Raw genomic sequence first — 103656 nt, 5'->3', positions numbered from 1 at the left:
TTAATAAAATAATTCACATAATTTAGAAAAACATTCAAAAATACTAAATTCTAAATTATTTTCTAATTTTAAAAGAAAAATAAAACAATATATTTTTTAATTAAAAATAATATAATGTTCGATTGGGTTGGGTTGGGTCGGGTCGGGTTGGAATCGACCCGGGTCAACGGATCCGACCCAAAATCGTTGACTCGTGTTGGATCTTTGGATTCGAATTGGGTCAAGAGTCAAGACCCATGAATCGGGTCGGGATCGGTTCTCGCATGCACAAGCACACGGGGATGTCGGCCGAGCGAGATACTGCATCTTGTCGGCCACCGCAGGCCAACTCTGGCCTGGTTTCCATCTTTGGGGATCACCACGAAGCCTCCATAGCCACCTAGCTTACCGTCCGACCACCTGCTTGTCGGCCGGCGACCAAAACCAAATTAGCCTCATTGAGGCATTTCAACAAACACTTGGTGTGCACAGACGGAATGAAACAACTTTGACTTGTTTCGAGGCTCCGGCGTCCTCCGGCAACCTGGGCTTATCTTTGGTGACGACGTATAAACTATGGGGAGCGACGGTATAGGTCGGGATTCGCACGAAATGGCCGGCGCGAGTCCCGGCCAAACCACGCACTAAAATAGGGGAGAATAGGGCAGAACAGAGATCGGGAAGACTCACCGATCGGCGCTGCTTTCGGGGGGGTCACCGATCGTCCAATTGGCAATGGCGGGGCTGCTGGGACCTGTAAACACTCCAAACCTTCTCTCTTGCCATTTATTTCTGTCAAATTCTCTTTGAATCTCTCTCTCTCTCTCTATACTCTATTTTTTTTTTATCAACGCCTCTCTCTCTCTCTTCCGTCGCCTATATAAGGGCTGCCGGCCACCTGCCCCGCCTTGGAAGTCGTCGTCTTAATGGCCCTGCGCTGGCCTAGCCTGTACCACGACTTTGGTGGCCATGGCTGCACGGTCGAGTGGATAATCCGCGTCGTCCCAGGTAGTCGGTCGGAGTAGGGGAGAACAAAGGAGAGAGGAGGAAAGGAAGCGGGCTGGGCCCTTGCATGGGGGAAAAAGGGGCTGGACTGGGCCAGGCCAACTCCCGTGCAGGAGAAAGAAAAAGCCGGGATGGGCTGGGTCAAGCCCAGTCCCGCGCGAAAAGGCGAAGAGAGGGCCAGGTTAGGCAGGTCCTGACCCGGCTCGATCCGATTTTAATTTTTCAATTTTTTTTAATTTTTTAATAATAAATAATGAAAAAAACTTTGGTTGGTGCATTTAATTCAAATTTACCTAATGTCTACATGTAATGCAATTTGATAAAAATATATATATATTTATTTTTAGGAATTAAAGAAAATTAACTCCTAAATTTTGCATAATTAATTTTGGGTAATTAAAAAATAGGTGTTAATAGCAGCCTCTTTTTGAAGGTGAGCTCGTAGAGGTTGCATTCAAAGATAAAATGACACCTAATTTTGGCCCGTGCATGCTTAATTAATGCTATTTTTAGCGGGACCATGGGTCCCATTTTTTCATAATGTGATATAAGATGATAAGGTTACTTACTTTGTCAGGAGGGTAGAGTAATTCCAGATAGTTGATGTTGTGTGTCGAGGACCCACAAAGGGGGATTTACTTACTTCGGTCACCTTGACGGGGATTTGCTTTGTCGAAGTATTTGAATCTTGTCAGAGGTATGTGAAAAGGCTTGATGTGAACAAAGGGGGATTGATCCCATGTTTGGCGACTGCTTGACATAAGCACCTGCATCTTGTTTAGGGTACCTCAAAAGACGTAATCGATAAATGTCTTGGTCAGTCCAAAGCATTTGACGACTTGATGAACAAAGGGAATTAACCCGAATGTTCGGTTTTGTCTGCTTAGTACCCTAATCTTTCTTCGGACGCACCATAAGGCAATGAAAGTGCCTGCTTAGTCCCCGAAGCTGTCTTCGAGCACACCACAAGGCGATAAATGCCTGCTTAGTCCCTGAAGCCTTCTTTGAGCTCACCACAAGGCAATGAGTGCCTGCTTAATCCCCGAAGCCTTCTTCGAGCGCATCACAGGGCGATGAGTGCCTGCTTAGTCCCTGAAGCCTTCTTCAGGCGCACCACAGGGTGATTAAAGTGCCTGCTTAGTCCCCGAAACTGTCTTCGAGTGCACCATACGGCAATGAGTGCCTGCTTAGTCCTTGAAACTTTTCTTTAGGCTCACCATAGGGCGATGAGTGCCTACTTAGTCCTTGAAGCTTTTCTTCGGGTGCACTACAGGGCGATAAGTACCTGCTTAGTCCCTGAAGCCTTATTCGAGTGCACCACAGGGCGATGAAAGTGCCTGCTTAGTCCCCAAAGCCTTATTCGAGCGCACCACAAGGCGATGAGTGCTTGCTTAGTCCCCGAAGCTTTTCTTCGGGCGCACCATAGGGCGATGAGTGCCTGCTTAGTCCCCAAAGCTTTTCTTTGGGCGCACCATAGGGCGATGAGTACCTGCTTAGTCCTCGAAGCCTTCTTCGAGTGCACCACAAGGTAATGAAAGTGCCTGCTTAGTCCTCGACGCTTTTCTTTGGGCGTACCACAGGGCGATGAGTGCCTGCTTAGTCCCCGAAGCCTTCTTCGAGTGTACCACAGGGCGATTAAAGTACCTGCTTAGTCCCCGAAACTGTCTTCGAGCGTACCACAGGGCAATGAGTGCCTGATTAGCCCCCGAAGCTTTTCTTTGGGCGCACTACAGGGTGATGAGTGCTTGCTTAGTCCCTGAAGCCTTCTTTGAGCGCACCACATGGCAATTAAAATGCTCAAAGGGAATACATCTTTTGAGACATCTGAGTTGCATTCCGTGTAATGAGAAATGCTTTTCTTTTTCAAAGGAATACCTAGTTTACCTTTCAGGTGGTTTGAAAAGAGTTATGATGTGATACCTGGGGTTTCTTACCCGAAGGTTTGATGGATCATCTGTTGAATAACCGACCTTTCTCGGGGAATATCGACCTTTCTCGGGACACGTCACTGGGGATGGTAAAGAGGGCTTTTCTAGTGACTAAATTTTCATGGCATACCATTGGGGAGCAAGAAAGACTCTGGGACACAAAAGCATGTTGTGTCAATTCCACTTGGGGAACAAGAGCGCCGGTTTGGTATCTGAACTTCTTTTGGGATACACCGCTAGAGAATCAGAAGGGACTTTGAGTCACAAAAGGATGTCAGGTCAATGTGGGGACATAGGCTACGGAAGCACACTGTGTCGATCTTGTTGAGGAGACCTTAAGCTGCGGAAGCAATGTCCATGAAAATGGGGACTCCGAGATGCTAGGGGTACACTGTGTTGTCCGTTTTGCTGGGGAGAACATTTGAGAGTTTTTGGGACATCTTTAGAGATACTCCAAAGGTCAAGTGCTTTTTGAGTCTTTGAGAATTTTTTACTTGCCAAAGATAATTTGTGTAAATATACATGCATTTATCAAGGATATAGACAAGATAAGCTATTCCAGAATGCACATTTGAAGGCTTATGTATGATGATTTCGCCATGTTTGCATCACCAAATATCCACTGAGGGCAATTATCAATTTAGACAAATTTCACTCGCAAGGTGGACTTCTCAAGATGTTGAACGAGGGACCTTCAGTCAGAAAGGACTTTCCACTTGCTCTCATTAAAGACGGTTGTTTTGTCCCAACCATTAATGTGGGAATATTGAAAACACTCAATCTGACCATCGTCGCATCAACAAGGATTTGAGTTTTCTCGCAAGCATTGCGATTTTGCCAATTTGAGAAGTCTTTATCAGGACCGTAGTGCAGGTTTGGTCAATGGTTTAATAAAGGAGACTGTTTGAATCAAAGCCATGAAAGAAAATATTCCGCAATCATCTCCGAGTTTACAAGTCAAGAACCTTGCAAAATAGGCAAAAGAACACTACAAGTGCCATAACTTGTGTACGGCGCTCACTTTAGTGCCATAACTTTTTTTTGGATCACTTTAGCGCTAAAATTTTTGAAAAACGATCACTTAAGTGCTAAAATTTTTGAAAAACGATCACTTAAGTGCCAACTCCGGTGCCGTATACAATTTTTCGTCGGAAATCTGACGTCGCATTTTTTTTATTAATTTCTGAAGCTGACGTGGCTTGCCGGAGTCTCGGCGGAGATTGGCACTTAAGTGATCGTTTTTCAAAAATTTTAACACTTAAATGATCGTTTTTCAAAAATTTTAGCACTTAAGTGATCGTTTTTCAAAAATTTTAGCACTGAAGTGATCCAAAAAAAAGTTATGACACTTAAATGATTGTTTTTCCTCCGACTTGGCACCAAAGTGATCCGAAAAAAAGTTATGGCACCAAAGTGAGCGCCGTACACAAGTTATGGCACTTATAGTGTCCTTTTGCCTTGCAAAATGAGATAGAAGTAGTCTTGATCGCACTTTCTCGAGCGATGTTTATAAACATTTGAAATTCCACATTAATTTAAGTGCCCTAGTCAGAAGAGACTTCATGAGGGACATAACGCAAACTTGGTTCACAGGTTGAGAAACGAAATGATTGTTGGGCTAAAAATGTGTGTATAAGGGATAAGAGTTGGTGATCATCTTGACATTGTCATCAGTTTTCTTCTTCACCATTAGGATATTCTTTGAAAACTCCCTGGGATAATTTGGCGCTTTGGCTTCTTGGACTTTTGTCCAACAATTGCGAATTTGCTTGGAGATACAAATTCCTTCGCTTTTTGTCTATAGGCATTGGTCTTGCTTTTACCAGGTACACTGTTTTTTTATGCCCCTAGTTTTCAGCATTTTTTTTTTCATTTATAAGCATTGGCCTTATTTTTACCAAGCACACTGATTTTTCATGTTCTTAACTTTTATTGATTCATTTTTTGCTGTTCTTTTGGCGTTGTCAAGAATTAACCTAGACAAGTTTGAACAAAATAATATTATTAGGCTCTTGGGGTCTTCATCTTCATTTGGCACTCTGGACCATGATGCTCGAACTATGGTGACCTTTGCCTTGCCTCGGTGTAGGGGATGATCACCAACTGGGTTCGTACGAAATGAAATCGTCGGCTTAATTAGGCTAGCAAGGGATATCAGTGTATGGGATAGAAGAAGAACTACTCTTCGTCATTCTAAGGCACTTAAATCATCGTAGGAGTTCACTTGCAATAAGAACACCCGAAAATTGATGCAAGTGAGAGCAAGAAAATTTCTACCTATTTTTCTCACCTCGTGCTGTTGACTTACCTCCAATTGCCCCAGTGTGGGGTGGTTCTTGATAGGGGTAATTTGAAAAGTAACCTCCGAGTGTATAGGCTCAAAATGGTTAAGCAAAGGATCACCGGTAGTGTATAGGGCAGAGAAATGAACTGCCTCTTGTCATTTTGCCTACTGTGCCTTATGCGAGAAATCCCTTTACCTTGCAGATATGGAATCTTTTCACTCGTCTCGCCGGGGATCAGTACATGGGGATGTGTATGGACTAAGGATTGCCTTTCGTAATTCCGACACATCTCGTTCGGCATACCCGAGTAGTTCAACACCATTTGTCGAATTGTCATCTTGACAAATTTTCACATGGAATTGGTGAATTAAATAGGTAAAATTACTATGCAAAATTCCTTTCCAAAGACATGTGATGCATTTGGGGGAGCATTATGCATCTATTCACTTTAAAATGTTTCATTTTTCCTTGATTCTTTCTACTCTTATGAAAAGAGTTTTAGGGAAAGAGATACTTACCTGTGCTGTGGCGGCGGCAGCGAGGCAACCCTGCAAGGTAATAAGAGAGGCCATGTTAATGAACGGCTCTTTGAGGGACAGAAATTGGAAACGATACAATATTACCCTTTATGTCTCCTTTTATTTGAGTTTAAATTGACAATTCCTTGAGCTTTCTCGAATGTTAACAATATCTATCAAAAATAACATCATGTTAGAAATAAGATGATCGAGGGTAAATTGAGAACAATACCAAATTACCCTTCGTGTCTCCCTTCATTTGAGTTTAAGGTAACGACTCCTTAAGCTTTTCTCAAGTATTGACAATTCCTGTTGAGAATAGTATGAGCCCACGTTAGCAATGAAATGATCAAGGGTAAATTGAGAACGATACTAAATTACCCTTCGTGTCTCCCTTCATTTGAGCTTAAGTCAATGACTCTTTGAGCTTTTCTCGAATGTTGACAATTCCTTCAAAGCTAGTAGAGTCTTTTTTTTTTGAATCTCCTTCCTAGTTGGTTTTGAAGCTCGAATGAAATCCTCTATAATTAATGATGTTCCCAACTAGGCGGTCCTATTCTTGGCGTATGCTATGTCAATGTGGTCTCGGCACGTTGAGGAGCTTCTCGAGAATCATCTGATTCTTGACTGCACAGGGCATATGCAATTGCTTGCATGGGGATCTTCGTAGCAAAGTTAATTTTGACTTTAAATGTCTTTGACTAATATAGGTGTCGTAATCCTTTTTCGATGACTACCGTCAAGACTTCCATGGCTATCAGGATTAGGAACGACGCTATTTTGTCATATGCAAAGTCCTTTCCAGCAGCTTGTACCGGACCTTTACTCAAATTTGTCCTATATAAAAGGAAATGATATGTCATTTTTACGCTAAAGTGGATGAACTTTAGGAACGAAATACACCACTTTTGATGGACTGGGGGATTCCATGCCCCTTAGTCTACTCTCTCAATTAAGTGCTCTCTACATTTTAAGGAAAAAACACATTAGTTGTTTGCACAAACTTGGGCTAGGACAAAGAACGAGATACATCCTTTTAGTATTTCATCGTGTTTTGTTCGAGAGGTCCCAACATTTGTGGATGGTTTAATCTTAGCCGTTGGATGAGATGGATGTGATGTGTGTTTGAATGTGGGCCTTTAGATTGGGTGAGATAGTGGAAGGGGTAAGATGGTTTTTCCTTGAAGAGTTGACCCACCTAGCCTTTTTAGGTTATAATGGCTCCTTTCTAGGTGGCAAAAGAACACTACAAGTGCCATAACTTGTGTACGGCGCTCACTTTGGTGCCATAAGTTTTTTTTGGATCACTTTAGTGCTAAAATTTTTGAAAAACGATCACTTAAGTGCCAACTCCGGTGCCGTACACAATTTTTCGCCGGAAATCTGACGTGGCATTTTTTTATTAATTTCTGAAGGCGACGTGGCTCGCCGAGATTGGCACTTAAGTGATCGTTTTTCAAAAATTTTAGCACTTAAATGATCGTTTTTAAAATTTTTTATCACTTAAGTGATCGTTTTTCAAAAATTTTAGCACTGAAGTGATCCAAAAAAAACTTATGACACTTAAGTGATCGTTTTTCCTCCGACTTGGCACCAAAGTGTTCTGAAAAAAAGTTATGGCACCAAAGTGATCTCCGTACACAAGTTATGGCACTTATAGTGTCCTTTTGCCATTTCTAGGTATTGATGAGCTTTTTAGGCTATGATGGGCCTTTTTAGCCATCATGACCTATCTAACCTACTCACCCTAGTCTATTCTTTTCTTTTCTTTTCTTTCTCCCTCACTTTCTCTCTCACGCCATTTCCCTTCTCCCTCCTTTGGCCGACCTTCTCTTCTCTTCCTCCTCTTCTTACGCGCTCGGCCATCATGCCACGCTGGCGCCGGAAATCGCCGCCCGTCCGGTTGTCCTCGCCGCCACGGCCTCGTCACCGCCACCACCCCATCTCTCTCTCTCTCTCTCTCTCTCTCTCTCTCTCTCTCTCTCTCTCTCTCTCTCGGCCAGCTCCTCCTCTTCTCCTTACCGTGCACGCACGCAGCCGTGATCGGCCAACCGGAGCCGCCGTCGCCGCCATCCGTTCGCCGTTCGCCCGAGGGCGCCGTGCGACCACTGGCTTGCTGCCTCTTTTTCTTGCTTGATCTTGCTTAAGACCTTGAGTAAGTGACATTCTAAACCTTGCTTAGGATGGCGGGTAATAACGAACTAGTTTAGGTGCGATTTTGTGGAGATTAGGGGTTGTTTGAGTGCTCACATATTAGGCGGATTATGGATGGATTTATGGACGACTTGGTGGTTATTTAGAGACCAAATAGGGGTTGATTATGGTGGATTTATATGCTGGAAAATGTGGTTGAATATGGCGAGTATATGGTTTGATTTGTGAACTACACGTGTTGGAATATTGTGCCGGTGTCGTGGTTGATTTATGCTACCTTCGTGGCTGACTTTATTGCTTTAAAAATGAGTGTAATATGTTGAGTTGTGGGCTGTGATCGTTGGCTTAGTTGTAGCTTAGTATGGTTGAGCGTGGGCTGATTTGAATTAGCTGGAGATTGAGCATGTTGTATGACGTTTGAAAATGTGATATACGTGAGGAATTGATGTGTATGCGATGTACGCGTGATCACTAAAAAGCCCCGAGGCGTTTTACGCGGGGTTAAGATAAAATATGATGTGCTAGTGTGCTCGCGTGATCACTTAATCCCTGAGGCGTTTGACGCGGGGAATTGAACTCATCCTGAGGCGTGTTATGCGGGACGATGCCCGGTTATACCGGAAGACCGCCAACCTGATGCGTTTTACGCGGGTTGTGCTGTAGGAGGAGATGTTGAGCCTAAGGCATTTTACGTGGGCAAGAGACATAAAGTTTGAGGCGTGTTACGCGTGCTGTAGAAATGTTGTTGAGCTTGAGGCGTCTTGACATAAGCCGTGGAATGAAAATTGGACCTGAGGCATGTTTACGCGGGTCGTGAATAATCTGGACACGTGTGCTTGAGTGCATTGATAAATGCGAGGTGTTGAGCTTGAGATTGAAAATGTTCGGATTATCATAAGTGCATGAGCATGTATTGACTGTGTCTTGGGATTGATTGTATGCTTGTGATGATTGGCATATTGTTATGATTAGACTAACGTGCAGGGTTTGTGCATGAGCCGAGGTAAGGTAAGTATGTCGTGGTTGTTATAGCTTGTTGATTAAATGATTTTAGTGCTTGAATTAGTCTGGAGGTACGTGTTAGCCTAGGTGAGGTTTAGGGTGTTCGCTTATTGAGAAGTATTCTCATGGTTGTTTAACCAAACCATTTCAGAGCCCTGACCTGGACCATGAACACTCCTCCGCAACGTTTTGGGATACCGATGCACTCTGAGCACTTGGTAGTCGAGCACCTGGTAGGTGAGAACTAGGCTTGGATTAAGCGTACTACGGTGGTTTGGGTAGATGTAGGTGAACCCCAGTTGCAATCCAATAAGTTCACAGCATAGTGTTTTCGAGATGGTTTTGATGAGTTTGGACCCGTTCAGAGTTTTGATGTTCCGCATGATGGAGTCGGTGATTGGGATTCGTCGGCCGTTCCTCTTCCTGATGGTGAGCTAACTAGTGCTGAGACGGACCCTGTGAAGTCAGGCCTTGCACCTGCACCTATACCTGCACCTATACCGTTGGACCCCAAGCCTATAGAGGTCGAGCCTGACTTGGAGCCCGAGGAGTCACACCAGGGGGTAGTCCCTATGGAGCTGGAGGTCGAGCATGAGCTGACTGAAGAGTTTGAAGACCCTGAAGGATAGTACGAGGAGCCTAAATAAGAGTTCGAAGAGGAGCCTGAAGAAGAAGAACCCAAGGAAGAACTGCAGATTGAAGTCCCATTAGAGTCAGGATCCGAGGATAACCCGATTGAGATTGAGGCTGACTCCGAGTCACTTGATGAATGGGTAGATATAAGGGAGCCTGACACCGATTCTAGGGGGACTGACCCCCGAGTGGACACCTTTTTAGGTCTCGTAGGGGTTAGTAAGGGCTAGTTGTTAAAACCATTTTTTTGAGAATGCTCTCTTTTTGGTATAGAAGATAACCTACCTAAATTAGTTGCCCCTTTTTTTATGATAGTGGTTGTTAACCTTATAAGCCTGGTTTGTTTTGTAAGAATGGATATTGTATGTATGTCTCATGTTATTGAAAGTTGTTCGTTTGGTTATGTGGTTGATCTCCCTGTTACCCCTCTTCTAATTCTTGTCCGGGTGTTATACTTGTTTTCGCTTGTGTTTGATCTCTGATGATTTGGGGTTGGGTCGGCGACGAGCTTGGGACGTCGCATTCAATTCAACCAAGTTAGGGGTGTCGCGCGCTCGCTAGGGTTCGGGTTGTGACATCCCCTGTTTATTTGCTTTTAGAGCAAGGTCGGCTCAATCCAAGTTGATCGAAGCCTGGAGTGATAAGGAGCGATGACCTTTGGAGTAGTTGACTAGGGAGACCTTAGCGAGTCATAGGTGTGGAACGCACTATGCGTGCTTCCATATTGTTTGTTGTGATTGTTGGATGAATTGAATGTCCTAACAATTGAGTTGCAGGTGCGTTTGGACCTGAGGTAATTGCACGAACCCGCTGATTGTGAGCTTGTGTTTTTTATGATTGAACTGCCTAAGACCATAGACTGGTATAGTTGGCCTAGGTCTCTAATTCCTGAGTGGAATTATAGTAGGTAGGTGAGTGATAGAAACCCGAGAGGATGAGCTCGAGAGGTGGGCGGTCAAGAGGTCAATCGAGTTCTCAGGGCCAAGCAACAATGGATCCAAGAGTTGATGGGGTCATAAGTGCGCTGGAAGAAGTTGGGAATCTCATGGGGAGGCAGGCTCAAGAACGTGCTGCCACTATAGCCCAGGCTGCTAAGGCTGCTGCAGTTGTTGCTACTAATGGTAATAATGAAAATCATGGTCAAGGGCAAGTGAATGCGAATAGGCAGATGCATCAGTTAATTGAGCAGTTCTTGAAGTTAAAGCCCCCTAAGTTTGATGGTAAAGGCGACCCTGAGGCTGCATCGCTGTAGGTAGAGGAATTGGAAAAGGTTTTTGAGGTACTAGGGTGCACCGACGAAGAGAAAGTAACCTTGGTGGTATACCAGCTCCAAGGAAATCCGAGTAATTAGTGGAAAGCCACCAGAGGAAGAGTGTTCCATGCTGGTATCGCTCAGACTTAGGTTGTGTTCGTTGAAGTCTTCAATGGCAAGTACTTTTCTGAGAGTGCACGGGAGCAGAAGTTGGCTGAGTTCATAAGGCTTCGTTAGGGACATATGATAATAGACCAATATGAGGCAGAATTTGCTATATTGTCTAAGTTTGCTCCGAGGATGGTGGACGACCCGTTGGATAGGGCTCAGAGGTTCCGAGATGAATTGAAGCTGGACCTCCACAGCCAGATGATATCGCTGAATCTGAGGGACTATAATGAGATTTATGAGCGGGCCCAAGCTATTGAGTGTGATCTAGCGAATAGGGCCGCTGCTTCTGGATAAAGGTATGCCTCGGCTAGGGACAACCGCCACTTCAAGAAGAACCTGATGGCGGGAAATCGGCGCTTTGTCCCTCCCATTAAGAAAAATATCGGGAAGCCGAACCGCTTTCATAATGGCCCATGTCGATTGTGTAGGGAAAGGCATGGAAGTGGACCCTGCCCGAATAGGGGCGGAGCATGTTTCAGATGTGGCGAAGTAGGCCATTAGGTAAGGAATTGCCCCAACAACAGACAGGTTAGGTCGCATGCGCTACCGCCACCGCCTCAGAATGGAAACCAAGTTGGAGCTGCCCCGCCGGTTAATAAGAATAGGCTGCCAGCCCAAGGAAGAGTCTATGCAATGGCGAGAAGGGAAGCTGAGGATGCACCAGGCGTGGTCACAGGTACGATCTCTCTTTGTGATCATGCTGCATATGCATTATTTGATCCGGGGGCGTCACATTCATTTGTGTCTGAACAATTTGTTAGACTAACTGGAATAGAACCGCGACTGCTTGATGTTGTACTGCATGTTGCTACCCCGCTGAATGATAAGGTGTTAGTCTCGTTAAGATGCCTGGATTGTCAAATTGTGATTGGTGATAGGGAAGAAAGGATAGATCTCGCAGTTTTAGCTATGTTTGACTTTGATGTGATTGTGGGCATGGATTGGTTAGTTAAACAGAGGGTTGTAATGGATTGTAGTAGCAGGATGATTCAATTTAATCCGGTTGGACATCTTAGATTTGAATTTGTGGGAAATAGAGGAGGAACCTCGGTACCTTGGATTTCGTCACTGGAAGTGACTACGTTATTGGACGAAAGGTGCCAAGGATTTCTAGCGGCTGTGGTTGATTCGATGGTTGGAGGACATAGCCGTGGTGTACAACTTTCCCGATGTCTTTCCTCAGGAATTGCTGGGACTGCCACCTGAAAGAGAAATGGAGTTTGTAATCGAGTTGGCCCCTAGGATCGAACCAATCTTGAAAGCACCCTATAGGATGTCATTTTCGAAATTGAAGGAACTGAAGGTTTAGATGCAGGAGTTACTAGATAAAGGTTTCATTCGTCCCAGTGCATCTCTATGGGGAGCGCCAGTCTTATTTGTGAGAAAGAAAGATGGGTCGTTGAGGCTGTATATTGATTATAGGCAGTTGAATCAAGTGACTATTAAGAATAAGTATCTACTGCCGAGGATTGATGACCTGTTTGATTAGTTACAAGGAGCGTCAGTGTTTTCTAAGATTGATTTAAGGACTGGTTACCATCAATAGAGGATTAAGAAGGAAGACATACCAAAGATGGCGTTTAGGACTAGATATGGACACTATGAGTTTACAGTAATGCCATTTAGATTGACTAACGCCTCTGCTGCCTTTATGGACTTGATGAACCGTGTGTTTAAGGAGTTCTTAGATCAATTTGTCATAGTCTTCATAAATGATATATTGATATACTTGAAGAGCCCGGAAGAGCATGAGTTGCATCTAAGCAAAGTTCTACAAACATTAAGAGAACATGCACTCTATGCCAAGTTTAGTAAGTGCGAGTTCTGGCTCAATCGAGTGGCGTTCCTTGGACATGTGATCTCTGGGGATGGAATCTCAGTAGATCCGGCAAAGATTGAAGCCGTGGCAAAGTGGCCGAGACCGATGACGGTAATAGAGGTTCGAAGTTTCTTGGGTCTGGCAGGATACTATAGATGTTTTGTGGAAGGATTTTCAGCTATAGCAACACCGTTGACACGCCTACTAAAGAAGGAAACGAAGTTCGAATGGACTGACAAGTGTGAAAGGAATTTTCAGGAATTGAAGCATAGGTTGACGACTGCGCCAGTATTGACTATTCCATCAGGACCTGGAGGGTATGAGATTTATAGTGACGCATCGTTGAAATGACTAGGATGTGTTCTTATGCAACGTGGACGAGTAGTGGCATATGCATCACGGCAGTTGAGACCGCATGAATTGAACTACCCGACGCACGATTTGGAATTGGCTGCGATAATCTTTGCTCTTAAGATTTGGAGGTATTATTTGTGTGGAGAGAAATTTCAAATATATACTGACCACCAAAGTCCTAAGTACTTGTTTTTCCAAAAGGAACTCAATATGAGACAGCGCCGTTGGATGGAATTGCTCAAGGACTATAATTGTGATATATTGTATCACCCAAAAAGGCTAACCGAGTAGCGGATGCGTTGAGTCAGAAGTCGAGCATCGCGCACTTGATGGTTAAGGAATGGACTTTGTTGGAAGGAGTGCGAGACTCGGAGTTTAAGTTCGAAGTAAGTCAAGTCTCGAGTTTGCTCGCTACATTAAGGATCGAACCAGAAATCCATACTAAGATCAAGGCTTTGCAATTTACGGACAAAGAGATTCAAAGAATTCTGGAAATGGATGCTACCAAGAAGAAATTGGACTTCCAAGTATCCGAAGACGGGATCTTGAAGTTTCGAGGAAAGTTATGGGTACCAGACGATGCTGAGCTTAATGAGGAAATCTTGTTGGAAGCGGATCGTAGCAACTCTAGTATTCATCCGGGTAGTACTAAAATGTATCAGAACTTGAGACAACATTATTGGTGGAATGGCATGAAGGTAGACGTAGCCAAGCACGTAGCCAAGTGCTTAACATGCCAACAAGTGAAAGCATAATATTGTAAGCCTGGAGGACTGTTGCAACCTTTGGAAATTTCCGAATGGAAGTGGGAGCATATCACTATGGATTTCGTAATAGGATTACCAAGGAGCCAAAGAGGCCACAATTCCATTTGGGTGATCATTGATAGATTGACAAAATCGACGCATTTTCTAGCAGTGTGAAAGGACTTTGCAATGGAAAGGTATGCTGAGTTGTATGTAAGAAAGATAGTTCGTCTGCACGGGGTGCCGGTGATGATCACTTCGGACCGTGATCCCAAGTTCACTGTCAATTTTTGGAAGAGTCTTTAGACGGCAATGGGAATGAAGGTACAATTTAGTACGGCTTATCATCCACAAATAGATGGCCAGTCTGAAAGGACGATTTAGACTTTAGAAGATATGTTTTGGGCATGTGTGTTGGACTTTCAAGGTAAGTGGGAAGAGCAGTTATACTTGGTGGAATTTGCATATAATAACAGTTTTCAGCAGAGTATTGGGATGGCGCCATTTGAGGCATTGTATGGTAGGGCATGTAGAACGCCCGTGTGTTAGGATGAAGCTGGAGAAAGAAGTATAACGGGCCCCGAGTTGGTTCGGCAATCAGTTGAGGCGGTTAAGATAATTCGTGAAAGGTTGAAAACCGCACAAAGTCGCCAAAAGAGTTACGCCGACCGAAGACGGAGACCGTTGGAATTTCAAGAAGGAGATCACGTTTTTCTTAATATATCACCCATGAGAGGATTGTCCCGATTTGGCAATAAAGGGAAGTTGAGTCTGAGGTATGTAGGGCCCTTTGAAATCTTGGAAAAGATTGGAGATTTGGCTTATCGTCTTGCATTACCGCTGAATTTGTCTCAAGTGCACAATCTGTTTCACGTGTCGATGTTGAGGAAGTATGAACGGGACTCGACCCATATGCTAAATCACAAGGAAATAGAAGTCGACGACAGGGTGTCGTATGTTGAGAAGCCGGTGAGGATCGAAGACGAAAAGGAACAAGTTTTAAGGAACAAGACGATTCCGATGGTCAAAGTGATTTGGGAGCATCACGGGACAGAAGGCGCCACTTGGGAAAGTGAAGAGCTAATGCGACGTCAATACCCCCACCTGTTTGAGTAGTTGGATTGGATTGTAAATTTCGAGGACGGAATTTTTTGTAAGGGGGGAAGAGTTGTGACATTCTGAAATTCGACCCACTTGTGATTTATGAAATGAATGATTTTATTAATGCGCTTGTAGTTAGATCTTGCCCGGAACTGATCACTCCTAGGATACTAACCATTAGGGAATGGCTAATTAGGGATTTAAGTTCGCGTGACCAAATAAACTCGATCGTAGGCTGACTTTCGATCATAAGGATTGTCGAGGTGATATTTTGGGCCAATGTAGGCTGATCCAAGGATGGTCATGGATCGATTCGCCAATGTCATATGAGTGGATCGCGGGTAATTCCGCTCGACCATGAGATGAATTTGCGAACGACCTTAAACCTATTCCGAACGATCGTGCCCTTCAGAACTAGTGATTGATCTTCGCAATTACATGATAACTGAGGTTGCCATGGTTCGAATGAACTTAAACGTGGCTCGACTTAGTGTCGACCGCAGGTCAAATTCACGTAATGCCTAAGAGGCGCCCGTTAGTCAGAGATACACTTAAGTCGCGTTGATTCGAATTAGCCATAGTCAAAATCCAAGTTTGGGTTTTGGATTCCTTGAACGTCATGACAATTAATTGGACGATGTCGTCATTAGCGTAATTAATCTTAGAATTTGTTGGATTTGTTGGGAAAGATTGAAATTGGACCGGGAGTGGAAAATTACCATTTTGCGCCTGGGATTGTGTGAAGGCTCTTAAGAAAAGTGGAAGCGCAGTTTGGTCTTTTGGCTACCCCTTTGATGGATGAATTTTATGGACAAAAATGCCCCTATCCTCCTTGTTCATTTCCTTCTTTGCCCCTAGATATTTTGCGAATGGTTTAATCTTAGCCGTTGGATGAGATGGATGTGATGTGTGTTTGAATGTGGACCTTTAGATTTGGTGAGATAGTGGAAGGGGTAAGATGGTCTTTCCTTAAAGAGTTGACCCACCTAGCCTTTTTAGGTTATAATGGCTCATTTCTAGGTAATGATGAGCTTTTTAGGCTATGATGGGCCTTTTTAGCCATCATGACCTATCTAACCTACTCCCCCTAGTCTATTCTTTTCTTTTCTTTTCTTTCTCCCTCACTCTCTCTCTCACGCCATTTCCCCTCCCCCCCTTTTGGCCGACCTTCTCTTCTCCTCCTCCTCTTCTTGCGCGCTCGGCCATCACGCCACGCTGGCACCAGAAACTGCCGCCCGTCGCCGCCCATCCGGTCGTCCTCGCCGCCGCGGCCTCATCACCACACCACCGCATCTCTCTCTCTCTCTCTCTCTCTCTCTCTCTCTCTCTCTATCTCTCTATCTCTTGGCCAGGTCCTCCCCTTCTCCTTGCCGTACACGCACGCAGCTGTGATCAGCCAATCGGAGCCGCCGCCGCTGCCGTCCGTCCGCCGTTCGCCCGAGGCCACCGTGCGACCACTGGCTTGCTGCCTCTTTTTCTTGCTTGATCTTGCTTAGGACCTTGAGTAAGTGACATTCTAAACCTTGCTTAGGATGGCGGGTATTAACGAACTAGTTTAGGTGCGATTTTGTGGAGATTATGGGTTTTTTGAGTGCTCACTTATTAGGTGGATTATGGATGGATTTATGGACGACTTGGTGGTTATTTAGAGACCAAATAGGGGTTGATTATGGTGGATTTATATGCTGGAAAAAGCGGTTGAATATGGCAAGTATATGGTTTGATTTGTGAACTACACATATTGGAATATTGTACCGGTGTCGTGGTTGATTTATGCTACCTTCGTGGTTGAGTTTATTGCTTGAAAAATGAGTGTAATATGTTGAGTTGTGGGCTGTGATCGTTCGCTTAGTTGTAGCTTAGTATGCTTGGTGAAAGGTGATATGAATGGTTGACATTTGGATCCCGTTAGCGTGAGCGTGGGTTGATTTGAATTAGCTAGAGATTGAGCTTGTTGTATGACGTTTGAACATGTGATATGCGTGAGGAATTGATGTGTACGCGATGTGCGCATGATCACTAAAAAGCCCTGAGACGTTTTATATGGGGTCAAGATAAAATATGGTGTGCTAATGTACTCGTGTGATCACTTAATCCCTGAGGTGTGTTACGCGAGCTGTAGAAGTGTTGTTGAGCTTGAGTCGTTTTGACGTGAGTCGTGGAATGAAAGTTGGACCCGAGGCGTGTTTACGCGGGTCATGAATAATCTGGACACGAGTGCTTGAGTGCATTGATAAATGCGAGATGTTGAGCTTGAGATTGAAAATGTCCAGATTATCATAAGTGCATGAGCATGTATTGATTGTGTCTCGGGATTGATTGTATGCTTGTGATGATTGGCATATTGTTATGATTGGACTAACGTGCAGGGTTTGTGCGTGAGCCGAGGCAAGGTAAGTATGCCGTGGTTGTTATAGCTTGTTGATTGAATGATTTTAGTGCTTGAATTAGTCTGGAGGTACGTGTTAGCCTAGGTGGGGTTTAGGGTGTTCGCTTATTGAGAAGTATTCTCATGGTTGTTTAACCAAACCATTTCAGACCCCCGACCTGGACCATGAACACTCCCCCGCAATGTTTTGGGATATCGGTGCACTCTAAGCACTCGGTAGTCGAGCACCTGGTTGGTGAGAACCAGGCTTGGATTAAGCGTACTACTGTGATTTGGGTAGATGTAGGTGAACCCCAGTTGCAATCCAATAAGTTCACAGCATGGTGTTTCTGAGATGATTTTGATGAATTTGGACCCGTTCGGAGTTTTGATGTCCCGCATGATGGAGTCGGTGATTGGGATTCGTCGGTCGTTCCTCCTCTTGATGGTGAGCTGACTAGTGCTGAGACGGGCCCTATGAAGTCAGGCCCTGCACCTGCACCTGCACATGTACCTGTACCCATGGACCCCGAGCCTATGGAGGTCGAGCCCGACCTAGAGCCCGAGGAGTTATACCAGGAGGCAGTCCCTATGGAGCCGGAGGTCGAACATGAGCTGACTGAAGAGTTTGAAGACCCCGAAGGAGAGTACAGGGAGCCTGAAGAAGAGTTTGAAAAGGAGCCTGAAGAAGAAGAACCCGAGGAAGAACCGCCGATTGAGATCCCATCAGAGTCGGGATCCGAGGATAACCCGATTGAGATTTAGGCTGACTCTTAGTCAGTTGATGAATGGGTGGATCCGGGGGAGCCTGATATCGATTCTAAGGGGACTAACCCTGATTGGACACCTTCTAGGTCTCGTAGGGGTTAGTAACGGCTAGTTGTTAGAACCAACTTTTTGAGAATGCTCCCTTTTTGGTATAGAAGTTAACCTACCTAAATCACTTGCCCCTTTTTGATGATAGTGGTTTCTAACCTTGTAAGCCTGGTTTGTTTTGTAAGAATGGATGTTATATGTATGTCTCGTATTATTGAAAGTTGTTCGTTTGGTTATGTGGTTGTTCTCCCTGTTACCCCTCTTCTAATTCTTGTTCGGGAGTTATACTTGTTTCCGCTTGTGTTTGATCTCTGACGATTTAGGGTTGGGTCGACGACGAGCCTGGGACGTCGCATTCAATTTGACCAACTTAGGGTTGTCGCGTGCTCGCTAGGGTTCGGGTCGTGACATCCTGATTGCAAGTGGGAATGGATCCTTTTCTAGCATGGGCATTTTGCCATTACTGGCTATGGGTTGATCATTGCCAGTAGACGGTTGCAGTAACATCACCTCGATTGATGCAGGCGTGGGAGTGAGTTTTCCATGGATGTACTCCACTTGCTTCGTGAGATTTTCGATTGCATTGAAAACTATCTTCATTTCGTTTTCCATATTAGTGAGACGATTTGGCATGTTTTCTTCGGCCATTTTTGCCTGGCGAACGAGTATAATTCGTAACCACCTATCAAGAAGTGGCAATGAATGAGTATAAGACTTCATAAGGGATCAGTCCATAACTTAGTCTTGTACTGTATTTTCATACTCCGTTTAGTCAAGTACTTTTCCTCTTCTTGCAAAACATAAGAGATGCAAAAAAGTTTTTTATTATATATATTTTTTACAACAATGGCAACCTAGTTGCCATCTTCGGGGTTCGAACCCCAATCGTTTCGGATCAATTCATTCTCGCATACCACTAGGCCGAAGCACTGGTAGTGTCAATGGGGCGCGTCCTTTTTTTATTTATACACAATTTTCTCCTTTTTTTGAAAATGACGGTAAATCCCTTGGGAAAACAATGATTTTAACATGTTTATAAAAATAAGGGCATGAATTGGAAGTAAATATTCAGAAAAAGTTTTAGCAACTATTTCTTCCAAAATGACCATAGTATTAAATAGGGGTGTCAATGGGTCGGATTGGGCTGGGCTTTCATTATACTCGACCCGAGACCTTGTTCATCATATACTCCAAGAATAGGGTCGGGTCGGGTCGGTCCGGGTTGGGTCGGTCCGGGTCGGGTCGGACTGGATCGGGTTTAGGGGTTTTTTTTAATAGGACCAATCTTTTCCATTTCCGAGCTCCATCCCGCCCTTAGCAACAGAAGCTGAAGCTCATACAAGCTTAAAGAATCAACATCATTGTTACCCAGAGCCATTGCTCTTCCTAAAATTTCTCACAATTCACACAACAAATTGGAAGATACAGCAACAAGAGCCAGTCGCCTGCATACCCATGACAAAACCACGAACGCAATGCTGAGAATTTAACGCGCGAGAGAGACGGGGGTGTTTACCTGTCGGACATGATGGCGATGGACTTGAACTTGAAGGCCTGGATAAGGTTACGATTGGGGTTGGCACCGTGGCCTTGCCACTTGTCGAGGGAGGAGCTGAGGAACTCGCCGGAGGAGCCGTTGGGCTTGGAGATGACGATGGAGAGGCCGCCGTCGATGTGGAGGGGGTTGTAAGGCCTACCGATGTGGATGTGGTCATTGTCGTTGGACTCGTTGGTGATGGTCCGACACTCGGAAGTCTCATCGATGGAGTGCCCCTCCAGCACCAGGTCGCACTCCGAGCAATTCGTGTCCGCCGCTACTCCAACGGAGAGGATCGATAGGGAGACGGAGCTTGCTAGGGACGTGGGGCTCAGCGGTAGGGCCTTGACTTGGGCGGCCACGGCGAGCGCCGTGAGGACGAGGACGAAGGCCACCACGATCATGTTCGCGAACTTCACGACCGCCATTGCCGCGAACTTGAGTTCGAGCTCTTGCGCAGAAAGAGAAGAGAGCAAAGGGGAGAGAGAAAGAGGGGGAGGGGCTATTCTGGATAAGTTGTATTTGGTGCCAGGGTAAAAAAAGCACAGCCCAGCCCGGCTTGGCCCGACCCTAACAAATACCTACACCTAAAACCCTTACCCAAAAAAGACCAAGACTTGACCCCAAAATACCCTAAAATTTCGAGTCGAGCTGGGTCGGTTCGGGTCGGGTCGGGTTGGCTCGGGCTTTTTTGACACACCTAGAGACATGCGCATGAAAAGTGAGGTTCGATTTCTATCTAGACGGCTTAGTAAAGTAAAGCTAAAAGGATGTCTGACCGTTGCAGTCTCGCGTTGGTGTCAAGTCCTTCTAACCTCAGCTTAGTCGAAAGGAATATCTTATAGTCATGCAAATAGCGACTAAAGATAAACACTTTACAACAGTTAGGAAATTTTTTTGGGGAAAAGAAAGACAACCTCTTCATTGCGGTCTCGCATTCGTGGTCGTATCTTTCTTAACACCATCCTAAAATGCCTTATCACGGCCCATGTCCGGCGATATGGTTATGTGTGCAACAGTGTACTGCTAAATCATTAAAGCATGCACACCAATTTATAAACAAACATCCATTCAAACATTTAGGAAATAATCATTCATTCCCAAACTACGGACCTGCAAAACAAGGGGTTAACAAAAACTATGCCCCTTATAACTCCCAAGTGCAAGAACATTTAACACCTTAATGTCAAGGTCATACCTAGAATCTTTGCTGCCAAAACATGCTTTTGAACAGGGTGAAATTTCTGACCTAAGTCCACTTAATAAAAAGCATGATAATTGGATGATCCCCAGCGGAGTCGCCGGTCTATTGCGACTCGCCGAATTTTTCCATGGGAAAGGGAAAATGTGGCGTAGCCTGGTATGTGCTAAGTCTAGGTCTAGGACTTATGTCACGCCTCAAACTCCATCGAGCACGCGACACACTTCTCTGGTCGAATAATGCGGCGTCCAAGGATATCGTCGACCCAATTCAACTTATCAGAGATTTATATCGATCAGCGAAAGCCATAATTACCCGGACAATAACAACTGGAAGAGGAGAATAAACAAATCCATTACTTAACCAACTTTATACAACATCCATCATATACAATCCATCTCCTATACATGCACACCTCACTATCATCTACACACCACTGATAACAAAAAGATCGATAGCCTGGGTACCCTATTATCCAAAAATGAAACACCTCAAAAGACCTACTCCTAACCCCTACACTAGCCCCTACGCCCTTTAGATGGCGTCCACACTGAGTCTGATTCTTCAACATTTGAATCTGAATCCCCCTGAACTGTCTGCTCCTTTGAGGACTCCAGCTCGGCCTCGATCTCAATCAGGTTATTTATATCACCCGACTTCGCTGGAACCTCATCTTGCTGCTCTTTAACTGGCTCCTCATCCGACTTGTCCTTTGGCATAAACTCGGGGTAGTACTCTGGCTCATACTCTGGCTCTCCCTCGGGTGCGTCCTCTGGCCTCATCTCTGGGTCTTTTTTGGGCTCTTCATATGGGGCCTCTTCTTCTGGCTCCTCCTCTGGTATCACCTCAAGATCCACATCCATGGGATCATATCCCGCCTGAGATTCTTCCGGATCCAGATCATGCTCGGCCCCTGAGGGCTCAGGTGCTGCATGCTTAGGTGCTGCAGGCGCAGGTTGAAGTCCGGACTGCGCTAGACTAGTCTCCAAACTAGTCATCTCCCTATTAGGAGGGGGTATAGCTGATGGATCCCAATCCCTAACTCCACCGAAGGGGACATCGAAGCCACGGACGGGACCAAACTCATCTATCCCTTCTCGAAAGAACCAGGCGGTATAGGTATGGGCCTGCCAGAGGGGTAACCCTACGTCTACCCAAACTACGGTAGTATGCTTTATCCAAGTCATATTGTCATCGATCGGATACTCTACAACTACATGGTCGGTGTGCACTGGTAAACCAAAATGCTCGGGCGGTGGCGGTGGCGATGGGAGATTCATGGCTCAGGTCGGGGTTTTGAAATTGTTGGTTGAAACAACCATGAGATCACATCTCAATAAGCACACACCTTAAACCCCACCTAGGCTATCACGTACCTCCAGACAATTACACACATCCACACTCAGCCATCACATAACAGGCACGCAATTTATACTTACTTGGACCTTTCCTGCGTGCAACCTGCACGTTAGCCACAATAGCACCATTTCCAATCACATGCACATTCTAATTACATTTCACGCATTCATTCCTGCCTCATCACATTCCTTTCACCCAACTCGCCAGTGACCCGCGTAATGGTACCGCCTCAGGCTCACTGCGACTATCTCATTTTTCCACTCGACTCGCCAGTGACCCGCGTAGTAGTACCGCCTCAGGTTCACTGCGACTAACTCATTTTTTCCACTCGACTCGCCAGTGACCCGCGTAGTAGTACCGCCTCAAGTTCACTGCGACTAACTCATAATAACAACACTTCAGGGCCCGCGTAATGGTACCGCCTCAGGCCGTGTATCTTGCCCGCATAATGGTACCGCCTCATGCTCAACACCCACCCCGTACGACACAACTCGCATAATGGCCTCAGGTTGGCCATCCTCCGGTAATACCGGGCATCGTCCCGCGTAGTCGTACCGCCTCAGGATGGATCAATTCCCCGCGTAATGATACCGCCTCAGGGATTTCCGTAACCACACATACCACACCACACACGATTTCTCACTAATTCACTTGCTCGACACCTACATGCCAATATACTGACCGATCACACTTGGCTTGTGCACGCACCAAATCACACACATTTCTCATGCTTAATAAGCACCCCAAACATGGCCAATTGACAATCAAATTCAATTCAGCTCACGCGTGCATGAAACGGCCCACATTTAAATCAATCCACTCACGATACAACAAACATACAAGGCCATTCACGGGCCCACAATCACAGCCATATTCTTAGGCACAAATTCAACATTTCCATGCTCATTTCAAGCCATATCAAGCCCTACCAACCAGCCACATCACAACATGCCAAACCGACACCATTTAGTCCTCAAATCAAGTCGTATGCTCGTCAATAGGAGTCTCAATTTCCAGCATTTAATCCGGCATCAATTCAGCCCCAAAACATCCCCAATTCAAGCTCAACTCAGCCAATTTAAGTCTCCCAATTCAGTCCATTAAATTAACCCCTAAACAGCACCAATTAACCCCTAAATCATCACTAAATAACCCGATTTAGCCCCTAATTGCGTCTATCAATACCCGACGTCCTAAATAGGGTTTAGGGGGCGACTTACACGAACTCTAGATTGTCTCGGCTAAAGTGGAAAGGGGACGGGTGGCCGGTGGCCTTACGGTGGCGAGCGGCGACAGTGAGCGGCTCAGCGGCGGCGTGCGACGAACGGCGGTGGCTGGCGGTCTGCTGGCTTCCTATGGCTGAATAGGACCGAAGGGGGCTGGTGGTGGTGTTCAGTGAGGTGGAGCATGGGAGAGAGAGAGACGGTGGGGCGGTGTTGGTGGCGATGGCGAGCGGCCATGGCGGCGGCGGCGGCTTTGGCTCGGCGGGACGGCGTATTGCGAACGGCTTCCTTGGCCGCGGTTCACGGCCACGAGAGAAGAGAGAGAGAGATTGTCGAGATGGAGAGGGAGAGAGAGAGGGACGGCGTGAAGGTGGTAAGGGATTGGCGACGTACGGACGGCGGTCGGCGAACGGTGGCGCGGCAAGAGGGAGAGGGCGGCGATCAGTGGGGGGAGAGAGGGAGAGTGAGCCGAAAGGGAGGGGAGAGAGAATGAGGAGAGAGAGAGAAATTGGATTTGAATAACTCAAGTCCAATAATTGGTGTCCCTATTTGGCCAAATGACCATCTTGCCGCTCTCTCACAATTCCAATCGATGGCCTAGATTCGATCTTATCTTGAGATCAACGGTCCGGATCGAATCTTTTCCAAAATATCCAAGGGCAATTTGGGAATTTCATGAAAAGTCCAAGGGCAAAATTGTCCAAAAATTTCTATTTCTAAGGCTAGGGCGAAATGACCAAAATGCCCTTCCCCAATTACATTGGCCTTAACAAACTTCCACGGGTAAAATGTTCATTTTCCATTTCTTGCCGAAATTCAATTTTTCTGAAGGATTCGGGCAAATCCGAGGCTACCCGAGCAAACGACAACATCGTCCAAATGATCTGTCGTGACTTTCTAAATTTCCAATGCCCAACTCGGTCTCTAATCAACGACTAAGTTCTAAATAACGTAACTTGCACATATCTCAAACTAACAGGTGGCTTTTGGGGAAATTCGCACATTTGACCCGTGGCCGATACTGAATCATGCCACGTACTAATTTAGTCGGGTTGTGACGACCTCGGTTGTCACTTAATCGCGAGGATCGATCGTTAGTTTCGACGGGCGCGATCCGTTGGTATGGGTTCGGGATCATTCGTTAATTCATTTCGCGGTCTAGCGGAACCACCCGCGATCCACTCGTATGACAGTGGCGAACTGATCCCTAGCTATCCTTGAATCGGCCTATATTGGCTCAAAATGTCACCTCGACAATTTTCTTGGTCGAAAGTCGGTTCACGATCGAGTTGTTTGGTCGCGCGAATTTAAATCCCTAATTAACCTTTCCCTAACGATTAGTATTCCCGAAGTGATCAATTCCGGGCGAGATCTAACTACAAGTACGTCCATAAACTATTCATTTCATAATTCCCAAGTGGGTTGGATTTCAGAATGTCACAACTCTTCCCCCTTATAAAAAATTTCGTCCTCGAAATTTACAAATCAAACTATCTATTCAAACAAGTGGGGGTATTGACGTTGCATTTTCTCTTCACTTTCCCAGGTTGCGCCTTCTATCCCGTGGTGTTCCCAAACAACCTTGACCATCGGGATTGTCTTGTTCCTTAAAACTCGTTCTTTCCGATGTTCAATCCTTACTGGTCTCTCGACATATGACACCCTGTCATCAACTTCTATCTCCTCATAATTCGACACGTGAGTTGGGTCTGGCTCATATTTCCTCAACATCGATACGCGGAACACATTATGCACTTGCGACAAATTTGGCAGAAGTGCAAGGCGATAAGCTAAGTCTTCAATTCTTTCTAAAACCTCAAAAGGTCCCACGTACCTCGGACTCAACTTCCTTTTCTTACCGAATCTGGATAGTCCTCTCACGGGCGATACCTTAAGGAATACGTGATCCCTTACTTGAAACTCTAAAGGTCTTCGCCTTCTGTCTGTATAACTTTTCTGACGGCTTTGAGTTGTTTTCAGCCTTTCACGAATTACCTTAATAGCCTTAACTGACTGTTGAACTAATTCTGGCCCGGTTATACTCCTTTCTCCTACTTCGTCCCAACACATGGGCGTCCTACATGATCTACCATATAGCGCTTCAAATGGCACCATTCTGATGCTCTGCTGAAAACTATTATTATAGGCAAACTCTGCTAAGGGCAATTGCTCTTCCCACTTACCCTGAAAGTCCAATACACATGCCCTAAGCATATCCTCTAAAGTCTGAATTGTTCTCTTAGATTGGCCATCTGTTTGCGGATGATAAGCTATACTAAACTGCAGCTTTGATCCTAATGCCGTCTGCAGACTTTTCCAAAAATTGGCGATAAACCTAGGATCACGATATGAGGTTATCGTCACTGGCACCCCATGCAATCAAACTATCTGTTGCACATACAGCTCAGTATATCGATCTAATGCGAAGTCCTTTCGTACCGCCAAAAAGTGTGCCGACTTTGTCAATCTGTCGACAATCACCCAAATAGTATCATGGCCTCTTTGGCTCCTTGATAATCCCGTCACAAAATCCATAGTTATATGCTCCCATTTCCATTCTGGGATTTCCAAAGGTCGCAATAATCCTCCGGGCTTACAATGTTGCGCCTTCACTTGCTGGCACGTAAGACACTTGGGCAAATGCCTGTCTATGTCCACCTTCATGCCATTCCATCAATAATACTGCCTCAAATTCTGATACATTTTGGTACTACCTGGGTGGATACTATAACTACTACGATGCGCTTCGAACAAAATTTCTTCCTTAAGTTTTGCATTGTCCGGCACGCACAATCTTCCTCGGAACTTCAATATCCCGTCTTCGGATATCTGGAAGTCCGGCTTTCTCTTGGTATCATTCATCTCTAGAATCCTTTGGATTTCTTGATCCGTAGATTACAAAGTCCTGATCTTAGCCTGAATCTCTGGTTCAATCCTCAGTGTGGCTAATAAACTCGAGACTTGACTTACTTCGAATGTAAACTCCGAGTCTCGTACTTTTTCCAACAATGTCCATTCCTTGACCATTAAGTGTGCGATGCTTGACTTCTGACTCAATGCATCAACTACCTGGTTAGCCTTCCCGGGGTGATATAATACATCACAATCGTAATCCTTTAGCAACTCCATCCACCGACGCTACCTCATATTTAACTCTTTTTGAGAAAACAGATATTTAAGGCTCTAGTGATCTATATATATCTGAAATTTCTCTCCGCATAGATAAAGTCGCCAAATCTTAAGGGCGAATACTATAGCGGCTAACTCCAAATTATGCGTCGGGTAGTTCAACTCATGCGGTCTTAACTGCCTTGATGCGTAGACCACTACTTGTCCATTTTGCATGAGTATACACCCCAGTCCTTTCAACGACGCATCACTATAAATTCGTATCCTCCGGGTTCTGATGGAATAGTTAACTCCGGTGCCGTGGTTAATCTATGCTTTAATTTGTGAAAACTCCTTTCACATTTGTCGGTCCATTCAAACCTTGTTTCCTTTTTCAACAAATGTGTCAACGGTGTTGCTATTACCGAAAATCCTTCTATGAAACGTCGGCAATATCCTGCCAAACCTAGAAAGCTTCAAACCTTTGTTACCGTCGTCGGTCTCGGTCACTTCATTACCGCCTCAATCTTCACTGGATCTACTGAGATTCCTTCCCCAGAGATCACGTGTCCAAGAAATGCTACTCGATTGAGCCAGAACTCGCACTTGCTAAACTTCGCATACAGTGCGTTCTCTCTTAAAGTCTACAAAACTTTACTCAAATGAAACTCATGCTCCTCTAGACTCTTCGAGTACACCAGTATATCGTCTATGAAGACTATCACGAATTGGTCTAAGAACTCCTTAAACACCCGATTCATTAAGTCCATAAAGGCAGCAGGAGCGTTTGTCAATCCGAACGGCATTACCGTAAATTCATAATGTCCATACCTCGTCCTAAATGCCGTCTTCGGTATATCCTCATTTCTAATCCTCAATTGATGATATCACGTTCTCAAATCAATTTTAGAAAACACCGAAGCCCCTTGTAATTAGTTAAACAAATCATCAATTCTCGGCAGGGGATATTATTTTTGATCGTCACCTGATTTAGCTGCCTGTAATCAATACATAACCTTAACGATCCATCTTTCTTCCTCACAAATAAAACTGGCGCTCCCTACGGAGACGCACTCGGACAAATAAATCCTTTGTCCAATAATTCTTGCATTTGCACCTTTAACTCCTTTAATTCCGACAACGACATCCTGTAAGGTGCTTTCGAGATTAGTTCAGTCCCAGGGGCCAACTCGATTACAAACTCTACTTCTCTTTCTGGTAGTAATCTCGGTAATTCCTGAGGAAAAATATCGGGTTACTCGCGCACCACTGCTATGTCCTCTAGCCTCGGTTCCTCAGTCGTCGAATCAACTACAGCCGCTAGAAATCCTTGACACCCTTTGTTCAACAACTTAGTCATTTCTAGCGACGAAATCCATGGAATCGAGGGTCCTTCTCGATTTCCCACAAATTTGAATTCCGGATGTCCAACAGGATTAAATTGGATCACCCTACTACTATAATCCATTATGGCCCTCTGCTTAGACAACCAATCCATACCCATTATCACATCAAAATCATACATGGCTAGAACCGCTAAATCAATTCTTTCCTCCCTATCACCAATCACAATCTTACAATTCGGGCACCCCAACGAGACTAGCATCTTATCATTCAAGGGAGTTGTAACACATAACACAACATCAAGCAACTGCGGTTCTATACCAGTCAACTCAACAAATTGCTCAGATATAAATGAATGTGACGCTCCAGGGTCAAACAAAGCATACGCGGCATGGTCGCACAAAGAAACCATACCTGTGACAACCCCTGGCGCGTTCTCAATCTCTCTTCTGGCCATGGCGTACACCTGTCCTTGGGCTTGTGGCCTAGTCTGATTAGCTGTCTGGGTAGCTCCAGTTTGGTTCCCGTTCCAGGGTGGCGGCAACGCAGGCGACCTATTCTGCCTGAGGTTGGGGCAAAACCTTATATGATAACCAAATCCGCCACATCCGAAACATGCTCCGCCCCTGGTTGGACAAGGTCCAATTCTATGTCTTTCCTCACACACCCGACATGGACCATTCTGATTACGGGCCGATTTTACTATATTTCTTTTAGCAGGAGGGACAAAACGTCGATTACCCGTCATTGGCCTCTTTCCTAACTGACAGTTGTCCCTACCTTGGGCAAACCTCGGCCCAGAAGCGGCGGCCCTATCCGCCAAATCCCGCTCAATCGCTTGAGCCCTGTCATAAATCTCGTTATACTCTCTCAGATTCAATAAAATCATTTGGCTACGAAGGTCCGGTTTCAAGCCGTCTCGGAACCTCCGAGCCCTATCCAACGGGTCCTCAACCATCTTCGGGACGAACTTAGATAACCGACCAAATTCAGCCTCGTATTGATCTACTGTCCTCTGCCCCTAACGAAGCCTCATAAATTCAGATAATTTCTGTTCTTAGGCACTCTCAGAAAAGTATTTACCATTCAAAATCTCCACAAACATCGCCTAAGTCTGGGTGGTACCAGCCGGGAATACCCTTCCTCTGGTGGCTTTCCACCAATCACTCGCATTTCCTTGTAATTAATATACCGCTAATGTCACTTTCTCCTCGTCTGTACACCCCAATACTTCAAAAGCTTTTTCTAATTCCTCCACGCACAGCGATGCACCCTTAAGATCACCTCTACCATCAAACTTAGGAGGCTTTAATTTCAGAAACTGCTCAACTAATTGGTGCATTTGCCTATTCGCATTCACCTGCTTCTGCCCTTGATTCCCATTATTATCATTGGCAGCAGCGGCCTCGGCAGCTCGTTCCTGAGTCTGCCGTCCTATCAGATTACCAATTTTTTCTAGGGTCCTCATGACCGCATCCATTCTAGGATCTTCTGCAGGTCGGGCTCGGCCTCGTTAGCTGGACGGACCCCCAGTTCCTCTACCTCGCGAACTCATCCTCACGATTTCTACCACTCGACTACCTGCTATAATTCCACTCAGGAATTAGAAATCTAGGCCAACTATACCAGTCTAGCCCTAGGCAGTGAATTAACACAATAATTCGCTCAGCAGGTAATTAGTCACCACAGCATAAAGCCACAATCAATAGGGTTTATGCACTTACCTCAAGTCCAGACGCACCTACATTTCAATTGTTATAACAATCAATTCACTCAACAATCACAACAAACAATCTGGAGGCACGCGTAGCTCATTCCACCTTATGACTCGCTAAGGTCTCCCTAGATTACTACCCCAGTGTCTTCGCTCTTTATCACTCTAGACTTCGACCAACTTAGATCGAGCTGTCCTCGCTTTGATACCAAATCAACAAGTGATGTCACGCCCCGAACTCTATCGAGAACGTGACACACTTCTCCGGTCGAATAATACGACGTCCCAGGATATCGCCGACCCAATTCAACTTATCAGAGATTTATATCGATCAGCCAAAGCCACAATTACCCGGACAATAACAACTGGGGTAAAAAAGGGGAGAATAAACATATCCATTACTTAACCAACTTTATACAACATCTATCATATACAATCCATCTCCTATACATGCACACCTCACTATCAGCTACACACCACCGATAACAAAAAGATCGATAGCCTGGGTACCTTATTATCCAAAAATGAAACACCTCAAAAGACCTACTCCTAACCCCTACACTAACCCCTACGCCCTTTAGATGGCGTCCACACTAAGTCTGATTCTTCTGAATCTGAATCCCTCTCAACTGTTTGCTTCTCTGAGGACTCCGGCTCGGCCTCGATCTCAATCGGGTTATTTATATCACCCGACTCTGCTGGAACGTTATCTCGCTGCTCTTCAACTGGCTCCTCATCCGACTCATCCTCTGGCACAAACTCGAGGTCGTACTCTGGGTCATATTCTGGCTCGCCCTTGGGTGCGTCCTTTGGTCCTATCCCTGGGTCTTCTTCGGGCCCTTCATATGGGGCCTCTTCTTCTGGCTCCTCCTCTGGTATCACCTCAAGATCCACATCCATGGGATCATATCCCACCTGAGATTCTTCGGGATCCGGATCATGCTCGGCCCCTGAGGGCTCAGGTGCTGTAGGCGCAGGCTAAAGTCCGGACTGCGCTAAACTAGTCTCCAAACTAGTCATCTCCCTATCAGGAGGGGGTATAGCTGATGGATCCCAATCCCTAACTCCATTGAAGAGGACATTGAAGCTACGGACGGGACCAAACTCATCTATCCCTTCTCGAAAGAACCAGGCGGTATAGGTCTGGGCCTGCCAGAGGGGTAACCCTATGTCTACCCAAACTACGGTAGTATGCTTTATCCAGGTCAAATTGTCATCGATCGGATACTCTACAACTGCATGGTCGGTGTGCACTGGTAAACCAAAACGCTCCGGCGGTGGCGGTGGCGGTGGGAGATTCATGGCTCAGGTCGGGGTTCTGAAATTGTTGGTTGAAACAACCATGAGATCACATCTCAATAAGCACACACCTTAAACCCCACCTAGGCTATCACGTACCTCCAGACAATTACACACATCCACACTCAGCCATCACATAACAGGCATGCAATTTATACTTACCTAGACTTTTCCTGCGTGCAACCTGCACATTAGCCACAATAGCACCATTTCCAATCACATGTACATTCTAATTACATTTCACGCATTCGTTCCTGCCTCATTACATTCCTTTCACCCAACTCGCCAGTGACCCGTGTAATGGTACTGCCTTAGGTTCACTGCGACTATCTCATTTTTCCACTCGACTCGCCAGTGACCCGCGTAGTAGTACCGCCTCAGGTTCACTGCGACTAACTCATTTTTCCACTCGACTCGCTAGTGACCCGCGTAGTAGTACCGCCTCAGGTTCACTGCGACTAACTCATTTTTCCACTCGACTCGCCAGTGACCCGCGTAGTAGTACCACTTCAGGTTCACTACGACTAACTCATAATAACAACACTTAAGGGCCCGCGTAATGGTACCGCCTCAGGCCATGTATCTCGCCCGTGTACTGGTACTGCCTCAGGCTCAACACCCACCCCCTACGACACAACCCGTGTAATGGTACCGCCTCAGGTTGGCTGTCCTCCGGTAATACCGGGCATCGTCCCGCGTAGTCGTACTGCCTCAGGACGGATCAATTCCCCGCGTAATGATACCGCCTCAGGGATTTCCGTAACCATACATACCACACCACACACGATTTCTCACTCATTCACTTGCTCGACACCTACATGCCAATATACTGGCCGATCACACTTGGCCTGTGCACGCACCAAATCACACACATTTCTCATACTTAATAAGCACCCTAAACATGGCCAATTGACAATCAAATTCAATTCAGCCCACGCGTGCATAAAACGGCCCACATTTAAATCAATCCACTCACGATACAACAAACATACAAGGCCACTCACGGGCCCACAATCACGGCCATATTCATAGGCACAAATTCAACATTTCCATGCTCATTTCAAGCCATATCAAGCCCTACCAACCAGCCACATCACAACATGCTAAACCGACACCATTTAGTCCTCAAATCAAGTCGTATGCTCGTCAATAGGAGTCTCAATTTCCAGCATTTAATCCGGCATCAATTCAACCCCAAAACATCCCCAATTCAACCTCAACTCAGCCAATTTAAGTTTCCCAATTCATTCCATTAAATTAACCCCTAAATAGCCCCAATTAACCCTTAAATCATCACTAAATAACCCGATTTAGCCCCTAATTGCGTCTATCAATACCCGATGTCCTAAATAGGGTTTAGGGAGCGACTTACACGAACTCTAGACTGACTCAGCTAGAGTGGAAAGGGGACGGGTGGCCGGTGGCCTTACAACGGCGGGCGGCGACGGCGAGCGGTTTAGTGGCGGCGTGCAGCGAACGGTGGTGGCTGGCGGTCTGCTGGCTTCCCACGGCTGAACATGACCGAAGGGGGCTGGTGGTGGTGCTCAATGAGGTGGAACATGGGAGAGAGAGAGACGGTGGGGCGGTGTTGGTGTCGATGGCGAGCGGCCATGGCGGCAGCGGCGGCTCCGGCTCGGCGAGACGGCGTACGGTGAGCGGCTTCCTTGGCCGCGGTTCACGGCCACGAGAGGAGAGAGAGAGATCGTCGAGAGGGAGAGGGAGAGATAGAGGAACGGTGTGAAGGTGGTGAGGGCTTGGCGATGGGCGGACGGCGGTCGGTGAGCGACGGCGCGACAAGGGAGAGAGGGCGGTGATCGGTGGAGGGAGAGAGGGAGAGTGAGCCGAAGGGGAGGGGAGAGAGAGAAATTGGATTTAAATAACTCAAGTCCAATAATTGGTGTCCCTATTTGGCCAAATGACCATCTTGCCCCTCTCTCACAATTCCAATCGACGGCCTAGATTCGATCTTATCTTGAGATCAACGGTTTGGATCGAATTTTTTCCAAAATATCTAAGGGCAATTTGGGAATTTCACAAAAAGTCCAAGGGTAAAATTGTCCAAAAATTTCTATTTCTAAGGCTAGGGCGAAATGACCAAAATGCCCTTCCCCAATTACATTGGCCTTAACAAACTTTCACGGGTAAAATGGTCATTTTCCATTTCTCGCCGAAATTCAATTTTTCTGAAGGATTCGGGCAAATTCGAGGCTACCCGAGAAAAATGACAACATCGTCCAAATGATCTATCGTGACTTTCTAAATTTCCAATGCCCAACTCGGTCTCTAATCAACGACTAAGTTTTAAATAACGTAACTTGCACATATCTCAAACTAACGGGTGGCTTTTGGGGAAATTCGCTTATTTGACCCATGGCCGATACTAAATCATGCCATGTACTAATTTACTCGGGTCGTGACGACCTCGGCTGTCACTTAATCGCGAGGATCGATCGCTAGTTCCGACGGGCGTGATCGTTTGGTATAGGTTCGGGATCATTCGTCAATTCATTTCGCGGTCTAGCGGAACCACCCACGATCCACTCGTATGACAGTGGCGAACTGATCCCTAGCTATCCTTGGATCGGCCTACATTGGCTCAAAATGTCACCTCGACAATTTTCGTGGTCGAAAGTCGGTTCACGATCGAGTTCTTTGGTCGCACGAATTTAAATCCCTAATTAGCCTTTCCCTAACGGTTAGTATTCCCGAAGTGATCAATTCCGGGCGAGATCTAACTACAAGTACGTCCATAAACTATTCATTTCATAATTCCCAAGTGAGTTGGATTTCAGAATGTCACAACTTAGCTTGGGCTCTCCCAAACCCATACCATATCGCGACTTGTGGTTTAGGTTCTTAACCAGCAAGTGATTTTTATCTAGGAGTCGCAACTAATCACTTTGGGATAGGTCGATTAGAAAATCAAGTAAGGTGTCATGACCATCCCGGAGGTGAACCACCAGGGGAAGGCTAACGGACTTACTAAATGAGAACGAAGATTTCTCTCATGAGGCAATCGTTCAAGTTTAGTGCGAACTTTCCCAAGCCCATCCGATCGTAACTTGGTACTTAATCCATCATGTAATTAATCTTACCTTTTGGAGTCGCCACTAATCGGTTATGGGTCGATTAGACACCCAAATAAAATATGGGAGCATATTTTACTTTCACGAACCAGAGATTCAAGGGATTCGGGGACTCGGTACCTTTTCTCTTTATTTCAAAAAAATGTTTTTATGGATCAAAGAATTACGTCCATAAAATATTAAGGGTTTGACCTTAGAGTCTAAAGGTCCAAACGCCTTAATATATCTTGGTTAATGCAAAGAAAATATATAACTGGATAAGCTAAGATTTTATTGACTAAATGACATGTAGTTAAAATCATGTATTGACAATCCACAAATTTAAACTGATCTCATCCTCACCTTGGTTTGAGCTAACCGCGAGAAATTGATAGTGAAATGCGGAAAGCAACCGAAGGTATGCAACAACAATGAACAACAACGAACGGCAACAAACAATAGCAGACAGCAACAAACAGCGGCAACAGTGGCTCAATAGCAACTGCGAACGACGAATGGCAATGATGAACAGCAAACAACAACGAACGCAGCAAACGGCAGCGAACAGCGATAATGAGTAGCAGCAACAATAATGGCGAACAGCAACGCGAGGATGCAGCAGTAGCGAACAACAACAAATAAAAACGAACATCGGCGACACAGTAGCGAACAGCAACGAACAACAGTAGACAACAGCGAGCAACAACAATGAGCAATAGCGAGCAGCAGTGAAAGAGCAAGAGCAAGCAACAGCGACAAGCAACAGCGACGAGCGACAGTGAACAGTAGCTACGAGCAATATCGAGCAGCAGCGACGCAATGGCAAACAGCAACGAACAAAAGCAACGTAGCAGTAAACAGCAGCGATGCAGCAAAAAACTGCAGCGACACAGGATCGAGAATAGCAAGAGCAACGCAACTAGGCTCACTATAACAAAGGAATTTGCTGCAAATTATCGAGAAGAAGGATGTGGTGGAACCATAGCCATAGAAAAGAACTATTTTGTTTCTCTCGTACTTTTGAACTCTCTTTGTTTCGAGCTTTACTCTATGTTGTGCAATGGCTCAACCAGCCACCTTTTTATAGCAAAAGATCTCCATTTATCATTGGAAAGTCTGAACCTGTGCTCCTATGATCGTGGGGATTGCTGAATTTTAGACTTGATTTGTCGCCGTGAATTAGTGCTCCAAATCTCGCCTCTCCTCGAAATCTTTAGGTTGCCTTTTCCGCTCCCACTCATATTGCCTTGAATGTGTCCACATTTACTCGTCATTATTTATGATTTCACAACCAGCATTATCTCCTTGATTTCCTCCCCGCTCAATCTTTCCATTCGGCCGTTCTTGAGTGTTAATTCTTTCCATATTGCTAGACATATCCCATTGATTCCTATCACGATTTCAATTCTCCAAAATGTGTTTTGCCAAAAAGAATTTCGTGGAATTTGGAGGTGCTCACGAAAGAATGAGGGTTTGGTTCATTCTTATCACTTCAAGCTCCCAATCTTTCCATGACCAATCTTTGACTGAGCTGTCTAATTCCCACCGTTAGAAAACAACTCCCCTTGTTATGCTAAAGACAATCCGTGTGATATGGTGAGGATGAGCTTTCCAATGTGAGAGATCTTTGCTGAAGTTGAGGAGAATATTTCATGGAAATTTCTTCGTTTCAACACTTTCTTTTCCTTTTTCATTCATCCCCTCAGTAGGAACCGAATCTGTTAATGGACAAATATATGAGCATGAATAGACTCTTCGTGTGCAATTATCGGTGGCCGAACTTGAGCAAGGTCCGTGATAAAACATATCGAACAAACTTGAACATAATATGAAAATGCAATAATATTTTTGTTTAAAAGTCGGGATCAACTCCTAATTTTTTATGCAATAAATGAGTAAATGAGAAAATTAAAATTTAGGTGTCAACAGCTGCCTCTCTTTGAAGGGGATCTTACAAAGGTTTCCTTCAAAGATAGATGACACCTAAATTTAAATCATGCAAATGCTGTGCAACAATTTTTTTTTTTTGGGACCTCAAAGAATCTAATCCCATTTTCAAAATACAATGATATGCAATAAAGAATGCGATGTAAATGCTAATGATGAAAATGTGCAATGCAATGATCTTTTTATCGAGAACGGAATTCAAGGAATCTGATCTCATTTTCATATGCAATGTAAAGTTGATGCTAATTAAGATAGATAGAATATGTACCTATTGTCACTTACCTAGAGATCCGGAAAAGCATACTTGGGTACAAGACAATTCTTGGGAGTCTTGACAAATATCTTGAATTCTTTTCAGACATTTGAAAAGTCTTTCAACAATGTGATGAGAATGATGCCAATGCAAAGATGGAATATGTACCTGTTGCCGCACACTTGGATGGTTCTCAAAACTGCCGAAGGTCAAGAAACTCGAACACTTAGATGGTCATAGGGATCTGGCAAGATCTTTGACAACAAGCTCCTAGATGGCCCTCAAGGCTCTGCAAAGTCTTGGAGAGAAGCACTCGGATAGTCCTCAAGGCTTCAGAAGATCAAGTGTTCGAATGGTCCTTGGGTACCTTGAGGTCCTTGCCCGAGGATTCCATGAATTTGCCTGATGGGTTCTCTCGCCAATGGGGATTAGATTTCTCAGATTGCTTGGAAGTGTACCTGGAACTCACCTCGGGTCGGATAGATAGACATCTAGAACTCATTCCAGATTGTCTAGAAGGATATTTGGAACTCACCTTAGGTCGGATACTTAGAACTCATTCCAAGTATATCTGGAACTCATTCTAGATTGTCTGGAAGGATATCTGGAACTCACCTCAGATAGTCTGGAAAAGTTTTAAAGTATCCAGAACTCGCCTTGGATTTTTGAAGGATACTTAGAACTCACCACAGGTTGTTGAGAAGGATACCTGGAAGTCACCTCAGGTAGGGTAGACAGACATCTAGAACTCACTTCAGATAGTCTGGAAAAGTTTTGACGTATCCAGAACTCGTCTTGGATTTTTTTAAAGGGTACTTAGAACTCACCTCAGGTTGTCGAGAAGGAAACCTGTAACTCATCTCAGGTAGGGTAGATAGACATCTAGAACTCACTTCAAATAGTCTGGAAAAGCTTTGAAATATCCGGAACTTGCCTAAGATACTGGAAGTATACCTGGAACTCACCTCAGGTTGTCGAGAAGGATACCTGGAACTCACCTCAGGTAGGATATACAGACATATGGACCTCACTTCAGATAGTCTGGAAAAGCTTTGAAATATCCGAAACTCGCCTCGGATACTGGAAGTGTACCTGGAACTTACCTCAGGTAGTATGGGTTGTCTTGCTAACATATACCTGGGATCCTCATCAGGTATTGAAACTTGCTTAAATGATTTCGAGGTAAACGAAGTACTCATCGAATAGCTCTGGTCTCTCTGTTGGACATTGTTAGAGAAAATATATACACGAGACAAACACAGTTTATCTATGAACACATATCTCTGGAAAAACTCATTAAACTCATCGGTTGGGATTTATGCATAACAATTTCATCGTGTTTGCATCACCGAATTTCCATAGAAAAAGTCATCATCATGATGATATTTATTCACGACGTGGATTTGCTCAAAATGCCAAACGAGAGATTTTCAGTCTGAAAGGACTTTTGACTCATACTTACTTAAAAAGGCTATTTTGTCCCGACCATTGATACTGGAAAAAGAGAATAATCGCTTGATCTTACCATCATCATGTCGACAAAGGTTCTGAGTTTTCTCGCAAATAATACAACCTTACCAATCTGAGAGGTTTTTTGATAGGATTGTAGTGTAGGCTTGGTCAATGGCTTAGCAAAAGGATAAGCGAATTCATGGCTTCAACAGAATTGTTCTTCAATCATCGTCTCCGCCAGGTTTACGAGTCAAGAACCCTACAAATGATATAGAAACAATCTCGCCTACACTTCCATGAGCGAAACTTTTAACATTTAAAACCCCTACGTAAATTTAAATGCCATAATTTGAAGAGACTTTAAAGGGTCATAATGTAGGCTCAGGTAAGGGTTGAGAAACGAAGGATTTGTTAGGCTCAAAGATTTTCATGGAAAAAGTTTGAAGTTGGTGATCATCTTGGCATTATTACCAATATTCTCTTTCACCGGGGATTGTTTGCTTTATCGACCACGAGAGTCCAACGCTATTCTCTTTCACCGGGGATTGTTTGCTTTATCGACCACGAGAGTCCAACACTGATTTTCACGAAATCACCACCCTTTCATGAGGATGATTTTTGCAAACTTGGCCTTCGGCCACATCTTTTCACCCCTTCATTTCCATCAAGCTTCAATAATTTTTCTTTCACTCCTATTTCTCTTCTTTTCTTTTCTCTTTTTTCTTTTTCTCTCTTTTTTTCTTCTTCTTCTTCTTTAACTCTTTTTCCGACACATTTCTTGCGGTGCTTCAAAGGACCCAACCAAATGTGCCATCAACAATTTTAGTTCTTTTGAATTCTCAGGGTCTTTATCTCTAGTCGATGCTTCGAATCATGCTATCTCAATGTAGTAACTCATTTGTCTTGCCCCAGTGTGGGGGATGATCACCAATCGGGTTTGAGAAATGAATTTACAGGCTCAATTGGGTTACGTAAGGGATAAAAGTGTGTATGATAGAGAATGAAATGCTTTTCATCACTTTAAGGCACTTAAATTCACATTTGAGTTCATTTGTATTTATAAAACTCGGAGATTGATGCAAATGTAGGCAAGAAAGTTCTCTTCATTTTTCACCTTGTAATGTCATCCTTACCTCCAGTCTGCCCCAACGTGGGGTGGTTCTTGACAAGGCTATTTTGAAAGAATTTCTTCTATCATTCAGGCTCAAGTGGGCTAAACAATGGTTACATGTACTATTTATGGTATAGAAACAAAATGCCCCTCGTCATTTCAATCTGTGTACCTTTCACGAGAAAACTCTTTTACCTTGAGAACATGGAATTTTTCTTTGCACACCTCTCAATGTAAAAGGGACTGTGTAGAGGATAAGGTTTGCCTTTCATCATCCCGACACTCCTCATGTAGCATTCTCAGCATCACACATCATTCATTAAATTGTTTGACAAGACAAATTTAAGAGGAAATTGGTGATTGTCATGTATAAATCTCCAACTACTCATTAGTTCCTTGCCCTGCAAAAGTAAAATATGTATGACTATACAAACATGAGATATGGTTTGGCAAGAGAAGGATCGTTTTCATTCGTGGGTAGTACTTCTTTATAGCATCATAATTTACAGGATTCATGAATTCCTATCCATCCATTTATGCTAATATCAAAGTGCTGCCAGGAAATACTTTCTTCACAACATATGGTCCACTGTAATTTGTACCAACTTGCCATAAGGGTGAGAGATGACTGATAGTATCTTGCGTAGTACCAAATCATTGACTTCGAAGTGCCTTAGGCAAATCTTCTGATTAAAGGACCTGGCTACCCGTTGCTAATAACATTGACCATGACATACAGCTCTCAGCCGTTTTTCATCAATCACGTTGAGTTGGTTATACCTTTGTTGCACCCATTTGACCTCCGTCAACTTGGCCTGAGATAATACTCTTAACGAAGGGACCTCCACTTCCATAAGCAAGACTGCTTTCATACCATATACTAGAGAAAAAGGTGTTGCCCTGGTAGACGTTCAAATCGAAGTTCTGTATGCCATCAATGCGTAAGGGAGTCTCTCATGCCAATTGCGGTAATTATCAGCTGCCTTTGCTAAAATCTTCTTAATGTTCTTATTCGCAGCCTCGACAGCATCATTCATCTAGGGGCGATAGGGAGATGAGTACAGGTGGCGAATCTGGAACTCCTTAAACAGATCATTAACCAGCCCATCATCCAAATTTGATCCGTTATCAGTGATGATTGCCTCTAGCACGCCATAGTGGGCGATAATATCTCGACGTATAAACTTCATGACGTTCCTTGCAGTGACAGTTGCATAGGAAGCTGCCTCTATCCATTTAGTGAAGTAATCAATAGCCACAAGGATGAAATGGTGGCAGTTCGATGCTTTTGGATTAATTGGGCCAATCACATCAATGCTTCACATTGAAAAGGGCCACGGTTCAGACAGTTGATGTAACTCATTCGGAGGGAAATTTATCTTGTCCCTGTGGATCTGGCAATGATGGCAACGTTGGACATGTTGGAGGCAATCACTTTCTAGAGTCAACCCAAAGTATCCTAATCTCATAATTTTTTTAGCAAGCATATAACCGTTCATGTGAGGACCGCATACTCCTTCATGTATTTCTTCCATTAGCTAAGTGGCTTTTGTAGCATTCACGCACCTTAGCAACACTTAATCAAAGAATTGCTTGTATAGTGTGTCTCCGTTGACAAAGAATTTGGAAGCAAGTTTCATAAGATGTTTCTTGTCGGCTGGGCTGCTACTTTCAGGGAACTCTTGGCTTCGAATATAAATTATTTTGTCATGATACCACAATTTTTCGTCTAGTTCTTCTGCTACCATCATGCAGTGAGCTAGTCTCAAAAGAACTTCAATCTTGAGGGGCTCGACTTCTAAACCATCTTTGGCTTGGAGCATAGATGACAGTGTTGCAAGTGTATCTGCAAATTGATTATGAGATCTCGATAGGTACTCAAAGGATATTTCATCAAACTCTTTAACGAGATCCTCCAAGTACTCGTGGTAAGGGACCAATTTAGCATCTCGAGTTCTCCATTTTCCCACGGTTTGGAGGATAATAAGTGCCGAATCGCCTAAAACTTTCAGTTTATTGACTTCCATCTCAATGGCCGCCTGAAGGCCAAGAATACAAGCCTCATATTCTGCTATATTATTGGTGCAAGGGAATACCAACTTTGCAGCCACAGGATAATGTTGTCCGTTGGGAGATATTAGAACTGGACCAGTTCCAAATCCAGATAAATTGACTGCACCATCGAAAAACATGGTCCATGACTCCTCTTCCATTGTCAAAATGCGATTGTCAGGGAGATCCTATTCGTCTTCATTTCAAGTCTTTGTGGAATTGTCTGCCAATAAATCAGCGATTGGCTGCCCTTTTACTGACTTCTGCGATACACTTTGCACATCAAATTCTAAAATCAAGATTTGCCATTTTGCCAACTTTCCCATTAGAGCTGGTTGTTCTAGCAAGTACTTGATGGGATCATTTTCGATGACTAGACTTATCCAATAGTGTAAGGTGTATTGCCGTAGTCTGTGTAAGATCCATACTAAGGCAGCGCACGTCTTCTCAACATTAGAAGAGTTCATTTCTATCACAGAAAATTTCTTACTCAGGTAGTAAATTGCACGTTGTTTCCCATACGTAGGCCCTTTTTGAGCTATCATTCCCCCTAATGACTCCTTATTAATTGTGAGGTAAAGATGGAGAGGTTGCCCTAGTGTTGGGGGAACTAGCACCGGTAGGAAGTAGTGCTTCAACTCTTCAAATGCTTTTTGACACTCATCGTCCCATTTGACCTGAGCATTCTTCAGAAGGAGCTTGAAGAAGGGCTTTGCCGTTTCTGAGAGTTGGGAGATGAATCGAGCTATATAGTTCAACCTTCCCAAAAGGCTCCGGACTTCTTTCACTGTTGTTGGTGGGTGCAAATCACATATCACCTTTACTTTCGATGGGTCAACTTCGATGCCCCTATTACTGACGATGAAACCCAACAGTTTACCAGAAGTTGCCCCCAAACACACATTTTGTTGGATTGAGGCGTAACTTAAATTCACGAAGTCGCACGAATAACTTCCTCAAGGTTTTGACATGATCCTCCCCTCGGCGGGTTTTGGCAATCATATCGTCAACATACACTTCAATCTCCTTATGCATCATATCATGGAAAAGTGCTACCATGGCTCATTGGTACATTGCCCCAGCATTTTTTAGGTCAAAAGGCATGACTTTATAGAAAAAAGTTCCCCATGGGGTAATAAATGCCATTTTTTCCTTCTCTTTCATTCACCCTGATCTGGTTATATTCGGAGAACCCATCCATGAAAGAAAAGAATTCAAACCCGGTCATGCTATCTACCAGAACGTCAATGTGAGGCAATGGAAAATCATCTTTTGGACTGGCTTTGTTCAAGTCCCTATAATCAACATAAACTCGAATGCGGCCATCTTGTTTCACCACCGGCACTATATTTACTACCCACTCGGAATATTGTGAGACTTCAATGAAATTCACGTCAAGGAGTTTCATGACCTCTTCCTCCATTTTCTTGGAGAATTATGGTTTGGTCCTTCGTAGCTTTTGCTTCTTGGGAGGCATGTTCGGATTGGTTGGAAGACGATGTTCGACAATGGATGGTTCTAAACCTGGCATATCAGCATAGGTCCATGTGAAGACATCTTGATATTCTTTTAGCAATTGGGTCAAGCGTTCAACCTCATGTTCAGTTAGGTTTGCCCTGATTTTGACCTCCTTGACATCTTTGGTGTTACTAAGGTTTAGAGTGACAGTTTGCTCGTCAGTAAGTGGCTTTGAGTTTTCATGCTGTTCCCAATTACTTTGAATATCAGTCGAATCACTATGTTCATCATCGCTACAATTCAAGACTTCATAAGTTTGCATAGGGTCATGCCTGAAACACAAAGTAGATAATCGAAAAGACAAACATGATAAACTATGTGCATGCTTGAATTTCATTTTATTTTTTTCGAAAATTTTCAGAAGGAACGTGAAGAAGCCCAGGCTTAAGAATTGATTCCTCACCGTTTTCTTTTAGTAGGTAGGATTTCATCACGGGGCTAGTTTGGTGTACTTCATCACACCCTCAAAACATGAAAACTTTCATTAATTTTATTGAAAGAAAAACAAATTACAATCATAAGAAATCCTAGAATTTAACATGTGATTCTAAAAAGCAATAAAAGCTCCTGCGCAAAGGAGGCTGCATAAAATTAAAGTTCCCCTCCACTAAGGAAACTAGGTCATCAGCTTGTGCTTCATCGATGGCAAACACGAACTCCTCTTTGAACAAGTCAATGATTCCTTCGAGTGCGTCCTCTTTCTCAAGTGCTTGCTCGATGGAGACAACGATATCTTGGATGCCAAAGTTTGGTTGTCCCAAGGCATATATCGAATCCTCTTCCTCGTGCATCATCTTAGCAGGCCCTGGGAATGTGGACCTTATGTGGGGTAAGATAAGACTAGCTCTTCCTCTTCCTCCTCTTCCTCTTCCTCTTCCTCTTCCTCTTTGAGACCGTCTGCCCTTGATGCAATAGCCTAACCCAGTCGTATGTGATTTTCGCTTAGCTTCAATGGGTTGATGGATGCCTTGATTGTGCCTTTCCAATCCACCGCCTGGGGTAAAGCCACTTCCTGCCATAATTTTGCCTACCATGACTATTGGCTTTGAAACTTCTGGGGTTGAGATAGTAGTACCTTGGGCCACATGAATGGTTGACACTAGTTCAAAGGCTTCATAACTAGACTCAGCCTTACAATCTGGCTCTACGTACGGGATGGTTGTCTCGTGGTAGATTCTAAAATCATCTTCTCCCCGGACCATGATGAGTTTCCCATCGATCACGAACTTTACCTTCTGATGGAGGCTTAAGGGTATAGCTCCTGCTGCATGTATCTAAGGGTATCCCGGCAAGAAGTTGAACGCTGTAGGGATATCCATAACTTGAAAGACCGCATTGAATAGTGCTGGTCCAATTTGCAAATCCAAGTCAACCTCCCCAATTGTTTCTTTACTGGTTCCATCAAATACACGGACAGAAGTCTTGGCTACACGGACTTTTTCCAAATTGTATTTAAGGTGCTTCAGAGTTGCCAAGGGGCAAATGTTTAAGGTTGACCCGTTGTTGATGAGTACACGGGCCATCAGGGTGTTCAGCACTTGACCGATATATAGAGAGCTTTTCTATGTCCTCTTCCCTCGGCTGGGAATTCCTTATCTGAGAACGCGATTTGGTCCTTTAACAAAATGGACCCCATAAATTCTTCTAGCTTGTCCTGTTCGATTGATTCTGGGACATATACTTTGCTAAGGACTTTCATGAGGGACTTTTGGTGCTTATCTGACGTTTGAAGTAATTCCAACGGAGATATTTGGGCTGGCATCTTCCGAAGTTGATCCACCACATTATACTCGCTTGCCTTAATTATAGCCAAGAACTCTCTTGCTTCCTCATCACTAACCGGCTTGACAGGTTGTGAGTTGGCCTGAGCATATGTACGCCCAGATTGAGTAACCACATCTATCTCTGCGTCATAACACCATGGGACCGCCTTATCATCCGTATATGTTTAAGGTTGCGTAACATCAAGGATTAGTTCTTCATCGTCAGATGGTGGTATGTCGATGATTAACCCATCTTCCAATGGCGGTGTATCATGGGTTATAGGATCGGCCCCATCAGTCCCAATGTCTAGATCAACGATTTCGTACTCTAAATCAATGACAATGGGAGTAATTATTGTAACTATACAAGTATGATCCGCATAAACTATCATTTTTTCATCGATCAATGCCTTAATTCTTTGTATCTTCAGAGACACAGTGGGCTTTTCTTCATCTGAATAATATCCGACTCAGACTAGACTATTATAAACATCATCCACACACACTTTTAGACTCTAGAGTTGTCTAAGTTTCTCCTCAATTTTTGCAATTTGCTTACTTTCCTCGATCTTCGGAGTGGCTGAAGGTATTATTTACATCTCATCATCAGCAGGGGTTTGAGATGCGTCAACATCCTTGACTGGTGGGGGTTCATCATCAGAAGTTGATGAGCCACCTATGGAGACGTTCTTTCGTTTGTCTTTTGGGTCGACAATGGGAAGGGGTTGTGGTAAAACCACTTGAGCTAGCTGAGCTAGTGGAGTAGTGTTCATCTTGATGGAATCGACTTGCTTGGAGAGTTATTCTAGGATATTTAGGACTTGCTTCATTTCTGTCTCAAGGGCGGCAATGTGAGTTTGCTCATTATTGTCGGCCATTGCAGCTCTAGAATGACCACGAATCGGTGATCTTGGGTAAGCCGTAATGTATCAAAGTACACCTCACCTGTTTTGAAAAAAATAAATAAATAAGTATCGCAACAAATGAGGTCGGTCCATGACAATACACACTTTATTATTTGTGAAGAATTTGCTCAAACTCCTTAAGACATCAAACTGACTAGAATTTAAAGCTAATCATTCTAGAAAAATTGACAAATTTTAAACAGCACGATCTAAATACAATTCAGAGTCTATGTTGCGGAGCCGTTTTTTCAAAACGCCCACACAAGCTTCGGCTTTTTCCACTCTCTTCTCGAGCTGTTCAATTCGTGCTTGGCAAGTGAGCTTCAGTGACACCTTAGGTATAAGTGGCAATAAAGCGGGATTGATTTGATGACGACGGATGTAGTGCGACGAAGCATGATAATCTTTCTCTTTCCTCTTGATGACGCTTGGCTAAATAATCTCTTGTGCATGACAGTCAATCCAATCATTCTCAATAGCTTCCACTGTGATTCGGTAATCTCGATCCTTCTGAGTGAAGTCCACTCGGCATAAATCAGGCTTCAAAGGGGATGGAATTTCTCGCAAGGATCAGCATTGTCGGATAACACGCATCGGATAGTAGTATGTAACACCAGTGAATCCCAATAATGGGACTGGATCATTCGCCTTGTGAGTGAGATGTGCCACATGAACTCTAAACCAGCCAGCATACCATTGAAAATCCTTAGGGTTCGGATTTTTCAAAAAATCTACCCATTCAGAAAGAGAATCTTTAGGGGCTAGGTCCTTCTTTTCTATGAACTGCTGAATCGGATGACGAGAATTGTCGACCTCAAATATAACCATGTGGATACCAAATTTCTTTGTGTGGGAGAGAGACTAGACTTGTAAAAGTTTAGGGGGTGCATGAAAGGCTCCTCTCCCATTTTCTTTAAAGCAAGTAAGAGACAAGAAAGTTTCGGCCAAAATCATGTTGATGAAATTCATTCCGGCACATACCTGCTTGACTACCCATGCAATTGAGGGATTGATGGCATTCCTATGATAAGAAAAAATCACGAACCCAAAAAAAGCCAAAATAAAAATTTTACCCGATTGGTGCGATGATGATTGTTTTGAAAAATGTCATGCTAGAAAGGTAAATGGGCAAGCATTATTGTTACTTTTCAAAATCTTTTTCACTTCATTAGTTTTAATTTTCGAAAGATCTGCTAGGACATATGCGGGTTCTAAACCGACATGAGGCCTAAGGAGCTCAGGTCTTAAAGGAATTCCAATGAGAATGCTATACTCTTCTAGAGTCGGGGTCAACTCGTGCCCACCAAATATGAATGTAGACGTTGCGGAACACCAAAAATGAGTCATCGCCATAATCATACCACTATGAGTCTCAATATGTAGGAGAGGGACGAGCCTACCTATCCTTGACGTCACATAATCTTGGCCATTCCGGTCCAACTTGTCCCACCACTTTTGGAGCTCGGTCTTGGGAGTGGAAATGAGCTGAATTTCAATCTTCTTCATTGTATTTAGATCAATATCAACAAACTACCTAAAATTGTCATGGACCGAGCCGAAATTGTAAATAACGTAAATAACAAAATAAAATAAAATAGGGAACTTACTTTATGAGAAGTAAGGTAACAAATACAGAGACAAGTGAATGGGTAGCATGGGTAGGTGTGGTTCAAAGCTAAAGGTAGGGTATACTAAAAGGCTCGAAACTATAGTCCAAAAGGATATACCGACTAGTCAGACGTGTCGGCTAGCTAAATCGGGTCCTCTTGATACCGGCTCAGTCAAAAGTTTGTCCTTACTATCGCGGGTCTGCGAGTAAAGATGAACACTTTCGACACCTAGAAAAAGCAGGGTTAAAGAGGGCAGCTCTTAATCTGCATGTCTACAGGCGTGGCCGGAACCTCTTAACACCATCCTAATTGTTTTCCTAGCATGTGACCCAGGTCCGGTCACGGGACGTGTGTACAAAGGTGTAGTGCTAAAGCATGTAAAACAGGCACAACAGTTTATACAATGCATATACTGCTTCAATAATAAACTAAAGCATTCATTCACAATACCTCCCTGCAAAACAAGGCTTAGCATACACTCCACCCTTTATAACTCCCATTTACAAAATCATTTAACACCTAACGTTAGTGGCGTACTTGATCTTCGCACTGCCAAGCAAAAACATTTTTCGAAAAGAGAAATTCAGGCCTAAGTCCACTATGAATGTTAATTCAAGTCCCCGGCAGAGTCGTCAAGCTGTTGCAACCTTCCCGAAGGTGAACCATGTAACGCCCTTACCTCAGCTCTGTCACGCCCCGGCCAAGACCGTAACCTGAGGCTTACTTTGTGATGTCCCGTTCATTGTTATCTTTCTTTAAACACAAGCGGAAGCATAATTTTGAGACAATCACATTAAGAACATAAGCAGAATTAAGATAAACAGCATTATGAGCAAACCTTATATAACAGCTTGAAATCAAGGAAAGCACAACAGGCATAACATGCTATTTCCATTTTACTTAAACAGATTTTACAAGCCCTTTTTCCACTGGCCGTTCCTCGTACAAATCATATTACAAGCGGAGGCCGAGGTTAATCCTAGCTCCTCTATGTCATCCTTCATCTTGCAGACCTGAAAAAGGGAAACAACGGGGAATGAGTCGGGGAGACTCAATGAGTAAATTCACTAATACTCATGCAGGATGATGCCTCGTCGTTGTACTAACGCATATAAATACTTTCCCCACCTTATGTCGATGGCAAATCAATAGTAAGGACTTTGACCTTGCCCTTGCTATGTTTACATGGAAACTCACCTGTAAATGCACATCCCGGCACATATATAGAATTCATTTGTCACATACCGGCACATATATATAAGAATCGTTTACCATCATCCTGGCTCAATCAGGGCATCTGGGCTCAACCGAGGCATCCCGGGGCTAGCTCACCCGAGGCATCCGGGCTCAACCAAGGCATCCTAGCTCAACTGGGGCATCTCGGCGCTAGTTTACCGAGGCATCGCCGCCAACGCGATGGTCTTCTTCTTTCCTTTAGTAATCACACATCATGAGTCACACAAGCCAGTTTATTATCTTGATTTCATTAGTCTATGCAATCGAATCCAAAGGCGTGCCGTGCTTGTGTAATCATGATCTCTATGACATTCGCCTAACACGCGAGTCGCGGTCGAGGGTACGTGACTCGGTTCGCCATGCCGAGCGCCGGCTCAGAGTCGAACTTGGCCCGGATCTACACACCTCAATGTAAACCCGTACCAAGCCGAACTCGTCCCGTGACGCCACAACATGAGTACGAGACCATACGACACCCCGTTTCGTGACTCGTACGTGCCTTGACTTATGATCATGAAGCAAAATAGCAACCACTCATGCAAACATCGAGCATCACAAACACGGTCACTACTCGAGCCAAACACGCAACACCATGTCCTATCCTCTTATCAACAAGCATGGATGAGAACATCAAGCATGGTAACAAGCGATGCGTGCAACATCAAGACAAACAACAATAACAAGTAAATCCCAACAAAGGCTCGGGTGAGAGCTCAAGCCAACCAGCATCGTAACTTCATATCCCAAGATTAGGGAATCCACTCACATGCTGCTTTCCAACCACGTAACACACCGCCCTATCCAAGTGTCAGAGAATTCACTCACCTATAAGCACAAGTAAACGTCTACGGCGATCGGCGGCGGCAAATGGCGAGAGAAAGAAAAGTGCTCGGCGTAAGGGTGAACACGGGAGTCTCGGGTGATTCTCGGGCGTTGATTCTCAAAAGGGCTGAACCAAAAAGGAAGGAAAGATTTGGCGGGGTCTTTTTCTTGGGCGTGAAAGTGGAAGAAAAGATGGTGATGGCCGGTTGTTGGGGACGTGAGAATGAGAAAGAGAATAAGAAAGAGGAGAGGAAGTGGCATGAGAATAGAGAGGAGGGACTTCATGTGAGGCTTCTTCAACCATTTGGACTCTTTCAATTTATAGCAAGTCAAGGCAAAAAGAAAGACAAAGTGTCATTTTCAAGGGGGTCCCTAAAGTCCAAGTTTATTGAATGTATGCCATCATGACAAGTCCCCAAAAGTCTAAGGCTATTAAATGTTTGTCATCATAATAGGGCTTCAAAGTCAAGAGTCATGATGGATAGCATTAAAGTTCATTAATGGACTATAGCCAAAGGAGCATGATGAAGAGATCAAAATGAATCCAAGTCATTAATGGTTTCTCTCTTCCTTTCCTTCTCTCGGCTCTCTCTCGGTTCACTCTCATTTTCCCCCTGGGATGACCTCCAATCAAAGCATAAAATATCTCATTTGAAAGCTCAGAATATATGCTTTAAATCATCAGAAGACATCAAGTCGAAATTTCAATATTCTCATATAGAAAATGCTGAATATTTGAAATCTGACAAAACCAGGCAGTTTTACACTGTTCACGAAATCGGACTTGAAAACATAGTAAATGGCTTCAGAAAATTCTCAAATTCGAATATGTCATGAACGAGGCCTTACAATACATTTTCCATGAGAACATGAAACCTAAATCTTTCTGTAAACATAACTTTTAGTAGATAAAAAACAGACTAAAAACAGTTCACTGGAACAGAATCTTTGCTTCTCAAAGTAAGCTCTTTCTAGAATCTAAATGATCTCCAAAAATTCCCAAATTTATAGATGTTATAGAAAAAGAAGTTATCAACAACTTTTGTGAAGGAAGTTTATTCAAACTCGGCCCAGAAAAGCTTGTAGAGAATCGAGAAAGTGTAAACATCACAGAAATACCCATTCTGGGCAGTCTTATACGGTCCGAAAACGAGGTGATCGTCCAACGAAAATCAAGTTCAAAAATTCTGAAATTAAAGTATGTAAAATTTCAAGATGTTTGGAACAACTTTCAAGAAGGAAGCGTTTGGAAATTCAGATCACAAAAGTCTTCACAAAAATAACAAAATGACTGGGTACAGAGGATATGAATTTGGATTTTTCAGAACAAGATGAAAATTGGCTCTGATTGGAAAACCGCCAAACTTAACCCATAGCCATTTCCCAGGGACTAAAATTGAGGATCTTACAAACCACCAGGGGAAGGCTAATGGACTTACTAAACAAGAACGAAAGTTTCTCTCACGAGGCAATCGTTCAAGTTTAGTACGGACTCTCCCAAGCCGATCCGACTGCAACTTGGTACTCAATCCATCATGTAATTAATCTCACCTTTTGGAGTCGCCACTAATTGGTTATGGGTTGATTAGACACCCAAGTAAAATATGGGAGCGTATTTTACTTCCACAAACTAGAGACTCAAGGGATTCGGGGACTCGGTACCTTTTCTCTTTATTTCAAAAAAATATTTTTATGGATCAAAAAATTACGTCCAAATAATATTAAGGGTTTGACCTTAGAGTCTAAAGGTTCAAACGCCCTAATATATCTTGATTATTGCAAAGAAAATATACAACTAGATAAGCTAAGGCTTTATTGACTAAATGACATGTAGTTAAAATCATGTTTTGACAATCCACAAATTTAAACCGACCTCATCCTCACCTTGGTTTGAACTAACTGCGAGAAATTGATAGTGAACTGCGGAAAGCAACCGAAGGTATGCAACAACAATGAACAACAACGAACGACAACAAACAATAGCGGATAGCAGAAGCGAACAACAGCAAACAATGACAACAGTGGCGCAATAGCAACTGCAAATGACAATGATGAACGCAGCAAACGGCAGCGAACAGTGACGATGAGTAGCAACAACAATAATGGCAAACAGCAGCAAACAACAATGAACATCGGCGACACAGCAGCGAACAACGACGAACAACAATAGACAATAGCAAGCATCAGAAAATGAGCAAGAGCGAGTAGCAGTAACGCAGCAGCAAACAGCGGTTACGCAGCAGTAAACAGCAGCGATGCAGCAGCAACGCAACAGCAAACTACAGCGACACAGGATCGAGAATAGCAAGAGCGACGCAACTAGGCTCACTAGAACAAAGGAATTTGCTACAAATTATCGAGAAGAAGGATGTGGTGGAACCATAGCCACGAAAAGAACTCTCTTGTTTCTCTCGTATTTTTAAACTCTCTCTATTTCGAGCTCCACTCCATGTTTTGCAATGGCTCAACCAGCTCCTTTTTTATAGCAAAAGACCTCCATTTATCATTGGAAAGTCTAAACCCGTGCTCCTATGATTGTGCGGATTGCCGAATTTTGGACTTGATTTGTCGCCGTGCATTAGTGCTCCAAATCTTGCCTCTCCTCGAAATCTTCAAGTTGCCTTTTCCGTTCCCACTCACATGTCCTTGAACGTGTCCACATTCACTCGTCATTATTTACAATTTCACAACCAGCATTATGTCCTTGATTTCCTCTCCGCTCAATCTTTCCATTCGGCTTTTCTTGAGTGTTAATTCTTTCCATATTGCTGGACAAATCCCATTGATTCCTATCACGATTTCAATTCTCCAGAATGCGTCTTGCCAAAAAGAATTTCGTGGAATTTGGAGGTGTTCACGAAAGAATGGGAATTTTGTTCATTCTTATCACTTCAAGCTCCCAATCTTTCCATGACCAATTCTTTGACTGAGCTGTCCAATTCCCACCGTTAGAAAACAACTCCCCTTGTTATGCTAAAGACAATCCGTGTGATATGGTGGGGATGAGCTTTCCAACGTGGGAGATCTTTGCCAAAGTTGATGAGAATATTTCATGGAAATTTCTTCGCTTCAACTTTTTCTTTTCGTTTTTCATTCATCCCCTCAGTAGGAACCAAATCTGTTAATGGTCAAATATATGTGCAAGAATGGACTCTTCGTGCGCAATTATCGATGGCCGAACTTGAGTAAGGTCCTTGATAAAACATATTGAACCAACTTGAACATAATATGAAAATGCAATAATATTTTTGTTTAGAAGTCAGGATCGACTCCTAATTTTTTATGTAATAAATGAGTAAATGGGAAAATTAAAATTTAGGTGTCAACATAAGGTGACGGGAGAATCACCTTACTTCTACGAACCAGAGATTAAATGAGTTTGGGGACTTGATTACACTAGTTGAGTGACTAGTGTCCTTTCGGTACCTTTCATCCTGTTCATTTCAGAAAATATTTGTCAGGCAATTTGGATTGATTTTAGAACCTATCTCTTAACATGTGATGTGATCAAACGAGTGCACAATTATTAATGATTAGCAGTCAAGATAGATATGTAGCCTAAGGTTCTAATCCTAGCTAAGGCGACAACATTCAAAACATGACAATTTATACAATTATATTCTAATTAGAAACAACATGCATAATAATATACAATAGTAGTAAAAATAACACTCAAAATACTACCGTATAGCCTTATCTGCCTATCCGATTTAAACATGATCATTAATCAAATAATTCACATAATTTAGAAAACATTCAAAAATACTAATTTCTAAATTATTTCCTAATTTTAAAAGAAAAATAACAAAAAGATATATATTTTTAATTTTTTTATTAAAAATAATATAATATTCAATCGGGTCGGGTTGGAACCGACCCGGGTCAACGGATCAAACCCAAAATCATTGACCTAGGTCGGATCTTCGGATCCGAACCAGGTCAAGAGTCAACTCGGGTCCTGAACCGGGTCGGATCAGTTCCCGCATGCATAGGCACATGGGGATGTCAACCAAGCAAGATCCGGCGTCTCGCCGGCTGACCTGGGCCGACTCCGGCCTGGTTTTCACCTCTGGGGATCACCACGAAGCCCCCATAGCCACCTAGCTCGCCATCTGACCATCCGCTCGTCGATCGGCAACCAAAACCTAATTAGCCTCATTGAGGCATTTCAACAAACACTTGGCGTGCACAGATGAAATAAAGCAACTTTGACCTGTTTCGGGGCTCCGGCGTCCTCCGGCAACCTGGGTTTACCTTTGGAGATGACGTATAAGCTACGGAAGCGACGGCATGGGCTAGGATTTGTGCGAAATGGCCAGCGTGAGTCTTAGCCAAATTGCACACTAAAACAAGGGAGAACAAAGATCGGGAAGACTCACTGATCGGCGCTACTTTCGAGGGGAGGGGGGTCACTGGTCGTCCAACTGGCAACGGCGGGGCTGCTAGGACTTGTGCACTCTTCAAACTTTCTCTCTTACCCTCTATTTCTCTCAAATTCTCTTTGAATCTCTCTCTCTCTCTCTCTCTCTCTCTCTCTCTCTCTCACTATACTCTATTTTTTTTTACCTAACCCTCTCTCTCTCTCTCTTCTGCCACTTATATAGGAGCCGCGGGCAACCTGCCCCGCCCCTAAAGTCGTCGTCTTAATGGCCCTGTGCCGGCCTAGCCTGGGCCACGACTTTGGTGGCCAAGGTTGCGCGATTGAGCGAATAATCCGTGTCGTCCCAGGCGGCCGATCGGGGAAGGGGAGAATAAAGGAGAGAGGAGGAAAGGAAGTAGGCTGGGCCCGTGTGGGGGCGGAGAAAGGGGCCGGATTGGGTCGGATCGGCTCTCACACGGGAGAAAGAAAAAGCTGGGATGGGCTGGGTCAAGCCTAGTCCCACACGAGAAGGAGAAGAAAGGGCCGGGTCAGGCTGTTCCTGACCCGGCCCGATCCGATTTTAATCTTTTAATTTTTTTTAATTTTTTTAATAATAAATAATGAAAAAAAATTTAGTTGGTGCAATTAATTTAAATTTACCTAATGTCTACATGCAATGCAATTAGATAAAAATATATATTTTTATTTTTAGGAATTAAAGAAAATTAACTTCTAAATTTTGCATGATTAATTTTGGGCAATTAAAAAATAGGTGTCAATAATTCATAAATGAGGGGTTGTTGTATTGGTGACTTGACACCTTCTAATTCTAAGAAAAAAAGATTTGAAGGAAGCCTTGGAAGAGATCGAGGATCATCACAAAATATGGAAAGTTCCGTAAGCTAAAGAGGCAATGTGAGAGATCGAGGATCATCACTAGATATAAAAAGTTTCGAAAGCTGAGGAGGCCGTGTGATATCTATATTTCTACAACCGCGGTGTCCAATCGTTTCGAGATTCTCCAACATCCTATGGTCTTTGGCAGCTCTCTTATCTTACTCCCGTCCATAAATAAGCCCTTCAGCCTTTGAAAGATATCCAATAGAAACAGGTAGTTCTGTAATCTTCGTATTCTTTAAGCATAAATGGAGCAATGATTCTAGTCCTCAAATGGAGTTTGGCAGTTCCCTTGTCTAAGTGGAGCTCAAGTGCATTTCCTCTAACATTTTGAGATCTCCAATAGAATCAGGTAACTCTCTTATCTTACTTGGAAAACGTAATTAAGCTCCTCAGTCTTTTAAGATATCCAAAAGAAGCAGGTAGTGTTGTAATCTCTGAAAATTGCGAGTCTAAGTCAAGCAATGATTCTAGCCCTCCGGTGGAGTTTGGTAGCTCCTTTATCCGATTGTATCCCAGGTTCATTTCTTCCGACCTTTTGAGATCTCCAATAGAATTAGGTAACTCTCTTATTCTTGTGTTGAACAAATTCAATACGAGCAACAATCTCAATTTCCCAATGGAGTCTGGAAGCTTTCAAAGCCGATAACAATCCATTAAAGACAAGCACGTCAAGCTCGCCAACTCTCCAATAGATGGATGAAGCTCTCGGATACACTGCCCCTCCAGCTTTAGACTTGACAAGTACTTTAGACCACATATTGCAGAAGGCACTGCGCACAGGTAAAAGTTAGGGCTTGCGGACAACAATGACGGCTGAAATTGGGCCACAATTAATTCCAAACACTTTAGGCGCTCTAGCTTACAGATAGAGCTACCGAATTGTGGCAACTCTAGACTATGTTTCTCAAAAACCAGTATCTTCAAATTCAAGCATGTCGAGAAGTCGGGAGTTGTCGAGAGATGGCATCTCATGAGATGAATAACTTTCAAGTCACGATTTGCTTGCGAAACAAGTTAGCATTAGAAAATTAAGGCAAGGCAAATGGTAACAAACCTATATATGTGATACGTGACCATACCAAGCATGGCCTCCATCCGTTCCAGTTCTTCAGAATTTCACTGTCTAAGAGCTTGAGCATGACTAAGTTCCATAAACATAGATTGACTGCTGGCAAGTCTAAAGGACAACAACGCCAAGGGAGCCATCTTAAACTTGAGAGAAGATTTTTAAAGTCTCCTACCAAGTTCCCCCCCTCTTATTCTAAGAACCTTAAGTTAGGCAGCCTTGAAAACTCTTCACTTGTAAAGTCGTGCTCTTTGGAAAGTCTAGTTAGCTTGAGTGCTGTGATGTTCTATGTTCCCTGACGACATGAAAAAGTATAAGTGAACTTTCTACAACGAAAAAAAGAAGAAGGCATTCCGTTAGTAAATATTGCGTACATGTTCTATAAGTAAACTACTCTGTTAATTGATAGAATTTATCACATTACCTTCATTCCACTCCAATTAAACAAATTAATTTTCTGCGATGCACAACACAGACAAAAATACACATCCAGGAACATACTCTAAACTTTGAGCTGATGTTTCCTAGATGGAGAAGATAGTATCTGTGAATACAATTTACCTTTCTGGTCTGCACTACATCCAACGCAATCTTGTGACCCCATAGTCTACTATGCTTCCAGGAACTTTGAGATCTTCTTGTCGAACAATTTCCCTTCCAAGGTCTTTGAGCAGGTCATGCATTAATAGTCTATCATTATGATCAATCTTTATCAAAGACATACAGGTAAGGAAATTGATATTACTTCTTGGGAAAAAATCCAACGCTTTCCACATATAATATGGATGGGTTCTTTCTTCACCAATAAAGTAACATGCAATATCAAGAAAATTTTCTCTTTGTACATCCTCTAGCATCTCAAAACTAATCTTTAATTTGTATAGGACATCTTGATTGGGACCTGAATCTAATTTCTTCAACGTGTCTTTCCAAATTGGTTTGCTTTTGCAATAAAGAGAGGAACTAATAACCTTAAGAGCCAAAGGAAGTCCACCAGCTTTGCAAATAATATCCTGAGAAATTTCATAGAAGTCGTGTAGAGGAGAATCAGTTCTGAAAGCATGCTTACTAAACAGTTGAAGAGCATGGCGATGGCCCAATTCTATCATTTGATAGATTTTAAACTCTTCGAAACGTGTTTGGATATTATTTTCTCTATTCTCCTCTACGATTGGCAAAAAGTTGGTGTCCCTCATTGTAATAATAATTTTGCAAGTTTTGAGAGTTGGTTCCACTCATTTAGGTCATCAAGAACAATGAGTACTTTCTTGTCACGGAATCTCCTCTTGATTTGGTTAATCCCCGCATCACAATTAGAAATCTCCACTTGACTGAAGTTAAGAATTTCTGACAATAATTGGTTTTGCAATTGAACCACTTTGCTGCCCTTTGAAGCTTCTCGAACATTCATGAGAAAGCTACACCCAGGAAATCGACTAGAGATTTGGTTAAAGACAACCTTGGCAAGAGTCGTCTTACCGATGCCTCCCATTCCGTGGATTACGATATAACGTATATCAGGAAAACCTTCATCTAACATACGCATGACGTCTTCAACACGATCCTGAATTCCGACTAAATGATCGGGCAGATTTAAGTCTCTTTTATTCAGCTTGATCAAAACTTCGGTAACGATTGATCTAATGAGTTCACCTTGACTGTCGTATTCAATACAAAGGGTCTAGTCAGAAGGATCATAGACAGAAAGTTAACTTATCAATTTCAGGAAATTGTAAATTAAACACGAATCAGCCACGGGGGAAGGGGGGCAAGCCGGGCCGACCTTCGCCCTCCCAGAAGTAAATATATAGGAAAAAAATCAATGAAATATATATCGCTCCTCCACTCCTCCCCAATACAAATACTACTCTCTATTATATAAAAAGTGTCACGCCCCGAACCCCAACGGGTTCGCGACACCCCTTCGATGGCCGTATTGAACGCGACGTCCCAGGACACGCCGCCGATCCAAACGAAACACGTGAAGACAAACGCAAGCAGAAGTAGAAATCAAACAATCCAGACAATAAATAATGACAACATGGTAGTACTTGAAGAAAAACAATAAATCCATAACATTAGCTGAATCACCACAATGCGATAATTACTCAAGCATCAAACTCATTCATCAGAGTAGTATAAGTCAGCCACGTTGCACAACCACCATAATCATGTACATTCACCCAATTTAATCAAACACAATTCGCAAGCGTGGCCGAGCAACTTTCCACGACCCGCGTCAACACGCCTCGGGTCCGTCCTCCGATCAATCCGGGCTCCGTCCCTCACTGGACATTTCACACTTTCTCACGACCCACATAAACACGCCTCAGATCAGCCCTCCGATCAATCCGGGCTCCGTCCCTCACTGGACATTCCACACTTTCTCATGACCCGCGTAAACACGCCTTAGGTCAGCCCTCCGATCAATCCGGGCTCAGTCCCTCACTAGACATTCCACACTTTCTCACGACCCGCGTAAACACACCTCAGGTTAGCCCTTCGATCAATCCGGGCTCCGTCCCTCACTGGACATTTCACACTTTCACACGACCCGCGTAAACACGCCTCAGGTCAGCCCTCCGATCAATCCGGGCTCCGTCCCTCACTGGACATTTCACACTTTCACACGACCCGCGTAAACACGCCTCAGGTCAGCCCTCCGATCAATCCAGGCTTAGTCCCAGGTAACCACGCCTCAGGACATTCCTCATGCACATGCACCATAACACAATTTGCCACTCTAACACGTTGTACAGTTCACATTCAAATCACAAATTCACCACACTAGCCCACCAATCCAACACTCAAGCCGGCCCAATCAAACGTCCATTTCACTCACAAATGCCACGACAATCCGGTCATCACACCCATATAAATCAGCCACTAATTATGCCACATAATCATCACAATTTAATCTACCAATTAACCACATTCACATATTGACCCTAATCCAAACTTAGCCACTAAACCGGTACTAATCATACCCTAAACAAGTCTAAATAATACCCATTATACTAGGTAGGGTTTAGGAAGTCACTTACCTAAATTTGGCCCGGGAAAAATCTGCACGGGCTCGAAATGGCCCGGGTGAACAGTAATGGGCTCGGCACGGGCGAGGGCACGACGGGTGCGCTGGCCGGTAGTTTCGGCACGGCGCTCAGCCACGGCTGGGCACACGGCCCGACGCTCGGCCACAGGCAGGGACAGCAGCTGGTAAGCTGGGCTAGGCGGCCGGGCTAATCGGCCACGGCCTAGGCAAGCTGGCCCGGCTGTCCGGCCACGGCTGGGCAGCGGCCTAGGCTGGCCGGCAAGTTGGATGGGCGGCACAACGGCGGTGGCGGCGGCGATAAGTAGAGGCGATGGCGACGAGTAGCGGCAACGGCGACACGGCGGCGAGCTGATGGGCTGGCGAGCTGGCGGTGACTGTCTTGGCCAATGCACAAGCAGTCCGGCCAAGGCGACGGCGGCGACGGCGGCTTAGGAGGGGGAAGCTGGGTGGTTGCGGCGAGCTACGGCGGTGGGTTGAGCGACGGCGGCGGCGAAGAGCTCGGCCATAACAGGGAGAGGCCGGGGAAGAGAAAAACAGAGGGAGGGGAGGTTGCACGGTGGTCGGGGCGGCACGGCAAGCGGCGGCTTGGCGACATAGAACCGGCTGATGAGTGGCTGAGCAGCACCAAGCGAGCTGCCGGCGCGGTTGCGAGTTGGCGGTCGCATGGGTGACAGGCGACGGTGCGGCTCGGCTAGGGCGACGGTGGAGGCGGTGGTTAGGCTAGGGCGACGGCCGGGTGGCGAGCCGGACGGACGGTGTGACAGCGGTCGGGCGAGCGGCGGCGCGAGGCGGACGGTGAGGGGCGGTCGGTGGTGACTGGTCGGGCGAGCAGAAGCAGACACGGAAGCAAAAGCTGTCGCGAGCGGAGGAAGGCAAAAGGAAGAAGAAGAAGAGAAGAAAAGAAGGAAGAAAAGAGAAGAAGAGAGAGAGAGAGAGAGGAGGACAGTCTGCATGGGCAGACGTCTGACATGCAGGGAGTGGGTGAAAGCGCGGGAAAAGAAAGGTGAAGGGGACGCGACTGTGGGAGACGTGCACGGCAGGAGAGAGAGAGAGAAAAGTTAAATTTTGTTCTCGAATACGATCCAACGGCCACAATTCGATCTCACGAGCTTGATCCAACGGTCCAAAAAATCCCAATTAAAAATAAAGAAAAGACCAACAGACACCAAATAAAACACACTACGAGAGGTCTACTAGTCCAAATTCGCACCCAATCCAAATTTCACTTTTCACTTATCCCGAGTAATATTGACACTGGCCACAATAATATCGACACCGTCCAATTAAATTCGACACGAAACTTCCAGAAATTCGACACCAAAGTTCGGGCTCTAAATAACGGCCAAATTCGATCGAGTGCGATTCTAGCGAAATCTCTAATTTAAAAACAAGAGTGATCAGTTCTAGGCGAGATTTTATTATAAGCGCACCGATGAAATACACGTTTTATAAATCTCAAAAATGGGCTGAAATTCGGAATGTCACAAAAAGTGATCTCAAAATAGTTTCAAGCTCTATTTCTTTTTTTTCGAAATAAAAAAGTCAAATAAAACCCATGTCAATTTACTTAAAATGAATTGCAGTTATATAGAGTATTCAAATGGTCAAAGATGTAGATTGTTAAGAGAAGAATGAAATCTTAAGCTTTATATAAGATCCTCCCTTATCCATAAATTGTAAAAACCAAAATTTTTGGATTATTTTCCTTGAAACATATGCAAAGAATTTGTTTATTTCTTTTGTATTGCTCCCATAGTGTGTGCTTTGTTGTCTTGTTTTGCACGGATTAGAATGCTATTAGCTGGAACAATTATTTTCTGTATCAAACCTACTTAAAATTGATTTAGAAGTTAAGAAATAATATTTTATTATATATCGAAGATGCAAACCCATGCATTATATAGTTTTAGATCTTACCTTATATGTATTAGCAATTCTTTTGTTGTCTTTATTTTTTTGTATTATTTTTCTCGTAAGAAATTGTGATTTTCAATTTGACATTATTTTACATGCCTCGTATGGAAATCTTTGCTGATTAGGTAAAATTTTACATTGATACAGATATATTAATTATATTACAGCAGCCAACATTGGTTGAATATTTCAGTAAAAAGGTTCTTGCTTAAAAATCTCTTTTAAAATTTCAGATAATTAAAATCAAGAGTCACCAAGAGAAAAGTATTTCTCTTGTCCACATACTTATTTATGTTCACCTAGTGTGTAAGTTTATTTACTACTCACGTGTAAGAGAATTTTTTATGACTATATTTCATTATAGACTTTGGCCTTCCCTGGACCTAAATTCTAGCTCCGTCATCGACACAAACTAATTTTCTTTGAAGCAACATGGTCTTGTGATTTCTAATGTGTTGCATTTGGTACGCCGAAATGAATGAAGTGAGATTCACAGAAAAGAATTGATTAGAACGGTGATTCCAATATTTTTTTGTTTGATGAATTGTGGAGTGGGATGGAACTTCTTATATTTGGTTATAAGAAAAAATGTTGGGGGAATGGTGGGAACGTCATTATAAGCATAGACTTTTTGTACGTGAATATTAAAAAAAAAAATTATTCGACGAGTAAAAAAAAATATTGTGGGAGTGATGATCCTGCCAATTAAAAAGAGTTGGTGATCGTTTGAAAGGAGACAATTAAATAAAGAAATGGGAAGGGTGCAAGAAACATGAAAAAAAAGAAAATGCAAAGTAAGGTACGTGTGAATTGAGGATAGTACAACCATACATAGGCCTCCCCTTTAATGCACCAATATACTTATTAGAGTATTAGATTATTCGATGAAATAGATGACATTATCAAATTAGATTAGCTAGATTAGAAAAATTAGATTAGATTTTGAGCTCCGTTTGTTTCGCGGAAAACATTTTCCTCATTTTCCGACATTTAGATTGTTTAGGAAAATAAGTAAATAGAAAATGATTTCCTAGTCAATTAAAAATGTTTTCCTATCAAAACATAAATTCAAGAAAATTTCCTCTTTAAAAAATCCGAAATCATTTTCCAAAATATGACTAGGTATCGGCGCTTGGACTAAAAACTCGGCGCTTGGGCACGGAAACCCCAATACTCGCTCTTAAGCCCATGGCAATGGGATTGAGTCCTCAGCGCTTGGGCCCAGGACGTGAGGCCAGTAATATTGAGGCCAAGCTCATGTCCTTGACAACCATGCCCGGTCCATCAAGGCCAAAAATTTTTTAAAAAATATTCTAATTTTTCTTATTTTTCCTTTTATTTTTTTATGTTTTTTCTTTTTCTATTTCCTTCTTCCTCTAGTAGTTGTTGGGCCTTGGTGACTAGACACAAACAGAGGCTCGCGAGGGCCGACCTCATTGGATCCCGGTGAGCTTGAACCTCACCGGGATATAGCGAGGTCAAGCTCACCTGAGGCCATCAAACTCGCACGAGGCAGATGAGCTTGAGCTTGAGCCTCGCTAGCCTCTAGTTAGGTCGAGCCTTCCCAAGGCTGGCGAGGTTCGAGCTTGTTGGTCTCAGGTGAGGGCCGCCCTCGCCTGTCGCTGATCATCACTAATCGTCGCTAAGGCCCCTCTACCAGTGGAGAAAGAAGGAAAAAGAAAAAAAAAAGAAACGGAAAGAAAACGAAAAAAATAATTAAAAAATACAAAAATTGTCTACGTTAGCATAGCCATGCTACTTAGATGGCCAGCGTCCACGTCAGCAATTTCCTACCAAATGAGATTTTCATTATCAAACGACGGAAAATATTTTCCAATTCATTTTCAGGTCTCAACCAAATATCAAAAAATGATTTACCGGAAAACATTTTTTAGAAACGTCACATTTCCCACGAAACAATAAGAGCCTTAAATTATTATATTTCTCCATCAATAGGCAAGTGAATCATAGAAAAAGAGCTTTTGTGCTTTCTACTATGTATGAAGATTCCGGATCAAACTTGAAATGGAACTTCAAAAAGCCAGACATTAATTCGAATTACTTGCTAGACCATACGTATCGTCGCCATTAGAGAGGTATAATAATAATAAAACCAAATTTGCGGGAGAATTTTAAATTAGATTTAGATGCAATACATCAATATGGACTTGGCTACCATAACGGCACCGTTACAGGAAACTTGTAACGGTGCAAGAAGGACCACGCATTCAGAGCACACACATAAAATCTGTTGGTGGACCGACATCCTTGGGAAAATATGTGGTGGTGACTGCATCGTCACTCTTCAAGGGTAACGGTGCAGTGAGCTTATCAATTTCCCATCAACCTTCTTTTATAAGCCCTATTTCTTGAAGATGTTCGAAAGTCAACTTTCTCTCCAAATTTCATACTCAGCACACGTAGATATGACAAGTAGAGTAATAAACTTTAGTTTATTAGGTGACTGACGATTTTACTGATATTGGGAGTGATTATTTTCTTGTAATTTCTTTCTTGGGATTTGAAATGTGAAACACATTAGTCAAAGCAAGCAACCATTATAATTGTATGAAACTAAATCACATGTCACGTAAAGAGTTAATGAAAATACATTGGTTGGATTGAGCAATGGTGTGGTATGTAATGCAATTGCATATCGAACTCACTAGTAACCGAGCCAATTCGAGTTAAATATAATTTACTACCCAACTATCACTCAATAAGAACAAGAAAAAAAAGAATTTGCTAATTCAATCTTTTAAAAGGTTTTAAACTACTGAGCTAATTTAGGAGGCCTCCAGTAGTAAAAGAGATAGGTCTGTGCGAAATGATCCTGCACTTGAATTGTTTTATGCTATTTTCCAAACCGGCGCTTGGCCCCATTCTTTAGCTTAACATAAATAAACTGGAAATCTCTAAACTAGACCTTTTTCCCCCCTTCGAAAGTGTAATGTGTACCATTGTTGCAGCGGAAATTCCATCAACGCACGCGCGCAACGAATGTGTAAACTATATAACAACTACTAAGTTCTGAAATAATTCGACATGCACCAGTATCATCTTCACGTTTTATTCCAAGTCAGTCGCAACACGACATGATAAACACCCTTTGTACCTGAATGGCACCATTGAAGCGAAGAGACACTGATTAGTAGAATACGTACATTAATATAGAGCATAAGCCATGCAATATCCTAATAATTCCACGCCAGCTTTGTTCTTGTTGTAATATCCCACGTTGCTTGACAATGAAATTTGTGGTCTCCCTTCACTTATTAGCTTAAGCTTTTGGGTTGGATTTTGTACCATAATGTCAAAGCCAGGAACTATCTTTTTCACGTATGTACGTCCACGTGCTGCTCGTAATCCAGCTTGCACGTGAGAGGAGAGTCTTCTAATATTATATACTTGTGGTCTTCCTAGAGCTAGCAGCGATATACTTTCCCATCAGAAAAATATTATTTTTTTGGAAAATCTTATAAATATCAATCATATTTATTTGTTTATGCGAGCAACGGAAGGAAAAAAGTTGTCATAAATGACCAAATTTGATGAGGGGAAAATAACACAAATAGTCCTTCAACTTTGGTCCAATGTGCAACGTGATCCCTAAACTTTTAATTTGCTCAATGTGGTCCTTGAACTTTTTATTCATGTTCAATATAGTCCTTGGACTATATGAAACTATTCAATATTGCCCCTGAACTTGAATTGATGGAAGAATAACATTAAATATTTTCATATAGTTTAGGGACTAACTTAAACATGTACCAAAAGTCTATAGACTGCATTGAATAATTTAAAAGTTCAGGGATGACATTACACATTGCACTAAAGTTCAGGAGCCACAATGAACAAATTAAAAGTTCAGGAAGAATATTGCACATCGGATCAAATTTTACGGACTATTTGTATTATTATCTCTTTGAAAAGAGACGATCAAATTGACTTGAGTTAGAACTTTGAACATGTCATGGTATCTGGAAGCCACCAGACATGTAATTCATCCGCAAGTGTCAGAAAGAACGCTCGAGACATGTGACCACACACTGAGAAAAGCATAGTGGACATTCAAAGTTCAAATTTTAGGTATTTTTCTTTGCCAATGTAGCTCTGACAATTCGCCCAATAGTCAGGTTGAATTTTGAGAGAGCTGTCCCTATTTCCATGGCCGCATTCATAGAGATATTCAACTTCTGTATAGTACACCTTGAATAACATGGTATTTCAATTAGACCTCGAAATTTAATCAAAGAACGTGTTTTGAGAAAATAAAACTCTGCCTTCTCTGTTCCTTAGTGTCACGCCCCGAACCCTAACGGGCTCGCGACACCCCTACGATGGTCATATCAAACGCAATGTCCCAGGATGCGTCGCCGACTCAAACGAAATACCCACATGAATACGCAAGCGGAAGCGAAATAAAACAATTCAGACAATAAACAATGACGAAGGGATAGTAATAGCACAAAACAATAATTCCATAATAATAGAAACCGGTCACTTACAACATTCGGTCAGGCAATCGGACAATAGGCTCCTAGGGTTAACATCCACCATAATCATCAAAAAGGGGCAGGCGGTAGGGTAGGCTAGTTAGCTGCACAAAAAGAGCTCTACCAAAAAACTTCTAAGCCCAGCACTCGAGCGCTCCTACGGCACCCAATCTGAATCAAACCCTGAAGACTCCGACTCCGAGTTAGAGTTGATCTCGATCGGCTCCTCCTCGTTACCCAGCTCCTCCTCGGGCTCAGGCTCTATGGGCTCTGGCACGGGTTCGGGCTCTTCTTCAGGTTCGGACTCCTCAAATTTCTCTACGAGCTCGAGATCTGCAGGCACTGCAGGTTCAGGTACGGGCTCGGGTTCGTGACCAGGGTTCTCCGAGGGATCTTCAGGGTCCAAAATCTCACCATCGGGAGCATACACGTCCCCGGGCTCCCAATCTACGGCATCCTCATTCCCGTGCTGTTGACCCTCAAAACCCCGGATTGGGCAGATTAACTCTAACACGTCCCGATAAAACCAGGCCAAATATGTGTGACGCTGCAATTCCTCTAAGACCTCATCTACCCATACTATAGTGAGGTGCCTAATGTAAGTCTGATTTGGACCTACTGAATACTCGGTCTCCTCATGTACCGTATGCATAGGGACCCCAAAACGCCAAGGTGGCGGCATGATCAAGGTCGGGGTCGGGGATCTAAAATGATTTGCACTATGGCAATGAGAATAAATCTCAATAAGCAGACAACCTAAACCCCACCAGGCCAATGCGTACCCAGACGAGTCCCAACATACACTCTAGTAATCGACATCATAAAATTCTCATGCATACTCACATCACCTCAAATCACACGCCAACCCTGCGCATTAGTCAAATCACCATAATGTAATAATAGCTCAATAACATAACGTAAACACTCGAGCGCCATAATCAAGTACATTCACTCAATTCAACCAAACACATTTCACATGCGTGTCCAACCAACTAACCACGACCCACGTCAACACGCCTCAGGTCCAGCCCTCCGATCAATCCGGGCTCAGTCCCGCGTAACCACGCCTCAGGACATTTCTCTTGACCCGCGTAACCACGCCTTAGGTCATTTCTTGCCTTTCTAGCTACACTCGCGTAACCACGCCTCAGGTTGGCAGCCCTCTGATCCATCCGAGCTTAGTCCAGCGTAACCACGCCTCAGGACATTTCTCTCGACCCACGTAATCACGTCTCAGGTTGGCAACCCTCCGATCAATCTGGGCTTAGTCTCGCGTAATCACGCCTCAGGACATTTCCTTATACACATACGCCACAACACAATTCGCCAATACCAATCTAGTACGTCACATTATTCAAACTCAAATCATGCTCATCACATTAGCCCAACAACCCGACCTTATAGCCGGTCACATTCAAACACCAATTTCACCCACAAACGCCAATACAATTCAATCATCGAACCCATCTCAATCGAACACTAATTTATCCACAAAATCATCACCACAATAAGCCATAAACCAATCACAATCAATTAACTAATCCCCACCTAACTTAGTCACTAAACCAACACTAATTACCCCTAAACAAGTCTACTAATATCCAAAGTACTAAGTAGGGATTAGCGAGTCACTTACCTAAGTTTTGGCCTAAGGAAAACCGGCAAGGGGCCAAAATGGCCCGGTGGAGCAGTGGCGGGCTCGGCGCGGCACGAGCGCAACGGGCACGGTGGCCGGCCATGGCTCGGCACAGCCCTCAGCCACGGTCGAGTGAGCAGCCTAGGCGGACAGGCGATGGCTGGGCACGACGGCGAGCAGCTGGGCAACGACGGGCAAGCGATTGGGCAGCGATGGGCGAGCGGCTGGGCTGTTCGGCCACGGTCGGGACAGCGGCCAGGCGCGCAGGCGACGGGCTCGGCCACGGTCGGGACAGTCTGGCCACGGCAGGGATGGCCAGGCGTGCTTGACCACGGCTCGGGTAGGCAGTCGGCGAGCGGCCAGGCGAGCTGGGCGAGCGGTTGTGCTGGCTGGTGAGCGAGCCGGCCGGTTGGCTAGGCAGCACGGCTGCAGCAACGAGCGACGACGGTGGCAATGGGCTCGGCTAGGCGAGCAGGAGAGCAGCCAGTGAACTGGGCTGCACGGCAAGAGCGAAGGTGGTGGGGACGGGCAGCCCGGGCGGCGATGGGCAAAAGGGGAGCTGGGGTGTGGTGGCGAAGCCGGCGGCGGTCGGGGGTGGCACGGTGGCATCGCAGGTGGCTGGGCAAGTCCGGACGGGCTAGCTAGCGGCTTGGTAGCGCCGGTCCGTGGTGGACGCAACGGCGAGCTTGCTGCTCGCATGCAAAGGGGAGGGGCAATCGGCCTAGGGGTGAAGGGCTAGATGGACGGCGGCCCTGGCGACTGGGCATGCGGCGGCACAAGGCGGACGGCCGGCAAGCAGTGGCTGGGATAGACGGCGGTTGGGTGGAGGGGAGCGGGGCAGCGGCGAAGGGGAAGAAGAAGAAAGAAGAAGAAGGAAGAAAGAAGAAGAAGAAAGAAAAAAAGAAAAGGGAGGAGAGAGAGAGGTCTGCATGGGGAATGGGGAGAGAGAGAGAGAGAAAAGGCAACCTATCGAATGCGATCCAACGGCCCATGCTCAAACCCGAAATCGATCCGACGGTCCACGAAAAATCCTAATTATAAATTAGGATTAGGCCACAAGACACTGAATAAAATAAACTCAAAGGAAGGTCTACTGGTCAAAATCCGCACCCGGTCCAAATTTCACTTTTCATCATTTCCGGACAATATTGACGCTGACCACAATAATATCGACACCATCTAATTAAATTCGTCACGAAACTCCAAGAAATTCGACACCAAAGTTCGAGCTCTAATTAACGGCCAAATTCGATCGAGTGCGATTTTAGCGAAATCTCTAATTTAAAAATAACCCGAGAGTGATCAGTTCTGGGCGAGATTTAACTATAAGCGCACCGACGAAATACACGTTTTATAAATCTCAAAAATGGGTCGAAATTCGGAATGTCACACTTAGTCTACCTTCCTATCCAACATATGATGCTATAGCCTATAAATACCCATCAATAAGGTTTTTTGACACTCACAGAAAAGCCTCTACCATCTAGTATTCTTCATCTATATTTGCTCAGTCACCTAAATCAAGAAAGCAGCGAAAAAGAAATGTCTCCTCATTTCATCTATCCCATCTTCTTCCCCTTCTCAAGAAACAAGCCACGTTGCTGAACGCCGATCAGCAAATTTTCATCCCGGCAAATGGGGTGATTATTTTCTCAAATATTCTTCTGACTACGACTCGATGGCAGCATTTAAGTTGTTCTTTTCTTGGATTATATTCTGGAAAGTTTTCGATCGTTGTGTTTTCTGAAAACTAAGGGCATAGAACATAATAATCTGGAATGATTGGGCACCATCCCACAGCATTTGATAAAGAAAAATAAAAGAAGTTCTAGTTGATTTGAAACTCCATGCATGTGTTGGTACATGCATGACTCGAAATTTCTATGTGAACCTTGTGGCATGCACATATGACTTAACAAATGTAGAAAGGATTTCTTCACTATTAATAAAACTAGTCAAGATGGAATAATTTTTAGGTAATTTCAATTCATATTTATCGTGGTCAATTGGGTCATAAGCAACCTAATGTATATCTTGCATTCTTACTAAATTTTTGTCATTTTTCGCTAATTATTTTTTGAACTTTCAATTTTATATTTATTGCAGAGTTCTCATGCCATAGAAGTGGATCGAATCGAGAGATTGAAAGGAGAAGCGAGGAAGATGTTGACAGATGCTATGAATAAGCCTTCATAGAATTTAAAATTGATAGATCAAATCCAACGCTTAGGAATTGCCTACCATCTTGAAATTGAGATAGATGAGCAGCTGGAACAAATCCATAGAAGCTATTTCAGATTTCACTACGGCGATGATGACGACCTGCACACGGTCGCTCTTCTCATTCGATTGTTGCGGCAACAAGGTTACACAATTTCAAGTGGTATGTGACATTTTGAAATCCGACCCACTTGAGATTTATGAAATGGATGGTTTTTTGAACGTACTTGTAGTCAGATCTCGCCCGGAATTGATCACTTCGGGACTACTAACCATTAGGGAAAGGCTAATTAGGGATTTAAACTCGATCATGAACCGACCTTCGACCATGAAAATTGTCGAGGTGACATTTTGAGCCAATGTAGGCCGATCCAAGGATAGCTAGGGATCAGTTCGCCATTGTCATACGAGTGAATAGCGGGTAATTCCACTTGACAATGAAATGAATTGACGAATGACCCTAAACCTATACCAAGCGATCGTGCCCGTCGGAACTAGCGATCGATCCTCGCGATTAAGTGACAACCGATGTCGTCACGACCCGAGTGAACTTGAACGTGGCTTGATTTAGTATCGGCCACTGGTCAATAATGCGAATTTCCCAAAAAGCCCCCCCGTTAGTATGAGATATGCGCAAGTTACGTTATATAGAACTTGGTCATTAATTGGAGACCAAGTTGGGCATTGAAAATTTGGAAAGTCACGACAGATCATTTGGACGACGTTGCTACTAGCCTGATCAATCTTAGAATTATCCGAATCCTTCAGAAAAATCAAATTTCAGCGAGAAATGGAAAATGACCAATGTAATTTGGGAAGGGCATTTTGGTAATTTCATCCTAGCCTTAGAATTAGAGATTTTTGGACAATTTTGCCCTTGGACTTTTTGAGAAATTCCCAAATTACCCTTGGATATTTTGGAAAAGATTCGATCCGGGCCGTCGATCTCAGGATAAGAATGAATCTCGGCCGTTGATTGGATTTGTGAGAGGGGCATGATGGTCATTTGGCCCCTCAATTATTGCCTTGGACTATTTAGTCCAACTCTCTCTCTTCTCTCCTCATTCTCTCTCTCATCTCTCTCGGCTCACTCCCTCTCTTCCCCCTCCCGATCGATCGCCCCTCCCCCTTGCCGCGCCGCCGCTCGCCGGCCACTGTCCGTCGTGCCACCGCCGTTCCGCCACCGAGCCGCACCACCACCCTCATGCCGTCCTTCTCTCTCTCTCTCTCTCTCTCTCTCTCTCTCTCTCTACTCTCCCGTGGCCGTGAACCGAGGCTAAGAAGGCCGCCGTCCAGCCAACCGCTGCCGTGTGCTGCCGTGAGCCCGCCAATCATCCGCCCCCTTCCCACTCTAGCCAAGCCAGTTTAGAGTTCGGGTGAGTCACCCCCTAAACCCTATTTAGGATATCGGGTATTAACGGACTCGTTTAGACGCGGTTTAGGGTAGTTTAGGGGTTGATTAGGGTGTTGATCGTGGTTGTTGGTGGCTGATCATGGCTGTTAGTGGCTGTTGCATGCTGGATTAGACATCTGGGAATGAGTTTTGTGGGTTGGAGATCCATGGGTGTTGGCTAGAACTTGAATCTTGGTTGTTAGTTCAAAATTCGGATTCGTGACTATTGTACCCATCTGATTTTCTATTTTTGTGGAGAATTTTTTGGACCGAATTTGAGGAATTTTTCTTCATGAAATTTGCTCCCAACATCTTGAAGTATAACATATTTTAAATTTGGAATTTTTGGAGGCCATTTGGGTCGCACGAAAACCCATTTTCAGACCGTCTTAAAACTGCCCGGAACACTGTTCATCCCAACCTTCTTGTCTTGCCAAATTTTTATAAAATTTTCCAGATCTATTTTCCATAAACTTCCTTGACAAAAGTTGTTGAAGACTTTCTTTTCTATGACATATAAAAATTTCAAATCTTTTCAAAGTGATTTGGGTGTTGAAAGAAATGTATTTTGAGGACAAAACAGTCTGTTAGAGCGAACTGATTTTGGTCTGATTTCGAGGGACAAAAAGGCATGGTTGGAGATTGAACCGGATTTTGTGTTCTTCATAAGAAATGTTTAACAAGATGTTTTTTATAATATATCCAAAATTTAGAATTTTTGGAGTTCGTTTACTATTTATTTTGATGGGATTTCGGTCATTGTGGAAACTGCCCAGATTTACCCTGATTCTATGGATGTTCATTTTTATGAACGGAATGGTGGGAGTGTCGGGGTTGAATAGTTGCTGCCCTCGTGGCTGGAATTGTGGTGTTTGATATGGCTTGAAATGAGTGTGGAAAGGCTGAATTTGTGTTCATTATGTGGCTGTGATTGTGGGCCCGTTAGTGATCTTGTGTGTTTGTTGGATCGTGTTTTGGTTGATTGAAATATGAGTCGTTATGTGCACGCTTGAGCTAAATTGGTTTTAATTGTCAATTGGCCGTGTTGGATGCTTATTGAGCATGAAAAATGTGTGTGAATTGGTGCGTGCACGGGCCATGTGTGATTGGCCAATTTATTGGCAAGTGGATGTTGAGCATGTGAACGAGCGAGAATTCGTGTGTGGCACGGTATGTGTGGTTGCGGAAATCCCTGAGGCGGTACCATTACGCGAGGAATTGATCCGTCCTAAGGCGGTACGACTACGCGGGACGATGCCCGGTATTACTGAAGGACGGCCAACTTGAGGCGGTACCATTACACGGGTTGTGTCGTAGGTGGTGGGTGTTGAGCCTGAGGCGGTACCACTATGTGGGCAAGATACACGGCTTGAGGCGGTACCATTTCGTGGGCCCTAAAGTGTTGTTTTGAGTTAGTCGCAGTGAACCTGAGGCGGTACTACTACGTGGGTCACTGGCAAGATGAGTATGAGTTAGTCGCAGTAAATCTGAGGCAGTACTACTATGCGGGTCACTGGCGAGATGAGTATGAGTTAGTCGCAGTGAACCTGAGGCGGTACCATTACGCGGGTCACTGGCGAGTTGAGTGGAAAGAATGTGATGAGGCCGGAACGAATGCATGAACTGTAATTAGAACGTGCATGTGATTGGAAATGGTGCTGTTGTGGCTAACGTGCAGGTTGCACGCTGGAAAGGCCCGAGTAAGTATTAATTGTGTGCCTACTATGTGATGGCTGAATGTGGTTGTGTTTGTGGTTGTTTGGAGGTACGTGATAGCCTAGGTGGGGTTTAGGGTGTGTGCTTATTGAGATGTGATCTCATGGTTGTTTCAACCAACAATTTCAGAACCCCGGCCTGAGCAATGAATCTTCCTCCGCCTCCGCAGTGTTTTGGGATACCGATGCACACCGACCATAACGTGGTAGAGTACCCAACAGACGAGCAAGAGGTTCAGAGGGATTCAGAGTTCTGAGGAGTCGGACTCGGAGTGGATGCCATCTAGAGGGCGTAGGGGTTAGTTTTAGGGGTTGAGTAAAGGATTTTGAAGGGTACCATTTTTGGAGATAGGGTATACTAAGCTACTGATCAATTTTTGGATATCGGGGGTATATGGTGCGGAAGTTCGATGTGCATGTAAATTATGTGGATTGTATATGGTGGATAATGTATAAGTTTGAATCAGTAATTGATGTATATTCTCCTATTCACCCCAGTTATTATTGTCCGGGTATTTGTGGCTTTCGCTGATTGATATAAATCTCTGATCAAGTTATTTGGGTCGGCGATACCCTGGGACGTCGCATTATTCAACCAGAGAAGTGTGTCGCGTGCTCGATGGGGTTCGGGGCGTGACATAGTATGTAATGTTCTAATTCTCATTGATTGATAAGTTGGTGAAATTATATTGCAGACACTAGTTGATAGTCCATTTGATTGATTAGAGTGAACGCATAATTTCACTAACATGTTTAGTTCACTCTAGTTTTGATTTGTTTATTAGTTGACATATTCTCTATACGATTCTCTTATCCTGAGTTCTTCAAAATTTCTTGCTTTGAAAGGTGAATAGTCCTTTCTTCTAATTCCTTGGTTTAGTACAACATTTTCCAATCGATTCCAGTTGATCTAGATATTGAACATGAATTTTTCATAGGATCTCATGATAGCATCTTCTCCCACATTTCGTTTGGTCATTTAGAAATCTTTAACAAGTTCAAGGACAGTAAAGGGAATTTCAGCAAATCACTCATTGCCGGCGTGCAGGGACTACTAAGTCTATTTGAAGCTTGCCATCTAGGGTTTCCTGGCAATGACAAATTGAATGATGCATTTGCTTTTACTATAACTCACCTTGAATCAATTGATAAAGGAAAAGCGAGCCCTAATCTCAAAAAACAAGTTAGACATGCCCTAAACCAACCAATCCATGAGGGAATACCAAGGCTAGAGGTGAGGCGTTACATTCCACTTTACCAAGAGGAGCCTTCGCATAATGACGTCCTGCTATCCTTGGCTAAACTCGATTTCAACTCATTGCAAGAGCAACACTAGAAGGAACTTGGCAACCTTACAAGATTTGCTTCATGATAGCATGTCTGAAGTAGCTAGATGTTCTAAGAACACCAAATCGTCATAGATTGATTCATCCAATTACAATTTATCCGGAGCTAAATATCATTTGTAAAAGTGACAAGGAGTGTTAATCTCTTTGGCTCATCGGCCTAAAATACTTTCTATAATTCTATCAATGATGTATTTGCCTTAAATAGGATATGTTGGTATAATATAGGTGGTGGAAGGATTCAGATGTAGAAAGGAAGTTCCCATTTGCCAGAGATAGGCTTGTGGAGATGTATCTCTGGATGTCAGGAGTTTATTTCGAGCCTGAGTATGAAGCCGCTAGGGAAATACTAACTAAAGTGGCCTATGTGGTTTCCATTATCGAGACATCTATGATGTCTATGGCACATCGGAAGAATTGGAACTCGTCATGAAAGGAATTGAAAGGTACCGTTCACACTCGGATGCTTTTCTCAGCTTACCAATATTCTAAACTTACTTATTCTGACTTGATCAACTGTTAATTAGGGTAAAGTGTGATATCTTCTGAACTTGACCTGAGGTGGGACGTCGATGCCAAAGATGGATTGCCAGGGTATATGCAAGTGTGTTACAAGATACTTTTTGATTTGTATGATGAAATTGGCTATGAGGTGACTAGAAAAGGATGATCATCCTGGCTCTTCTATGCAAAAGAAGCAGTAAACCATTCGAGATTACATCGATCAAATGCAATTTTTACTCTGTCCACTAGCAACAGAATATCAGGCTTTTGGATAAAGATGAGAGACTGTCGTATATTTAAGTCCACCAAGCACATTAAAGTTCGAATAATGACGTAGCTTTATGTTTGAGAATGAATCCTTAGATGAAAAACCAAGTGAGAGCATACTTCGCCGAAGCCAAATGGTTCCACCAAAACCATGTACCGACAATGGAGGAGTACATGCCCCTTGCATTAGCAACCTTTGCTGTTGAATTGCTATTGGTGACGTTGTTGCTAGGAATGGGAGATATCGTAACAAAAGGTGCTTTTGACTGGTTGTTATTCGGCGACCCCAAGATGGTGGAGGTTGTGAAATTAGTCGGTCGGCTCATGGGTGACAATGCCGGACACAAGGTATATAAAAGCTATACCAATGAACAACATTAATTTTATCTAAATTTTGTCTAATTGATTTTATCTACGGTTTGAGCAAGAGAGAGGTCATGGGGCATCTTCAGTGGAGTGTTTCATGAAACAGTACGGAGTTATGGAGGAAGAGGCTAAGGAGGAGCTCCATAAACAAGTGGCCGATGGGTGGACGGACATTAACGAAGAGATGCACCGTCCGATCATCATCCTTGGGCAACTCCTCAAGCGAATTCTCAATTTTACACGATCCATGCATGTGGTGTATAAAGAGGAGATAGACCTCTACACTCATGCTGGAACCAAGTTAAAAGAGCATGTCAAATTCTCTGCACGTCGACCCATTGCCAGTGTGATGGTTTGGAAGAACAAGTTTCTCTGGCCTGAGAGCCCCCTTTTATCTGTGGATTTCGAATGAAATAAATTAAGGAGTCTGTATGTGAGATTGGAATATATTAATGTTGTATACAACGATGGGTTCAGTTTCTTGATCAATATCTAACATATTTTATTTTGACATATGCTTATGATAGTCTTAGTACACCGTGACCATCACAAATTACAATATCCAACAGAAATCACTTCATTTATGGGTTGCATACCTCATCTTGCGATCGTTCAATCACTATACCCATGTGATATAAACTCTAACCTACTTTGCATAGTCTTGATCATGTTATAATTATCCATATCATCTTCAATGTAACTAAACAATCGTGTCTTATCTCAAAAAAATCCGTCCCCTATCATACCATACTTTTCACAAGGAGGCTCCCTAATCCTACGTTATGTTCTAGATAAATGGAGGAATCTATGCTCTACGTAACCTAGGCTTAGAGTTTGATGAAAATAGAGTTGAAAAAAGAAACATGTATTTGGGATTTGATGAAAAATGTGCGCCATAAAAAAGCAAGTTGTGTTTCAAATACGTGATCAAACCAAACCCTAATAGATTGTAATTAGATTGTTGGTTTTGGTTGGACGAGTATAGGGTCCCATGCGAAAAATAACTATAGTTTTGAGCAAACATCCAAACTCGACTGATTATATTGCTAAATTATCTTTTCAATAAAACACAAATTATCAGGAAAATTTCATCTTATTCTTAACTAAACAAAAAAACAAACAAAAGTATAGAGAGATTTTATTGTCTATTAAAAAATGAAACTGAATTGAACCTAAACGCTACCTTTTCTACTAGATTATGAAGACATATTACAATGATTATTCTTCAAAAATGCTTGTTCTAAACATTTTGTTTGGTACGACAAGTAATGAAGAAAATATTATGTACAATTGTGATACGCCACTTTACGATATCTTATTTAGTGAGAGACACGTGTCACTGAACGGGCGAGGCGACTTGGTGTGGTGTTAAAAGAGAGTAAACAGTAAGAGAGAGGGAGAGATAGTTCGCAGGTGAGAGAGAGAAAAGGAAAAAGTGAAAAAAAAGAGAGAGAAACAGATAGAGAGTAAAAAGTTTTCTTTCTCCTTGTGGATAGCTTTCTTCCTCCAGATTAATAGCTGCTCCGCCTCTCGCTGTGTCGTTTGTTGTGTTCCATCAAGCTCCATGATCCACGCTTAGCACCGCTCCAGCAACTAGCGAGCTCCGGACGTCCTCGACGAGTCCTTTTTGCAGCAGCTCAGCAACACTGGAGTTGCAGCCCCACGGAGTGATTCTCGACGAACACCGGTCCATTGGCGCTTCATTCATTGTTCAGCTCGTGCCCATGTTCCACCACCAGTTCCCCTACCGCAACACAAACTTGAGGAAGGTTTTAGAGAGAGGGTGAAGGAGAGATGAGCGCAGATTTGTAAATATTAAATGGAGGCGGAGGCGTGGTTTGTCAGACGAGAGAGAGAGCAGAGCTAGGTCGTGAGTCGGGAGGGAGAGAGCATAGCGTTGTCGCATGAATCGGGAGGGAGGGAGAGAGCATAGTGGAGTCGTGAAGAGAGAAGGGACAGGGGAGAGAGACTTGAGAAATTTCTAACAGGTGACGCCATTAAGTGTCATGTGTCACTTACTGAATGGACTATTATAAAAATGAGGTGGCACCACAGTTGTACAGGATGACACGTCGGAAATAACTCTCTTGCTATTTGGAAATAGAGTTAATATCACGAAAAATCCCAAACTGGTATACATGTAATAAATTTACTCCAAACTAATTTTTTGACCATAAAAAAACTCCAAACTGGTACACCTAGAATAAATTTACCCATCATTGATTTTTGTTAAATTTTACGGTCAAATTGCTTAGTTAAATAACACATAACAGTTGACAGATGTATCAGTTTGGAGTTTATGCTCCGTTTGTCACAGATGTACAAGTTTATGATTTTTTTTTGTATTAATCCAATTTAATGGAAGGTAAATTTGTCACAAATGCACCAATTTGAGATTTTTGGTTGTTCAAAAATTATTTTTGGATAAATTTGTCACATGTATACCATTTTTGAATTTTTGGTGATCAAAAAATTAGTTTTGGGTAAATTTATCACGGATGTACCAATTTGAGATTTTTCATAATATTAACCATTTTAAATATATTCTGACATAAACAATCATCATGATTCTTTTGTGAGAAGAAGATAAATGTGATGGCTTGAAAAGGATCGGTACTCAATTTGCTGTGGATGCTTCCATCTTCCCTGCAATGGAGTTTTCGTTGCTTCCATCATCATCACTCACATCGCACTCGATGAAGTCTCCTTTGACTTTCAAGAAATTTCACTCAGCTACTTTTATTTTCGATATTCTTTAATACCCTCACTATTAGTTTAATGGAAAGGTAAGTTGCCTCTCCATTTCCAATTATTAATCCATCTAATCAAAACGATATCATTTTGAAAGTTTCTCTTGCTTTTTTTTGTTGCTAAAATTTGAAAGTTTCTCTATGGCATGACTTTACGGGCTATAATACTTGAAGTACAAACATATACTTGATATGATTGCCAAATCAAGAGAGAAATGTCATCTTAGTGTATATAGAAAATCGAGTTTTCTCTATGGCATATGTGAGTCGCGTTAGAACAGTTAATGTTGAGAATTCTAAATTTATCAGGTACACGGATAGACACCATGCCAAGCGCAGTTAACATGGTTTCTCTCCTCCAAAAACTGGACTTAAGTAGATGTCATGAGATTCAAGAGTTACTGGAGCTTCCTACAAGCTTATCAATATGTTGGTGTGATGGAATCATTGCAGTACTAATCAATCGAGGATAGCCATTCTGCAGAAAGGTTAGGTGCTAAAGTAAAGTCCCCAAAGAATCAGAGTCTTTGAGTAAGTCAACCTTCTGTGGGAAGCGAGTGCCCATTCTATCAACCGCCATAAAGAGGCTAAGACTTAAATCCCTCTGAAGAATTTCACGACTATTTTCTATATTTCGATCTACTGTTATATGTTACAAAGACTGAAAAAGTACATATTGAACTTAATCACACCTATTTTTGCAGGTTGAGATGAACTTGCTCCGCCAAGAACCTTCTCTGACAGGTTCAGGACATGCTTAGTGAGAATATGTGTCTGCAACGGCGAGCTTTCCTAGCTTTTAAGCTGAAATTATTTGTAGTTCGAAACAGAAAAGCATGTCACGCCCCGACCGTCGAGCGCACTAACATCCCCCCGATGGTCATGTAATGGCAACGCCTCAGGACGCGTCGCCAACCCAAATAAATAACATTGATCAAACGAACGCATGCGGAAGCGAACTTGAAAACCCCAATAACAATCAATAAAACGGGATAGTAAGAAAAACACTTTGACAAGAAAACAAAGAAAGCCATTTTATAAACACATCGTTAACCTTAGGAAGATACAATATACAAGCTTATCACAAGGCCACTTCCTAAAAGACCACACATAAACAAAAAGGGATTTGGTGGTTGGGTTAACCTAGCTTCACTATCAAAAGGGGGCGATAAAAAAGGTGGGATATCCAAACCCATCATCAAGCCCAGTGATACCCAGGAGGCATCTCCGGATCAGATTCCTCTTCGTCCGGATCCGTCACTGTTCCGTCCGGCGAGTCTAAGTCCATGGGGTCCCACACTTCTTCCCCTACACCTCTATTCGGTAGTCCATCAAAACCCCTAATGGGTTTGAACAACCTATCTCCGTCCCTAAGGAACCACGCGATGAACTCATGTGGCTTCTACATCGCCAAACCTTCATCCACCCAGACAGTGGTCGCGTGCTTCTGATACGCCCTATTCGACCCCACTGGATACGTAGTTATAATTGTGCCCATGTCCATGGGCACCCCAAAACGAGTGGGCGGACGGTTCATCGTCAGGGGTCTGAAAGTAGTTAACAAACAACAATGAGATATACACAGCAAGTTAATGACTTAAGTCCTGATTAGGAACTCAACTCCTCTCGGATATTCCTAAGACATTCAACGATACATAGGTGGTAGGCAACTCAACACAGCACACACAAACATGCCATCACACAATCGTAAGCAACCTACCTTGCATTGGCACACGCCCTGCATATTATAAACCACCATAATAATGCAATAAGCATATAACATAACCAGAACACATAGCAACTTTCTTGTGCACAATACACTCATGCATGTTCCAATTATCACAGCCACTCAGGGCACGCATGTCTTCTCACACTGGTCTTCCGGCTCAACCAGGTATTTATCAGTCTATTGATCTATCACAGCCGATCAAGGCATGCCCATCCTTGTACGAGGGTCTTCCGGCTCAACCAGGTATTTATCAGTCTATTGATTTATCATGGCCGATCAAGGTATGCCCGTCCTTGTACGTGAGTCTTCCGGCTTAACCTGGTATTTATCACGGCCACTCAGGGCACGCTCGTCCTTGTAGGGGGTCTTCCGGCTTAACCGGGTATTTCCATTATGGTCACTCAAGGCACGCCCGTACTCCAAACAAAGGTCTTCCGGCTGCACCGGGTAATTATCATAGCCATTCAAGGTACGCCTGTACTTGCATGGGGGTAACGGTTTCTCAATATATGATCACGCAAGCATTTCAACCACTCAAGCCAATTTCATTTTTCCTCATTCAACCCATACAAACGTGGTTGTGCTCAAATAATAAAATATTGCAACTTTCATGCTAAAAATGCAGTAGTAAATTCACACGTGATCACATACATACAATTAAACCGTCAAACTTTACATGCTTCCCTTTTTAAACATCCTTGCCCTATTTAACTTATAAAACTTGACATATAGACCCGTCACCTCGGGGTTTACTATTTATATGTCCACGAAAACCCTTCTAAAAATTTAAATAACAAGGTTTCACATAGGGAAATCATTATTTAGGGCAAGATGGACAATAAACAGCATGAAACAGACATAATTCAACATTTTAATTAAGTAGAAAACAATCATATAAAATGCACTTATCGCCCTAATTGCAATAACTTATCAACCAATTAGTGATAGCTTATCACTCAAAATCGATAGCTTATTGTCCCTCTGACAATAGCTTATTACCCTTTTTACGATAGCTTATCGTCACTTCCTCAATAGCCTATCGCATAATTGGCGATAGTTTATCACTAAAACCTTGATAGCTTATCGCATTTTCTCGATAACTTATCGAGTCCATTTATCACTTACCATGATAACTTATCGAGTTCACTTATCACCTATCATGATAATTTATCGAGTCCACTTATCACCTATCGCGATAACTTATCACTACCGCTTATCAATTATCGCGATAGCTTATCAACTAATCCCTAATTAATTAGCACTAAACATAATTAACTTAATCTAAACTCATCATAATCAAGTTTAACGTACTAATCAAGGGATTAGGGCGATAACTCACCCGGAAATGATTCTAACGACACGAGTGCGATTGCGGCAGCGAAGGCTACGCGTGACTCGGTTCAGAAACGACACGAGATGACGACGGATGGCTGAACAATGGCTGGACAGCAGCAAAACAGCACTGGTGAGGGCTAGTTTGGCTTCGGTGAAGGCGGATTGGCTGAGAAAACGGCCCGGACGAACGGCGCACGGCAAAGGGGTGGTCATGGCGTGTCACGGCGCTCGGTGAGTGGCTCTACGGTGGCGAAATAGCAGCCAAGGGGGGCGATCTGCTGGCTTGGCCGAAGGGGAAAGAAAGGGAGAGAGGGGGGGCCGAAAATGAGAGAAAAAGGGAGAGAGAGAGAGAGAGAGAGAGAGAGAGAGAGAGAGAAAGAAATGAGAGACAAGAGAGGGAGATAGAGAGAGTTTGGGAGATATTATCCACTCCCCAAAGTCTTCACTCATTAAGGCCGGGGGAAGAACAGCAGAAGTGCCAAAAGTTGTGTACGGAGCTCACTTTGGTGCCAAAAGTTCCATTTGGATCACTTAATTGTCAAATCGGAGGAAAAATGATCGCTTTGGTGCCAACGGCGAGAGATTCCGGCCAAATTAGTATGTGGCATTTATAATTAAATTTTTAATCTTAGTTGGATTTTTTTTAAAAATTAGTCTACGTGGCATTTCCACGTATATATTTCGATTTTTTAAATACTTTTCTGAATTTTTTTCTTTTTTTCTTTTCTTTCTTCTCCCTTTGGTCACCACCGGTGACCGGAGGCCGGCCACCGGCCGCCTGGCCTCTCCCGGACGACGCCGTTGTTGCCCGCCACAGGCGAAGCCCGGCCGACCTCGTCCGGGAGAGGCCAGGCGGCCGGTGGCCGGCCTCCGGTCACCGGCAGTGACCAAAGGGAGAAGAAAGAAAAGAAAAAAAGAAAAGAAGGAAAAAAGAAAGAAAAGAAAAAAAAAGGAAAAAAGAAAAAAAAATTATTTAAAATAAAAAATGCTAACTGTACGTGCTGATTGTATCTCCGGCGAGCCACATCGGCTTCAGAAATTAATAAAAAAATGCCACGTTGGATTTTCGGCCAAACTGACCGGAGTTGGCACTTAAGTGATCGTTTTTAAAAAATTTTGGTACTTAAATGATCCAAATGAAACTTTTGGCACCAAAGTGAGCGCTGTACACAACTTTTGGCACTTCTAGTGTCCTTCTCCCTGGCCTTATCCCCCCTTTGTCTTTTTTTTTTTGGTAAAGGTAAATGTATATATTATTTTTCATTAAACCAATACAACCTAAAGCCAAAACCAGCCTGTGACCCAATTAGGACATGGAGATGTCCAGACGAGGTCAAAGGTGGTTCCGCGAGGACTATACAAGAAGACAGAGGCTAGAGTAAACAAATCTAGAAGATCGTAATAACTAAAGCCCAGGTATCCAGTTCGCTTCAAAGATTGAGAGATTATCCCCCCTTTGTCACTTCTCAATAAATGCTAGAATGGCATTTTGATAATTTCACAAAGTATAGTATAAAATACTGTACACGTATATGGACTAGAATTTTGTGCGGGCTCTTATAAATCGAGTTCGGGCTCAAAAGGATAAAGATTGGGCTACAATTGCTAAAGGACTTGAAAATTGGCTAAGTGGGTTTAGTGGGCCTCATTGGGCTCACTTGTCTTGCTTGGGCCCAATTGGGCCGAAGCACAATGGCCGTACGCCCATAGGGCCTTCGCCCGGCCCACTTCTTCGTGGGCTCCAATTCTCGGCCAGTTAACTCCTTTTCCGAGCATTTCGAGCAAACTGATAAATCGGAGAATTAACGAGGCGACGTCCAATAGGTTAGTCTTGAAATCCTTGAACGTTCGATCCCCAATTTTGTATTCTAATTCATGGTCAAAATCGATCAATCGCAACTTTAGTATATCTCAAACTAACGGGCGGCTTTTAGGAGTTAAGCATATTTGACCCATGGTTGACTTGATATCAATTCACGTTTAAGCTTTCTCGAGCCATGGATGATCTCGGTTGTTATATAATTGCAAGGGGTCAATCGCTAGTTCCGAAGTACACGATCAATAGGGATTGGTTTAGGGTCGTTTGTAATCCATACAATAGTCAGATGGAATCACCCACGATCCGATTGTATACTATTATCGAAATATTCTATAACCGTTCCTTGATCATCTATAATGGCCCAAAATTGTCTCTCGTCAATCCTTATGGTCGAATTGTCAATCCATGGTCGAGTTCTTAGGTCGTTCGTACTTAATTCCTTAATAGCCTCTCCCTAATGGTTAGTCTCTCATGAGTAATCAATTCAGAGCGAGATTTAACTAACAGTGCATCGATGAATATAATCATTTCATTATATCCAGAATAGGGTCAAAACTTGAGGATGTCACAAAGCATTTGAAGGGCAATTTAGAATTTGTGGAGATGTAAAGACAAAGTCAAGTCTCGTCATGTCACGCCCCGAACCCCAACTGGCTCGCGACACCCGTTCGATGGCCGTATTGAACGCGACGTGCCAGGACGCATCGTCGACTCGAACAAAACACACAAAGACGTACGCAAGCGGAAGCGAAATTTAAGCAATCCTGACGATAGTTAATGACAAGGGATAGCACTACAGCATTCACAAATACACAACATCAAAAGGGCAAAAGGACACTATAAGTGCCATAACTTGTGTACGGAGATCACTTTGGTGCCATAACTTTTTTTCGGATCACTTTGGTGCCAAGTCGGAGGAAAAACGATCACTTAAGTGTCATAAGTTTTTTTTGGATCACTTCAGTGCTAAAATTTTTGAAAAACGATCACTTAAGTACTAAAATTTTTTAAAAACGATCATTTAAGTGCTAAAAATTTTGAAAAACGATCACTTAAGTGCCAATCTCCGGTGAGCCACGTCAGCTTCAAAAATTAATAAAAAAAAATGCCACGTCGGATTTCCGGCGAAAAATTGTGTACGGCACCGGAGTTGGCACTTAAGTGATCGTTTTTCAAAAATTTTAGCACTAAATTGATCCAAAAAAATTTATGGCACCAAAGTGAGCGCCGTACACAAGTTATGGCACTTGTAGTGTTTTTTTGCCACATCAAAAGGGAACAGTGGTTAGGTAAACTACTTCACTATACAAAAGAGGGGCATCCAAAGATGGAACGAAATATCAAATGCCCAAGGTCACTTTGGTTTCTAAACCGCACATGACGACTATCCGTCACTCCAAACCTGAAAATGTTTAACAACGGGAGATGAAATAAATCTCAATAAGTAGACAACCTAAACCCCACATAGACCAATACATACCCAGACGAGTCTCCACATGCAATCTAACAACCGACAATTAAAATCCACATGAACATACTTACCTCTCCTCAAATCATGCGCCAACTCTGCATATTAGTCAATTTACATTAATGCAATAACACCCAATGTACATATCACTATCATACGAGCGCCCTACAGAAGTACATTTACCTAATTCAATCAAGCACATTTTGCATGCGTGTCCAGCCACTGTCCACAACTCGGGTCAATACCCCACAGGCCAGCCCTCCGATTAATCCACGCTGTGTCCCTTACTGGACGTTTCAAACTTTCTCACACCCCGAGTCAACACCCCACAGGTCAACTCTCCGTTCAATCCGGGCTCCGTCCCTCATTGGACATTTCACACTTTCTCATGACCCGGGTCAACACCCCATAGGTCAGCCCTCCGATCAATACGGGCTTTGTCCCACGTCAACACGCCTCAGGACCTTTCTCACGACCTAGGTCAACACCCCACAGATCCTTTCTCACAACCCGGGTTAACACCCTACAAGTTGGCAGCCATCCGATCGATCCGGGCTTGTTCAAGCAAACACACACGTTACATAATTCAATCAATTTCCACGTCAATCACATATTCAAATAATGCCATAATATGCTCAACCGCCACTCATTCCAATCAATCCATGCAAGTATCAAATTCATTCCTTAAGGCATCACAAGTTCGCCACATTGCACAATTATCATTCTAACACATCTCAAGGGCCCCATTTCCAAGTCATAAACTCACTACAATAGCTCACAATTCCAGTATTCAAGCCGGTCACATTCTGCCCACAAACCAACACGAGTCGACCACTCTCGAGCATCGAAATTCACTCACAAGTGCCACCACCAATCAGCCATCTACGCCCCCACCATCCATCGCATTTGAACTCGCGTTTCAAACCATAAACTAACCAATACTAGCCCCTCGAATCGACAACCGTACCAGCCACGAGCAGCCATCAATTAACCCCTAAAATCACCACAAATTAGTCTACGAATCAGCCACACTCAATCCACAATTCAACCCCGAATTCAGCCCCCAAACAACCCATAAACCAATACTAAATAACCCCTAAACAAGTCAAAATAATACCCGAAGTACTAGGTAGGGTTGAGGAAGTCACTTACCTAAATTTGGCAAGGAAAAAAACTAGCACGGGCCCAAAATGGCCCATGTGAACAGTGGCGACTCGAAGCGGGTGAGGGCGCGATGGTCGGCAAGGCGCTCGACACGGTGCTCGGCCACGGCCTGGCACTCGGCCACGGCTAGGGTAATGGCCTGGGCTGTCCGGCCATAGCCTGGGCGAGCTCGGCCACGGGCAAGGGCAGTCCGGTCACGGCCTAGGCGACTCGGCCACGGGCGGGCAAAGGCGGCCAGGCATGCTGGGCAAGCTAGCCTGGCTGGCCAGCGAGTTGGCTGGCCGGGTGATACAGCGGCGGCGATGAGTAGAAACAATGGTGACGAGCTCGGCGACGGTGACTCGACGGCGAGCTGGCTTGGCCAGAACAGGAGGGAGGGGCAGAGGCAGCCGCATCGTCGCCGGAGCAGCAGGGGCGACGACGGCTTAGGGAGGAGCTGGGGCGGTAGTGGTGAGCCGAGGGAAGGGGCGATGGCGTCCGAGACGGCGACGCATGGTGGCGGGCTGAGTTGGGCAGGGGCGAGCTCGGCCCGAGGAACTGCTAGCAGCGAGTTGGGCTCGCGGCGGCGACTGGTGGGCGGCGCGGTGATCGGGCTGGCTGGCGACGACGGTGACGGTCGAGCGCGGCGAGCGGCTGGGCTGGGGACCGGTCGAGCAGAAGAAGAAGAAGAAGAAGCAGAAGCCACGGCTAAGGAGAGAAGAAGAAGAAGAAGAAGAAGAAGAAGAAGAAGAAGAGGAAGAAGGAAGAGAGAGAGGGGGGGACATGTGTGTGCTTGTAGGGGGAGGGGACGTGCATGGGGGAGAGGGGCGCAGCAGAGGAGAGAGAGAGAGAGAGAGAGAGTCAGACGCACTTGAATGTGATCCGACGGTTTTCGTTCAAACTTGAAATCAATCCAACAGCCCAGGAAAACCCTAATTATAAATTAGGAAAAAGACCAAAAGATAATAACTAAAACACACTACGAGGAAGGTCTATTAGTCCAAATCCGCATCCGGTCCAAATTTCACTTTTCACTTATCCCGAGCAATATCGAGACTGGCCACAATAATATCAACACCGTTCAATTAAATTCATCACGAAACTTCCAGAAATTCGACACCAAAGTTCGGACTTTAAATAACGTCCAAATTCGATCGAGTGCGATTCTAGCGAAATCTCTAATTTAAAAAATAACCCAAGAGTGATTAGTTCCGGATGAGATTTTATTATAAGCGTACTGACGAAGTACACATTTTATAAATTCCGAAAATGGGTCGAAATTCGGAATGTCACAACTTTTTCCCCTTACAAAAATTTCGTCCTCGAAATTTACAATCCAACCCAACTATTCGAACAAATGAGGGTATTGGTGTTGCATCAATTCTTAGCTTTCCCACGTTACACCTTCGGTTTCATGGTGCTCCCAAATTTCTTTAACCATCGGAATTGTCTTGTTCCGCAGTACTCGTTCCATTCTGTCCTCGATCCTTACTGGCTTTTCCATGTACGACATTCTGCTGTCCACGTCTATTTCTTCATAATTCAGTACGTGGGTCGGGTCCAGTTCGTTCTTCCTTAGCATAGACACGTGGAATACATTGTGAACCTGGGATAAATTCGGCGGTAGCGCGAGACGATAAGCCAAGGTACCGATTCTCTCTAAGACTTCGAACGGACCCACGTACCTCGAGCTCAACTTTCCTTTCTTGCCGAACCGTGACAATCCTCTCATAGGTGATACTTTGAGGAAAACGTGGTCCCCCACTTGAAATTCCAAAGGCCTATGTCTCCGGTCCGCATAATTCTTTTGGCGGCTCTGAGCGGTCTTAAGCCTGTCCCGAATCATCTTGACTGTTTCGACTGACTGCTGAACCAACTCGAGACCCGTGATGCTCCTCTCACCAACTTCATCCCAATAAATCGGTGTTCTGCAAGCTCTACCATACATTGCTTCAAATGGCGCCATTCTGATACTCTGCTAGTAGTTATTGTTGTAGGCAAATTCAACCAAATGCAACTGTTCCTCCCAACTACCTTTAAAATCCAATACACATGCTCGCAGTATACCTTCCAAAGTCTAAATCGTCCTTTCAGACTGGCCATCCGTCTAGGGATGATAGGCCGTGCTAAACTGTAACTTCGTTCCTAATGCCATATGAAGACTTTTCCAAAAGGCGGTAGTAAACTTAGGATCACGGTATGAAGTGATCGTCACTGGCACTCCATGAAGATGGACTATTTGTTGCACATATATCTCGGTATACCTTTCCAAAGCGAAGTCCTTTCGCACAGGTAGAAAATATGCTGACTTTGTCAATCGGTCGACTACCGCCCCAAATCGAATCATGACCCCTCTGACTCCTTGGTAATCCCATTACAAAGTCCATCGTGATGTGTTCCCACTTCTATTCAGGGATTTCCAATGGCTACAACATTCCACCCGGCTTGCAATGTTGCGCTTTCACTTGCTAACATGTTAAACACTTGGCCACGTGCTTGGCTACATCCACTTTCATGCCGTTCCACCAATAATGTTGTCATAATTTTTTATACATCTTCATACTACCCGGGTGAATACTATAATTACTACGGTGTGCTTCAAACAAAATCTCCTCCTTAAGTTCTGCATCATTGGGCACACACAACCATCCACGGAACTTCAGAATCCCGTCCACGAGTACCTGGAAGTCCGATTTCCTTTTTACGACATCCATTTTCAGAACCTTCTGAATCTCTGGGTCCGTCGATTGTAAAGCCTTAATCTTAGTCTGGATTTTCGGTTTAATCCTCAATGCTGCAAGCAGGCTCGATACATGACTCACTTCAAACTTAAATTCCGAATCTTAAACTCCCTCCAACAGAGTCTATTCCTTGACCATCATATGCGCAATGCTCAATTTCCGGTTCAGTGCATCCGCTACTTTATTAGCTTTTTCGAGATGATACATAATCTCGCAGTCATAGTCCTTAAGGAGTTCCATCCAATGGCACTGTCTCATGTTCAATTCCTTTTGGGAAAACAAATACCTTAAACTTTGATGGTCCGTATAAATATGAAATTTCTCCCCACACAGGTAGTGTCTCCAAATCTTAAGAGCGAAAATAATCGCAGCCAATTCCAAGTCGTGTGTCGGATAATTCAGCTCATACAATCTCAATTGTCGCGATGCATATGCCACTACTCTTCCGTGTTGCATTAGAACGCATCCCAATCCTCTTAGCGACGCATCACTGTAAATCTCATATCCTCCCAGACCTGACGGGATTGTCAATATTGGCGCGGTCGTCAACCTCTACTTTAACTCCTGGAAACTCCTTTCGCACTTATCTGTCTATTCAAACCTCATCTTCTTCTTTAGTAATCGCGTCAATGGCATCACTAATGCCGAAAACCTCTCCACGAAGCATCTGTAATAACCCACTAGACCCAAGAAGCTCCGAACCTCGGTCACTGTTGTTGGCCTCGGCTAATTCGTGACGGCCTCAATCTTTGTCGGGTCCAATGCAATTCCTTCCCTATATACCACATGTCCTAAGAATGCCACTCGATGGAGCCAGAATTCGCACTTGCTGAACTTAGCGTATAGTGCATGTTCCCTTAGGGTTCGTAGAACTTTTTCCAAATGTACCTCATGCTCGGCGGAATTCTTTGAGTATACCAAGATATCGTCTATGAATACGATTACAAATTGATCCATAAATTCCTTGAATACTTGATTCATTAAATCCATAAAGGCTACATGGGCGTTAGTCAATCCAAACGGCATCACTATAAATTCGTAGTACCCATACCTCATCCTAAATGCCGACTTCGACATGTCCTCCTTCTTAATCCTCAATTAGTGATAACCAGTCCTCAAATCGATCTCAGAAAACACTGACGCCCCATGTAACTAATCAAACAGGTCATCAATCCTTGGCAACGGGTACTAATTCTTAATGGTCACCTGATTCAGTTGTCTGTAGTTAATGCACAACCTCAATGATCTATCCTTTTCCCTCACGAATAACACTAACGTTCCCCATGGAGACGCACTCAGGCGAATAAAGCCTTTATCCTACAACCCCTACATCTGAACCTTCAATTCCTCTAATTCTGACAGCGACATCCTTTAGGGTGCTTTCGAGATCGGTTCTGTCCCTGGCGCCAACTCAACCACAAACTCCACTTCTCTATCAGGTGGCAATCCCTGTAATTCCTGAGCAAAGATATCGGGGAAATTGCACACCACGTGTGACATTCTGAAATTCGACCCACTTGGGGTGTATAAAATGAATGATTTCATCAACGCACTTGTTGCAATTCTCGCCCAGAATTGATCACTCTTAGGATACTAACCGTTAGGGAAAGGTTAATTAGGGATTTAAACTCGTGCGACCAAAGAAACTCGATCGTGAACCGACTTTCGACCATAAAAATTGTCGAGGTGACATTTTGAGCCAATGTAGGCCGATCCAAGGATAGTTATGGATCAATTTGTCGTTGTCATACTAGTGGATCGCGGGTGATTTCGCTTGACCACAAGATGAATTGACGAATGACCCTAAACCTATACCAAATGATCGCGCCCGTCGGAACTAGCGATCGATCCTCGCAATTACATGACAACCAAGGTCACCACGAACCGAGTGAGCTTAAACGTAGCTCGACTTAGTGTCGATCACCGGTCAATTCGCGTAACGCCCAAAAGCCACCCGTTAGTAAGAAATACGCTCAAGTCGCGTTGGTTCGATTAGACATTATTTAATACCCAATGCTTGGATTTCCAATTTCCTCGAATGTTGTGATAATTAATTGGACGACGTTGCCATTAGTATAATCATCCTTGTTATGTATCAAAATTGTCAGGAAGATTGGAAATTCGTCCGGAAATGGAAAGTTATCGTTTTGCCCCTGAAATGTTGCAAAGGTTATTAAGGAATGAAGTTGGATGTTTTAGTCTTTTTCATGCCCTTTAATTGGACGAAATTGATGGACTTCGATGCCCCCCTCCTTCCTTGAATCTTGACCGTTGGTTAAAGATTGAGATGAACGAAGGCCGTTGGATTGGTTGGTTAGGTAGAAGGTTTGGATGGTCTTTTTAGTTAGATGGTGACATCTTAGGTCTTAGGGTTTCATGACACCTAACTAGCCTTTTTGACTTTGTACCCTAAACCATAGTTAACTAACCTAACCCAACTTCCCCTCTCTCTCTCTCTATATAAACCTCTCTCTCTCTCTCTTCTCTCTTTTTCCTCATTTTCACGCCCACACTCCCCCTTCTCTCTTCTTCCATTCGGCCGGCTCACCCTTTCCCTCTCCTCCCTCATGATCGGCCGCCCAAGCCACACCGGCGTCGGAGACCACCGATCGCCCGCCGGTGCCTCTTTGTCGCCGGCGACGTCGCTGCCTTTGTTTTGCTCGACTTGCTGCCCATTTCGCCCACTAAACCTTGCTTAGGACCTAAGTAAGTGGCCTCCTAAACCATACTTAGGATTTCGGGTATTAACGGACGAGTTTAAGTGTTGTTCGGCAAATTTAGGGGTTGTTTTGTGGACGAATTTGCTGAGTTGGTGTTGGTTGGAATTGTGGCTAATATCAGGGTAATTTGGGGGTTGTTTAGAGTGCAAATAAAGGCTGATTATGGTGTGAACACATGCTAGGAATTGATAATTCGAAATAAGGTGTTTATGGCTTGAATTTGTGGACTATTTGTGATGCCGTGGCTGAGTTTTGAGAGTCTTTGGGACCGAATTTATGCATGATTATGATAGTGGGATGTGTATGTTGTGGACTGTGATCATTGGCTATGGTGTTCTAATACACGTGTCGGTTTGTGGATTAATTTGTGAAATTTGAAATTGGTATGTGGAAGGATTGGGCTGAATTGAATTGTGTGGAATTTGGGCATGTTGAGGTGATATTTGAGCATGTGAATATGTATGAATTTATATGGACCAACGTGCGTGTGATCACTAAAAACCCTGAGGCGTGTAATGTAACGCGGGATCTAGATAAAATGTGATGTGTTGACTTGCTCGCTTGATCACATAATCCCTGATGCGTTTAACGCAGGGAATTGAACCCGTCCTGAGGCATGTACTGTAACCCGGGACGATGCCCGGTATTACCAGAAGACCGCCAACCTGATGCGTTTACGCGGGTTGTACCGTAGGTGGAGGATGTTGAGCCTGAGGTCTGATACGCGGGCAAGATACATAGCCTGAGGCGTGTACTGTAACGCGGGCTAAGGAATGTTGTGAATATGAGACGGTTGCACGTGGACCGTGGATCGAAAGTGGACCTGAGGCGTAATTACGCGGGTCGTGAATAAGCTAAACACGTGTGCTTGATTGTAAGAACGAATGCGAGATGTTGAGTTAAGTTTGGCAAGTATTCGGATTATCATGATTATACGAGTATGTATTGAGTGTTTCATGTAAATTAGAGGGTTCACGTCATGATTGACGTATTATCGTGATTAAGTTGACGTGTAGGGCTTACATATGTGACAAGGCCGGGTAAGTGTGCCTGTGATTGTTATATGCACTATGGATTATATGAATTGAATGCTTATTTTTGTCTGGAGGTACGCGTTAACCTAGGTGGGATTTAGGGTGTATACTTGCTGAGACGTGTTCTCATGTTTGTTTAACCAAACCATTTCAAAACCCCGACCTAGACAATGAATAACCCTCCGACATGTTTTGGCATCTCGATGCATTCAGAGAATTCGGCAATAGAATACCCTATAGGGAACAACCAGGTATGGATCAAGTGTACTACGATAGTGTATGTAGAGGTGGGCTAACCCGAGCTGCAACCAAACAAGTACACGGCGTGGTGTTTCAAAGACGAGTTGGATAAGTTCGGGCCTATCCAAAGTTTTGATGTCCCATTTGATGGAGTAGGTGATTGGGATCCCTCAGCTGTGCCTCCTCCCAATGGTGAACTTACCAGTACCGAGACCCATCCTGTATCCGCTCCTGCACCCGCTCCCGTACCGCCACCTGAACCCATAGGTCTTGAGCCTATGGACGTTGAGCCCGACTTGGAGCTTGAGGAGTCGGCCCAAGGAGCAGTACATATGGAGCCTGTGCTCGAAGAGGAACCACCGGAAGAGGAATTTGATGAAGAACCCCCTGAGGAAGAATTTGAGGAGCCCATCGAAGAGCTTGATGTCGAAGAAGAAGAAGTACCCGTTGAAGAACCCTTAGTAGGAGTAGCAGCAGAGTCGGGAGACTTAGACAACCCGATTAAGATCGAGGCCGATTCTGAGTCGGTGGATGAGTGGGCCGAGGTGGAAAAGCCAGACTCCGACTCTAGAGATACCGATTCCGAGTGGACCCCCAAGACCTGGTAAGGGTTAATTAGGTGTAGGCCCTAGATCCATTTTTGAGAAAACCCTATTGTGGTGGAATTACCCTACTGTAGCCACGCGTCCTTTTTTGCAGTAGTGGTTGTTTGTATTCTAAGCCTGATTGTATTTTTTAGGTGTGTATTGTAAATATGGATGTTGAAGGTTTTGCAAATATTATATAAATGTTATGTTCAAGTTTGGGGAAATATCTCTGTTGGCTATTCCTTTTCTGTTTGTCAGGGTGTGATTACTATTATCGTTTCCGCATGTGCTTGATCTTTGATGTTTTGGGGTTGGGTCGGCGATGAGCCTGGGACGTCGCAACTAACTCGACTAGCTTAAGGTGTCGTGCGCTCGATGGGGTTCGGTGCGTGACACCACGGCTATGTCTTCTAGCCTTGGTTCCTTAACCAATGAGTTAACCACAAGATAGTTATCTTTCTACACCTCAAAATCAAGGCTTAATCCAACCAATTTCAATCCAACAGTCTCCCAAAGTAAATCACCCCTGTTCTTTACAAAATCCAAAATTTCCAAGCGATAACTCATTCATCCAAATCTTGTCAAAGGATATCATCAGTAATTTCAAAATACATAAACTCATTGCGTCAATTTACCATGAGCAATTATATGTCTTACATGACCATTCAAATCTAAAATTTCCAAAAATCACTTCTAATACGCCAAATATCCTTACACATCGTATTTAGACCCTTAAGACAAGTCCCCCGCTTCCTTCCCAGCCACAACTTACACTTTTCCTTACACCCGTAGTCAATTCTGATTGTTCGGTGGAGTTGCTCCCGCTTGATGTCCTACTCGTGATTGCCACGGTTGTATCGGCGGCCTAACCTGATTGGCTGGCTGGATAGCTCCAAATTGATTTCCATTCTGGGGCGGCGGTGGCGGTAGTGCAGGCGACCCAGCCTTTCTGTTATTGGGGCATTTCCTGAACTGATGGCCCATTTCGCCATGTATAAAACATGCTCTGTCCCTATTCAGGCAAGGTCCACTACCATGCCTCCCTCCACACAACCGACATGGGGCATTATGAAAGCGATTCGGCTTCCCAATATTTCTATGAACGGGAGGGACAAAATAATTATTTCCTATCATAGGTCTCGTCCCAAAACGACGGTTGTCCCAAGCCGAGGCCTGTTGCGATCCAGAGGCGGCAGCCCTATCCATCAAGTCACGCTCAATTGCCTAAGCCCGATCGTAAATCTCATGATAACCCCTTAGGTTCAGCGATATCATTTGACCATGAAGATCCAGCTTCAACCCATCTCGGAACCTCCTAACTTTGTCCACTAGGTCTTCTACCATTTTAGGGGCAAACTTGGACAGCCTTGCGAACTTAGCCTCATACTGGTCCACCGACATCTGACCCTAGCGAAGTCTCATAAATTCTGCCAGTTTCTGCTCTCGGGCGCTTTCCGAGAAATACTTGCCATTGAAGGTCTTGGTGAAGATGGTCCAATTCGGAGCAGTACCAGCAGGGGATACTTGACATCTAGTAGCCCTCCACCAATCACTTGCATTGCTCTGAAGCTGGTAGACTGCTAGCGTTACCTTTTCTTCCTCCGTGCACCCCAGCACTTTGAAGGCCTTTTCTAGCTCTTCCAACCATCTTGGTGCAGCCTTAGAATCGCCTCTCCCATCAAACTTGGGGGGGTTTCAACCTCAGAAACTGTTTGACTAGCTTTGACATTGGCCTGTTTGCATTTACTCGCACTGGACCAGGATTTCCACCATTCACATTATTCCTCCGACCTTCTTTATTCCCAATAATCTCGCTGGCAGCTGCAGCGGTGACAGTAGCGCTTCTTTCCCCCTTCTGTCTACCCGATAATAATCCCGCTTCCTCAAGCGCCCTCCAGATTTCATCCACCCTAGGATCCTCTACCATTCTAGCTTGCGGGTCCACACGACCTCGACCTCGACCTTTACCTCGACCTTGACTGCTCATCTTATAGGTTCTCGCAAATGCTCACCTACTATAATTCCATGCAGGAATTAGAGACCTAGGCCAACTATACCAATCTAAAGCCCTAGGCAGTGAATCAAAACAATAATTCACTAAGCAGGCAGCCAATCATATACAGCAATCAATCTCAGCCAACATGATTCGTGCATTTACCTCAAGTCCTGACGCACCTGCACCTAGTCATGGCCACGGTTCGAAACCGGCGGTTCCGGTTCGTGGCCATGTGTGAATCGAAACTGGAACCGCCCTTAGTGGTTTCGGTTCCGGTTCCGGTTCCGATTTTGAACCGGCTGGTTCCGGTTCGTAATTTAAAATTTTTAAAAATAAATTATGAAATAAAAAAATAATGATTTATAAAATTATGAAATAATGAATTATTCAATATAAATTGTAATCAAAATGTAAATTGTAAGGGTGATTGGTTCCCGGTTCGATCCGGTTTCGCTCGGAACCGAGAACCAAACCGGTAAGACCGGTCCCTTAATTTTAGAACTAGGAACTGGATCGGTAAATCATAGAACCGAGAACCGAACCATTGGCCCGGTCCGATTCTAGGCGGTCCAATGGAACCCTTTGCTCTTAACTAGTAAAGGATCGTAGCCATAAAAGGCATACAACTTCACATGCTCATGGCTTGGCTTGGGTTTTATACACAACCCCTTTGATGGTCTCTTCATTCCCATTCGATGTGGGACTCTTGGTATTTGCATGAAGACAAGCCAAGAGTCTCACATTAAAGGTGTTTAAGGCAAGCCGAGAGTCCTACATCGAATGGGAACGAAGAGGCATTAGAATCATTGTGTATAAAACCCAAGCCAAGCCTTGTAATTAGAGTTCAATACACCCAAGCCAAGTATTGTAATTAGAGATCAATGCACTTACAATGCATGGCAATTAGAGTTTAAATTGTTTTATAAAAAAAAATTAAATAATGAATTTTTTTTAAATTTCATTATTGATTTTTTAAAAAAATAATTTGGAATCGGAACCGAAGTCAGCGGTTTCGAGTCGGTTCCAAAATTGTTGGAACCGAAACCGGGCTCGTAGGCCACGGGCCCGGGTTTGACCGGGCCGGTTCCGAGCCAAAATCGGCCCGTGGCCATGACTACCTGCACCTCAAATAATATTGCATAAAATCACTCAACAATCACATCAAACAGTCTGGGGTACGCATGGCACACAAGTCTCCCTAACTAACTATCCCAAAGTCATCGCTCCTTATCACTCTAGGCTTTGACCATCTTGGATCGAGCTAACCTTGCTCTGATACCAAATCAACGGGGATGTCATGCCCCGAACCCTAATGGGCTCGCGACGCCCCTTTAATGGCCGTATTGAACACGACATCCCAGGACACGTCGTCGACTCGAACGAAACACATAAAGACGTATGCAAGTGGAAGCGAAATTTAAGCAACCCTTACGATAGTTAATGACAAGGGATAGCACTACAGCATTCACAAATACACAACATCAAAAGGGAACAGTAGTTGGGTAGCCTACTTCACTATACAAAATAGGGGTATCCAAAGATGGAACGAAACATCAAATGCCCAAGGTCACTCCCGATTTCTGAACCGCACATGACGACTATGCGTCACTCCAAACCTGAAAATGTTTAACAACAGGGTATGAGATAAATCTCAATAAGTAGACAACCTAAACCCCATATAGGCCAATGCGTACCTAGACGAGTCTCCACATGCAATCTAACAACCGACAATTAAAATCCACATGAACGTACTTACCTCTCCTCAAATCATATGCCAACTCTGCATATTAGTCAATTTACATTAAAGCAATAACATCCAATGTACATATCACTATCATACGAGTGCCATACAGAAGTACATTCACCCAATTCAATCAAGTACATTTCGCATGCGTGTCCAGTCACTTTCCACGACCTGGGTCAACACCCCACAGGCCAGCCCTCCGATCAATCTAGGCTCTGTCCCTCACTAGACATTTCACACTTTCTCACGACTCGGGTCAACACCTCACAGGTCAGCCCTCCGTTCAATCCGGGCTTCGTCCCTCGTTGGACATTTCACACTTTCTCAAGACCCAGGTTAACACCCAACTAGTCAGCCCTCCAATTAATCCAGGCTTCGTTCCACGTCAACACGTCTCAGGACCTTTCTCATGGTCTGGGTCAACACCCTACATGTCCTTTCTCACAACCCGGGTCAATACCCTCTGATCGATCCGGGTTTGTTCAAGCGAACACACACGCCACATAATTCAATCAATGTCCACGTCAATCACATATTCAAACAACGCATATTCTCAATCGCCACTCATTCCAATCAATCCATGCGAGTATCAAATTCATTCCTTAAGGCATCACAAGTTCGCCACATCGCACAACTATCGTTCTAACACATCTTAAGGGCCCCATTTCCGAGTCATAAACTCACTACAATAGCTCACAATTCTGGCATTCAAGCCGGCCACATTCCGCCCACAAACCAACACGAGTCGACCACTCTCAAGCATCGAAATTCACTCACAAGTGCCACCACCAATCAACCACCTACGTGCCCACCATCCATCGCATTTAAACTCGCGTTTCAAACCATAAACTAGCCAATACTAGCCCCTTGAGTCGACAACCATACCAGCCACGAACAGCCATCAATTAACCCCTAAAATCACTACAAATTAGTCTATGAATCAACCACATTCAATCCATAATTCAACCCCGAACTCAGCCCCCAAACAACCGATAAACCAAAACTAAATAACCCCTAAACAAGTCTAAATAATACCCAAAGTACTAGGTAGGGTTTAGGAAGTTACTTATTTAAATTTGGCCCGGGAAAAATCGGCACGGGCCCAAAATGGCCCGGGTGTACAGTGGCGACTCGGTGCGGGCGAGGGCGCAATGGGGGCGATGGCCGGCAAGGCGCTCGGCCACGGCTGGTGCGCTCAGCCACGGCTGGGGTAGTGGCCTAGGCTGTCCGGCCACAACCTGGACGAGCTCGGCCACAGGCAAGGGCAGTCCGGTCACGGCCGGGCAACTCGGCCACGGGCGAGCAATGGTGGCCAGGCGTGCTGGGCGAGCTAGCCTAGCTGGCCGACGAGTTGGCTGGCCGACTGGCCGGGCGACATGGCGGTGGCGGCGACGAGCTTGGCGACGGCGACACGGCGGCGAGCTGGCTCGACTAGAATAGGGGGGAGGGGGAGGGGCAGAGGCAGCCGCGTCGTCACCGGAGCAGCAGGGGCGACAGCGACTTGGGGGGAGCTGGGGCGGTGGTGGCGAGCCTAGGGGAAGGGCGACGACGTTCGGGACGGCGGCGTGTGGCGGCGGGCTGAGTTGGGCAAGGGCGAGAGCTGCTCGACGAGCTGCGGGCAGCGAGATGGGCTCGCGGTGGCGACGGGTCGGCAACGCGGTTGTCTCCCCCCGACCCTCGAGCGCGCTAACATCCCACCAAAGTCGTTATAAATGCGATGTCCCAGGATGCATTGCCGACCCAATCGAATTACTAACGATTAAACGCATGCGGAAGCGAATTAAAAACTCCCAATCACAACAACAGGGATAGTTAGGAAAACACACATCAATTTAAACAACATCATCAGCAATACATTAGGTTAATATATTACAAGTCCACCACGCGGACCTTCCCAATTACAACCAGAACAGGTAGGGGTTAACCTAGCTCCTCTATCTACGAGGATAACCTCAAAAGGTGTTCTTCCTCAAAATGCCGGTTCCCAAGGAACGGTACGTGTACTCATATATGATGACTTGAAAAGTGGTTAACAACAACGGATGAGATAAATCTCAGCGAGTTCATGACCTAAGCCTCGACTAGGAGGTTAACTCATCTCGGATGTACTTAACCCATGCAACGATACATCGATGGCAGACAACTCAATATAGAACATATATGTACTTCACAACACAATCACAGGCAGCCTTACCTTGCCTTGGCACATGTACATGCCTTATACGTTATAATTCACCGTATGCCATGATAATGCAATAAGCCTATAATGCAATCAGAATACGCATCAACCTTCTCAAGCACAATCCATTCACACGTGTTCTGATTATAAAGAGAAACCGCTTCGGCCTGTCCCATACCGTGCCTAGAAATTTCATCCCATAATCAAGTGCAATGCCACCACAATCTTTCACGCGTATTCCAATTACTACAGCCACACCAGGGGCTACGGCATAACGCGTGATATTTGCCTCAGGTTGGCAGTCTTCCGGTATATCCAGGCATCGTCCCGCCCCATCGGACACGGCATCTTCTCACCCGACCACAATGACGGCATATCCCATAAAATGGGTTCATTCCGAATCCGATTCGCGAATGACTACGTCTCCCCTACTACCAGCGAAGGCTTCCAATTACCAAATTGGGGACACCCGTTAGGGCCACGGCCAAACCCTAGGTTGGCGGTCATCCGGTATACGGTTTTCCGATATAACCGGGCACGAAAGGAACCTTTAGGTGATCATGCACACATAGCAACACTCAGGTTCCATCATTATAATTTTCAATAGCCGATGCAAACATGATCCGTGCTAACACGTTGAAATATTGCAGCTTCCACACGTAAAAATGTACCAAAATATTCACACGTGATTATGCACAAATCAATAAATTCCCAAACTTGGCATGCTTCTATATTCAAGTATCCACAACATATTCCTCACATAAAACTTAAAAAATAAACCCGACACCTCAGGGTTTATTAATTAAATACCCGTAATTCTATATTTCACCATAACCAAACAATTCAATTTGGCATACAAACCAATATATAAGGCAAATTCTAGCTTAGGCATCACAATTTAAGCCTAAAATAAACACAATTTAATTTCGGAATTTCCACAAAAATATTAATAAAATAATAATATTTTTAATTCCGAAAATTAATAAAATATTATTATTTAATTTCCGAAAATTAATATAATATTCTAATAGCTTAACAACTAATTCCTACTTAATTAACACTAAACATAATTGACTTAAACTAATCCGCTCTAATCAAGTTTAACATACTAAGCAAGGGATTAGGGCGATAACTCACCCAATTAAAATTCCGGAGACACCGGTGCGTCGGCGGCGGCGAGGACTACGCTTTGTACGGTCCGGAATCAACACGGAAAGACGACGACGACTGGGTCTCGGCTGGACAGCAGCTTTGGGGCGGCTGTTTTGCCTCGGTGAGGCTTGGTCAACGGCGGAAATGGCTTGGATGAGCGGCGTTCGGCTCCGGGCGGTCACGGCGAGCTGCTGGCTGTTCTGTGGTGGTGCATGGCAGCAAGAACAGCAGCCCAAAGGCTGTTCTGCTGGTTTGGGCGTGAGGGAGGAAGAAGGGGAGAATGTGGCCGGTTGGTGAGGAGAGAGAGAAATGGACGTGAACGAGGGGGGGGGAAGGAAAGAGCGAAAGAAAGAGAGAGTGGCCGGTTTGGGGGAGGAAGAGAGAGAAATGAGAGATATTTTCTCTCATTAAAGCATGTCTCAAAGTCTTCTTTCATTATCCAAAAATGCACAAAAGTCCTCTCTCTTAAATGCTTTTGTTTCTTTGTCTTAAATGCAAGAAGGGTAATTTGGTAATTTCACAAGGTATAAAAATACTTATACGCATATACGAGCTAGAATTTCATACGGGCTCGTATAATCAAATTTGGGCTCAAATGGGTTATGAATGGGCTTGAAAATGCTAATGGGCTCAAACTTGGGCTTGAATTGCAATTAGGCTTGAAATTGGGTTCAATGGGCTAAATTGGGCCACTTGGGTTTGCCTTGGGCTCATGTGGCCGAATCACATTGGGCTTGAGGCCCAATGTGCCTTCATCCGGCCCGCTTCCTCGTGGGCTCAAATTCTCGGCCCGTTAAATCCTTTTTTCTGAGAATTTCAAGCAAACCGATAAACGAGCAAATCAATGAGGCGGTGTCCAATAATTTAGTTTTGAAATCCTCGAAGATTCGACATCCAAATTCGGATTCTAATTCGTGGTAAAAAATCAATCAATTGCGACTTTAGTGTATCTCAAACTAATGGGTGGCTTTTAGGAGTTACGCGTATTCGACCCGTGGTTGATTCGGTATCAAACCACGTTTAAGTTTTCTCGAACCATGGATGATCTCGATTGTCATGTAATTGCGAGGGATCAATCGCTAGTTCTGAAGTACGCGATCATCAGTCAATGGGTTTAGGATCGTTCGCAATACATACAACGGTCAAGCGGAATCACCCGCGATCCGATTGTATGCTATTGGCGAATCGTTCTATAACCATCCCTTGATCGGTCTATAATGGCTCAAAATTGTCCCTCGTCAATCCTTATGGTCGAATTGTCAATCCCTGATCGAGTTCTCAGGTCGTGCGTACTTAATTCCTTAACAGCCTTTCCCAATCGGTTAGTCTCTCATGAGTGATCAATTCAGAGTGAGAATTACTAATAGTGCATCGATTAAAATCATCATTTAATTACATTTTGCATAGGGTTGAATTTGAGGATGTCACAGCGGTGGTCGGACTGGCTGGCGACGGCGGCGACGGTCGGGCGTGGCGAGCGGCTGGGCTGGGGACCGGTCGAGCAGAAGAAAAAGAAGAAGCAAAAGCCACGGCCAAGGAGAGAAGGAAGAGAAGAAGAAGAAGAGGAAAAAGGAAGAGAAATAGAGGGGGGGGGGGGGGGACAGGTTTGTGCTTGCAGGGGAGGGGGACGTGCATGGGGGGAGAGGAGCGCGGCAGAGGAGAGAGAGAGAGAGAGAGAGAGAGAGAGAGAGAGAGAGAGAGAGAGAGAGAGAGAGTCAGACGCACTTGAGTGCGATTCGACGGTCCTCGTTCAAACCTGAAATCGATCCAACGGCCCACGAAAATCCTAATTATAAATTAGGAAAAAGGCCAAAAGATAATAACTAAAACACACTACGAGGAAGGTCTACTAGTCCAAATCCGCATTCGGTCCAAATTTCACTTTTCACTTATCCCTGGCAATATCGAGACTGACCACAATAATATCGACACCGTCCAATTAAATTCGTCACGAAACTCCCAGAAATTCGACACCAAAGTTCAGGCTTTAAATAACAGCCAAATTCGATTGAGTGCAATTCTAGCGAAATCTCTAATTTAAAAAATAGCCCAAGAGTGATCAGTTCCGGGTGAGATTTTATTATAAGCACACTGATGAAATACATGTTTTATAAATCCCTAAAATAGGTTGAAATTCGGAATGTCACACGTCATTTTAATTGATTGAAGAGCTAAGTGATGGCTTCAAAAGATAATTTCCAGACTCCTCTTGATCAAACTCAAAGGCGACAACAGTCGAGGGACAAGTGTTCCCAAAACAAGAACTCAAGTTGCATAGGAATTTCCTCTGCGTTGGGGATTTCATTATCCATTTGTCCAAGGTAAGTCTTTCTCATAGTGCAGTACAAATTGATTTCCATACAACCATATCCATTATCCAACCGACGCACTGATAAGCAGCAGATTGGCACTGATATACATTGTCAGCCAATGATCAGGTGGCTAGTTAGCAGTAGTGTTTGCGAACATTCATTACCTGAGATTTAGTAGAAGTTGCCTGATGTCGGAAGCAGAAAGCTCGTAAAGAAATGGACTTAATGTATTTTGCAATTTTTCATCATCTAATATGCACTTTTCATTGATAAGAGAATCATTCTCCAAAGTTGATAAACTGGTAATCGTTCGGTATTGGCTAGGTTACTTATGAATTGATTGGTCATAGCAATTGGGCTTATGATCTAGAGAGCGCCCAGCTCAAGCGTGGTCATTGTAGCTTTTTCGTATTCTTCTGCATTGGACTCAAATAGAGTCAACCCCCCAAAAGAAAAGAACTGGCATTTCGTTTGTGTTAGTTTTGTTGATGCTTTGTTAAATTTCGTTAAGTTGGGTTGATGGGTTATGCGGAGTTTGATTGGTATTGTTAGTTCTGGCTTCGTGTTTTGACAACTTTTGCTATTTCATGTTTGTTGACACAGTGATTTGATTCCTCTTTTCTAGAAGATTTTGTGTTCTGCGAACACCCCGTTAATGCTCTCTCAAACTTCCTCTGTTTCTCTGTTGCGTGCGGCGTTCAGAGGCGATGGTGGCAAGCGCCCAGTCGCCTGCACCCTGACGGTGGCCGCCGCCACTGGCTTCCTCCCGCCAAGTCGCCCTTGCCCTGGCCTTCCCCATCCTCTCTTTCTCTCTCTCTAGGGATTCCTTTAATATTTTTTTCTATTCCACCTCAGGAATTTGCTGAAGAAAAATGATGATATGGCGTTGATGTGGATGGGCATGTCCGCATTGCAGTCCAACTGTTTGACAGAAGGACTAACTTGAACAAACAAACATGTAGTTCACAGACTTCCCATGCCATTATACCATACATGAAATCTGTGTTCATCAATCACCATCCCATGATAATTTAGCTTTCTAGTTTGGCCAGAAACTTATATTCCAGCTCAGAAGCAAAATCTAGTGTAATGATAGCCGTGGCATAAAACCTCATAAGATAAGAAACAAGTTGACGAAGGAAGTTGAATAAACACAACCATAAGAAGCACATATACGTGCAATGTACACATCATTATGCCAATAGACCAAGATTGTCCGTGCAATTTGGAAAAAGTCACGCACGGTTTTATCAGTTGCTAATTGAAACATCCCAGGGAGCGAAATTCCAACTCCACCTGCCATAGTGACACCGTTCGAGATAACCAGCTGCCCAAAAGTGAGGTTGATAATAAGTGACCGACTCATAAGTTGAAACTAATACAAGTGCTGAAACATTCAAACAACTTTGATTGACTGAGAACTGAATCCCAGATGGTGAATATTACACCTACTAAATGGTTGACGCTTGCAGTTTTCGCTGTGAAAATGGATCGAGAAGTAGATGTCAAGTAAGCAAACACTTTGTTAGAATATTATTTGCCAAAAAAAATGAATAATGAAAGTAATTTGGAGGACATCATGCCATTAATTTTAGAAACAGAATCCTTCTTGACATGGAAGAAACCATGCATATAAGATGACTTCTATAAACCAATTGCAGTAAATTTTCACTCACTTTACATTTGACTCAAGCAAATTGGGGGGAAAATCGAAATTATTTTTATTTCTTCTTCTTTCTCAATTGAAGGTAGAGTAGTAAGAGTACAAGAGCTAAACATCAAAAAAGACTTACTTCTGCTCCAAGAAGAATCGTGTCAAGAATCACAAGGACTTACATTGATCCACAATCATTCATTTTGTAACATAGAAAGTCTCTTTTGCCAATTTGTGTTGCGAGATTACATGTTTAGAATAACATTTAATTTGATGTTACTATAATTTCTCAAACAAGTCATTTTCCAAGATTTCAAAAGTTGTGTAAACTCTTTCTAATTTTATGGTCAACTGGTCATTGTTCTTGTTTTTTTTATTTTTTTTGGTTAAAAGAACTGGTCATTGTTCAGTTTGCCAATTTTACCGATCCACAATGTAAGAGTACCCTATATTAGCTGTTGACACCTAAATTTTGGCGACCTAGTCAGTTGTTTGTTTCATAAAAAACTAGGGATCGATCCCGGTCCCTAGATAAAAAAAAATTAGTTAAATTGCATATAGATTAGAAGCATTTAAATTAGTATTTAGGCTCATATAGTTGCATTTGCATTAAACTGGCGGCGGATGGACTTAAGCGAATGGCTCAGAGCTTAATTAGTTTGGACGAAGCCCGCGGTGAAGAAAAATTGTCCCAAGACCCATGACATGGCCGGACCCTTAAGGTGAGAGAACATTTACTGGGGCAAAATTGGAAAATAATTTTGTTCAGTATAGCAATTTTGACCGTGAGGGTAAAAAAACGAAGAATATATATGGGTTGATCACGATCCCAAGAGCTGGACATATTTTCAAAGGAAAGTAGCAAAGGCAATATGTTTTAAAGATCTTCGTGCGTCGAGATCCGTGAGCAGAAGGCAAAAAGCAAAGCAAATGAGGAAAGGACAAAAACATGATATCTTTTGAGCATCCAAGAGAGGAAATATGATTTGCTTTCTTTCTTTGATATCGCAGACTCTCTCACCTATAAAAGAGAGCCGGCACATTAACAGGAGGAGGCCACACATATTGAATATACGGCCCCATTGAGAGGAGAGAGACTACGCAAAGAAAATTGGAAAAGGAGAGAACTCCTACCTTGGGATCTCTCTTTACAGGCTCAGAAGAAAAC

At 43.8% G+C, this 103656-nt stretch overlaps 2 protein-coding genes and 1 pseudogene across 2 annotated transcripts; 1 reads left to right on the top strand and 2 right to left on the bottom strand.

The window, feature by feature from the left end:
• Positions 1 to 21387: 21387 nt before the first annotated feature.
• Positions 21388 to 30517, bottom strand: LOC115679362 (uncharacterized). Its single transcript, XM_030602951.1, has 2 exons — positions 30307 to 30517; positions 21388 to 21962 (listed from the first exon to the last, which is right to left on the bottom strand). Exons 1-2 carry the CDS (start codon positions 30515 to 30517, stop codon positions 21388 to 21390), a joined length of 786 nt encoding a protein of 261 aa, XP_030458811.1.
• A 23756-nt stretch (positions 30518 to 54273) lies between these two features.
• LOC115679361 (disease resistance protein RPV1-like) lies at positions 54274 to 56085 on the bottom strand (annotated as a pseudogene).
• A 1972-nt stretch (positions 56086 to 58057) lies between these two features.
• On the top strand, positions 58058 to 74317 carry LOC115679411 (valencene synthase-like). Its single transcript, XM_056310404.1, has 9 exons — positions 58058 to 58192; positions 58427 to 58672; positions 68271 to 68457; positions 72386 to 72735; positions 72824 to 72867; positions 72977 to 73174; positions 73283 to 73400; positions 73616 to 73867; positions 73938 to 74317. Exons 1-9 carry the CDS (start codon positions 58058 to 58060, stop codon positions 74295 to 74297), a joined length of 1890 nt encoding a protein of 629 aa, XP_056166379.1. The 3' UTR covers positions 74298 to 74317.
• The last annotated feature ends 29339 nt before the right edge of the window (positions 74318 to 103656 follow it).

Source organism: Syzygium oleosum, unplaced genomic scaffold (genome assembly GCF_021117445.2).
Source record: "Syzygium oleosum isolate NSW1041296 unplaced genomic scaffold, Sole_v2.1 Sole_v2.04, whole genome shotgun sequence".
In the NCBI taxonomy this organism is placed as follows: domain Eukaryota; kingdom Viridiplantae; phylum Streptophyta; class Magnoliopsida; order Myrtales; family Myrtaceae; genus Syzygium; species Syzygium oleosum.
The sequence above is the reverse complement of the archived record's forward strand: the minus strand, read 5'-3'. Positions and strand labels throughout refer to the sequence as shown.

Excerpts from the sequence above, each read along its gene's own strand:
- LOC115679362 (XM_030602951.1), bottom strand. The coding sequence starts at position 30,517 with ATGGATGTGGATCTTGAGGTGATACCAGAGGAGGAGCCAGAAGAAGAG. Across the intron at positions 21,963-30,306 it reads TAACGTTCCAGCAGAGTCGG|GGATAGATGAGTTTGGTCCC; the intron begins GTGATATAAATA and ends TCTTTCGAGAAG.
- LOC115679411 (XM_056310404.1), top strand. The coding sequence starts at position 58,058 with ATGGCCCGGGTGAACAGTAATGGGCTCGGCACGGGCGAGGGCACGACG. Across the intron at positions 58,193-58,426 it reads ACAGGCAGGGACAGCAGCTG|TCCGGCCAAGGCGACGGCGG; the intron begins GTAAGCTGGGCT and ends ATGCACAAGCAG. Across the intron at positions 73,868-73,937 it reads GTGACAATGCCGGACACAAG|TTTGAGCAAGAGAGAGGTCA; the intron begins GTATATAAAAGC and ends TTTTATCTACGG.